At 42.7% G+C, this 144179-nt stretch overlaps 1 protein-coding gene and 1 long non-coding RNA gene across 4 annotated transcripts; one reads left to right on the top strand and one right to left on the bottom strand.

The window, feature by feature from the left end:
• Positions 1 to 33104: 33104 nt before the first annotated feature.
• BCHE (butyrylcholinesterase) lies at positions 33105 to 88548 on the bottom strand. 3 transcript variants are annotated; one of them, XM_035133209.2, is made up of 4 exons: positions 88370 to 88544; positions 81087 to 82599; positions 43606 to 43772; positions 33105 to 40215 (listed from the first exon to the last, which is right to left on the bottom strand). In XM_035133209.2, exons 2-4 carry the CDS (start codon positions 82592 to 82594, stop codon positions 40091 to 40093), a joined length of 1800 nt encoding a protein of 599 aa, XP_034989100.1. In that variant the 5' UTR covers positions 82595 to 82599; positions 88370 to 88544; the 3' UTR covers positions 33105 to 40090. The 3 variants fall into 3 exon arrangements, 2 of the variants coding, with proteins under 2 accessions (XP_034989100.1, XP_034989101.1); XR_004693681.2 differs by lacking the exons at positions 33105 to 40215; positions 43606 to 43772 and adding exons at positions 43796 to 50099; positions 51993 to 52134 and having other exon boundaries at positions 88370 to 88548; XM_035133210.2 differs by lacking the exons at positions 33105 to 40215; positions 43606 to 43772 and adding an exon at positions 43793 to 52134 and having other exon boundaries at positions 88370 to 88548.
• Positions 87672 to 106003, top strand: LOC118093669 (uncharacterized). Its single transcript, XR_009557568.1, has 4 exons — positions 87672 to 87724; positions 90455 to 90532; positions 96108 to 96164; positions 105446 to 106003. It is a non-coding gene; the product is annotated as an uncharacterized LOC118093669 (long non-coding RNA).
• The last annotated feature ends 38176 nt before the right edge of the window (positions 106004 to 144179 follow it).

Below are 144179 nucleotides of genomic sequence, written 5' to 3'. Positions count from 1 at the left end.
ATTGACAGCTTTACCCTATATATGCTTAGCGAGCAGCTTTCAGTTCCACTTTGGCTGCTCGCAACGAATCTCCCGACCGCCCTCCTCTAATTTTAGGCATTCTTGCATTGACCTTGCTGCGCCTCTCATGGGGTCGCCTGTTTTGGATCAGGGGCCTGGTAGGAATTTTGCCACTTGGCTGATTGGCTGGTGCCAGGTGGTTTTTGCCTACTACGCTGCAATAAGTCACAACTTGTAAGGTTGGCGGTTAGGCATTGGTTCAAATTGGATGGTTGAGGGGTACGGATTTTGGTTGGGCCTGCCCCTCATGGTTGCTGCTGCCTTTAGGGGTATTCCTTTAAAGGAATCCTGGGGCTCTACATGTTTGTCCGTTTATCCCCGTTAGGGGCCAGGGCCACGCATGAGCCTCAGGGAGCATCTATGGGGTGAGGTCAAGGGCGTGGGCCCCTGCTCTGATCTCTCCCGGAAGGGTGCTTACCTACTGGCTCCCCTACTAGGCTAGTGGGAGTCAGATCTGTCCCAGGCGGGGGACAGATGGCAAGAACCAATGCCTAAGCAACCACTCACATTCAGTTGTATTTAAATAAAGTTGTGGCCAAATTAATGCCAAAAACCTTAAACTTTAAATATTGTGTGAAGTGTGAGTTATTGTGTGAAGTGTGAGTTATTGGTACCTCGGCACGCAATTAAGTCATCCATGCTAAGAAACACAGACTGGTTAGACAGAACCACCAATATGGCTGTCGTTGCTGGCGCACATCCATGGCAGGATCCTATCTACACCTAGCAGCAGGCCAATGACACAACAACAGTAATGAGAAATGCAGCAACAATGTCAACCACTCCCAATGCTTTCCTAGTAATTGGTAACCTTGGAGTCCCCAGCCAATCACAGTCATTGCCCCATCCTGTAGCAACAACAGTAATCCTTATGTAGCCAAGATGGCACCACCCACCCACAAGAAGGAGATATCAGGAAGCTCAGAGAAACCCTAAGCAGCAGGAAGAGAACTCCAAAAAGAGGCCAACAACTCCTTGGTCATGCAATGCAGACTAACTTTTGGGAAGGGAATTGGAAAAGCAGAGTGGACATCATGGAGTATCCTGGAAAAGAGATGTGGCTGGCTACAAGGAACCACGACAAGAATCACTCCAAACTGCATCATTTTGTTGTGGGCCCCACTTGTAAATAATATAATGCTAAAGTGGAAGCCGCTCCCGTGTAGACAAGGGGGCGTTTCGGCCCCTTTCCTACCTGCCCTCGCTGCCGCACCACGCCTCCAGTAACCAGCCAATAGGGCTGTCTTGGGGGCGGGGTTTAGCTGCACTTACTGCAGCCGTGGCAGACCTCAGCCTCACAAGTAGTTTTAAAGGTAAAGGGTACCTTTAAAACTACTTGTGAGGCTGAGGTCTGCCACGGCTGCAGTAAGTGCAGTAAGTACCTTTATATTTTAAAGGTAAAGGGTAGGTTCCGGTTTCCGCCTGCAGGAATGGCGGACCTGTTTTCCATCTCTCTGACCTTCGTAAGGAATTTGGCGGTTGCTAGGGGAGTAAATGGCAACCCCCTACCCTCTCCGGGGGTTACGGAGAGGGGCCGCTGGCCCGCGATGCCCCCAGACCCACTCCGACTGTTTTTGGAGTGGGGGGAGCTTGGGCTGAGCACTTACGAGGGCCAGGACTCCCGGACGCTAATCTGCATGGCGGGGATTTCCATGGTTAAAGAAGATAATTAGGCTTAAATCTATGGACATACTTCAGAAGGAGGGGAAGAAGCGCTGTTTACTGCTGAGAAATTTATGCTGCTGAGGGAGAGGAGTCAAAGACTGTACTGCATCTGGAAGAAGGATTGATGGGGACGGAGCGATAAGGGAAGTGAATTTTTATTTTTTTTCTTCATATTGTTGCCTCGTACCTTCCCGGACGCGATGTCCTGGCTTGTTTGGAGTGAAAGAGAAGCAAAAGACTGTGTGAGTTGAACTTTATAACTGTTGTTACTGAGCATATTTTTTAAAGATGTGGAGTTGCCGATGAGAAAAGCCCCCCCCCCCTAGTCGGACGGAAGGAGTTCTGGACGCGTTCGGAGGATTTATGAGCTGTGACGCACTTTAAATTGGAGCAGCGACCTGAAGCTAAGTTCAGCTATAGGGCAAGGAGATCCATTAATTTACCAAGAGTTTATGGTTTGATGTTTGGGTCTCCTGCCTGGAAAAGCTGTAAATTCTATAATGATCGTAAATCTTCATGGCTATGAGAGAAAACGAAAGTGATTTGAGCTTTTTAAGATGGCGCTGCTTCGAGCTGCTTCGACGCAACAGGGAGCTCCATTAAGAAGATTTATGGGGAGGCTGGACTGATTAACTCACACAGGAGAAAGAACATCTGTGAAACTTTGTTTGATATTTATCTCAGCAGCTGGGAAACAATCGGATGAAAGTGGAAAACATCTATGTGACTGTAAGGGGAAGATCTGGATTATTATGAACTTGGAGGACGATTTGAACTTTAGAAAAAAGACGGCAGTGGACAGTTGCGAGGAATTCCCAATTTCTTGAAGCATGGGAACCCAAATAAAAAATTCTTTAGATGATTTGGCATAACATTCGGTTTGATTGATATATATATGTGTATAATTTGAAATATTGAATGTGATATAATTGGTTTTAATTGGAAAATTAATAAAAATATTTTTTTTAAAAAAAAAATAAAGGTAAAGGGTAAAGGGACCCCTGACAGTTAAGTCCAGTCACGAACAACTCTGGCGTTGTGGCTCTTATCTCGCTTTCAGGCTGAGGGAGTCAGTGTTTGTCCGCTCCGCAGACAGTTTTTCCGGGTCATTTGGCCAGCATGACTAAGCTGCTTCTGGCGCAACAGAACTCCAACACCAGAGCAGTACACGGAAACACCATTTACCTTCCCGCCGGAGCGGTACTTATTAATCTACTTGCACTTTTTGGGGGTGCTTTCAAACTGCTAGGTTGGCAGGAGCTGGGACCGAGCAACGGGAGCTCACCCCGTCGCGGGGAATTGAACCGCTGACCTTTTGATCAGCATGCCTAAGGCTCTGTGGTTTAGACCCTAGCGCCACCCACGTTTTACTGTTATTGAATTTCTGCCAGCATGCAGCCCTAAAAGCACAGGACAGAGGGAAAGTCACCTTTCCTTCGTCAAGCAACCTGTGATGATGATACCAGGAGAACAAAACTGTTGGATTTCTCATGCCATTTCCCATCCTTCAGTCTCATGTAGAAACCTGCATCTGCCAATGCAATGGACTCAGGTGGCACAATCTAAATATTTTCACATGAAATGCTCCCAGGTAAACAGATGTTTCATTGTTTTGCTGGCAGAGATCAGACACAAGAGTGTGCGTTTCTGAACGGGGAAAACATCTCGAAATCCTGTTCCTCGTCAACACTTTACATTCTTCAACTGATGGAGCATACATACATGCCAGAAAGCAATAAATCTGAATGAATATGTGAAAGGACCAATTTTTAGGAAATGTATTGCACATTCCATCTCCAATTTCTTAGACACAACTTCATGGTATAGCCTCTCTCCCTCTCTAATAAGTATTGGTTGACCACTGGGGACAATATTCAATGCGAGAATAAACTAACTGCACCTCAGTTATTAAAGGGGTGTGATTTAAAAAATAAGTAAATTTTAAAATCATACAGTGATTTAAAAATAAGTAAATTACAAAGACATTTTTTTCCTCATTCAAACACTCAGAGGAAGAAGCCTCTTGCCATTACTACAGTGGAAAATAAATTTAAAAGGTGTGTAGAGTCAGAAAGGCACCTTTGGGAAAATTCCTTTGCAAAAGTACGTACTGTTTATTAGACAAAACTAGATGCAAAAGAGGGAGGAATTTGTGCTAAAATGCTGGTGAATTGTCATGAAGACCTTTATATACGTATAAAAAAAAGTAAACTGATGTAGAACTGCAGTTAAGAATGAATCCAATAGCTGTCATGTAACTATCAGTACACCAATGCACCAATATTATACCAAGATTACAAGCCAGGAGGGAAGTTGTGGAGAGGAGAGGAACTTAGCCCAAGAAAGCTCATAAAAATTAAGTTGAATCCAAATCAATCTGAGGTGAATTTGCCCTTCTCTGCTTTTTATGACCTGGAAAGATTTATCCCTCCCTCTGTACCCTTTGATAGGCTGTGTTGGACACTGAAGTGTAAGTAACCTCAAAAATTCTGCTTATTAATGTACTGATTTGAAGAGCTTGGACTTCAATCAAGCTATATAATTTATTCCAGTTTTCTGAGCTTTTTTCCTGATCTCTGTTTAATTCATTTTTAATCCCTTTATACATTTTTAATTACATTATTAGAAAGCGTATGTCAAAATTCACCTAGAGTGTTACGGAGTGATAATTAGTATATGTATGACTAGGAATCCCATTGTACTGGCCTCCACTGAAGATTATAGGAAATCAAAATGCTCTGGCTTTTCAAACTACGAGGATCACATGTGCCTTGATGTAAATTTCCTTTCACAATACAAAGCCGTTGAATATAAATCAGGACGAGACAAAAGGCTTTCGGGATTTAATATTTATCGAGTAAATGCTTTTTTGTGTTTCACCTGAACCTGCAGTGACATTGCCAATGAACCTTGGTTTTTTTAAATTAAATATATATATATCCTAATTGCTTGGTGTGTATGGATAAAGCAATTGTATTACACTTTCATGAAGAAGGGATTAACTGCAGGACAATGATTTAATAAATCCAGTACTGTTCCACATAGTTAAGAACTCTTAACAAACTAGGCAATTAGCATTACAAGTTCAAAATACTGGGTTAAAGTAATGAGGTCTTGGAGGGTGGAAAACTTGTGGATTTTTAAATATTAAATGCTAGGAGCTAGTGGTTTTATGAAGAATGTTTTCAAGGTCTGATCCCACATCTATTAGAGTTTAGAGTTACTGGATGATGTCCAAAAGGCTTTCCAATTACAGCTTAAATGAATTTGTGGAGAAAAGGTCTCGGATTCTGACTGTTTGAATTTGCTTGCTAATATTTGCCTCTCAGAATCCAAGTTTTAGATTTTAAAATGGAAAATTGTGGGTGACAAGTCTGAGGTGCTAGTGTTGTTGGGTTTTTTAAAACAACAACAACAACAACAACCAATGCCAATACCACCACCACCACCACCAAAAACTGGTCTGCTTTATGAAATGGCTTTCATTTGTATGCTTGTTTCAGAGAAGGATGGACAATGTTGTTTTCTCTAGGTTACTGATTTTCCAATACTATGTTGAGTCTACCAGATTTCTGCATCAGTTTGATTTTTTTTAAAAAAAGTAAAATTCACCAGCATTTTACAGGTCGCAGCCCTGTCAAAAAGTGCATTTATTTCAATAATGCAACTTAAAAGGTGAAACCAATATATGAGATAGATGCATGACATGCAAAGCAAGATATGCCAAGCCTTTATTTGTTGTAATTTTAATTATTTGTTGTTAGGCGGGTCAATTATAAATGGAATGTAATTAATGAAATGTAATAGTGATGTTTATTTTTGTATTATTGTAACTATTTGTTTTATTACTGTGGAATTTCTGAAAGAAAGCATTTGTAAAAATAAAAATAATAAGTTGCATTACTGAAATAAATGGACTTTTTGACAATATTCTAATTTTCTGAGTTTCACCTGTAGTACATGTTTCTCTTGAGATCCACATTTTTGTAAACAATTTTGTCTAATATAACATTTTAAAAAAATCCCCCATAAGTAATACATTTTTGTATGTTATTTCTATGAAGAGATACGTTTTAAAGCAAGTCTCCCAGCTAATACTGCGCATGCATTTCTTTATACTTCAAGGAATCTTTACAATGCTTAGTTGGATTGTGCCCAGAGTCATATTGATTTCATCAAGAGAGATGTAAGCTCTGAAATCAAGGAATCTCCCGAATGCTTGGCTGGTTTATGCTCAAAGTAATATTTCCAGAATATGGAAGTGGGCTTTGCAAAAGCAATATCCCAAGACTGTAAGCCACGAGACTGTGAGGGCCCAGCACTCTTGCAGCTACTCTAGGCCCGCAGGAGCTGTCAATATTTTCAAAGCAATTTCAGATTTTAAAAAATATATCAATAATGTCATGGTCAGCGTTTGGCACCAGAGTCTGGGGAGAGCGCCCCCACAAATAGCAGTCCACCATCCAGAGTTCAAAACTCACACCCTCTGGCAGCTTACAGCCATTCTCTTCCCTCTGCCACTCCTCCCTCCAACATGGTCCCACACCCCGCTCTGACACAACACTGCTGCCTTCCTCCAGCAAGGCTCTGCTGCCCACCATCACTCCTTGGTCCTCACGCGACTCCTCTGTCGAATGTCCACCCAAAGATATTGTGTCGATAAGGGTGCTTCCTCACACCTTAAGTAGCCTTTCCACAACCAGGTGTGCCTAACACCTAATATGCTACAGGTGTGGGAGTCACACACCCCTTGTCTGCTGCTTGCCTGCTCATTGGTGGACAGCCATAAAGGGTGGTCAGACTTTCCCCACCTGCACTCAGCTGTCAGTGACATTGTATTGATGCTCATGTGCCGCCAGGCGCCCATTGCATTGCTGAGGCAACTGCTGTTGCTCCTCTCTCCTTGGCCTCTGGTGCACTTGTGGTATCAGTGGCAGCAGGGAAAATGGCACTGGGGGTTCTCCTCCATCCCGATCAGCTTCTGCCGATAGCTTCTCTCCTCACTCGGGCCTCACTCCCCTACTCCTGCTAGCCTCCTGCTTCTCTGAAAAATCCCACTCATTGCAAGGTGCCCCACCCTGTGGTCCTGGCTCCGGGCTCTCCTCCCTGTTGCTCATCTCCATATCTGTCTCTCCCTGATCACTCGGGGGGGGCTGCCTAATGCTCCCCCAGCTCCTGCTGGGTCCTTCCCCAGTGTCCTCTTCCTCCTCAGACCAAGCATGGAGTGTGGGGCATTTCATGACATCTAATGACAATTGGAGTGGGGCGGTCTTGTAGGGGCTAAAATAAAGATGGTTGTTTGGTATGAGTGTTGCACCTGCTCTTCTTTGTTTAATTATATCACAGCAGATTCTGAAGTATCTCAGTGAGTAACAAGAGAGGGAAGGGCAGTGTACTTTGCTGGGCAAACTCTGTTTCAATAGTTCAAATGCTGACCTCAAGTTAGCATCATCTATGGGGCAGAATTTGAAAATCAGTATGTTTCTGTTTGTTCATTTTAAAAGTTCACTCTCCTCCATTTGCTTGTCAAATTCCACACGAATTTTGCATTCCATTCCGGGTTTTACAGGCTATTTTTGTCAGCTGGCTCCACCACTGGCAAAATATTTGTTCCAGTTCTAGTCCAGATTGTCTGTCCCAGACAGCACAATGTGAAATGGAAGGTTTCACATTCAAATGCCATTACATGATACATCCTTGTGTCTCCTGCCTGGTAATAAAACACTCATAAATCCCTTTGGCAATATCATAAAAATAGCCAACCTGAGGCTTCTGTTGGAAAGGAGTCCCACTAAGCAGCATGATCTGTACCAAGCTGTGGTAATATCCTATTCCCATTCTTTGGATGCTCCATTTCCATTTGGAGTTTGGGGTTTTAATTGCTCAGATGCTGAGAATTCATCACAGTACTCTGGAGTTTCAGGTGTACATCAGGCATTGTCCCAAGGTGAAAATTGAGTGTGCTTAAGGCCCTAGAGAAACAGCCACTGGGGGAAACTACAGGCAAATCTCTTGAAATGCCAGTGGAGGACCATTTCCTGCATTCTGCCCAGCAATTGTATGTAAATGCCACCTTCTGCAGAATTAATATTCTTTGCACAGTGCCATGGGGGCTTGTTTTTGGAGCATTTGCTGTCTTGTGTCAAAAGCTGAATCTTGACTCATGGTCATGGGAGCGCACAGCGATCTCTCGTAGCTACCATGCACTGTAAAAATTGTGTGACTTGGCCCCTAAGTTGCACTGGAATAAAATGGAATAAATCACTTGTGCCCCATTGATTTGAACGGAACCAAAGTGTTGAAGTTTTCAGAAGAAGAGGAGTTTGGATTTGATATCTCACTTTATCACTACCCTAAGGAGTCTCAAGGGGACGCGGGTGGTGCTGTGGGTTAAACCACGGAGCCTAGGGCTTGCCGATCAGAAGGTCGGCGGTTCGAATCCCCACGACGGGGTGAGCTCCCATTGCTCGGTCCCAGCTCCTGCCAACCTAGCAGTTCAAAAGCACCTCAAAGTGCAAGTAGATAAAAAGGTACTGCTACAGCGGGAAGGTAAACAGCATTTCCGTGTGCTGCTCTGGTTCGCCAGAAGTGGCTTTGTCATGCAGGCCACATGACCTGGAAGCTGTATGCCGGGTCCCTTGGCCAATAATGCGAGATGAGCGCCGCAACCCCAGAGTCGGTCACGACTGGACCTAATGGTCAGGGGTCCCTTTACCTTTACCTTTAAGGAGCTAACATCTCCTTCCTTCCCCACAACAAACACTCTGTGAGGCGAGTAAGGCTGAGAGACTTCAGAGAAGTGTGACTAGCCCAAGGTCACCCAGCAGCTGCATGTGGAGGAGTGGAGATGTGAACCCGGTTCACCAGATTACTACGAGTCTACTGCTCTCACACTATACCACACTGGCTCTCAGCTAGTATGAATGTAATATATTGGGCTGCCTTGAAATTATATATAGAAGGTGGGACACAGTGCTGTTCTCCTAGAAAAGGAGGTGCCAAAACTCACCAAGAATGGCCCCCTTGTTCCCCTGTTCTCTTATAATGGCAATGGCGCCCACCTGAGAGGTGTCAGAACTGAGTTCCAGTGAGTAGCAGCTGATGTGATTCTTTTTGCCTCATGGAAGCACCAGCCCCCATTCCAACAATATCTGGAAGGCAGCATGTTACCTGTCCTTGTTCTACATGACAATCACGGTCCCTGCAAGGCTGGCTGGGCCAAGACAGAGAAGAGGAATGGTCAACAGATGACCCCAATGATGGATCCAATGGGCTGGAAAGGTTTCTACCTGGGTCAGGAGAGCCCGAGGAAGAGGATCCCGTGGAAGATCCTATCTCCCCATATGTCCCTGCAGGGCTACACTTCTGTCTCTGTCTCCAGAGCTGTTCTGGTTCTGGCTCATCCATTTTGCCTGTTGCCCCCAAAACTCTACCTCTGGAGTTGCTAACTGTGCCTGCCCCTTTCCCTTATAACAGGATTGCAGGGCATGGATCAACATCTCTGCTTGTGTAGCCATGTGTATACAGTGGAACCTCGGTTTATGAACACCTCGGTTTACGAACGCCGCGGACCCATCTGGAACGGATTAATTCACTTTCCATTACTTTCAATGGGAAAGTTCGCTTCCGTTTATGAACGCTTCAGTTTATGAACAGACTTCCAGAACCAATTACACCCATGCTTTGGGTTAAGTACACTTCAGGTTGAGTACTCCACGGACCCGTCTGGAACGGATTAATCCACTTTCCATTACTTTCAATGGGAAAGTTCGCTTCAGTTTATGAACGCTTCAGTTTATGAACAGACTTCCGGTACCAATTGTATTCATAAACCGAGGTACCACTGTAGTACCTGCTGTGCCTTTGGACTGCATTTTGCCCATGTATTTCACCAATCAGATTTCAGTAGAAACCGCAATCTGAGCAAGTTCTTCACTGAGTGGGAGCCTGGGCAATGACTTAGCAATAACTCCCAACAGTAGCCCTTTAAAGTGGTATCTGTGCAGTCACTGTTTCATGCACACCAACCTTCAGTATCAAGTTCAACTGAAATTGTAGTTCCTGATAGGAGAAGCTCAATATTATATTCTGTGTCTCTGTATTTTTAACCAGAGCTGACCGTAATTGAAGGATAGCACAAGGAAGATGATAGTGCTGGAAAATCCACATAAAAATCCACTAAGAAAGGAATAGTGGTTTGCCTAATCTGCCTCGCCAGGCAGAGGAGATCTCATAGCACACCACTCTGTAATCTCCAGGAAAGTAAAACATCAGTATTTATCTGTCAACACTCCTTAATATATAGTCAGCAGAATCAGAAGTCACCCGACATAAAATAAATCCTGGCAAAGCATAGGGACCGCTTTCCATCCAGTGCTTTTCAGAATGTCATGGAATGACATATTATTGCATTTTGCAACAGGGAACACTGCCAAGTGCAATGAAATTTAAACAGTAACATTACCTTTGATTGTATCCATCAGCTAATTAAAATTCTTTGTTAGGGATACCTTAAACAGAACATAAGCCCAGAATCCTTTGGTTTTGGGGTTTCGTGCAGGCACAGATCCTGAAGCAAAGGTTTTGATGCAGCTACAGAGCAGGGGTGTGACAAAGCACATGTCCTGTCCTCTCTCTCTCTAGCACAGAAGAGGAGACAGCAGCCATGAAAAGCAGAGCAAGGCTCAAGATGCACCTGAGAGCAACTGACTTTGAACATTAAACAGAGTAGGACTGTAGCATACTGGCTCCACTCACCAACACTCAAGAGAGAATTGACTACAAGTGGGGGGAAATTGCAAACTTGATAATTAGGAGTGTGAAGTCAATTCCCTGAATAGAAGAGCAGAATTGTGAGGGGTTCTTTAACTAAAAAGGGGGCATACAGCCATGATACATGACAAATATGGGTGTTTTGCGATAGGAAGAGTCCTGGACTTTTCCTTGAAGGAATAAAGGACTCATTCAAACAGCTCAATGAATTATAGGCAGTTATTGTATTAATCTTGTTTGAAAATTAATAAAAAAATATTTTTAAAAAATGAATTATAGGCAGTTCAGGGGTTCTGAAGGCACGCCGAACCTAAAATGAAACATTTATATCAAAGGGAAAGCATTAAGGAATCTCACAAAGGGTTTCTCTTCAATGATGGAGAGGGCCGCACACCTTTCATTGCATCAATGGAGCCCTGAAATGCATGGGGCCTCTTCATGCAGAGATGTGGGATCACACTGAACTATCCTATACACAATGGGTATTGACATGCTGGATTGTGGGTTTTTGATATTTAAATCATTTTTTCCCCTTCTGTCATTCTGTCTATCACAATGTGGCCCTCAAGCCACTACAGGTTGGCAATTCCTGGGTCTAAGAGTTGGAAGAACCTTTTCATGGGATCTATTTTGTTTGTTCTTGTTGATATGATAAATTGCCAATAAACTGAACTGATTCCATTGAGTAAGGCTACTATTCTGTGATTCTATTAGCCTGGAGAAGAGAAGCTTAAGGGGTGATATGATATCCATGTTCAAATATATAAAAGGATGTCATATAGAAGAGGGTGAAAGGCTGTTATCTGCTGTTCCAGAGAAGCGGACACGGAGCAATGGATTCAAACTACAAGAAAGAAGATTCCACCTAAACATTAGGAAGAACTTCCTGACAGTAAGAGCTGTTTGGCAGTGGAATTTGCTGCCAAGGAGTGTGGTGGAGTCCCCTTCTTTGGATGTCTTTAAGCAGAGGCTTGACAGCCATCTGTCAGGAATGCTTTGATGGTGTTTCCTGCTTGGCAGGGGGTTGGACTGGATGGCCCTTGTGGTCTCTTCCAACTCTATGATTCTATGACACTAGAACTTCACCCAATGAAACTGGTTGGCAATTGGTTTGGGACTCGATGGGTCAAAAGACTGTGTCATTATAAGGCAACACCAGATTCACATGCAACTCCTCTATTTCTTTATTATTACACCATCTGTAGTTGATATTATACAGATACATGGCTCAGCAGTATTTTCCGTGAGTTACACAGGCCATGTCTTAGGGGTGTGGTTTGCTTGCTATATACGGGAATTTCTATCTCAGGCATGTACATGTCTTCCAGTGCTTCAGGTAGTTTGTCATGTCACACTCCACTGCATGAGCAGCACATTAGATTCTGTTTGCTGCACAGATCTGGCACATATTCATCAGGACGTGCTGAGCTATGAAATCTGAAAAGCTGCAGTTTGCTGATGGCCGCAACTAAAAAACATGTTCTCGCTCCCTTCTTTCTCCTCCAGCTCTTGAAATATGTGTAACATTCAAAAGCCAGATTTGAAGCAAGATTCCTTCTGTTTGGTTCACTGTCCTCTGCAATTACTATTGCTTATTGATTTAGGTCACGAACACGGGGGCATATTTAACTGCTTTTAAGTCCCATTGATTTCTATGAGAGAGATTTAAGAGCCTGCTTAACTCTCCCTTTGAAATCGATGGGACTTACAAGTGCTTAACTAGGCTGGCTTCTGCCCCTGGTTATAAAATAGCGTATTGCAGTGTGAGATGTGCTATTCGCCTTGATGCTGTGAATCCAGGGATGGTGAACATGTGGCCTTCCAGCTGCTGTTGAACTCCAACACTCATCGACCTCAGCCAAGCATGGTCAGTGGTCAGGGGAGTTGTGATGCATATAGAGTCAGAGCCAGCTGACAATGACTCTCCAGAGTTTCAGACCGGGAATCTTTCCCAACGCTACTATGAGGTTCTGGGATTGAACATGGGACTTTCTGCATGCAAGGCAGATGCTCTACCACTGGGCTATAGCCCAAAACATCTGGAGGACCACATGCTGCACACTGTCCTGTAATTGCTTGTGGACAAAGGGGTTTTCATGCACACAGAACTCCCTTCTGCTGGTCTTCCCCATTATCAGCAACCAAGGGGGGGAGGGCGGTGGATGAGCATCTTCTCATGCACATAGAAAAGGGTATGCACACTCCATAAGAGGAGTCATAACTCAGTGTTTTATATGCAGGATCTCATAAGCCCAACTCCTTATAACTTTCATGCACACACCCATTGGGGGGAAAATGCAAAATTTAAGGCAAGGTGGTTGAGCAAGCAAGCAGTGGGGAAACAGCAGAAGAAAGTTTCATTCAGCACTGGGAAAGTTGTGGTCCTCCAGGTATTATTGGTCCTCCCATCAACACCAGCCAATGTGACCCCAGTTCAGGGATGGTGGGAGTTTCCAGCCAGCAACATCTGGTTTAGACACCAAGAAGATGTTTGGATGTGGTAATGGACTGGATGTGGTTCCAATAAATTGAAGCTGAATCCTTAAAAGACAGAGGTGTTATGTGTTCCAAATTCTCATAACCTTACTTCCATGATAAAAAAAATTTCCTTCCAGTAGAACCTTAGAGACCAACTATGGTATGAGCTTTCATGTGCATGCACACTTCTTCAGATACACTGAAACTGAAGTCACCAGACCCTTATATATAGTGAGAGGGTGGGGAGGGGTATTACTCAGAAGCGTGGTGGGGATGGGTGATTGGCTGATAGGTGTGGTAAACCTGTTGATGACTGTTAACAACTGCAATCGGTCTTACAGGAAAAAGCAAGGGGGGGGGGGAGAGATGGCTTTATCATGTGTAATGAGATAAGAATCCAATGTCTCTATTCAGACCAGGTCTCTCCATGGTTTCAAGTTTGGTAATAAGTTGCAATTCAGCAACTTCTCTTTCCAGTCTATTTCTGAAATTCTGTTGTAATAAGACAGCTACTTTGAGATCTTGTATAGAATGTCCTGGGAGATTGAAGTGTTCTCCTCCTGGTTTCTCTGTCTTGTGATTCCTGATGTCAGATTTATGTCCATTTATCCCCATCCTCTGAACATGCAGAACCCCACCCAAAGGCAAATACAACAGCATCACTAGAACCTGTAGCCTCAGTGTAGTGGGTGTTGCCTTTATAAAGGACCCTTTGCCTTAGCTCAACCTTCCCCAAGCTGGTTCCTTCAAAATGTTGCTGTAGTCCAGGGTCTAGCAACCCAGGCAGCATGTCTAATGGTCAGGGACAGTGGGGGGGGGGTTGCAGTCTACAATATCTGGAGGGTACCAACTTGTGGGGAGCTTGAATTACACCTATTAATCAAGAGGAGGGAATCTGTGGACCTCCAGATGTTGCCTGACAACAGCCGTCATCATTTCTGGCCATTTGCCATGTTAGTTGGGGCTGATGGGAACTGGTGCCCAACAACTTCTGAAGGGCCACAAGTTCTCTATTAAACTATAAGTAAAGGTTAAGAAAGCTGGATAGACCCAGCCATAACCAGGAACTGAGAGAGCTAAGGAGGAAACAATTGTTGCCTCCAGCTTCCCAAATCTGAATGTTTCAGGGTGTGATCACCTCCAAGGCACAGTGGAGCATCTCAGTCGCTTAGCCTTAGGGGCTGCACCAAGTCATGAATACTTAAGTACTGCTACCCCTTGGGGAACAACCCTAGAACAATCCACAAATCCCGTCTCTCTCCACTTACCATCTGTCTGCTGAAGAGAAGAAAAGTATCCCTAATAGATCTTGACATGCCAACACATAATATAAGCCAGAAAAGAAAAAGGGAGCTAGCAAACTTTCCAGCATCTGTTTTGGGTGTCTCAGTAATATTAGGGTGTATGAATCCAAACTGACACATCTTTCCAAATGTGTTACTCTTTCCATCCTGCTATAGACAACCTCTTATGAACAATGTGTGATCTGTCAATCAGCATCAATGGAGGTGGCAATCAGAGCTTGGCACAAGGCAACTGCTGCCCTAACCCAATTCTTCACGTTAGAGAAAATGGAGCATAAGCAGAGGTAGCGCTTCTCTCTGCTGCTGCTGCTGCCCAAGAAAAAGGTGGCAGGATTATGTCTGGAGACAAGGGGAGCAGCATCAGCAAGATTGAATGCTAGTGAGCCTGAGTAGCTGGCAGAATGCTCAAGAAGCAGGTCAATGGTCCTGATGAGGATAAGGGGAAGGGATTGGATGCAGACTGGAAACAAGTGCAACCTGCAATAAAATTACCTAGCGGGGTGCTAAGAGGTGAAGGAGCAGCAGGAGGCACTAGAGTTGCTAATGTCTATCAGATTCTGAAAAGCTGGCGTCCTTGGGTCAGCTTAATCCATTTTGTTGCCTTAATTTAATTTAATTTAATTTAATTTAATTTAATATCGTGTAATTGAATTTTGAATAAAGGTGCAATTAACTGTTACTTGGTTTTGAGTATTACTGTGAATTATTATCTTCCTCCATGAGTTGTGCAAACCAAACAATGTTTTTGCATGGTACAATAGGGGGCACTGGGAATGGAGGAAAGTGGGCTGAAAAGGCTTGGGAACCACCAATCTAAAGTATGGTAGAGGGGGAAGATGAGTGAGGAACGCTGTGTGAAAGGGAAACAGGATGGGGAGGAAGAAGAGCAAACATTGTTCTATGGATCAACAGACCACTAGGCATCATAGTAATATTTTGTGTAGATTAAGCCCCAAATGGGAGTCATTTAAAAAAAAAACCAGCTATTTAATAGGTATAGACCAGGCATCCCCAAACTTTGGCCCTCCAGATGTTTTGGACTATAATTGCCAACATCCCTGACCACTGGTCCTCTTAGCTAGGGATCATGGGAGTTGTAGGCCAAAACATCTGGAGGGCCGCAATTTGGGGATGCCTGGTATAGACCAACCTGGTGCCTTCTCCATACGTTTTGAACTAAAACACCCATCAACCCCACCCAGCATAATCAATGGTGAGGGATGATGGAAGACAGCGCCTGTAAGTCACTAGGTTGGGGGAAGCTGAGGCACACCAATACTCAGTGACAGAGCACCTGTTTTGCATGCAGAAAGACTCTCGTTTGGAAACCAGCATCTCTAGTTCAAAAGCTATTGGGCATCAGGGCTGGGAAAGATGTGCATGTGAGATGCTGGAGAGCCACTGCCAACCTTAGTAGCCTTACTGCCAACACAGTAATGCAAAAAATCTAGAATGCAACAGATTAGTCAATACTAGGGCTGAGAATTCTTTCAGCTCGTGTTAGTTGGGAGGGCATGGGGAGAAAAGGGGCTGAAACTGCCCCTGCCGGCATACAGTTTGCTTGCTACTGCTGATGGTTTTGCAGCGTTGGTTCTCCTTCCACCAGTCAGCAGAACCCATCTGTTCTCAGAATGGTGCTATATTGCTCAAAATGGAGCATTATTGGAGGGGAAGAATGTCATCAATGCACCCACTTTTTACACTCTTCTGCCCAGATGCCACCAATTTGGAAAGCCATGAGTGATGTAGAAAATTCTGGGGGAGGCATTTCAGCTCTGCTTTAATCAGTAATGGGCAAGGCCAATGGTGGTAGACTCCATGTTTTCCATGCAAAACATCTTCAGACTTATCATCTCAAGTGAAGAGTATCTTGGAGCCAAATTGTACTTTGTATGTACATACAAAACTGCTTTATAATGCATGGAATCAGTGGCTCACTTTTCCGTTATTGCCTTCTCTGGATGACAGTGGCAATTTGAGGTCTCAAGCCCATGATCTTCTACTAGGCAGAGCTCGGCTGGGACTCTTCAGCTGGAGACGCTGGGAACTGAACCTGATGAGCAAACAAAGAAATCAACGTTTCTTTGGTGCCAAAAGTTGAAAGGCAATGATTCAGAGCACATGTGCACTAGAGATTTACAGACTAACAGTGGAATCCTGCATGTGTTTACTCCGAACTAATGCAGCTGGTTTACCAAATAACCCTTGGTGAACCCTGGAAATTACAGCCATATGAGCAGGACTGCTTGTCTCTAACAGAACATTTTCAGTTCCAATCTTATGTTACTTGATGTTTTAAAAGGACTTTATTTGAAGCCGTGCTTCATTTTGGAAGAGCTATTGTCTTTACATTGTTTTGCTGCTGCTGCTGCTACTACTACTACTACTATCATATTATGATGATTATTCATAAGGATATAATAGTAAGAACAATTACAGTTAATTTATTAATTGCCTTCTAAACCAACATCTCAAGGTGATCTACACATAAGATATTTAAAAACAGTTAAAAAACAACAAAAACATTTAAAACAAGATGAAAACCCTAACAAATAGACACTTTTTTTTTTATAGAAAATAAAGTTTATTGTAGATTTAAACATATACAACAATAAAAAAGAAAAAAAGAAATTCCAACTAAACAGAACAGGCCCAAAAAACACAATCCCCCCTCCCCCCTACCTCCGGAGACCCCCTTCCCCTCCCCTGCCCTTACCCCCAACCCTATTCCTTCACAACCTAAATTAGACTTATCTATGTTATAATTATTTTCATCACACACACATTATTACAATTTTGTACAGTTAGAAACAAAATCCAAACTGAAAATAATAATGCAGAATATTACCATCCAAATAATATCCAGATAATTATAAACTTATCTACATTATCCTTGAGTCTTACTGTCTCGGAGAGAGAATAAGTATAATCCACATATACACATATACATTTGATACTAGAAATATGCCATCCATAACTTTAATCCTTTTCTTCTTTATTCTAGAATCCTGCTACGTCGGAGAGAAGAGACGGATTATCTATGTATGTACTAAGATAAATGGTAAGTGATTCCCAATTTTTTAATTTATCCTTCACATTTGTTTCCTTCAATAATTCGTGTTTTCTTGCTAAATTGTAATATAATATTAATTTATGTAACCAGTCCTCCTTCTTTGGAATCTCTTGAGATTTCCATGCTCTTGCCACTAAGAATAAATAGACACTTGATAAAGTCCCAGTTACACAACTGGGATAGCCTGTCAGAACAGAAATACCTTCAACTCTTTCTGGAAAGTGCATACAGTGCACTTTCCTATCTCAATAGCAATGCTATTCCACAGAACAGGCTTCTGAGATCTTTGGAACTTTCAGGATGTAGCAGCTAAAAAAAGCCAATGCAATTCTGGGCTGCATCAATAGGAGTATAGCATCTAGATCAAGGGAAGTAATAGTACCACTGTATTCTGCTCTGGTCAGACCTTACCTGGAATACTGTGTCCAGTTCTGGGCACCACAGTTAAAGAAGGATACTGACAAGCTGGAACGTGTCCAGAAGAGGGCAACCAAAATGGTCAAAGGCCTGGAAACGATGCCTTATGAGGAACGGCTTAGGGAGTTGGGTATGTTTAGCCTGGAGAAGAGACGGTTAAGGGGTGATATGATAGCCATGTTCAAATATATGAAAGGATGCCATATAGAGGAGGGAGAAAGGTTGTTTTCTGCTGCTCCAGAGAAGCGGACACGGAGCAATGGATTCAAACTACAAGAAAGAAGATTCCACCTAAACATTAGGAAGAACTTCCTGACAGTAAGAGCTGTTCGGCAGTGGAATTTGCTGCTAAGGAGTGTGGTGGAGTCTCCTTCTTTGGAGGTCTTTAAGCAGAGGCTTGACAGCCATCTGTCAGGAATGCTTTGATGGTGTTTCCTGCTTGGCAGGGGGTTGGACTGGGTGGCCCTTGTGGTCTCTTCCAACTCTATGATTCTATGATTCTAACTCTCCAGCAGACTGCAGTTAAAATATTGGCTTTGAAAGGGATTTGAAGGAAGAGAGAAATAGAGAAAGACAGGTCCATTGGGATCTTGTCCCATGTGTTGCAGCCAGAGAGGGTTCCCCCCCTTTTTTCTAGCACCATCTTAAAGTCCGCGCAAAGCACCTGGAAACACCCTGGGAGATTGCTGTGGTTCTTAAAAAAAAAAAAAAACTATATCCAGTAACAAAATAAGCTTCTATATCACACATTCTAAATCCAAAGATTGTTTTAGTGTAAACAAAAACTTTTGAGAAGAAATGGCCACCTTGAATTGTACCCAGGCTTTAATGAAGAAAATGCTCTGAACTTTGCATTGAAATAATTGCTTTTTATAAGAAAAACAAACAAACAGAGAACTCTGGTTTCATGGTCTACATAAAAATAGATTTTATTTTATATATGTATATTTTTTAAAGGAAGGTGTATCTTTTATAAGCAGCCCTAGCATAACCAGAAGGATTGATATCCAGAACCTATTGCTTCACAGTTCAATGGCTTTATCATATCCGCCCTGTGGAAAGCTGATGGCATCAAGAAGGGTCTTGTCAGTGTTGTGTTTATGACACCTGCATGTAACCATTAATCTTTTCTTGGAGAGTATATTAATGATACAGCCCTAATGGGGGGGATCCATCATCTCTGATTATAAGAATCTGCCTGGAAAATAAATGGAACCAATTAGCAGTTAAAAGAGTACTCTGAAGTAATGTCGAACAAGGACAATCTATTATACATATGAACCATGTCCTTAAGGCAACTAATGGCAAACACATAATTCTCCCTAAGTTAGGCAAGACAAATATTTCCATAAAGTTTCATGGAGAGAAACACTCAAGAAGAGCATTAGATTAGACAACTTTCTTTCTGCAAAATGCTAAGGTAACAGCCAGCTGAGTCATGGATCGGTCTACTCTGAGTATGACCAATGTTGGCTATGGCATCTAGTCTCTCATAGTTTGTTTCTCATGGTAAGGGAGTCTGGTTACAGCCAGAGCTGTGCACTAGTGGCTACTTAAAATTCTCTATCTATTTGTAGGCAGAGAACGTGGGAGGGTGGGTCTTCAGCAAATTTCTCGAGCTGGAGGAGAGATTCCCCAACAGTTTTTTTCAGGACTGGCACATGTTGTTAGCAGTGGCAGTAGTGCAATGAATTTATCTTTCCCTAAAAAGCTGTGTTGGCATCTTGGCCTCCTTCTCTCTCTCTCTCTCTCTCTCTCTCTCTCTCTCTCTCTCTCTCTCTCTCTCTCTCTCTCTCTCCGTATGTGTGTGATGGGCACCACAAAAATTGCAGAGAATATTCAGAGAAAATTGTGTGAAATAGCCTTCTTTATCTGCCTCAGGGACAGAGCAAAGGAAATATCTTAGAAATTTGCTTGTAAAAAAAAGTCTTCTGGGAGATTTTAGCTCAATTGAAGCTATAAACATTATACTGGGTTTACCACTCATAAATATAGCTACTCCCAATAGGGCATCTTCATATATCACCATTGTAGAATTTGAGAAGCTTAAACTTGCCTTTAAAAAGCAACAGCCCAGAGTTTGAAAACCACAGGATTGGTTTTTTTTGTTTACTTCCAGCATTTCTAAATCACCTTTTTGCACCATTTTGCACTCAGGGTGCAGTTTTTGTTACTGGCATCCATCTGTCTCGAGAGACGGTGGAGAAGTGCACTTTTGCTTTGGCAAAATATAATAGCATACAGTTTAACAGGCATGATACAAAAAGGGGGAGGATGGTCCTCTGGAAATAAAAGATGGGGGCACCATTCAAAGCGCTGCTGCTGCTACCAACAAGCCACTGACACGTCACTCTCTCAGCAATGCTTTGGGGGTTTGAATCACAGCCCCCAGAAGGTATTGAAAGAGCTGCCACCAACTTGCCACCTTCAAATGGAGCAGCGAAAAAAGGGAGCCATTTCAGTCGACACCTAGGACAGAGCCGCTATGACTTCAAATAGTCTGCCTGATTTTCTCTCACAGTGTCCCTTCTCTTTCTGTTTGTTAACATTTCCTCCCCGCCCCCCTCCAGCTTTGCTCTCTGCTGTCTTCTCTGCTGTCAAACATTGTAAGCTCCTTGGGGCAGGGAGCTCTCTCTCTCTTCCTTTTTTCTTCTTTCATTTACATCCATGCCCATGGATGGTGCTACAGAAACAACAGTAGATTCCCTGCTCCATCGCTCCATGCACCTGTGGCAGCTGATTCCCCACACTAGCGGGCAGAGTGCCAGCGGTCTATTTTTCACAAGCTTTTTGATTTGCTGGGATTCATCTCTCTGGGACCTTCCAATTTAATGAGCACTTTTGTGGGCATGAAGACCCCCCTCCCTTCTTAGTTCTTTTGATTCGCTTGTCCTTGGGCAGGAGACAAAACAAAACAAGAAATACACAAAAGACCTTTTTACAGCTTATCCTTATATCATTATACGGAAAACAGTGGGTACAAGGCATTTTGCTGAAGGTATCTATGCAAAGAGCCTAAATAAATATATATATATATTTCCCCCCACTGGCATTTTATACCTCGTATGCTTGAAATCAAACCAGAAATGCCATTGCAGTACAAAGCTCTCTCAGCATGTGCACAGAGAGTAGGTCATCGGGCAAAGCTCTTCTTAGGCATGTGTGACGTCCCGCTTGATGACATATCCTGCCTGTTTCTCCTTATCATAAATACATTTCATGATTGCTGCTTGCCGGTCAAAATGTGGGGTCCCATCTGCACAGCCGTTGAAGCAGTGCTGAAGGTCAAAAGATGGTTTTGCTGACAAGCGAAGTTTGGAGTGGAGACAATTGTGAGGCTCTTTTCCACTCCCTTGAATCAGGTTCTTAGGACACAGGATTGGAATTGAGGCTGTTTAGGGAAGAAGGGGAGGGGAAGGGTAACACAAAGGGGAAGTTTGAGACACTTGAGAATGGCCACAGCATTTCCAATACATCTGTGAATCCTGCTACAGGAATTGCTGGTGGCACCAGCGAGGTCAGGGATAAGGTCTTGGAGATCAAAGAGCAACTGAGCAGTGTTGCTCAGCCTAAAGGCTTGAACAACAGGGAATGCTGAAGAGAAAGAAAGAGAGGGGAGAAAACCCTCTTTGAATGAGATAGAATGCAGCTGAAATCCTGTTGTTCGAAACCCATGTTTTGGCAACGGCTATGGAAAATTGCCTTACCGGCTTTTTATTTTATTTTCTGTTTGTTAAGTATAAATGGAGCAAAGGGACTCTGAGGAGCGCTGCCAATATCTTAAGGTAATGTAACCACTGATTAACAGTGGGGGGAAGAGAGGCAAGAAAACAAGCCCACCAAAGTGAAAGACAGGGATATTGGCAGCAGCAGCAGCGGGGTGGGGTGGGGGGCAGAGGAATGAAATAATGTGTATGCTAGTGCTGGGGGCATACATAATAATGACTCTTGCATGGAAGTTTGGGGCTTTGTGGGGTAGAAATGTTATCAGAATAAACGAGTTGCCCTGGTTCCCACATGAACATGAACAAGGGACTAAATTAATAAAACAAAAAACTCTCAGCTAGGACAAGAAAGAAAACTTTTGTAACTCTTGCCAAAAGATACAGTGTCTGGCCTGGAGGACGGAGAAAAGCACCCCCGTTGAAATATTTGAGGGGAAGAGAGGCTAAAAGGCAGCTCATCTCAAAATGTTCTTATGGGTCTTTCAGAGCTGGAATTGCAGCCATACTCCAATTGAAAGAGCAAACACTTACTGCACTTACTTACTGCTTTATTTACTAAACCACAAATAGGACTAACCATGCTGTCAAAAGCTACATATATGTGATGGGTGCGCCATTGCTAGACTGCACCATTTTAGGATGCAGGAGGTAGGCGGGGTCAATATAAAAACTCTCCCACGCACATTACGTTGTGCAAGAGGTCTGGGATATTTTCCCCTTGTACTCCACAATCTAGGAATTTTCAGTGGAGCGCCATCTTGGAGATCACCACAGCAGATCCTTGTGCTGTCTAAAAGTCAAATGTGAGAGTCCAGTTGTGGCAAGGATGAGCCAACGGTGGAAAATGGTGGAAACAGATCCAGCAAGGGACACGTTGCTATCTGGAACCTGAGAAGCAGAAGGTATTAGTACTCACAGAAGGTCATTCAGGACCCTGGACAGATCCCATTTTAAAGCAATGTGTTCAGAGAAGGTGTGGATGCTAATTGTGTCCTCATGTCAGGAGTTGCCAACATGGTGCCCTCCAGATGTTGTTGGACTACAACTTGCACCATCCCCAATCACTGAGCCACACTTGATGGAGCTGATGAGAGTTGTACAATGACAATAAAGGTATTATTATTGGAATCTAACATCTGGAGGGTGGAACATTGGTTAGCACAGCCTTAGGAATTTCCTGTGTTTATCTACCTGTCCCAAGTCATATCATCTTCTAGAGACTGGAGAACCTTAAAAGGACACCCAGACATCTTTTGCCAGACATGCTGCTTGTGGGGTGAGCAGTACTGACATATAAGGCCATGGATGCAAGAATATTGGCTCTTAGGTGCAATCCAGCTATAGCCCCTGGGTGGGGTTGGGTCATGGCTCAGTGGTCTCAGCTTTTGTCCTTAGTCACGTATCTGGTGCTGCTGTGGGTGCTGCTGCTGGGGCAGCTGGGCAGTCTTCCTCCAAATCAGTGTCCAAATTCACCAATGGTGGTCTGAATCATGATGACAAGAGTGCAAATTTGAATCACAGAATTGTAGAGTTGGAGGGCCCATCTAGTAGAACACTCTGCTGTGCAGGAATCCCTTGCCCAATGTGAGGCTTGAACCTACGGCCCTGAGATCCAGAGTCTCATCCTCTACCAACTGAGCTATTCCAGACATGTGTTACACACTGGAAAAGTATGGTGTTCCTCTGATGTGTTTTTGCTGTCATCCCAACCAGTGGATTTGTTTCTTTGCTCTATAAGGGAGTGCTATCGCAACCAGTGCCCCTTAACGGTTCCATAGAAGTTGGTAATGAAACACAGTGCAGCCGATTCAACTGCATAAGGTCATATTCATTCCCAGGAAGTCTGTATAAATTTGGTATAAATCTGGGCCAGATTTAACTAAATAGTTGCACCAGTGTGAGCCAGCATAACAGCTTTCCCACTCTTGTTCTCCTACACGCCCCACAAGGATGCTCTGGGGGTAAGTAGAATCCCCAAAACAGTAAATGGGAGATCCTCCAAGCATTTCACACACCCCTCCCATTGCCTGACATTGTTTTTTGGGGGTGGGGAGATCATGCAAGCAGAAATGTCTGAGTTGATGGAATAAGCAGATTAACATGATGTTGTATTCCACCTTCTAAATACCTTCTTGGGAAGGAAGCATTCAACATACAAATAAGTCTGGTTCTTTAATAAAAATGTAGCCAGGTTGCTAACCCAAATATCATGGAGTATCTTTTTAAATGCCTTGCTGAAATAAAAAATGAATTCTATCCACTGGCATTCTCACAATCTACTAAACTAGTAACCCCAATTAAAAAGAGAGCAAGAGTGGAATAATTGGACTGGAATAATTCATTTTTACCAAATTCATGGTGACTTCTACTAATCATTGCACTGTTAAGCAAATGTTTAGCAACTGACTCCTTTATAATCTGTTCTCCTATCTTCCGTGCTATCAGATTGACATATCTGTAGTTTCCTGGATCTTCTGGCTTCTCACGTTTTTGAAGATTACGGGTATTCCGTGCTAGTCCTATTCAGAGTAGACCCATTGAAGTTAATAGACACAGTTCATCAATATCACTATTCAACACAGTCCTACTCAGAGTAGACTGACTGATATTAATGAACCATGTCTATTAACTTCAGTGGGTCTACTCTGAGTGGGGCTGAGTTGAATACAACCCATAATTAGCATTTGCTTGCCTCCAGGCCTGGGACACCCCAGCCATTCTCCAGGATTTATATAAAAAAAATGACAGTACATTGTGTGAGCACCTCAGCAAGCACCTTTTTTGCTCTGGGATGCCCATTCATCTGCCTTGGCAGTTCTGAGCTCATTTAAGGTAGCTAGGAATCAGTTTTAAACTGCAAACCTGAGTCCTCTCCAGTTAAATTATGTGTCCAAGGTTGCACATTTTTAGAATATGGAGGAGTTGAGCAGTTCCACCTTCTCTTTGTCACCCATTACTTAGCACTTGTACCTTCCTCTTCCTTTGAGCATATCTGAAAAAGTTCTCTCTCTCTCTCTTTGTTTTCTTAACATCCCTTGCCAAGCTCAGTTCATTCTGAGCTTTAGCTTTCCTGACACATCTCAACATGCCTGGGATACTAGTCTGCAGCCATCCTTTGTTACCTGTCCTTACTTCAATTTCTTATACATGCTCTCTTTGATTTTCAGCTCTTCACAAAGCCTTTTGTGCATCCACTGGGGATGGACAAATCTGTCAATTCTGGTTTCTCTCGGTTTCTCATTTCCCCCAGTCTTAAGTTCACTTCACCACATTTCTGCATCAGTTTGCAGTTTTTGAAAGTCCTTATAACAACTCATCAGCATTTTTGTGCCTGTTTTGTCTACTATGCATATACGTTTTTGTATGCAATTCTGCCTAATTGGAACATTTTTTCCCCAGCAGTTTCTCCTAATTTGATGCATGTGTGTGTTCTCATTTTTGTGTGTGTGTTTTCAGAAAGTTTAAAGGCTGAAAAGGTTTGCACACGCCATCAGTAAAGGGCATTTAGTGAAACCTTTCCTATAGTGGTTGCAAGATACAGCTGAGTAATTTGATTCAGTTTGCATTTAAAGGTGACTCTATCAAAGTAGCACTCCCTGAAAGAATTTGAGAACTGAAACGCCACAATCCTTTGAAATTTGCACTTATCTGAATTTTGTTATGCGGTTCTCCAACCAAACAATGTTTTGAAATTTGCATATATTAGGGAAGTGTGCATAAAATGACTATATTGGGGGAAAATAGTATATAACAATACACTATATTAGGGAAACATCTTACAAAAATGTGTACATTACTCAAAAACGTGTTTATTATGAGAAATTTGTACTAAAACGCAAATGATTTTTTATGAAGATTTTTTTAAAACTGAATTGTTGCATGAATTTGAAGAACTGAATTTAAGATTGGAGAAATGAGAAGCAGAGAACCAAAATGGACAGATCCTTCCACTAGGCATAAGTGCATCACAGGTGACTTGGAATTGCTTTGCTTGCTTTATTGTTCATTTTCATTTAAATAAATAACTAAATAAAATATTTCCGTTGTTTTTTTTCAAAAGGACCATGAGACTATAGCCATCTTATAAAACATCACCCCCCCCCCACACACACAGAATTTCCAAATTCCATGGGAAAATGTTATTCCAAAGTTTCAGGTGGGTACCACTGTATTTGATGTTCTGTTGTGCATGGGATGAAAGGATGCCATTTTCCATTAAAAACATCCATTCTTCTTCAGTGCTAAATGGAACTAGCTGCACTTATTTCAAAAGGCAGGTCTGCCAAATGCTTTCCCAGTAAGCCCCCTCCCCAAAAGTTCATAGACTTTCTCAGAACCCTGAGAAAACCACCAAAACGCACCCCCCCCCAAGAATTTGCAGGCTCAATAATGGGACCTCGAATTGGAGAGACTTTTTCTGCACATTGCACAGCTGAGCCTCCATTTTACATCGCCTACAATACTCCAGGGTTCAGGGACAATACTCTGGAGTGATGCGAAATTAGCAGTTTGGGTCACTGTAGGCGACTTAAAATGAAGTTTCATGCCTTCTCAAAGCCTAGCATAGGTGCAGCATCAGAGCTGGATGGGCCTGCATGGTGCTGAGATCCCACCAGCTGCCTGAGGATGTCAAAAGCTGAACCACATAACCTTCGTTCCTGGGTGTGGCAGATAAAATAGTCATCTTGTATTGACTTTGAGTCCTTTGCTAAATGCAGGTAGACTGCATTGGCTTTCCCTACTGCTTTACAATTCCTCAATTACATCTAGTTATAGTGGCACGCCAGCTCATGCCAATCTCAGTGAGCGATTGTAGCAAATGGGTGCTCATGGGTGCTGCTAAGGCTTAAACTCATTTTGGGCATCCACATGCTAAGGATCTTACTTGCGGTGGGTCTTGGGACAAAGGGGAGTCAACTATCTGCCTCAATGGGCTTGCCATGCCATCAGGGAGTATGAGGCAGCTGCCTCTGGCAGCAGATGTTGGGGAGCAATGAAGTTTTGGAAGGAAGAGGCTGAATGCACCATGTGGCCAGGCCTGCACCCTCTATGCTAGCCTGCTGCCCCCATGTGCAACAGAGGATGTTGGCTGTCACTGGGATTTGCAAATAAATCCATCATTTCAAAATTTAAAGCTGAGATTCAGTACCTGGGTTTTGATAGATGGGAAACGACTGAGTTTTAATACATCATTTAATGTTTTGGGTTTACACTCCCATATGCAAGATTAGGTTCTCAGAATTAGTTACAGCACTGACAAATCTTTAATTGGATTTTTTTTTCCTGGTGGCAGTGCATATGGTCATTGCCAACTTCTGGAACATCCTTAAAGGGGATACTTTAAAATCTTGGTATAGAAGACTGTGCAGCCTTAATTGAAAAGCTTATAACAAACATTATGATGGGCAAGAGGAAGAAAACATAATGGCACTTTTGCTGGAATGTGGTAGAACTTTATTGTCTTTACAAATATGCCAAAAAGCAGAAGACCAGTCTTTAGAGTTTATACTAATACATGGATTTCATAATAACATACCTGCCAATATTGTGTGGGAATTGTTATTATTACAAGGGTGGAGATATCTCCAAGGTGGGAGTTGTATTTCTTTGGTTTTGTTGACTTCAGTTATGTAACACAGCTGTAAAATGTGCATCTTTTTTAAAAAAAGTTATTTACAGCACAGATATATTTTCTAAACCTGGAATGACTTGTGTATTATTTTTCACACTACAATTTGTTCATTTGTTCTATCATCTCACATCAGTGTATTGATTGTGCTAAATAGCTAGGTATTTATTAAAATATTGATCATCATATGGAAGCTAAGCCTTAAGAGGAGTGCTTGAAGGAGCTGGGTATGCTTATCCTGGAAAAGAGGAGACTGAGAGGAGATATGATAGCCATCTTCAAATATCTTAAGGGTTGTCACATGGAAGAGGGAGCAAGCTTGTTTCCTCCTGCTCTGGAGGGTAGGACTCAAACCAATGACTTCAAGTTACAAGAAAATAGATTCTGACTAAACATTCAAAAAAAACGTTGACAGTAAGAGCTGTTTGGCAGTAGAACAGTCTCCCATGAGAGATGGTGGACTCTCCTTCCTTGGAGGTTTTTAAGCAGAGGTTGGGTGGCCATCTGTCTTGGATGCTTTAGCTGAGATTGCAGAGGGTTGGACTAGATGACCCTTGGGTACCTTCCAACTCTAAGAGTCTGTGAAATCAGATGTGCAAAAGGAGTTCTATAACTGCAGGAGCTTCCCCCCATTCACTTCTATGAACAGGAGAGCACTCCATATATGCAATGGAGAATTGGCATGTCTGTACAGATTGCATCACCTTGCAGAAATGAACATGGCCCTAACTTAAGGTGATGTCCAATACAGGTAACTCTAAAATACGGACAGGACCAAAAGGTATATCCTACAGATGAATTATGTGGCCCTATAATTAATAATTACCTGGCATTTCAAGACACTGCAAAGAAAGACAGAAAGATCAAAGGTTATAACAATTATTAAAATATCAAAGGGTGAAAAGCCAGGAGCTGAAAATAAAATAGTAGTAATACAGACTGTTGAAGGAGGAGATACTGTACTGCTTTAGGCAACTTTTGCCATGATAGAGCCATTCATTACCATCTACTTTTGTAAATTAGAAGTTGGGAATGGGAGAGGGGGTTGGTTGCAGGAAAAAAGGAGGCTGCACAGATGCAAATCTGCAGGCCAGCTATTCTGTGCTACAGTGAACACATAGTTGATTGCGGACCAGTTCAAACTGGTGTCCTGGCCAATGTGTAGCTGAGTCACATGACCCATGCCACAAAACACAAACAATGGTCCTATCACAGCAAATCAGCTCTGACAAAGAGCTGAGCTAGCATCACAAGATTATTCCCCCACCACACACACACACAGTTTCAGGACCAGCACCTGGATTCAGCATTGTTGGGCACCTGCCAAGGCCCATATCCCAGCAGGGGGCCCATGGGCAATATTTGAAGCTTCCTAGGCTTGCTCTTCCTCATCCTTGCTGTTGCTGCCTGCTCACCTGATTTTTCTGAAGGTGAAAGCAATGACATGAGTGAGGTGAAGCAGCTGTAGTTTCCTCTCCGCTAGCCCTCACTTTCTGAGAGGAGTGGAGATTGGGCTTGGTGGGCTTGAGGTGGCTAACCCCTGACTCTCCAGCACTGATGGGCTATTACTCCCATAATCCCTGACCAGCGGCCATGTCGTCTTGGGCGGATGGGAGTTGTACTTGGACCACATCTAAGAGAGTGCCACACTAGCTACCCAATAAATAGTCCATCCAAAACAGCAACAAAAGCTCCACCATTTTGTCCCTTCCAAAGTACTTTCTTTCCCACAATCTCACCTTTCTAATTCATCTTGCCTCCATATATAAGCACCTATAAGGGAAATGTTCTAGATGAACAGGAGGGTACAGATTTTTCTTTAACGTGTGATGAAAAATGGTCTCTCAGTTCATTTTAATACATTGGTGAGGGTTCAATACAGGTTTTTACAAACATGAAGAGCTTATTCTTTCTATTGAAATCAAATAGCAAACCTTCCATTCATTTAAATGGTACAAATATCCTTACCAAAAAAAAAAAATCTAGTGAAATGGCTTGAGGTGATTTGTAGAGGTAATGCATAGCTGATGATCATTATGGCTATATTACAATTAAATATGTAGAAAGATACACTGTCAGTTTATTTGGGATAAAAAATTCCTTCAGTAGCACCTTAAAAACCAACTAAGTTTTTATTTTGGTATGAGCTTTCGTGTGCATGCACACTTCTTCAGATACAAGTGTATCTGAAGAAGTGTGCATGCACACGAAAGCTCATACCAAAATAAAAACTTAGTTGGTCTTTAAGGTGCTACTGAAGGAATTTTTTATTTTGCTTCGACTCAGACCAACACGGCTACTTACCTGTAACTAGTTTATTTGGGGTTACATCCAGTTAAATCATAGAGTATATGCACTAAAATCAATGGGCTTAAACGTCTTGATTCCAATGGTTTGACTCTAAGTAGGATGCAATCAATTGTCTGTAATAGTCAAGACACATTTTCTGCAATGTGTTTTCAATATTTCCATGCACCAACATAAAATAAAGGATGACAAGCCATCATAACAGCAAACAGAAAAGGAAATGACATTATTCCTCCTTCATCACCACTGATTACTTATTAGTATTTCTCCCGATTTGAAACAAATATCTTAATTGCCATGCACCTATCGGCATTACTGAATCACTCCTAGATCTCCAGCTGATAGCGTCTATACAGTGCACTGCTCTATAATTAGTGAGTGGGAGAAGGTTTAATATTTCAGAAATATCACTTTGGATGTTTAATTCAACTGGCTTCCTGCAGCCCTAGATAAAAATCCATGTGAATTACTTTCTAAACAATCTCTGATAGATGATCCATCACATCCCTTGGAGTTATACCAGGTTAACCTCTAATACTCATGTGAGTTGAGATAATAAAATCAGATCAGTCTAGGACTCCGTTGAAATATACATATCTATTTCTGAACCAAAAAAAATTGCAGTTGGTAATAAAGAGATGGGTGGTGAGATGCCCTGAAAGTGATTAGCCATGCAGCAAGAATAGATTTAATTTGGGAGATTGAGAGGTGCAGAGATAACTGCTTTCTGCCTACACACTTCTACCAGTGCTCTGTATAACTGAGACTTTAAATACTTTATAAATTGAAAGAATTAACCACCACAGTCCTGAACTGAAAGAACCACCTACATCATTTGTGCATTTATTCTATTATTAGTGTCTCACACATTAGCTGGTGAAACTCAAGAATAAATGAGATAAGAACGCAAAAGGATGAGCACTTGTCTTCTGCTTGTGCATTTATATATGCTAATGGGGAAGGCGATTCTTCGGCGAAGAATTGATGCTTTTGAATTATGGTGCTGGAGGAGACTCTTGAGAGTCCCATGGACTGCAAGAAGATCAAATCTATCCATTCTTAAGGAAATCAGCCCTGAGTGCTCACTGGAAGGACAGATCGTGAAGCTGAGGCTCCAATACTTTGGCCACCTCATGAGAAGAGAAGAATCCTTGGAAAAGACCCTGATGTTGGGAAAGATGGAGGGCACTAGGAGAAGGGGACGACAGAGGACAAGATGGTTGGACAGTGTTCTCGAAGCTACGAACATGAGTTTGACCAAACTGCAGGAGGCAGTGGAAGACAGGAGTGCCTGGCGTGCTATGGTCCATGGGGTCACGAAGAGCCGGACACGACTAAATGACTAAACAACAAAATGGGGAAGGACCAGAGAGAGGATGGGATGCTTTTTTTCTAGATCACAGCAATGTGCCCAGGCAATTGAGAAGCTAGTTTGGCTCAGCAGTGCCCCCTCCAGTGAAAGATTGCTAAAGAGAAAGAGTTAGTAGGATACTGTCTTACGGCCCTGCAAAGTGGAAACTGACTGTGGTCCACCATAGCTGCCAAGTTTTCCCTTTTCTCGCGAGGAAGCCTATTCAGCATAAGGGAAAATCCCTGTAAAAAAGGGATAACTTGGCAGCTATGTGGTCCACAGGTGGGGAATCTACGACCAGCCTCATTCCCCATTATCCCCAGACACCCTAAACAATGGTAAGGAAAGATGGAAGCTGTAGTTCAGCAATATCTGGAATGCCACAAGTTTTCCAGCCCTCTTCTATATACTACCAGCCAATTCAGTCGCCCAAGTGTGCAATCCTATACACAGTAATCCCTGTTATACTCAGTAGGGCTTACTTCTGAGAAGACATGTGCAGGATTGTATGTAGTCAAAATGGCACCATCTATTGGCAAGCTTGCAGAAATAATCTTGAGAGGGAGGGAATCTAATGGGAAAGGACCAAAAATAGCTCAGTGAGGACTGAGTGTTTTCCATTGCCATGGAAGGCTAGCTGATTGTTGGAGTGGGGCGAGGGAAAATGGAAGAAAAAGAATGGGATGGTGTTTCCTTGAAGATGACGGGGCTGGATGGTGGCACCCTGAACAGGAGCTTAGTACCAGTCAGTGTAGACAATACTGAACTAGATGGATCAATGGTTTGACTCAGCAAAAGCAGGTTCCTCTGGGGTCATGTGGCTTGAGAAAATCAGGAAGCAGAGGATGTTGTTGAGCACCATGAGACATTATTTAGAGGGAGAGGAAGGGGCCGTATCAGTTTAAAGAAATGTGCACTTTTCAAAACTATATGGTTTGTGCTTAATTGTTCTCAGGTGTCTGATTCTCTGCATAAACCCCAGAAAGAGAATGAGAAGGAAGCCTTTCTGGTGCTACAGTTTTCAGCATGGATGTAATTTACAGCTGTGCTGTATGAATGCACACCTAAGGGGGGGAGAGAGTACTGTAAACTGAACCAAATGATCCTTTTTTAAAAAAAAAATGGTGTCAGGCTTAAATGGAAAAGAAAAATGGAATTTAAAAAAGCCAAAAGAAAATGTGCTTGACCAAAAATGGAAAGCTTCTAAGAGATAAAATGTGTTTTTTTTGGGGGGGGGGAATAAAATATGATCAAGCTTTCTTATGTAAACAAAGCTGAATTTAATGCCAGCTGAAAAGGAATTGGGTGAAGCTGAAATATGGAGAGAGAATAGTTGACTGAATGGAAAGATTCTGAACATTTATCTTGGACAAAGAACAGATGAGTGTGGGAAGCTTTAGACGTGGAAGGGAACAGAGAAGCATGTGATGGAATCCATCATTGGAAAGCTGGAGGCTGAATATAAATTAAAAAGTAGAAATAGAGAACAAGCTCATAAAGAGGTATATCTTTGCAACTGAAGCATGTCGCTGGGAACTGGGGATATTTCAACCAAAATATCTGAGATCGTTTTCGCACTTACTTACAAAAGTTCAACATTAAAGACTGGGAGCAAGTGGCCAAGAGCAGAGAAGAGCAATGTTTTCCATGAAGCCTTCCTTCTGCAGTGCCTTGAAGATTTTGGGTGGGTGAAATTCAGGGAAGTGAAAATGACTCTGGAGGTGGGGAAAATAAGAACATAAGAAGTGGCCCATCCAGTCCAGCATCCTGTGGCCACAGCAGCCAACCAGATGTCCAGGGGAAGCCTGCAAGCAAGTCTAAGGTGCAACGACCTCCTCCCCACCTGTGATTCCAGGCAGTCAACACAGGCATATCACCTCCAACTTGAGGTGGCTTTTAAAAAGTAAAGGGGGGGGGGAGATACCAGCAGCTACTACTATGAAATTGCCCCTCCCCCAAACCACTGAAATCTCTCTCACACTGCCTGTGGATGAGGATGATATTTCTTTTTAGATTTTTTTTGAGGAGGGCAATTTCACACATCCCCATTTCCAGATTTTCATGAGTCGGATATGTTGTTTCCTTTCCTTACTCCCCACAATAATGCTTCATAAGGTAATATGTAGATGCTATCAGCTCGCTCTCTCTCTCTCTCTCTCTCTCTCTCTCTCTCTCTCTCTCTCTCTCTCTCTCACACACACACACACACACACACACACACATACAGACACACAAACAAACACAGGGGTGCCAACTAGAATAAAATATGGGTAGCAGGTAAGTCCCAGTCTGCACAATTGGTCAGAGAGAGAGAGAGAGAGAGCATTTTAATTGCAATGACCATCAGCTGGGGGGGCCTGACCCCCTCAAATATTTTATTGGGGGCCCTAAAGTGACCTTGGTGCTTAGGAGTTGGCTCCTATGGCAAGAAAACTCATTTATGCTCTGCCATTTGACATTTCTCCCACAAGGGATTATCTATTCATTTTATTTGCATTCCATCTTTCCTCCAAGGAGCTCCAGGCATTGTACATGGTTGTCATCTTCCCCATTTTATCCTCTCAAAAACCCTGTGAGGTAACTTGGGCTGAGAGGCAGTGACTGTCCCAAGGGCACACAGAGAGCTTCATTGAACAGGGATGCCCTCAGGTCTTAGTCCAGCACTCTAACCCCTACACCACATGGTCTGAGAGTTGAATGTACTGTTCTAAACTGAGGGCAGAACTAGACATGACAAATGGCACAGGGCTGCTACTGAAAGTCGTACAGTGACTAGATCCCCTTGGGATCCAGTGTGGAATTCTTTGTTCAGCAGACAGGCAAACAAACACCTGGCCACTTTTTTGAGAGGCAGGTGTTTCTCCTCCCTAGTTATTTGGCAACCCCACACCACAGAATTATGAGTTGCAAGGTTCCCCATGGAGAGAGAAAAAGAGAAAAATACTGTTGAACTAATTTAAGGTGTTGTGGATGGTGCACACTTCAGAGCTGGCATGGTACCAACCAATGACAAAACAAAAGACAGAGTGTCTTCCACCAGTTAAATTACCCCTTTATCAGCAACTTTCTAGGAACAATTGCATAGCATTATCCCACCCCAAACAAAAACAGCAACACCCACAAATGTAAATGATTGGTTAGAGATTAAACAAAAAAACAGAGCATGCACAAGAGAGGGAGGGAGATTCTTCTAAGCTACGCCAGGGATTTTATCTTATGGATTCAAGTTCCCAGTCCACCCACTGCAAATCCATTGGCATGCAAGCCTTTAATGCAGATGGATCTGGCTTGATAAACATATCCAGCTGCAAATGTCTGTACCACAGGTGCTTGGTTTTTTGTAACTCTGAGCTGGCCAAAAGCAGACAGATTTATTGGCCTCAGGGCTGCTTTTCACTGGCACTGGAAGCGGAAGCATGTTGGTAAAAATAGACATGATATCCTGCTTTGCACGTGCGTCTCCATGGATGGTGGGAAGTGTTGCACATAGACAAAGGCAGCCACTGTCAGTACATGAGCAAACGTAGTCAACTCAGCCATTTTTAATCCACAGATAGTGCAACTATCAATTGAAAAGCTATCACAGACATACAGAATTCAGAGTCAAGTTCAGGATCAATTTATGCATTGTTTCTGCTGCATTTACCAGTATATCCTACTTTCCCACCAGTTAGTGATCCACAAAATATTTCACAGTCAATATTCAATAAAATAAAATAAATCTAATATTAGAGTAGACCCATTGAAATAAATGAGTTGTACCCCACTAAGTTCTACTGCGAGAAGACCCAGTGAAATTAACACACCCAAGGTAATAATGTCAATTAATTTCAACACTAAATTCAGTTCAATGGAATTAAGACCATTGCTTTCAGTGAGTTAGTTGGACATCACCTATTGTTATTGATGCGTTGTCTGCAAACAAATTATACTCAGAGTAAACCCATTGAAATTAATGGACCTAAGTTAGTCGTGTCCGTTAATTTTAAAGGGCATGTTCTATGACTGATGTTGATACAAACTGTTATTGATATTGTAATTATTATATTTAGCAGTGCAATCACATGCAGGGCTCTTCTAAGTATCTTATGCTGAAGTGAGAAGAGCTCTTTCTTCCCTTGCTAAATACACAACCCTGTTGTTGTAATGGTTTTATTACATACATGATTGCCATGGAAGGATTTGGAGAATACCAAAAGCAGTGCTAACAGTTAAAGTCTTCTCAGTGTAGGGATTCAACCCCCCCCCCCACAGCATGGTTGAAGGACCTTAAATTGAAATATGGAATCGACAAATGACAGATCCATCATTATTATGTAAAGAAAGCAAATCAGGGATTTACAGCTGAGGACTTGTCTTCTGCTTGTGCATTTATATATGCTAATGGGGAAGGCGATTCTTCGGCGAAGAATTGATGCTTTTGAATTATGGTGCTGGAGGAGACTCTTGAGAGTCCCATGGACTGCTAGAAGATCAAACCTATCCATTCTTAAGGAAATCAGCCCTGAGTGCTCACTGGAAGGACAGATCGTGAAGCTGAGGCTCCAATACTTTGGCCACCTCATGAGAAGAGAATAATTCTTGGAAAAGACCCTGATGTTGGGAAAGATGGAGGGCACTAGGAGAAGGGGACGACAGAGGACGAGATGGTTGGACGGTGTTCTCGAAGCTACGAACATGAGTTTGACCAAACTGTGGGAGGCAATGGAAGACAGGAGTGTCTGGCGTGCTATGGTCCATGGGGTCATGAAGAATCGGACACGACTAAACAACAACAACAGCTAATGAGCCCCCAAATGGTGTGGTTTTCCATTTTGAATTTCAAAATTTAGTGAACTTTTAATTGCCGTCATTTGGATTCGGATTTCAAAATTTTGACCTTGGTCATCCCTGAACTGAAATTTGACCCCCAAATTCAAACTTTGACAATTTTGACTGATTGAGGCTGCAGGCTACTAAAGAAGTGCCATTCATCTCAGTGGAACTGAATAAAGGAGCATAAAATTGTGCTGTAAATAAACAACTGAAGTTAATAATACAAAAAAAAGTACTGAAATCTATTGCAAACCCTACTGCAATCTATCAATTAAATACTGTACTGCCAAAGCTGATAGCTGCTTGCCAGTTTGTGTCAGAAACTAATTACTACTGCAGATCAACTGTCAGAGAATATTCGGGAAACGTTTAGCAGAAAACTCACAGGAAATAACATGAAGGGGCAGTTCATTACAAGTCTGTGGGAAGATGGCCTGCAGAAATAGTAGATCACTGGGGAATATGAAAGTTGATGTGTTGAGTGCTCAACGTCTACAACTCGCAACTTGAAGTCAAGGTCTTCTGCCCCCTGGTCTTGCGATCATCTCCAGACTGCTGTTTCACATTACTGAAAGACACCTTCTAAAACACTATACAGTACATGTCTGTCACAAACTTGACTCTTATAAAGCAGTGATTGCTTAGATCGGCCCTACAATTAGTCAGAGAGAATTGACTGCCTCAGGCAACAAATTTGGGGTGTCAAGGAAAGTCAACAAATTATTAGTTATATAGTTCATTATTGTTGTATTTTCACTGGCAAGGAGGAGAGACGTCTGTATGTTATTTCTCATGTGCCAAAAATAATCAGTGCTATTTTTCGAGGAAAAAAAGGTGCCAGAACTCACCATGAACACCTCTGTCATAATGGCAATGGTGCCCACCTGAGAGGTACAGGAACTAAGTTCCAGCTGAAAAAAAGGCCCTGACTTGTATGGCTTTGGATATCAAGGTTTTTATTAAAGATTTTCGCAAAACAGTAAGATATAGAAAACTAATGTAAATTAAAAAAAACACCAAAGACATCTATAAAAATTACAAATAGAATACCGAGTCCTCACTTAAAGGTAGTTCTTAACCCTTACTACCCCAGAAAGTAGTAGCTCATTCCAGTTTTCACGTGGGATATTTCCTTTGTCCTCCCAGCCGCTCAACCTGGGGGACCGACATTTCCCTGCCTCCCAGCCGCTCAACCTGGGGTCCCTCCATCAACCATCTGCCGCGCCCATGGGTATACAATCCCTGGGCCCCAATCAATGCCCTGAGCAGAGGGCACCAAAGGAGAAAAAGGAGAAAAGAAAAGTATGAGAAAGAAGCAGTAAGGAAAAGAGGAAAAGGGAAAAGAAACAATAAAGGGGGGGGGAGGACTTCCAAATTTCCATAGGCCTGTTACATAAACAAAAGTTCAGCGCATTATAAAATTGAATACTATGTGTGTGAGAGAGAGAGAAAGAAAGAAAAAATGTAGGGAAATACAAAAATGTGTTTGACCAACCTTAGTGTTCATCCCTCTATAACGGGGTGGGGAAATCTCAGACTCCGGAGCCAAATGCAACCCTCCAGGCTACTATATCTTGCTTCGGGATTCTTCCCAGGCCAACCACCCTCCTGTGCTACACCTGTCACCAGTTGTTCTTTGCACCCTCCTTGAGCGATTTTGCCTTGGCTGGAATGTGTCCTTGAACTCTGATAATGACTGGGTGGAGGATCATGAAGAGTGGGGGAGTCCGTAGAGAAAGTAGGCTACTGTACAACGGCAGAATGAACATGTGTTGCTCTGCTCATGACTCTCACCCTGCCCACCCCTGACACACTGCCCTCAGAAGGTTGTTCAGAAAGGAAGGTGATCCTTGGGCTAAAAAAGGGTAAATGGATGTTGGATAAATTTCAGTAAGGGAGAAGTCCTGTGCACAAGAAGTCCCATTCAACCTTGGGACTGCTGCTGCTCTTCCTAAGCCTGGCAATGGGAAAACAAGCCTTGAAATAGTGTTCTACACTGAATTTCCAGGTCACGTGTCTGAGCTGAACCCTCTTAGGATCCAGCCTACATCTCCCTCTATAGCCCTACCTGCATCACACCCCTTTGGGAGAACTTACACTGGTCTCAGCTCAGCCAGCTGTGGCTCGGTCAACTGATCCCCAGCTGAGCCATGTATCTTAAGTTGAGCTGGATTTGGGAACTTAATGCTGCCCAAGGCCAGCTGAGCCATAAATCAGCCAGCTGAGCCAAAGATCCAATGCATCACAAGCTGCCCCACCTGGCAGATCCTTTCCATAGGATTGCCCCCTTAGTGTAGAATGAAACCAAGTAGAATTACTGTATTGAATGGACGGCGCAATATTTGTTATGATTATTTTCTAAGCATCCCCAATGTATCTTAAAAAACTCCAACCAATAACACTACACCAAGATCATCAACACTGACACACCAACATCTCAGCTGAATGGTTTTACAGTGAATTTTATTATGGTTATTTGGTTTGCTTTTGTCCACAACCTCTCCTTTTATTATTGTTTTTAAAACATGTGATTGCCTATAAAATTTGGAGAGTCTTACTCTCAAAATACACTCCTCATTTCAAGGGAAAGGTGAAATGAAAAGCGTGCAACGTTCTAAAGTAGCAATCTGCAATTTGCCAGTCCAAAACCTTGGTAAGGTGCCTGGGGATTCAAAGTTGGTACCAAACTCCATTGAGATTTATCCTGGATGGAGAAGAAAGACCCGAAGGGATGAACAGACTGTGAGATTTAAGTGAACAGACTGTGAGATTTAAGTGGCATTAAGGGAGCAATCTTTTACACGTGGCCGGCATAAAGGAAGCCGGCATAAAGGAAGCTGCTGTAAATTAAGTTGATGGAAAGTTACACCAGATCCAAATCCTGTTCAAAAGTGGGGCTGCTCCTCCTGCTTTGCATAAGCCTGGCAGAAGGAAAAGAAGCTACCAAGGAATTTGCTACCAAGGAGTGTGGTGGAGTCTCCTTCTTTGGAGGTCTTTAAGCAGAGGCTTGACAGCCATATGTCAAGAATGCTTTGATGGTGTTTCCTGCTCAGCAGGGGGTTGGACTGGATGGCCCTTGTGGTCTCTTCCAACTCTATGATTCTATGATTCTAAGCTTTTAAAGTAGTGTTTTATGCCTAGGTTGCCAGGTCACAGGACTGAGATGAATGAGTTTAGAAACCAGCCTAAGTCCACCCTCTGGTCCTGATCCCATCATGGAAAGGCCAGATCCCTTTTGGGAAACTTACACTGCCTGCTTCAGTCAGCTGAGCAAGTCACACCAGCATATCTTGGGCTCAACCAGGGTTGGAGGCATAACACCAGCTGAGCTAAGAATCAGCTGTCTGATCCACAGTTCCATTGTATCCTAAGCTGCTCATCCCTGGGGGGGTCTCACCATAGGATTTCCCCATTATCCATCCATTCCTACCTACTGCAGAAGGATGTTGGGAGACCAGATAAATTGGTGATTTCAAAGCACTTTCCAAGTTAAAAGTGCCAGATAAGCATCTGATAATAGAAAGAGTGCTCTTTGTCAGCAGATGATATGCTCCAGTGGAAGAAGGTGAAGGGGTGAAGAAAGGTTTGCCTGAATAGTTCTCCTTTGATTCAGTGACAGTGTCAAGAAATAATTCTGTTCTCTGTAGGGAAAATTGGTATAATTTGACAATGAGCATTTGGGTCTCCAGAATGTTTAGTTTTCAAGGAGCGAGACAGTCAGTTTTAAAAGCCTCTTTTGACTTAACAAGAAAATTGCATCTTTTTTTTTATTATTTCCTGTAACATTGGCAACTCTTGATATACTCCTAACAAGTAAATTACAGCTGAAGCAGGATTAAAATGTTGTGACATTGCAGTTGGAGATCTGAGCCAATGGAGCTTTTGATGGCAGTGTTCTGGAATACTGATATTTCTGCTGTGTCCTTTACGGTGAAAGAAATGTTGCATTTATCTGTCAACATACAACAAATATTTATTTCCGCTGAAACTTACTTGCCGCAATCCAGCTCAGGAGACACATGTCTACAAATAGGCTTACGCATGTGTGCCACTTCCTGGATTGGGAACAACAACCATAAATGGGTTGTGTATTTAGAAGTACAGATAAATACACACCCGGAGAAGGTTGCCATCTGTCTGTACAGCGCCACTTGGAATGGGTTGCAATTCCTGGTGTGCAATCAAATCTCCATCCTCATGCTTGTGCAGCTAGCCAGGTGGCTAGAGTTGGATCGGGGCCATTAGACATCTAACGATAATCCTCAGGTTTTAATCACACTTGGTCTGATTTTCATTTCTCAAAGCTTCAAAGGGGAGAAGGACTTTATAACGTTTATTGATATAAATAGAAATGGACCTGGGAGACAAGTATATTTGTGACGTGTCACTGAGCCTGCATAACATGCCTTATTGCTGGATATGCTACATTAGCTATCTCTGTGTTTGCCTTGATCTTTGACAATGAAGGCATTCCAGAAAGGCTGGAACTTTTAATTAGAGACCTGCACAGCTTTCCTTCTTACTAGTGTAATCATTAAATTGATTTTTCCAGTCCATCATGTAATTGTTCCAGCGAAGGAATCCTGCTTTCCACTCTCGTTCTGCTTCATCAACATTGCCTGTAAAACATGAAATGGGTGGCATTAATCTAAATTTAAATCTATTTGTACATTAATTGAAAAATAATTCTGATTACCAATGCCATTTCCCTCTAAATACACCACACAGCACTACACCCTCCCCTTTGTCACCTGATTTATTGCAAATTCGAAAGGGCAACATTTTATCTCTAAATCTTGAGATAATCAGTTTAAGTGTATAATTATTCTTATAGATCAATGTACAGTATCATATGGAATTTTGTTTTCAACATTTACACCCCTTTGACATTTACCAAGCAGTGTATAGTTCATGAGGGATAGGCAACTAGTAACTTAGGTCCAGATATTGGCTTCTAATTAGGATGGGGACATTATGGTCTTCCATAATGTATGCTATGTACTCAGCCTTAGTTGTAGGATATGAAATAGGAATAGGGTAAGCATCCATAATATTATCCGGTCAAGAATAGCTCCCTGAGCTGCCTAAACAGGTTGTTACTGTTCTCTGGTAGCTCTGACGTGGTGTTTTAACCTTAGATCACATGAGAGGTATTGAATTGCAAGATCATCTTTGTTCTCATGCTCTGTAGAAGTAAGGACATGTAAATGCCCCTCTCCAGTGAGTGAATACAGCTCCAGGCAAAATGGAAACTGTAAGGAGAGACAAACCTCTGATTTTAGATCTGTTTGGAGTATTTCATATTTTATTTCTAAGATGATGAGCCTGTGCTGGACTCCGCAAGATATTGTATGGAATCATTTGGATGTATCTTTGATGCTTTTGTTCTGCTTTGAAGAAAGTTCGACAAGTAAAGTTTTGAACAATCTAATGGGTCAGGGGTGTTTTGTTTTGTTTTGTTTTGTTTTTGCATCCAGTCACTTCAAGCTGTGCAATATTGATATCTGCAACATTTAGGGAGCAATCCTACGCACAAGAAGCTGGCATAAAGCAAGCCAGTATAGGTTGAGCTGCTATACAGTTACACCAGATCCAAGAACTTTTCAAGAGTAGGACTGCAGTTACTGTTTCACCTTTCATCTTACGTCCCCATTGCTGGATATTATTTTACTGGCCTATTATGTAACACAGAAGCATATCTTACTGATATTGGTTATTTCACAGAACATTTGGTTACATGCAGCACAGTTGCTCGTCAATATCATCCTCCAAACAGATGGTGTCTTCAGTTATGATTTCCGTGAGTAATGTCAGATGATCACAAGGAACATTTTGTCAGATCCACGATATACCCACATCTTGCTTGAAACTGGTCCAGGTTCACACAAAACACACACACAGGGTGCTTGTTTTTGAATGTCTCCCACATCCTACATATGATGGGATGTCATGATGCAAGAGATGATAAAATCTCTCAGACGTCAGATGGAAAACAATGTGTCAGATGAAGATGGCTATGCTCTTTTCCCCACTAGGAAGCCTTACGCATAACAGCTATTTGAAAAACCAACCAACCAAAGCCAGCTTATTTGTTAGCTTTCGCTGTCAGAGATACAGACAATCCCAAACACAACATAAAGATATGACATGCGCCACTTGGCTGAGTATAAGTACACCAGAGAATTCGAGCATACCAAAGAGAAATAAGATGAAGATGTTGCAGCAGCTCTTTCTCACTTTGTATAAAGATCTGGGCCCAGGTATAGGTTGCTGGGAGATTCATTCCCCATCTGCAATCATAGGATTATCATATGACTGTATGTGTTTTGTTCCCACAGAGTGGATGTGATGTAGACAGGATGTTTGTCTTACTGTTGTTCCTAAAGTGGGACTGTTGGCTCCTTTGTTCTTTCTCTTTACTGGCTGTGATGCCAGAGAGAGGGAGCCATAATGTAGAGCTCCCATCTGTTTATATGTAAATAAAGCAGTTAAGCCTTATTTACTGACTCGTGTGTGTTGTTCTTCACCTTTGTGAGAGCAATCGCATATTTGGCCTGTGGGACCAGTTTAGCCCCTGGCCCCTGGGACAGCTTAAATCAGGCATCCCCAAACTGCGGCCCTCCAGATGTTTTGGCCTACAACTCCCATGATTCTTAGCTAACAGGACCAATGGTCGGGGAAGATGGGAATTGTAGTCCAAAACATCTGGAGGGCCGAAGTTTGGGGATGCCTGGCTTAAATGCTGACATTCCCCAAACAGATATGCAATAATGACCACTGCCTCTACTTATGAGGCCCTAACCGGCCTCTCATGGCTAATGTCTAGTAACAGATCTATATCTCACAAATTTGTGTAATTCTTCTTTTTAAAAAAAAACCCAAAATGAAACCTAAGCTTGTGGCCATCATCACTGTTAACTTCTTACCGCTTACTCACTTTTGTAGGCCCAGAGAACTCTTGGAATTGTAGCTCTATGCAGAGAATAGGGGTCTCCAAATAACTCTCTACACTCTTAACAAACTAGAGTTCTCATGACTATTTGGGGGAAGCCATGACTGGTTAAAGTGGTATCATAGTGCTTCGAATGTACAGTGCAGATGGGGCCTTAGCTTCAACCCCGTACAACTGGAGACAGTTCATAACTATCATTACTCATTACTACAACTTCTGTTCGTGCAATGGAATCCTCTGGGGCAGATCTACGGAACTGCAGGAGTGAGGATGTGAGAGGGACAGGAAGTTCCATTGTGTGAACAGAAGGTGTTCTGTGAGCATAATGCCTTCACTGGCTGCAATGACACCCTGTTCTTTATTCTAATGGTTTTTACACCTACCATTGGTGGGTAGATCTTGGATTTCTAGTAGGAAAAAAAACCCTGAAGTAGTCCTGACAAGCCAGAAGTCTGCTCAGCCCATTTTAGAAGGCTTATCATTGCTGCTTCTAAGACTGCACTTCAGCCTAAATTAATTACAAAGCAAAGACTGCAAGTAATTCAGGTTTTGGCTTAATTACTGGAAAAGAAATGACAGATTCCACCCATCTCTGGCTGCAACCTAAGCACCCTTACTAAGATGAAAGTCCTGCTGATCTTAGTAGGGTTTGATTCCAAGGGACTATCACACTTCCATATTTTGCTTTTGAAATGAATGGAATCTGTGTAGGGATGCAGCTGTTCTCTCACCCTTTCATTTCAATGGGGCGCATGGAGCAGATGTTCTCAGCAGACTGTGCTCATGCAATGGACAACAAATCTTATGTGAATGAAGCTGAAGAGAGCATGTGAAACTTGCACAAAACTATATATTACACAAATTGATTGTGTGGGGGGGAGTGTTAGTTAAGTGAAGGAGGTTGTCTTTTTGGAAGGACCTCTGGATTTAATTTTACACAGATAGTTCTTGCTCATAAAAGCCTTGAAATTGAAATTGAAATTAAAATTTAGTAGCAGCAAAGTGACCTTGCATTAACCAATTTACTGTACATACATACATTTGCCACCAAAATTACCTGTCATCTCCAGGAGTTTGGGAAAAAATATATTCCAGAATCGGCACTGCTGGGCACGTAATTTTGTACGAATCTTTGAAGCGTCTGTGCTTAATGTTAAGTATTTTTGTTCAGCAGTGGTGAAGACTGGCCATCTTGTCCCATTAATCTGAGTCGCATTGGGTGTTCTAAAGGATTAAAGAGAAGCATTAGATCCCTCATGGGAAATTACCTGTGCACATCAGTAGTTTAAAATTATACTGCTGAAAAGTTATTTTATTTCAAAGATTGGTAGGGTTGCATGGAATTACACCAGTACTTTTGAAACTAGATAGGAATAAATATCAACATCCCCAAACTTTAAATGGGAATTTGGAAGAAGGAAAAAGTTTAATTAAGAATAGAGGAATATGCATACAGTAATAAAATCACTGCTCATCAGTTCCATGGATGAGCCCAAGAGGTCAGCGAGGAAATGCAATCTCATGGATAACATTAAGCACAATAAATTCACTAGCCTGGATTGCCCAAAGTTCTTAATAAGAATGCTAATGCCTTATTCAAATATGCAAGAATATTATATTTATTTTTTTAAGGTAGACGTTTCTGCAAAGATATGAGCCTATATGGGTGAAATGAATGAAAATTGTATCCTGATTAAAGTATGCTGGAGAAAGAATGAGTTTCCTAATGGGGAAAAAGGCATCTTTCTATGGTTCAAAATGATTAATGTGAGATGATGTGCAGAAATGAAGTGCTGTCATATATTGGAATTGATTATCTTGGACAAGATACAGTAATGTAGGGGTGGGTGATGTTGGGACTTGCAGGATCATTGCATCTGGCGGGGGGGGGGGTGGACTGGTTCCTTCTTCTTGTTCCTAGCTAAAGAAAGAAAGTTTCTAGCTAAAGAAATCCTTCCATCCACAGGCATGCACATTAAGGGATCGTTCAGCACTTGAGTGACAATGTAAGAGCAAAAGGTGAATCTATTATGGTGCTAGAGGAGACTCTTGAGAGTCCCATGGACTGCTAGAAGATCAAACCTATCCATTCTGAAGGAAATCAGCCCTGAGTGCTCACTGGAAGGACAGATTGTGAAGCTGAGGCTCCAATACTTTGGCCACCTCATGAGAAGAGAAGACTCCCTGGAAAAGACCCTGATGTTGGGAAAGATGGAGGGCACTAGGAGAAGGGGATGACAGAAGACGAGATGGTTGGACAGTGTTCTTGAAGCTACCAACATGAGTCTGACCAAACTGTGGGAGGCAGTGGAAGACAGGAGTGCCTGGCGGGCTCTGGTCCATGGGGTCACGAAGAGTCGGACACGACTAAACGGCTAAACAACAACAACAACAACGTATAGGGCATGTAGGATCACAGCCCTTAATTATGCATGCTCTCTAGACCAGGACTGGAAAACCAATGAAGCATCCAGATGTTGCAGGACTGCATCTGCCATCATCCTTGACCATTGGCCATGCTGATTAGAGCTGATGGAGGTTGGCTGACCAACAGTATCTAGAGGGCCACAAATTTTTCCCCTCTGCTCTAGACTGTTTGTACCAGCCTTCTTCAACCTGGTGTCTTCCACATGCTGTTGTCTGACAACTCCTGCCAGCTTATTTTCCAAGCTGGCTGAAGCTTGATGGGTGTGTCCAAAGCAAATGGAGGACACCGTGTTGGGGAAGGCTGGGCTGTATAGTGTTGATGTATGTGCAAAAGGAACACATATAGGTTCCATACATGTGTTGAACCAGTCAAGTGAGCAGGCACAAGTGGGAACAGGAATTACTGATGTGATCTGCTGCATGTTTGCTCTATGTAGCTCAGTTGTAGAAGACACATATCACATGCTAACGGCCCCAGGTTTAGTCTCCAGCTAAAATGAGATCAGGTACAAATGTATGCATTTCTATGTATCCTTTGCCTTAAGACTGTAGGTGGATTTTGGTACCCATTAGTAGGCTGGAGAACTGCACTGCAAAATTCTGAGAACTGTGAATTTTGAAGGATAATTGCCTTTCAGTTTGCATATCATTTCAGAGAGTGCAACTTAGATAGTTTTGCGTTACATGACATCTTGGAGAGTTGCTCCCAGTGATAGGGTACCAATAGCCTGATCTGTTTGTTTGTTATTATGTTTGTTTGTTTGTTTGTTATTACATTATTACGAGAAGCCAAGTTACAGGGAAACAGGCAGAGGGCCTTCTCGGTAGTGGCACCTGCCCTCTGGAACGCCCTTCCACCAGATGTCAAACAGAACAACAACTACCAGACTTTTAGAAGACATCTGAAGACAGCCCTGTTTAGGCAAGCTTTTAATGTTTGATGGATTACTCTATATTAATATTTTGTTGGAAGCTGCCCAGAGTGGCTGGGGAAACCCAGCCAGATGGGCGGGTATAAATAAATTGTTGTTGTTGTTGTTGCTGCTGTTGCTGTTGCTGTTTCTGCAAGGAGCTCTTGGTGACTTACACACTACTCCCCCTCTCCATAGATTAGGCTGAAAGATGGCCCAAAGTCATCTGGTAAGCTTTACGGCTGAGTGGGGATTTGAACCCCTGTCTCCCAGACCCTAGTCTAGCACTCTAACCACCACATCAGCACCCTCAATGGGGCAGTTTCCCATCTCATCATCAATTAAGCAGCTGGGTATCAGCATGAATCAATAGGAAGAAGGAGCAGAGTTCTTTTTTGTTGACTTCTATTCATGATTATCAGCCATCTCTCCAGAGAGGGCTCTGTCCAAGCTTGTGCACAGCAAAGAAATCGCAAAGCAAATTCTCCAAAGCAAGGGAAAAGCTACAAAAGCTTTTCTTAAAAGAGGTTTACAAAATGCCATGAATGATTATTTAAACAACACTCAGAGAGGAAGAAGGCAATAAAAGAATTGAAAAGTGCAAGGGCTGAGAAGAGTAATTGGTCCTCCTTTCCCATGGTCTCCAGCCAGGAAAACCAGCGAGGGAAAGCTAACTCTTTCTGAAGACAGTGGGAGTTTCAGTTTGTTTACCACCACTGAAGTAGAGGTCAAGAGTGGCCATTTTAGGAAAGAGTACTGGACTGCAAATGTTTACTTCAGAGTGTGCTTTAGAGGGGGGGGGAATCTCCTAAGTGGCATGGTTGTTAATGTATGCTACGTTCAGCAGCTGGAAGGCCTCGAGGAAAGAGAAGTGGGTTTAAGGTTCATGTTCATCTAAGGAAAAATCACTTTTGCAGGAGGCTGTTGGAAACAGATCGTTCGATTTGTACATGGGCTGGGTAGTCATATTGCTGTTTTAAAACAGCAAAGGATGCTACAGCTAAATGTGTTAAACAGGTAAACAACCAGCCAATGCAAAAATGAAAAGAACACCAGCTGTTCTTGCTACAGGCCACTGGCTGGATGCCTGGAATATCTCAACTCTGTGAAGTGACTACCCAGATGTAGCAATGGGAAGCAACTTTCCTTGCTCCTCCTGCTGTTGCAATCAGTGAAGCTGGTGAATGTCAGGCTGTGGAGGGAGGGCAGGCTCAAGAATAAGTATGCACATATTTTGCCCACCCTAAGACCAATCCCATGTCTTTACACACACACACCCCATCCAAAGTTTGGGTCCCAATCAAAACTGGCATGGACTGTTGCCAGTGCTAACCATTCATCAAATCAAAGAATCATAGAGTTGGAAAGGACCTCCAAGGGTCATCTAGTCCAACCCCCTGCAATGCTGGAATCTCAACAAAAGCATCCAAGACAGATGGCCATTCAACCTCTGCTTTTAAAACCCCAAGGAAGGAAAGTCCACGACCTCCCAAAGGAGACCATTCCACTGTCACATAGCTCTGACAATCAGAAAGTTCTTTCTGATGTTTAGTCAGAATCTCCTTTCTTGTAACTTGAAGTCATTGGTTTGAGTCCTACCCTCCAGAGCAGGAGAAAACAAGCTTGCTCCATCCTCCATATGATAGCCCTAAATATATTTGAAGATGGCTATCATTTCTCTTCTCAGTCTCCTCTTTTACAGGCTAAAGATACCCAGCTCCTTCAACTGTTCCTCATAAGGCTTGGTTTCCAGATCCTTGATCATCTTGGTTGCCCTAATCTACACTCATTCCCTTTGCTAAGCAAAGCTCTACCTGATGGTGAAAGCCACTATGACAAGCATGACTGACAATGGGGTCTCCATTACGATCTTGAACAGCACAGTCACATAGTTTTCATGACTGGACATTTTAATGGGTTGGGTAGGACTTTTTATGCATTTTGTATTGTTCGGTGTTTCAAACTGTTATGGTTCCAAGTTCTTTTTATGTGTTGCGTTTTACCTTGTCAAGTCACTTTGAGACTTTTTGTTGCATAAAGTGACTGATAAATGTAATGGAATTCATGTCTTCTAGTCCAGATAATTACTAGAATCCTCCTCACTTTCATACAGATACACATAGAAGAGAGAGACATGTATGGAGAGAAGGGAGCAGTAACTATAGCAAACTAGCATCAAGGTCCAACTATAACTCATGGGTCGTTTCATAAGCTCTGCTTTTAGTTACTACATTCCGGGCATTTAACTCTTCCTGAAAGCCCACTGGACAGACACTAGTGAAGTCAAGCTTTTAGTCTAAAATATCCCTTAATCTGATCTGGCATGGCAATTCCTAGGTTCCTCAGTTGCCCACTTCTTTGCTAATTCTGCTCTGATTAACTTATGGCACCCATTTAATTGCATGTTTATTTGTGGCTCCTGAGAATAGTGACTTAAGCAGAGCTGACTAGTACTTCAGTTCAAGATCAGGACACTAATAGCACTGTCAGAATTCATTTAAGCACTCCTGCGCTATGAAGCAAGTCATGACATTCCAAATTGTACTTTACAGGTGGGAAGGGGGCTATGCTTGTGGATGCAGATATCACTTTGTAGGAAGTGATTGAAAACATCATGTGTTTAATATAATGCCTTGTCACATGAGACTTTGAGATATATGTATATTACTTGCATTGCTAGAGAATACTTATTACTTTAACAGGAGATACACAGAAATTCCCACTTATCAGATTCACCAAAAACACTGCAGAACTTATAACAGAGCTTTTATGCATGTTCAGTGCAGGCTGGTCTGTTCTAATGGGACAGCAATCTCCCCTCATCCATCCTACACCTGCCTGTCTTCTTACTGATGTCCAGTCCTTCTCAGTCAAGAATACCTGGATACATCTGACATCTGCCTCGATGAATTTAAATGTAGATTTTGCAACTCTAAATGCAACACATTGTCCAAGATTTCGTCTGAATTCCCACCAATATTTATCTTCCATCTGTTCTTTGATTTGCATGTCAATTTATTTACCCTCAGATTTGAGATAGAAATAATCTCAAATCTCATCTGGATGTCATGTTTACAGAGATTAAATATTTTTAGATATGGAGCTATTGAATATATTTTATATTTAGTAATCTCTCCGTATTTGCTGTGCTCCATTCATGCAGGGTCATATTCCATCAAAAGACAAGTCTATCTCTCCAACTTTACAAGTTAGAAAAATCTCAGTTAATAGCATTAGTCTGGCATTATGCTAGTGGGGGATCAATATGAGACCTTTGGGACACTGAAAACTCTGCAGAGGCAGTAAAACTGCCTTTAAAGGTTGCTTTTTAATAAACATTACATTTGTAAGCAATTGCTTATTAGCCACTAATTCCATAAGAAACTGTTTATTGGCAGCTGACTTTCATAGATTTGCTGCTGACAGATAAATACTTTTTGGTCCAACAAAGTAACCTTAGTGGAAATCTTTACTTGGGAAGGAAAACTTCCATAATTATTAATTTTTTTTTTTTTTACCATTATCGTTTTTGCACTAATATGACTAATGCAAACTGGAAGCACATTGTAAGCAGACATTAACTTTTTTTTATTAAAAGCCACATTGTTATAGATAGCTTATCATTCACAGGCAAAAAGGCAGTCAGCTTAATTTTTAATCTCTACAAACAACTTTCACAAGTTTGCAAGTCCTCTTTTTTGTTACAATTCACTGAGAACCCATTTCACCGAGGAAAATGATGTTGACGTAAGTCAGTGTAACATTTAAACCAGGGGGAGCCAATGTTGTGGCCCTTCATATGCTAATCACATCTCTCAACATCCCTGAGCATTGGCCATGCTGTCTGGCGCTGATAAGAGTTGGAGTCCCATACCGTACTGAGGGTACCATATTGCCTACCCTTGAGTTAAGCATGCCATGTGCTTCAGGAGAAAAGTGAAAAGATATAACTACTTTTATTCAATAATAACAATGTTCAAGTACATTGTAGTGCAACACTTGTGTCCAAAAAGCTTCTCCCATAAGGCTCCATCCAAAGAAAACCTGCCCACTAAGCTACTGGCGCAACAGAGAGATATTAATAAACTATAGCGGCGGCATGTTCTTGACACCTTAAGAAAAGGAAGATTACCAGTCCTTGTCACCTTCAGATACAAGCAAGCCATAGACCTTTCCTGGGCACTCCAGACACCAACAGAATAGGTGAACTGTCCTGGAATATATATTTTTTCCATTAAATTTTTATTCACTTTTCTTTTTCTATTATTACATACATCTCATATCAATAACATTTATATTACATCACCTCTTCCCTCCCCTCCTGGGCTTCCCCCAACTTCCATTTCTGGTGTGTTTCCCCCTTATTACATACTGCTGTTTCCTAAAAGTCCACTATATTATTTCCTTATCATTTTAAATGTTATTTGTTAGTAAAGATGTGAATGTTTATTTAAATCCTGCCATCATGTCAATATTCTTCCTTTGTTTCTGCAAGTATATTAGAAATGGTTCCCACTCTTTTTCAAATTCACTGTTGTCTTTTTCTCTGTCCGTCATTTTTGCCAGTTCTGGATAGTTCATCAATTTCTCTTGCCATTGTTCTTTAGTTGGTATTTCTCCAGTCTTCCATTTTTGTACTATCAGAATTCTCGCTGCCGTAGTAGCATACATAAATAGTGTCCTCTTCTCTTTCAGCCGATCTTGACCTAAAATGCCTAACAGGAAGGCTTCTGGTTGTTTAACAAATGTTATTTTCAACATTTTCTTCAATTCATTATATATCATTTCCCAATACAGTTTTACAATTTTGCAATCCCACCACATATGGTAAAAAGTACCTTCAGCCTCACACCTCCAACACTCTTTCTTTACATTTTTATACATTTTTGCCAATTTGACCGGTGATATGTACCATCTATACATCATCTTCATGTAATTCTCTCTCAACAATATACAATCCTTAAATTTCAAATTTACTTCCCACAATTTTATGCAATCTTCAGATTGTATATTGTGGCTTATATCTTGTGTCCATTTAATCATTGCCAATTTTACTTCTTCATCTTTAGTTTTCCACTCCAAAAGGATATTTTATGCCTTTTTTAATAGTTTTGAATTTTCTTCTATCACTTCCTTTTGGAATTTGGAAACCGAATATGAAAAACCTTTCATATTGTCCTCTTTAAATATATCCGTTAGCTGTCTATGGTACAACCAACTTTGAAGATGTTCCTTTATTTCTTCATATTCTTTCAATTTTAATTTTCCTTCTTGTTCTACCAATAAGTCTATATGTTGGCTGTTCTCCCTCCCCCCCCCCAATGTTTTAAGTGACAATGCCTCAATAGGTGATAACCACCAAGGTGTCTTAGGTTCTATATATTTTCTATATACTTATCTTTATACTTTTCCCACACTCTGAACAGTGATCTCCCTTATTATATGATTGTGAAACCCTTTGTGTATTTTTTTTTCCATACTATAAATAAGCATGCCATCTGAACCTATTGTCATGTCCTTCCAATTCTGTTATTTCCTCCCTATCTAACTTGATCCAATCCCGGATCCATATTAGGGATGCAGCTTCATAGTACAATATTAAGTCTGGAAGTGAGAATCTGTCTCTTTCCTTCATATTATTTTTTATCCTTGGTTTTTTCCCATTCCAGACAAATCTTGAGATCTCTCTCTGCCATTCTTTGAAGCATGCATTCCCCGTTATTACAGGAATACTTTGAAAGAGAAATAACATCCTTGGAAGTACATTCATTTTTACAGTTGCAATTCTTCCCAATAAAGAGAGTTTCATCCTATTCCATATTTCCAAATTTCTTTTAATTTCCTGCTAAAATCTTTCATAATTATCTTTAAAAATGTTTATATTTTTGCTGTTATCCATACACCCAAATACTTTATTTTTTTTTGTTCTTCTATCCTTGTCATTTCTATTATTTCTTCCCTTTCAGATTCTTTAAGATTTTTTAAAATAGCAATTTAGTTTTGCTTTTATTTAATTTAAATCACAACAAGCACATCAGATGTCCTTATCCATTGTAGCTGGATTTTGCAGTAAACCTTTGTCAGTTCTCTGAGATAGTGAACTTACTTTAGATATAACCATGCATCTTTGTTGAACTGCGCACCACCTTTGCTAGTCTATTGGAGAAGATCGATAAATTGCGCTGTTTATGACTAGAAGTAGAGTCCTCCTTTTTAGACCATGAAGATGCTCCTAATTAGTTTGAAAGCTGGAAGAGCAAAACATGTGTGATTATTCTGCCCCCAAACCATCAAGTTACAGCTAGCTGTGTGTGCAAAGTCATCAATCAATCAGAGAATGGCAAGAAGTATTTGCGGCATTACAAAGACATAACACATCCAGATGTCTCACATAATTTCTAAAGGCCAGGAGGACACACAATCTTAAATGTAGACCTCCTATTCTGTACTTGCAGTGTAACAACCGCAGGGCAAGTAACCATCATGAGCCTTTGTGCAATTCCTGGGAGAGTTAAGAAGTAGAATTCCAGTGACAGAATGCACAACGCTTCCTGCAATTTCCCTGCTCTAAGATGCAGACAGGAAATGAGAGGTACTGAAGATTTACTACTGAGCAGTCTCTTTCTAACCCTCACAAATGGCTTATTTTAGCCCTGAGCTAGTAGGAGAGAAAGGAAAGCTTGTTTGTTTGGAGAGCTGAATCATATTCCTGGGCTGTTACCACCTTATATAAAAGTAAATTGAAGTTGTGCATATGCATGTTTAATTAGCAAGGGAAATCAGCTGTTGCATTGCTGGGATCATTGTTATGTGGTGCAGCTTCTGAGATTGGCCCAGGAATGGCAGCTAGTGCAAAATGCAGCAGCCCGACAGCTCATTGAGGCAGACTATTCATCATGTTACACCGCTGCTGAAAGAATCACACCAGCTGCCAATAAGCTGCCAGGCTAAATCCGAGGTGCAGGTACGAGCATGCAAAGCCTTGTGGAGCTTGGAACCAGGGTACCTTTGCCAGCCAGCCAGCCAGCTCTTACCTATGTGTTTCAATGTTTATGTAGTAATAAACCACCTTGTGATATTTTATATGAAAGTGCCATTGATAAGGCAGTACCTCGGGTTACAAACGCTTTGGGTTACAAATGCTTCAGCTTACAGACTCCGCTAACCTGGAAGTAGTACCTCGGGTTAAAAACTTTACCTCAGGATGAGAACAGAAATCGTGCTGCCGCAGTGTGGCAGCAATGGGAGGCCCCGTTAGCTAAAGTGGTACCTCAGGTTAAGAACAGTTTCAGGTTAAGAACAGACCTCAGGAACGAATTAAGTTCTTAACCAGAGGTACCACTGTATTTATAAATAAAAACATCAATGAATAGCACCTCACACCTTATATCATAGCTGCCAAGTACCCCGTTTTTCCCGGGAAACCCCCGTATTTTCTTACTGTTTCCCGCTGGTCTCCCGAATGGATTTATATCCCGTAAATCCCCTGGAAAGCAGCTCCTGCCCGCGGCCATGTTTTTGGTGCTGCTCTGCCCATGTATGGGCACTGGTGCGTAGAAGCGACTTCCGGTGCCAATCTGCCCAATTCCAAAATGGCCACAGCACCAGAAGCCGCTTCAACACATGTCCGGAAGTGTTTAGAAACGACTTCTGGCGCCGCTCTGCCCATTTCCAAAATGGCCACAGCGCCAGAAGTCGCTTCTGTACATGTCTGGAAGTGCATAGAAGTGACTTCCGGAGCTGCGCCATTGCTGGTCCCAGATTTTTCAATCCGAAACTTGGCAGCTATGCCTTATATATCCAACCCACCACAACACTTTTGAGGAGAGGGTGACCTTGGGCTAGTCACACTTCTCTGAGGTCTCTCAGCCTCACTCACCTCACAGAGTGTTTGTTGTGGGGGAGGAAGGGAAAGGAGAATGTTAGCTGCTTTGAGACTCCTTAAGGGGAGTGAAAGGCGGGATATCAAGTCCAAACTCCTCCTCCTCCTCCTCCTCCTCTTCTTCTTTCTTCTTCTTCTTCTTCTTCTTCTTCTTCTTCTTCTTCTTCTTCTTCTTCTTCTTCTTCTTCTTCTTCTTCTTCTTCTTCTTCCCACCCCATCAGCAGATCTGTATTCATACGTGCAGAGGTTACAGATACTTGGAAAGTGTAGGATTTGTGAGAAATATATCTGCTGCTTTTTCATTGCTTTTTTGGAATAAATGATGCTTTTATTAATTGCTTTTTTATAAAGATCAAAAGGCATCCAAAGCAGCTGTTTTTCAGAATAATAGCGTGTGTAGATTTTTGACAAGAGTTGCAGTTCCTGAGAATGCTGTAACTAATGATATAACCACAAACTGCTCCAGGATGACGGATACACATATCTAGCAAAACTCGTGGTTAAAATGCTCGTAAGTCATATAGGTTGTGGTTGGGACCCAGACACAAAGCCTGGTTGTACATGTGGTACTGGAATAACTGGTGGTAAAAATGTGGTTTGCCCTTTTAGCTTCATAAGATATGAAACTCGCTTATGCTTGCATTTGGAACAAATGGTGATTAACACGTGTAACTAGAACAATCTGTGGTTAGATAAGGCTATACTGCTTACATCAATAGATAAATGTTGGGAGGCTTTGACCAAATACAGTAAGGGCAATAAGGAATGGGTGTTGGGGTTCTGGGAAATGAGTATAATCAGGTCATCTGATAGGCTGTAACCTCTGTGCCGCCCTCCAACCAACTGGAGGACAGGGAAGGGATTTTGCACTCAGGGGAAAGCTAAAGGCTCCTAGGACTTTAGGCCTTAGGAACCAGTGTTTTATATCTCACAGAGAGAAACCATACCTTCCAAAAAAAATTCTTGCAGGACCTTGGTGGCCATTTTGGATGCCACATTCTCCTGCGCTTTTGCACTGTGCTCTCCTTCTCCCCTACCAGCACTCTTTTTTGGGGGGGGGACAAGAACAAGGCATGGGTCACGTGACTCGCCGGGGAGCACATCCAGGAAGGTGTGCATCCCAGAAAACGTGTGCCCTGGTTTTCCATCAGAAAATGTTGGATGGTATGACATTCTTTTTTCCCATCTTAGCTTCATGGGAAGTAATGGGCCAGCTCAACACATTTGCCTGCCTCAAATGAAGATCAAGAAGAAATTCCTCTCCTCAATTCCACCTGCAGAACTTGAACAGACTGCCATTTGATTCTTACTTCAACAGTGATGGTGGGACAACTTCCTCCCTCGTGCCCAAGGGTAGCATGCTAGTTTAAAGGGTGCAGAGCAGGACATCTTAGGAGACTCTGGGCCAGGCTTCCTCAGCCTCGGCCCTCCAGATGTTTTGAGACTACAATTCCCATCACCCCTGACCACTGGTCCTGCTTACTAGGGATCATGGGAGTCATACACCAAAAACATCTGGGGGGCTAAGGTTGAGGAAGCCTGCTCTAGCCCCCAGAAACTGCTTCCCAAGTTTCATTCTGCCTATTGACAGAACCAGACTCAAATCTTAGGAGGCTGACATTCTGAACTACTCTTAAAATAGCACTTGTTCGGGAAAGAGAATTCCAGCAGGCCAACCAGTGTGTGTGTGTGTGTGTGTGTGTGTTTAGAAACTGTGCTGCTTGACAGGTTCGTGAGACACTGAAAATTAACAGGTCCCACTTGACGAAAAACAGTACTTTTTCATACAGCGCATTGTTAAACTATGGAATTCAATCCCACAGGATGTAGTGATGGCTGCAATTAGGATGGCTTTAAAAGGGATGTAAAATGGATCTAGTATTAGAAGCAGTAGACCTTTGAATGCCAGGAGCAGGAAATCAGATTGGGAGACTGCTGTTGTGCTTGCGTCTTCTTTATTGGCTTTTCAGAGGCAACTGGTTGCTCAGTGCTGAACTGCATGGGCCTTTGGTGTGAGATCTAGCAGGACTCCTTTTATATTCCACAGAAAGCACTGATTATTTTGCAAAGTGTACCATCAAAAAAAGTGCCTGCAATCTACATTTAAAGAAAACGCCTGATGGTTATTATTATTTATAATAGATTATTGTACAGTGGTACCTCTACTTACGAATTTAATGCGTTCCGAATGCACATTCGTAAGTCGAAAAAAAATGTAAGTCGAATCCCATAGGAACACATTGGGCAAATGAATTCGTAAGTAGAAGCAACCCTATCTAAAAATTGATAAGTAGAAAAAATCCTATCTAAACCACATCCATGATGGTATTGTTTTCTGAACATTGGCAGTATAGTGGCGGTGAGAAGACGCAAAAGAATGAGAAAAACTATATGCAGTGGGGAGAGGGAGAACAAAGAACTTCTGTGCACAGCCCACAGGGTGGAATTTGCCACCACAAGACATCTTTTAAAAAATGACTGGGTTGTTGACCATAGCAATTGGCTGTGGTGGTTGGCTCTGGAAGTGTGGGTCTCAGGGGCATACTGGGGGAAGAACCTCTCCCTCTGGGGTAATTCCTGGGCTATTAATTAGGATCCTGACCTGGATTTTGGTATTATCATAACTGATCACCTCCCCCCCCCCCCAATTTCTCTTACCTGGCAGCACTCATCCAGTTCAAAGCTGTCTACCTCCTAAAGACCTAGATGTGCCAATGGAATCTTTGTTGTTTGAACCTAACTCATGGCTAATTCAGTCAGTGATGTGCGGTCCCTTGTCTTTACTACAAAGAAGCAAACCTTGAGACCGCTACGCGAGACAGCTCTCCACATAGCTGCCAAGTTATCCCTTTTTTTAAGGGATTTTCCTTTATGCTGAATAGGCTTCCTCGCGAGAAAAGGGAAAACTTGGCAGCTATGGCTCTCCAGAAGGTGACAGCCAGGAATATGGGTGCATTGCAAATACTTCAGCCAACTGGTGGCTGTAGCCAATTTATATTCCAACCAGCAGATGGCAGCAAAGAGATTCAGCCAATCAGAAGTATAGGCAAGATCCCAGCTACCAGCTCACAAACCTCCCCCCTTTAGCAAGTGATTGCCACAAGGCAGGATGCACTCACATATTAGTGATTTCAACTAATTGGAGCATAGGAGACTTTGTTGAAGAGTTGCACAAATGCCTGCTTCATGCACTCAACTCAACAGTAGATCAGCTGTCAGAGACCTAGTTGCAATTCAGACTAAAAGCAAGCAATCAACCTCTTCATTCCATGGAGAAAAGAATTCATTTCCAGTGTTTATCTCCCTTGCGGGGCAGATTTGCACCTCTGAGCATTCAGCGCTGCTAGTGATTTCTTATTTAATGGGGGTGGTAAGGAGAGTGGGGGGTGGTAAGGGGAGTGGGGGGTGGGAGGCACAGATGTCCCAAGCTGGTAAGCATATTGCAGCAGTTTCGATTCGGTGTTGCAACTCCTACCAACATGGTAAGTGGACTTCTTCACAGCAATGCATCTTGGGTGACTTCCCTTTTTCTCTATCATCTTATGATTCTCTGTGATGCTACATTAACACATGTGTTAATATCCTTCATATACATTTGGTTTACCATATGGAGATCTAGAAGCCTGGAGCCACAGTTTCTACAAATTGATATGCAAATATCTACATACACACAGAGAGAGAAATTCCTTCCAGCAGCATCTTAGAGACCAGCTAAGTCTGTCATTGGTATGAGCTTTTGTGTGCATGCACACTTCTTCAGATACCATGCACACGAAAGCTCATAACAATGACAAACTTAGTTGGTCTCTAAGGTGCTGCTGGAAGGAATTTTTTTATTTTGTTTCGACTACGTCAGACCAACACGGCTACCTACCTGTAAAACACACACACACACACACACACACACAGAGAGAGAGAGAGAGAGAGAGAGAGAGAGAGAGAGAGAGAGAGAGAGAGATTTTTTTCTTCACCAAAACCACCCTACACTCACATTGATCACAATGCTGGAGAAATATAACTTTCCTATTACAACTACAATATATGCCTGGCCACTTACTTTAGCTACCTTTTCTCTAAACCATCCTCTGTGGCATTCTCCATCTTGCTTTCCTGAACTGTGAGTTCCCAAACTCCTTTCTGTTCAGTCCCTTCTTTCTTTGTCACCATTGTACTTTCCCTCAAGCTGATTAACATTCCTTTGGGAGTCATTTCTCACTCCATTGCCTTGACTTACGAGGAGTACATGTGAAAAGGATCTGGGGGTCTTGGTGGACTACAAGCTTAACATGAGTCAACAGTGTGATGCAGCAGCAGCAGGGAGAAGAAGAAGAAGAAGAAGAAGAAGAAGAAGAAGAAGAAGAAGAAGAAGAAGAAGAAGAAGAAGAAGAAGAAGAAGAAGAAGAAGAAGAAGAAGCTAATTCTATTCTAGGCTGCATCAGTGTCCACATCAAGGGAAGTAATAGTACCACTCTATTCTGCCTTAGTCAGACCACACTTGGAATACTGTGTCCAAATTCTGGGCATCACAATTTAAGAAGGATGTTGACAAGCTGGAATGTGTGCAGAGGAGGGCAACCAAGATGATCAAGGGTCTGGGAACTAAGCCTTATGAGGAACGCTTGCAGGAGCTGGGTATGTTTAGCCTGGAAAAGAGGAGAATAGGAGGAGATATGATAACCACCTTCAAATATCTTAAGGGCTGTCACATGGAGGAGGGAGCATGCTTGTTTTCTCCTGCTCTGGAGAGTAGGACTCAAACCAATGGCTTCAAGTTGCAAGAAAGGAGATTCCAACTAAACATTCAGGGGAAAAAACTTTCCGACAGTAAGAGCTGTTCAGCAGTGGAACAGACTCTCATAAGAAGTGATGGACTCTCAGTTTTTAAACAGAGGTTGGATGGCCATCTGTCATGGATGCTTTAGCTGAGATTCCTGCATTGCAGGGGTTGGACTAGATGACCCTTGGGGGTACCTTCCAACTCTAAGATTCTATGATTCTATGATGCTATGACTTGGGCCTCTTTGCTTCTAGAGCAGCCTTCTTAAAAGTTGGGTCTACAAATGATATTAGGATTACATCCCTCATCAACTCTGACTATTGGCTAAACTGGCAGGGGATAATGGGAACTGTGTTCCAATATCTGAGGATGCCAGAGTCTGCTGTAGGGTACCTGTCCCCCTGCTACCCAACAGGTTCCATGCACCATGCATTCTGAAACCTCTTCTCAATCCCCAGTTTTAACACGAGGCTTTAATCCCAGCCAAACTGACAACATTCCCTTCCCTCTTAGAAGTGCCACTGCTGCTTTTTAGTTGCCTGAGCAGCTGAACATTCCATGCCATCACAGCAGCTCAGTCAATCAGTGTCAGGAAGCTTCACTGATACAACCACAACAGAAGCATGATAATGCAAGATAATATGCAATAGTGGTGCGACCACAAACTGGAACCACCTATATGATGACTTATAAAAAGTGAAGTCCCTCTCCAAAGGTCTCTAATATCAGTTGTCAGATTGTCACAATCCAATATATTTGAAATGATAGGTTTATTGTGCAGAAAAGTTCCCTCTCGGATACACACTGACTTCAAGGGGTGGGTGGGGGGAGAGAATGTGCTATAGGTGCTATGTGAATCGTCCCCTCTGATTTCCTCAAGTTACTAAATGATGTCACTTGAAATAACAGAATTAGAATAAGCTTCACTCCAGAATGAATAAAATGGGAATCTGACACCCTCACTCTTTATGAATGCTCAGTTTCATTTGAAGTCACTTTTGCTGTCATTGGGGCCCATTGATGTGCGATTTGATATAATGAGCTCTCTCTCTAGATTTCTTTTTTAAATTCAGAGCATTTCTCCACTTCAGCTAGTCATTTATCATCTCATCAAATGATGTGAAGGATTCCCTGTGCAATTTCATCATGCCTTATACCTAATTCACAAAAAAAAAGTCTATTCGGGGTTTTCATACCTATAAGCCTAAAATAAAAGGCAAATGACAGAAATATTTCATTTTGCAATTTCAGATTTTATTCATGATGCTAGTTTGCATTGATGAGACTCCAGGGTTTATGATTTGTGGGAAAAGTAGAAGATTGAGCTCACCAACCTCTCTGCTGCCATCTCATTCTTGCCTAGCCCATTTCCATCCATCTGTCTTGTCCATTTAATGTAAGTTCTGTGAATAAAAGGCTGCACCACTACAATGCAATGCTTCCACTCCTTGGAACTAAAGAAATGTTTGATTTCAGTTCCTTTCACCTGAATGGGAAATTATGACTTGATACCATCTAGTCCAGCATTCTGGTCCCATAGAGGCCAAACAGATGCCTATAAGAAGTCCTCATGCAGGACATGAGGGTGAAAGCTTTCTCCCACTTATTTTGTCTAGCAACTGGTAATCTAAGGTAAAGGTAAAAGACCCCTGACAGTTAAGTCCAGTTGCAGACAACTCTGGGGTTGTGGTGCTCATCTCGCTTTACTGGCCGAGGGACCCGGCATTTGTCCACAGACAGTTTTTCCAGGTCATGTGGCCAGCATGACTAAGCCATTTCTGGCAAAACCAGAGCAGCGCATGGAAACGGCATTTACCTTCCTGTCGGAGTGGTACCTATTTATCTACTTGCACTTTGACATGCTTTTGAACTGCTAGGTTGGCAGGAGCTGGGACCGAGCAACGGGAGCTCACCCCATCACGGGGATTTGAACCGCCAACCTTCTGATTGGCAAGCCCAAGAGACCACAGCGCCACCCGTGTCCCCATAATCTAAGGTAGACTGGTGCGAAACTGTTGCCTGGTAAAACTTAAACCCTAAGAAGCTATGCCCCATATCCTGAGATGCCATCAAAACTCAAAATTAGGTGGCTCATATGCCAGAACTATCAGGTTCATAAATGGCTGAATGTGCACCAAGTCCAGTTATCTGTCTAACAGATCTTAAAATTATCATAATTCAAAACAGTCAAACTCACTGTAAGACCAGGACACAGGAAAACAATTTCTCGGAGAAGGAAGCTTTATGATGCGTGGCATCAAAATGTATGCCATGAGTCTATCGCACTGCAAATCACACATTGCCAGGATGAACTAACTTATTTGGTTGCTTGTTACTGTATTATACTTCACCTTTCCTCCCCAAAGAGCCCCACCACCACCACCAAATTGTATATGGTTACAAGATCTGGGAAAAACACAGAACTTTCATCCAAGTTTTTAATGTAGGATTTGATTAGCTAAGTACAGTTTCTGATGGGGTAAATTCACATTCATTGATAAAAGGGTTATCACAGCACTGAGTTTTGCCCAAAGTGACATTTTGAGATGAATTTGCTCTGCTGACCAACCAGTCCGATAATGTTGAAGAGGAGCAACAAGGTTTTCAATAACATTAGGAAACTTTGTGACCTAGTTTAAGACATCTTGAAGGGTTTCACCTAGAGCTCTTTTTAAAAGATCACTTTGGACAAACAATGCATTTGAGAAGAGGAACAAGATTTCTCAAAGAAGTACCAGATGTTAATACGTCCTGGGGGAGTTTTCCAAGTTACATTCAAGTCTGCTTTTTGTTTCCTATGACTAGCACAATAAAACAGAGCCAAATAAGCACATTTATGTAAATGTTTTTAATGTGTGTGATTCATACAGTCTGACACCAGGTGGACTTTTTAGCAAAGAATCAGAGTTACCCTAGTAGAGGTTTTTCTCTGTCTGTACATTGCCTTGACCTATTACTCTTGCTTTCCTAGTTACAGGTAGGTAGCCGTGTTGGTCTGAGTCGAAACAAAATAAAAAAATTCCTTCAGTAGCACCTTAAAGACCAACTTAGTTTTTATTTTGGTATGAGCTTTCGTGTGCATCCACACTTCGTCAGATACACTGAAACAGAAGTAGCTGTTTCAGTGTATCTGACGAAGTGTGCATGCACACGAAAGCTCATACCAAAATAAAAACTTAGTCGGTCTTTAAGGTGCTACTGAAGGAATTTTTTTTATCTTGCTTTCCTGTTATTGTATGAGTAGCCCTAAAGTGAGTTAAACCAACCACTGTACTACTCAAACTTAATGTTATCAGTTCAGGTCATTCACTTTTAACCCAGCCTTTTCCAGCTTGGTGCTATCCAGATGTTTAAATCTACATTTCCCATTGCCCCTGATGGCTGGCAATAATGTCCGGGGCTGATGGGAGTTGGAGTCCAAAATATCTGGATGGCACCAGGTTGGAGAAGACTGCTTTAACCACTGGCAAATATAGTTGTTTGCCAGGAGGAATTTGCAAACAACTGGTGGAGAAATCATGTCTCAGTAAGTTCAAACCCAGTATGCTGAACCTGCTGAATAAGCATACAAATGGCAGAAGAACCAAAATCTAGGTACCCATTGGCATCCAAGCCCACTGCCCCCCTAAAACCCTTGGCCAGCTGACTGGCAAAGGTCAGAAGAAACTAGCTCTGAATCTAGCTCTGAATATATTTCTAATTGATTCCTAGAATATCATTTTGAATCAGGGTTCCGTCCTCCCCCCCCCCCCCTGCTTCTTAACATCTATATGAAGCCGCTGGGAGAGATCATCAGGGGGTTTGGGCTGGGTGTTCATCAGTATGCGGATGACACCCAACTCTAACTCTCTTTTAAATCAGAACCAGTGAAGGCGGTGAAGGTCCTGTGTGAGTGCCTGGAGGCCGTTGGAGGATGGATGGCGGCTAACAGATTGAGGTTGAATCCTCAAAAGAAAAACAAACTGCAATCCCGATAAAGGATATTAAAAGCAAACATTATGCCATCCTCTGATCCCTTGAGAAATGTCTGTGATCCAGTTGGCTCTCATCCTGGCATCCAGAAACTTTAGAAGCCCTTGAGCATCTCAATTTTCTGATGCCTAGACATGCTAAATAAAGTTCGGACCTCTCCATTGACATTCCTACTAGGTGACAGCAATCTTAGCTATAAATTCCTTGGGACACTCAATTCAAAATGACATTTAGAGCAGGAAATGAAGTGGCATCAAGTTGCACATTGAGTGTAGTTGCCTAGGTATGATTTAGCTCTAGTCTGTCCTCTTGTAGGGCAGTCCAACTGTGAAGTTACCAGTGCATGAACCACATGTTAGAGCTGATGCAAGTTGAATCCCCGATCTGAACTGCTTTAGTGAATAGTCTTAAAATAGTTACAAAGAAATGTTACAAAATGCAAAGTAACACATTGCTCTTAAACAGCAAGAAATGTACACCCCTCTTCTTTAGGGAGAGAGATCACCAATGCAACCTATCATCACCACTGAACTTAATCATTACTGCTAATGCTGTTGCGTGCCGAGGTACCGAGATATCCCCCCAATAACTCACACATCACAGAATATTTAAGTTTGAGGTTTTTGGCATTAATTTTGGTCACAACTTTATTTAAATACAACTGAATGTGAGTGGTTGCTTAGACATTGGTTCTTGCCATCTGTCCCCCGCCTGGGACAGATTTGACTCCCACTAGCCTAGTAGGGGAGCCAGTAGGTAAGCACCCTTCCGGGAGAGATCAAAGCAGGGGCCCACGCCCTTGACCTCATCCCTCCGATGCTCCCCGAGGCTCATGCGCGGTCCTGGTCCCTAACAGGGATAAACAGACAAACATGTAGAGCCCCAGGTCTCCTTTAACGGAATACCCCTAAAAGCAGCAGCAACCATGAGGGGAAGGCCCAGCCAAAATCTGTACCCCTCCACCAATTAATTTGAACCAATGCCTAACCGCCAACCTTACAAGTTGTGACTTATTGCAGCGTAGTAGGCAAAAACCACCTGGCACAAGCCAATCAGCCAAGTGGCAAAATTCCTACCAGGCCCCTGATCCAAAACAGGCGACCCCATGAGAGGCGCAGCAAGGTCAAGCGAGAACACCTAAAATTAGAGGCGGGCGGGAGATTCGTTGTGAGGAGCCAAAGTGGAACTGAAAGCTGCTCACTAAGCATATATAGGGTAAAGCTGTTCATCAATCATTTGCTACATGCAATTTTCCCCAGCAACAGCACACCCGCCAATCACACATGTGGTCATCCAAACTGACCCACCTCTCCAACCCTGGGATGTCTTGTTAACCCTTCCGCAACCCATGTTCTCCTCTATGGGGAGAACCTGCTTTGTAGCATCCAATATTATCCTACCACGGAAGTATCCCAGTTAGAAAAATGAGCGTGTTGGTCACTATTCATTTATTATTTGATGCAAACAGCAAAAGTGGGGAAAAGCTGCTTGCTCAACCTATTTAAATGCAGAACCTGTCAATCAATCATTTGCTACATGCTAAATTCCCCAGCAACAGCTCAACCCACCAATCAACCATGTGGCCATCCAAACTGACCCGCCTCTCCAACCCTGGGATATCTTGTTAACCCTTCCACAACCCATGTTCTACTTTAAGGGTAGAACCTGCTTTGGCAAAGGTGCATTGATGTGGGGCACCCATTTCTGACTGAAGGCCCCCTCCATGGTGTAAGGGTAGGGCACATCTGTGTATCCTCTGTGTAAAGAGGCAGGGCTGAGAGTCTGATCACACAGCATTTTCCCCTACACTTCAAATATGTACAATATATTGATGGCAGCAGAGGTAGTTTTAGGGTAATGTGGCTGGTTTAGTTGCACTGGGTGCCATGGTGAAGTGGACACCAAAACAATACTGTAGAACAGAGCACGAGAATGTGGTTCCAAATTTTAGCATCACACAGGGCACCACTGAAATATGACAACCCAAAGTCCACCACTGATGGCAGAAGTTGTACACAGTTGCATTGACCCGAGAACCCAAGCCCTCTTTTTAAACAATGCTCCATTATACCCAGAAATTAAAGAATGCATTGTTCTGATGCCCTCTGTAATGAGTGGCCTCGTTAGAAGCAAACAATTTGCAATAATTCCCAAGGCCAAATGAGTCATTCTCCAATCACATTTATTTCAGGCCAATTCATTAGTCATGGTTAGCCAAGATAAGGAAGAAGGGTAGTTTTATAAGCAGCTACATTGCCTAAGACAGAAATTAACAGGTCTAGGAATTACGCAGAGCAGTTTGAGGCTATTGCCAATTGTTTGTTATGGCAGATGATGGAAGAATGTACAACATCCAGCAGAGAAGACACCTGTTTGTATGTCCTGATAAAATAAAATAAAAATATCTATAGCAGGGAAATGACTAGCACCTGGAGCAATGAATACCAGATCGTGGTTTGAGAATGCCCATAACAAAGTGCTCTCTTGTGTGTGTTCTCTTATATTAGTAGACCCCCTATTCATGGGCTTAACTAGCAGTGGCAATGACTGGCAAGAGTAGTATGAGTTGCTGTGTAAAATTTCACACAATGACCTGGGCCAATGTTACACCACAGGCTTACCTCCCCCCACCCCCCAATATTCTATTCAATTTGGAACCCCTGGTACTGAGACATAAAGCAAAACTTTCTCTACTGTGGCACCCTGGGTGTAGAAATCCTCCCAGAGATTTGATTGTCCTCTGCATTACTGTTTGGTGTCAGGCCAATGGTGCAGAGTTTTTATACAAGCTGTTGAACTGTTTGCAATTTCTCATTCTTAATTTAATTCTGTCTGCCTCTCTCACTATATTGATGTTCTATCTATATTGTTATATGGTTTTTATACATACAGTTGTACCTTGGAAGTCAAACAGCTTAGTTCCCGAATGTTTTGGCTCCTGAACATCACAAACCCAGAAGTGACTGTTTTGGTTTGCAAACTACTTTTTGGAAGCCGAACACCTGACGGGGCTTCCGCAGCTTCTGATTGGCTGCAGGAGCTTCCTGCAGCCAATCAGAAGCCACACTTTGTGTTGTTGTTGTTGTTGTTGTTGTTGTTGTTGTTATTGAACATTTTGGAAGTCGAACGGACTTCCGGAATGGATTCCATTTGACTTCCAAATGTATTTTACATTTCATATGCAGAAGGTCCCAGGATCAATCCTTGGCTTCTCCAGGAAGAGCCTGGATTTCCCTTCCCTGAAATACTGAAAAGTCATTGCCAGTCTATGTGGACAATATTGCGCTAGATGGACTTTTGGACTGACTTGGTGTTAGGCAATTTCCCATGTTGCTATGTAACCCCCCCCCCATGAATTTTAAATAGGAAGCTGCCATTTGTTGTTTAGTCATTTAGTCGTGTCCGACTCTTCGTGACCCCATGGACCAGAGCATGCCAGGCACTCCTGTCTTCCACTGCCTCCCGCAGCTTGGTCAAACTCATGTTCGTAGCTTCGAGAACACTGTCCAACCATCTCGTCCTCTGTCATCCCCTTCTCCTAGTGCCCTCAATCTTTCTCAACATCAGGGTCTTTTCCAGGGAGTCTTCTCTTCTCACGAGGTGGCCAAAGTGTTGGAGCCTCAGCTTCAGGACCTGTCCTTTCAGTGAGCACTCAGGGCTGATTTCCTTAAGAATGGATAGGTTTGATTTTCTTGCAATCCATGGGACTCTCAAGAGTCTCCTCCAGCACCATAATTCAAAAGCATCAATTCTTTGGCGATCAGCCTTCTTTATGGCCCAGTTCTCACTTCCATACATCACTACTGGGAAAACCATAGCTTTAACTAAGCTGCCATATGGAACATCAAACCATTGTCTCATCTAACTCAGTATTGTCTGGCAGCAGCTTTCCAGAATTTCAGGTCTCTTCCACCTTTATTTGGGGATGCTATTGATTGAACCTGGGGCCTTCTGCATGCAAAGCAGATGCTTGACAGGCATATGTCAAGAATACTTTGATGGTGTTTTCTGCTTGACAGGAGGTTGGACAGGATGGCCCTTGTGGTCTCTTCCAACTCTATTATTCTATGATTCTATGCTCTACCACTGAGCCATGGTGGCCTTACCTTCAAGCCTTGGGTGAAAGGGTAGTATACAAATTAAATCGACAATTTTAAAAAATTATGCTAATATAGAATAACACGAGGGAAAAGCAGAAGTCCTTTGTTGGACGAGCATACAGTTGAAAAAAAAGGGAAGACAATGAACGCAGGGCAGAGGAAGAAAATATAGAAAGAGCCAATAAAAGAGAGAAAGGAGGAGAGAGGAGTCATGACAAAGGGCAAGAAGGGGTTGATGTGAGAAGATGCAGTTCCAGCAATGAGGGTTGCAGTCAGGACTTCAAACCTGTAGGTGGTCAGTCAACTAAGCCAGTTTGACAAGAAAGGTCAGTGCGTAGGTGAACGGCAAAAAGCACTCTGCGTCAAACTGTGGCAATTCTTTGAGGTTATCTGAAATTACTGTGATGAGAAAGAGAGGAGTGGGGTGGTGCATATTAATAAAACTCTATAAGCACTTGAGGTTCCTCAGTGAGGAGAGATTTAAGTCTATGCTTAAGGCTACCATGCTAAACACACTTTCTAGGGAGTAAGTCCCACTGAGCACAGAAAGACCTGCTTTTGGATGAAAACGTGTTTATGCTGCTGCTGCTGCTGCTGCTGCTGCTGCTGCTGCTGCTGCTGCTGCTGCTGCTGCTGCTGCAAATCTCCCATGGAAGCCAATGGGATTTGAAAGTTTTAAACTTATACTCTTTTTATCAAGGAAACCTCTAGGATATCCCCCCCCCCAACTTTTTTCTTGAAATAAAATAAAATGTCTCTGGGCCAAACTAGGTGCTATGCTGCAGATAAGACTATAAGAAGTCGAGCATATGGGAATCTCACAAGCAGAAGCTGAATGCAAGAGTGGTCTCCATACTTACAATTCCCAGCCACTGGGTAGATAAGTGTGCTGTGGGGGTGATTTGGATTGGCAGATAGTGGACCGAGGAGACGGGACTTATCCCTTTCTCCCTCCACCCTTTCACGAATAAGAACTAGTAGGAAAATATTTTTTTATATGCCTGTTGTCTTTGTCCATGGAGTTTTCTTGGCAGGGATACTGGAGTGGCTTGCTAGTTCCTTCTCCAGGTGGATCACGTTTAGTCAGAACTCTCCACTATGACCTGTCCATCTTGGGTGGCCCTGCATGGCATAGCTCATAGCTTCTCTGAGTTATTCATAGCTCATAGCTTCTCTGAGTTATTCAAGCCCCTTCGCCACGACAAGGCATTGATCCACGTGCCTGGTGTGCTATGGTCCATGGGGTCACGAAGAGTCGGACAATACTAAACGACTAAACAACAACAACAGGAAAATATTATGGGTATCTTGCCTACAATTGCAAAGACCAGCTTAGGAACTGAGGGTATTTTCATCAGGGAAACAATTAATACCTCATCCCTGTATCCCGTGGTCCCTATTAAGACCACCAGCTCTGCATCTGCATTTACCAAATAAAGCCAGGGTGTTGTAGTGTAGCCCTCCAATATTGTTGGACTCCCATTTCTATCAACACCAGCCAGCATGTCTAGTGGTCAGGGGCAATGGGAGCTGAAAACTAGCTACATCTGGAGGACCACCAGCCTGCCCCCTCCCTTGTTTTAAGGTGCCAGCGATCAAATCTAGTTTGGTACACCATTCTACATTGGCTCTCTTTAACTTTCTTCCTCTTCTTCCTACTCATCTACCTGGTTGTGAGAAGCTGGCAGGCTTTGTGCTTGTCCAATCCATTACTCTGGTGTCACCAACATCCCCTTTGATGACTGCCTCACAGCAGCCTAGAACTTTCACGAACGAAGAGAGGAAGGTCATCTAAAGGAGCTGAACAATTTGCAGATGCCCGCCCTCCTCCCAGTATCAACAGTCTGGTTCCCAAACTTATTTTGTCAAACAACAGCAGGTTCAAATATGCTTAATTATGAGAGTCTCTGACAGCTTGTCAGTGTGCAAGCCAGAACTTTATAGAATTGTTAAACATTCATCTCCAGTTACGGTGGTTCCCCCCCCCCCCTCGTTGAAAACACAAATTTATTGAAACAGCTAAGTGGTTTTTGTTACCATTCCTCAGTATTAATTAGGTGTGGATAGCCATCCTGTTATGATAAGAAAGCCAGTAAATTCCAAGTAAAATGAAGAAAATATTATTTGTAGCAAAATCCAACACCTCTCATTTTCTAGTGTCCCTTCCCCTTTAAATACTCACCATTGTAACTGATCTGAACAATACTGATCGTATTATTATTTTTGTGATAGTGGCAATATATGCTGTGCTGTTTTTATTGTACCTTATCTGTATACTCTCTCTCTCTCTCTGTGTGTGTTCTTTTAACTCTACCGTATCAATATTATTTTTTTATTTTTTATGTTTTAAACTGTTCTTCTTTTTATTTGTAAGCTGCCTTGAGTCTCTGTCATTTTATTATAAAATAATAAAATGACAGAGCCATGTTCAAATATATGAAAGGATGTCATATGGAGGAGGGAGAAATATTGTTTTCTGCTGCTCCAGAGAAGTGGACATGGAGCAATTGATTCAAACTTCAAGAAAGAAGATTCCACCTAAACATTAGGAAGAACTTCCTGACAGTAAGAGCTGTTCGGCAGTGGAATTTGCTACCAAGGAGTGTGGTGGAGTCTCCTTCTTTGGAGGTCTTTAAGCAGAGGCTCGACAGGTATATGTCAAGAATGCTTTGGTGGTGTTTCCTGCTTGGCAGGGGGTTGGACTGGATGGCCCTTGTGGTCTCTTCCAACTCTTCTATGATTCTATGATTCTAAGAAAATTCTAAGGGAATTTCAAAAGTCAGCTTCCTCTGGGCCCCATCCACAACACACCCAGAGAGTGAAAGCAAGGTATATAGCAGGCATGTCCAACAGGTAGATCATGATCTACTGGTAGATCACTGGATGTCTGCAGTAGATCACTGGTAGATCATTGGCTCCCCCCCCCAAAGAAGCTGAACAACTGTGGCTCCCCTAAGAAAAGCTCAACATTTTACCTCCTCCCTGAAAAAACTCAACAACTTTGACCTGAACCCCCAAAAGGGGGGTAGATCACTGCCAGTTTTTAACTCTGTGAGTAGATCGCAGTCTCTTGGGAGTTGGCCACCCCTGGTATATAGAGTCTTTTGCTACTCGTCCTTAGTCCTGTTACTGCTCCCTTGCTTGGGGAGGACAAGTAGCAACAAGGCACACCAGGCAGTGATGTCAGTGGGCCTTGGGATAGGACAGGTGCCTTGACAGGTGCTATTTGGTCAGGGGGCTATCATTCCGATTTTTTAAACTCCAATGACTAAGCGAATCCAAAGCTTAGATAGGCTAAAAGTAGGTCTCTTCACGATGGTCTTTAATAACTCAATGAAAGCCTTTTGGGTGCCTTCACAACAGCAAGCAATGTGAAGATGTCTTAAAATATAAAAGGAGGAATATTTCAAATACTCAGGTCCCAATTAGAGCCTGCAAAGTATTTGTTCCCTAGAATGGAAAGAAAGAAAGAAAGATGGTATTCTGTCAGTTTGTCTAAATGAAGCATTTCCCAAAAGGCCTAGCAATGGTATTTTTGTGAGTTCCCTTCACTTACTTCTTTGCAGCTTTCATTTCATCCGATTTGTCTATCTTTTTGTCAGGGTTTTTTTTTTTTTTTAAACTTCACTCATGTCTGGAAAACGGTACTGAATAAAGATAATGAATAAAGTAATGGAAAAGCCATAACCTAGCAACTTCTAGTGTTGGTTGACAAGCATTTCCTTCCATGATAAATAAAGCTTTGGCTTGCAAGGGTTTAGCGGAGCATACCGCTGACTGTGATTGATCGTACCGGTTAGTGTCACTCATTTACTTCCAAAGGCTTTCTGAAGAACACCAAAAGTCAAGAAGAAAAATGCGGATAAAAATGTAGTTTTAAATAAATAAAAAAGTAACAAAGTTGTCATTGTGAATTTAAACTTAAAATAGATCACATGAGGAAACCACAGACAGAAATAGCCTCGTTCCAAGAAAACATGCCTTGATTAATATTCATATAAGTAACTGCAGAGAAGTTGTACAATCAAAAGTTGTACAGTGGTACTTCGGGTTAATTCTTTCTGGAGGTCCGTTCTTAACTTGAAACTGTTCTTAACCCGAGGTACTATTTCTGGGTTAGCAGAGTCTGTAACCTGAAGCGTCTGTAACCCAAGGTGCCACTGTATTGAGATACTGAGAAACCTTTACAATGGACAAAATAGCTTTATCAGCCCAAAATCATCCCACCACTATGACTGCATACAGGGCTAGTCCAACAGAATTGCTGCCTGAGGCGGAACAACAAATGTCACCCCCCAACACACATTCTAAATCAAGATGGCGCAGTAACTGAGACTAGCCATGATATTTTGCCATCTCAGACAGGAAACCGCCACAGGCTACTCTCTGTGGGGATATAGTTACAACAAAAATATATACGTTAATAAGTCAATATTGTCTCATGGATATTCTGACCCTGTGGAACTCTCCTGACAGCCCTTACGTTTTCAACCAATCAAGAGTAAGTCGTTATTTTGTCCCTCCCTTTTTGCTTTTTGGGGAGCCCCCGTTGCTACCCTCCGAGGCTTAGCTGTCTCCCGAGACTCACTACAAGTTAAATCTCTGACCAATAGCGCATATGGGAATGCTGGTGATGGGGCTTGGCCAGTGTTTCTTGAGTTGAAAATGAGTGTGTTGCTCACCTATCTCATCTAGGAAATGTTGAGTATGTTGATTTCCTAATGGTTGGGTAGAGGAAGTACCTGGTGGCATTGAAAAGGATTTCCTTGTCTTTAACATGGCCCAAGTTGAACACATTAAATGCTGTTCCAAACAGGAGGCACTTGACTGCTTACAAATATGTATCATTGTCCTAGGTTCTGGTTGGAGACTCTGCAGCAAATGAGGTAGCACATCTTGAGGATAGGGTGAGCTAGCCTGTCTTGACTCAACTAACCTCTCAATCTGCAGAGTGGGGTTGTCTGAACCTCTTAATGTCACAGTGGGAACAAGAAGCACGAGGGACTCAGGTTTTCTTCCCCCTCCAACATCAGAAACAGAACCTTTGCATCTCTCAAATTTGGAAAGGAAAGTAGGAATGGCCAGCACCTTGGGTAGCATTCACAGAGGATTAGACAAATTCATGCAAGATAAATCTATCCTTAGCCAGTAGTGTAGCTTGGGTTGTCAGCGCCTGGGGATGCACGGAGGGTGGGGTTGGAAAAAAGGGAAACAGGCGGAGTGTACATGCACCTAACTGCATTCAGGTCACCCAGGAAATCACAGCCACAGAGATAAGAAAAGTACAGTAGAGTCTTGAGATGTCATTTCCTGGTTTTCACGGAGAAGTCATTTTCAATGTAGCCCCATGACAGAAGCACACAGCTGTATTGAGGCAGCACCAAGTGCTGAAATTTTGAGTCCCTAGCAACGTTGTGCTTGGGACACCCCTAAAATGCAATATGCTACTGTACTTTGTCCTGTCTCTACCATCAGCAGTGAAATGCTTTTGAATACCAGTTGCTGGGAATTGCAAAATTGCAGAGTGTTGTTGCACTCAAATCCTGCTTTTGTAAGCTTCTCATGGGCATCTGGTTGACCACTATGAGAACAGGAACCTAGTAGACAGGCCTCTTATGTTCTCATGTAAATGGGGGGGGGGGGATAAGAAATTGATCTTCCCTCAAACTACTCTGTAAGACAGCTATTTCTCAGTCATGCAGATTCTGGGACAGTCAGAATCTGTGGAACTTGAAACCCTCCGTCCAAATACATTTCCATCTAATGAACTCCAGTTCCATTGACTAAAGGCTAAAGTGACTAATGGAGCAACAGAAACTGGCTATTGGCAAGGCTTTGACGCCCACTCATTGGAATCTTATTTACAGCTTAGAGGTATTTGCTTTCTTCTGCCCTTTAGGGAATGTAATGTCTGAGCTGCAGGAAATCACGTAATTATTGAAAAACCAAGACTCCTGAAGCATACCTAAAGGCCACAAAATAAAAATTAAAAAATTGCACCCTCCAAAGCATGAGAAACACTGAGACAGCTGCAGATCAAGAATGTGTCACATGATATCACTTCCTATCAGCTCTTCATTCATAACCACTTTCCAGGCAGTATTTTTTTCACTGTAATAAAATAAATTCATCAATGAGGCTGATGTCTTATGCTCACCCTGGGAGCACGTCCTATTAAACAGACTGGGTCCTCCAAAAAAAAGCTGTATAGGATTGCACATCTTAAGTGGGGAAGGGCCAGTTATCAATGCATAGAACTTCTGAATTCATCAGGTAATTGCTTTGCTTATATTATAATACAGAAAGGTGATGCAAAATGTCAGAATTAGCAGTATTTGTTTATATCCCAAACTTCTTCCAAGGAATTCTCCCCCCTCTCATTTATCAAACGCATAAAAACTTTTTGTGGTGGTCAAGGGACACAGAGTGAGCTTCATGACTTTGATTTGAACTTGGGTCTGCCCATTCCTAGGCCAACACCATAACCTAACTTCCCACTACCTGGTGGTCTCTAGATGCTTTCAGGCTGCAAATCCCATCTGCAAATCCCCAGTTACTGGGGCCAATGGTCAGGGATTTAACAGAATGAATATAAAAAGAGCCCAGCTGAATCAGAACAAATGCCTATTAGATTCAGCTTCTTGTTTTTCCACAATAGCCAACCAGTTGTATGTATAGGAGGAGCCCACAGCCAGGGCATAAGCATAGTAGCTGCCTCTGGTCCTGGAAGCTGTTCACAGCCTTCATGACTAGGGATGGGGGAGACATTTGATTCAATTCACACTTGTCTGCAAAACTACCTACTTCATAAGAACTAAAACACGGCCTTTGAAATTTTCACTTCATATTTTGCAATGCTATTTTCCAGCTAAGCAATGTGTACCAAAGAAAAGAAAAAGAAAAAAAAGAGAAAGATTATAGTAGAGCAAAGGGAGCATGGCTTGGATTTATGGCCTACTTGAAATGAGGCTGCACTTTAAATTTTAATACTGTATTTTAATCTGTATTTTAACTAATTGTTTTTATGTTTTATTGTGGTTCTGTTGGTGTCAGCCACTTATGGCCTACTTGAAATGAGGCTGCACTTTAAATTTTAATACTGTATTTTAATCTGTATTTTAATTAATTGTTTTTATGTTTTATTGTGGTTCTGTTGGTGTCAGCCGCCCTGAGCCCAGTTTTTGACTGGGGAGGGCGGGGTATAAATAAAAATTTATTATTATTATTATTATTATTATTATTATTATAACTATGCACATATTCATTAAACTGATATGCATTACATTTGGGGAAATTGCTTTGCAAAAAAAAGTGTATATCAGGCAAAATTGCTTACAAAATGTGTATATGAGGAGAAATTTGCACTAAAATTCTGGTGCTTTTCATGAGGATTTCCCTCCCTCCCCCCCAAAAAAAAATAATTCACAAATTGCTGCAGTAATGTGGAAGACTAAATTTAAGATTGGAAAAATGCAAAACAGAGAAAAATTGAAATTGACAGATTTGTCCATCTTTACTCATTACTAGAAACATTGAATGCCTTTTCCTCCTTTGTCTGTTCTCTTTTTCAGCCCTTCTAAATTTGTGGCCATCGCCACACATTGTGGTTGCAAATTCCATAGTGTGACTTTATGAGAAAAAGAACTTTCTACAGCACAACACACATAGTTATAAACACGGTGTTATCGTCTGTGTTCTTGTGTAAAGAATTTGTGGCCTTCACTGCACGGGATCTCTCCAGGCCAAATGACAGATTCATTCTATTGCCAGATACAAAAGAGTAATTGATTCTATGAACAGCGCTAGAGTAATGTTTTGATGGAGTCATTTGTCTTTTCCATGATGACTTTTTTTGGTCCATTTGTTAATAATATTACTCCAGCTCTTAAGTGGGCATCCTAAAGAATTTCTTTACTTCTTTTTTTCCCCTTTGAACTCTGAGCATCCCAAATTGCATCCTACATGTCAAAATGAAATATCTTCTTCATTAGTCTCAAAGCAGGCAACCACATTTTGAAACAATACAAAAGCATTTCAAAAAATGCATAATGAAAAGTAAGGATTCCCCTTACAGCATTTCCTGGTATTAAGATGAACCAGTTCTAAAAATGCCATAACGAGAAAGAAGCTTTATTTTTCCTGGGAAATACTTGGGCTCTGATGATGTCACAACTCTGCAGAAGGTTTTTTTAAAACAACACATATTTAAATAATTCACACAAAATGTACATATTCCTTTCAGTTTTAAGAATGGCAAGGTCCCCCTCCCCCTAAACACAAGCAACAAACCATATTATGTATTAGGATTCTAAAGTAATCTAGGATGCTTGACAAATTTGTGGATATCAGGTAAGACTGGTCTGATCCACACCTCCTGGACTATGTGAAGCAGAACAAGATTATCCATCATCTTTCATGATGCTAACTTGGCTTTTGACTCAGAAAATATAGAGGCATAAGTTTGTGCTGGTTTGGGCCAATGGCCTATCTAGTCCAACGTCCTGTTCTCACAATGGCCAGCCAAATGCCTTTGAGAAGCTTGCAAGCAGAACATCACTCATAACACTTCTGGTTCTCAGCAACTGGTATTCAAAGGCATATTGTCCCTGATAATGGAAGAGAATATAGTCATAATGGCTATTAGCCACTATCCTCCATGAATTTGTCTAATATCCTTTTAAAGCCATCCAAGTTAGTGGCCATGATGACATCTTGTGAGAGCAAATTCCACCATTTAACTATGTGCTGTGTGGTGTACGTTCTTTTGTCTGTGTCAACATACTTACAAAAATCATATTTGAATAGGAAAAAAAGTTTAGAAATGTATTTGAAGGAAAGGATGTTCCAGTATATATTTCAATGTAAATAGACGTGTAAATAAATAAATCCTAGATCAATGCAGAAACAGGATGGGGTGCATTTAAAGATACCTGCATGTAAAGGAATCTGGAGAATAGATTGATTGATTCACCCATCTCTAATTTAAAACATTAAGAAGTCCAACAATAATATAGGTCTTAATACTACAATTCACATCCAAGTGATTTAGAATTAGTCCAATAACAGATCTTCATAACTGGAACAGCTGGTGAGAAGTTGATTCCTACACTATTAACTTAGCTTTCACAAATCTTGTGCCCTGTGGGTGTTGGTGGACCCCATCTCCCATCATCCCTGACCACTGGCATTGGTGGACTTTGGGCTCTCAGATTTGTACGATGCTAAAATTTGGTGGCCTCACCTCTTGCACTTCAATCTACAGCATTGTTTTGGTGCCCCTCTGCAGAGCGGTGCCCAGTATGACCACACTGTGCCATCCTAAAACCACATTTGCCATTGCCTATGCTAGCTGCCCTGAGTGCTCACTGGAAGGACAGATCGTGAAACTGAGGCTCCAATACTTTGGCCACCTCATGAGAAGAGAAGACTCCCTGGAAAAGACCCTGATGTTGGGAAAGATTGAGGGCACTAGGAGAAGGGGACGACAGAGGACAAGATGGTTGGACAGTGTTCTCGAAGCTACGAACATGAGTTTGACCAAACTGTGGGAGGCAGTGGAAGACAGGAGTGCCTGGTGTGCTCTGGTCCATGGGGTCACGAAGAGTCGGACACGACTAAACGACTAAACAACAACAATGCTAGCTGGAACTGAAAGGAGCTGGAGTCCAACCATTTGGAGCAATCTGCTCTAACTGTAGAGCACAGAAATCTCTATTTAAATGAAGACTGCAGTGAGACGTCACTAAAATGTGAGAAGTGTAGCTAGCATGGTGCCCTCCAGATGCTGTAGCACTCCAAGTCCCATTAGCTCCAACAAGCTTTTAAATTGAATTCAGATTTTTTTAAAGTGTGGGGTTGTTGTTGTTTTTAAAATGGTTCTATTGTATTGGGTCTTCTGCACACCACTTAGAGATGACTGTAAATTAAGCAATATATGCATTGTTGAAACAAATGCATAATAAATAATAAAATCAGAACTTTGCGGAAGGGGCTGGGGAGGCGCTTGACAATTACAGAACCATGAAACATGCCACTATCTTCCACAGTTGATGATCCAAACTTTGACAGCCTATCATCTCAGCTGGGTGCATACTCAAATGTTGGACTCTGCAAGGAAGTAGAAGCTGTGTTTGCAAGGGAAACACAGAACTCCTGAAAGAATGGGAACCTCTTGAGAAATCAAGGTAACCAGAATAGTTTTGCTTTCAGAAAAACACTCAGCAACAATGAACACACCATTTCTTTTACTTTGGAAGTGGCAGCGTGGAACAAAAAGAGAACTTTCTTCATTGTGTAAAGAGGGGCAACAATCCTGTCATTTGCATCTTCTTGACTTGAAGCCAAGTCTTGCCTGCAAATTGACTGTAGGGCTAAGAAATCCCATTTTGCACTACCGCTGCTGTTTCTAAAGGCAGATGAGAGGGGGGGTGAGAATTGTTTTTCTATTGCTCATTTTAAAGTAGCAAACTCTTCCCCCCTGTTTGAATGGCTGTCTTGCAAATAGGCTGCAGTTATCTGTGCTGAAAGTCTAGCATTAACTAGCAGGGCATTGCAAATGTCAGACACTCGCTCCTTTTGCATCCCAGGAAGACAGATAAACACTGTTATTTGAGTTGCCGCTGAATTGGGCCTAGAGCAACATTTTGAGTCAAATGTGGAGGTTCCTGATTGAAACCTCCAAAGAATTCTTCTCTCTCTCTGTGTGTGTGTTTGTGTGTGTGTGTGTGTGTGTGTGTGTGTGTGAGAGAGAGAGAGAGAGAGAGAGAGAGAGAGAGAGAGAGAGAGAGAGAGAAATGAGCTCTGCCTACTGAGTTCTGCCTAAAGTGAAAATTCAACATAATGTGGATGCTTCTTGGGTGAAATATTGAGGAATTTTGTGCCAAGCAAAAAGAGTATCAATTTTCTTTCCAAGATGATGTTGCAAATCCCTACTAAAACATTAGGCACATTTTACAAATAGGTTTATACAATTAGGTCAACTGCATAGCTGTCAAGTTCTCCCTTTTTTAAAGGGAAATTCCCTTATGCCGAATAGGCTTCCTCGCGAGAAAAGGGAAAACATGACAGCTATTGACTCAACTGGGGAAGTACTATTACTGGTCCCCCACAGAACAGAACCAGAGCTCATATCAACAAGAAGTCATGGCTTCATTGTTGTGGATTCAAATCTGCTGAGTTTCCTCCCAGTAGAAGTCAGACAGGCACTGTTCCTGATAGGTTTCAGCAGTGGCGGAGCTTCATGCTCCAGCACCGGGGGGCGGAGAGCACGCGGGGGCAGTGCTGGCAAACATCCTGGGGTGCGGCACACCACCCACAGAGGTGTGACACACATCCTGGGTACATTGTCCGCAGGGGCATGGCGCCCAGCGCGGGCGGGGGGCACAGGCGCGATGGCACCCCACTGGGATCGCGCTGCTGGGGGCGGTGCGCTCCCCCCCCCACTCTTCTTCCTCTGCCAGTAGGTTTCAGATACCTAATTAAAATTGTAATCATTAATTAATGCATAGTTGTATCCCTTCTTTCTTTCCAAAATGGTAACCTCCACAATTAAGAAGAGGAATATCAAAGGTGCCCTTCATGATGCCACCACCAGAATAGATGTACAGTAACGGATTTGGGAAATAAAGCTTAGATTATTTGGGTGCATCTTATTTTACGTTTTATAGACATAGCTTCACCCCTATCCAACATCTATATAATGTGAGAATAGCAATATCAACAGCTAAGTTTGAGAAAATACATGGGGGATTTCTCATCCAATGTTTTCTTTCTCACGTCATGCTTTATGAACACTTCCTGAGCGCTTGCAAGAATGCAAGGTCATATAACCCAGTCATTATATCTGCCTTTGGGAAGAGTGGAGTTAATTTCTCTGTTTGTGTGAGAGAGCCAGAGAGGGTGGCTGTGCCAGGGGTCAGGGGGCTGTAAATAGAATACTTTCTTTGCAACTCAAAACTGTGTCGTTCATTTGCAACAGCTGTTACTGTGATGAAATAAGGTTCCGCTCTCTTGTAAGGTAAGCAACAAATGATCAAGAACGCTGAAACCGTATCCTGTCTTGTTATAAACACATCTGATACTGCCAGCTTCTGGAAATAATAGGAGACATCTTGCTTTGAGAGGCAATGGACACTTCCTTGCAGCCTTTGTGAAAGTGCATAACCAATCATATTGTTATTAAATGTTGCTCCAGCTATCAGTATCATAGCTGCCAAGTTTTCCCTTTTCTCGCGAGGAAGCCTATTCAGCATAAGGGAAAATCCCTTAAAAAAAGGGATAACTTGGCAGCTATGATCAGTATTCGCTACTACTTCCGCCACAACCTGTATCCTCTTTCTCCTGCTCTACTACTAAATGGCCCTGAACAATTTCGTATGATCAGCACACCTGGCCACTTCATTGTTCACCTCTAACTCTAGATCCTTTTTGAATGAGTTAAAAGTCATGGATCCCAATACTATTCCTTGGAGGACTCCACTTTCTATATCTCTCCATTCAGAGAACTGTCAATTTCCCCCTACTCTTTGATTCCTGTTGCTGAACCAAATCTTGATCTAAAGAGGACCTCTCCTCTTCTTCCTTAGCCAGGAGTCTTTGATGAGGTACCTTGTCGAAAGCTTTTTGAAAGTCTAAGTACACTATGTCAGCTGGATGACCACTGTTTGTATGATTGTTCTTAGAAACTCTGATGGGTTCCTGAGACTTCCCCTTGCAGAAGCCCTGAGGGCACTGCTTCAGCAAGACTTCTTCTACATAATACTTGGTTATTTTACCTTTAACAACACTGTGACATTGACCTATGATAGTGCTGGAAGTGAAATAGTTAAATGGGTTACCCAATAAGAACCCAGCGGGGTGGAGTCAGAGGGACTATAAAACCAGCCCTGAGGGGGAGTTCAATTTTGGTGTTGGAGTGGGAGTTGAATTGCAGGGGAGTCTGTGGGTAGGTTGAGTTAGTGTAGCGGAATATAAGCTGAGTCAGTAACAGCTGCTAAGAAGTTCATTAGATAACTGAAGGGTGGAACTGGATGCAGGAAGGAGTTTGGTTTAGGGCAGGGGTTAGGCAACCTCAGGCCCGTGGGCCGGATGCGGCCCAATCGCCTTCTCAATCCAGCCCACAGATGGTCCAGGAATCAGCATGTTTTTACATGAGTAGAATGTGTCATTTTATTTAAAATGCATCTCTGGGTTATTTGTGGGGCCTGCCTGGTGTTTTTACATGAGTAGAATGTGTGCTTTTATTTAAAATGCATCTCTGGGTTATTTGTGGGGCATAGGAATTCATTCTTTCTTTTTTTTCAAAATATACTCTGGCCCACCACATGGTCTGAGGGACAGTGGACCGGCCCATGGCTGAAAAAGGTTGCTGACCCCTGGTTTAGGGAGTGTTAGCAGGTATAGGAAGGTATAGACCGGTATAGGCACCAAGTGTTTATAATTGACTGAAGACCGTTTATGAAACCACACACTTGTTAAACTGCAATAAATAAACAGAAGTTTTATGTTCCAAGTTAACCCTGACTGGACTCAGTATTTTACCAAGTAGAGCCTGGTTGGTGGCAGAGGGAAATAAAGTGGTGACACAGGGATCAATAGACCATGAAATGTCCAGGGACCCTGTGTGATCACCACAAGCACTTCCCACCAGTTTTCCTGAGACAGTTGTTAAGCTAACCGATCTGTAATGTCCAGTATTCCCACAGATTCCCCACCGAATCGCCCTTAAAAATTGGTGTTGCATTGGCTACTTTCCAGTCCTCAGGTATGGAGGCTGTCCTGAGGGACAAGTTACATTTTTTTTTGTTAGAAGAACAACAATGTCACATTCGAATTATTTGAGAACCTTTGGGTGAATGTCATCTGGACCTGGAGGTTTATCAGTTTTTATTTTCTCCGTTAGGCCTAAAACTTCAGCTCTCATCATCACTATCTGCCTCTGTTCCTCAGGTTGTTTTACTGCAAAAGTTAGTTCATGCACTGGGATCTGCCTTTTATATTCTGCTATGAAGACAGATACAAATAATTCATTCAATTTCTCTGTAATCTCCTTATCCTCTTTTGGCACACCTTTGGATCCCTTGTCATCCAAGGGCCTAATCACCTCCCTAGATGGTCTCTTGTTGCTAATGCATTTAAATAACTTCTTGTTGTTGCTCTTAATGTTCTTAGGGATGTGCTCAAGTTCTTTTTAGCATCATTTTTTTATTACATACTGTTTACTGGCACTTTATTTGTTGCTAGAGTTTTTGTTCCGTCATCACTGCCACCATATTAATAGTGGGAATGGAGTAGGAATAATAGGATTCAGAGATTAGCCCCCAACTTCTGCAAGCGAGCACCAGAAAAATACTCAATAGCATGGAGGAATTATTCTGAGTTTTTGTAGGACGAATAACTAGGAAAGAGACTAAGCTGTAAACATAAAAATATTTTTCCCCAAACACCCCCACCTCCACACCCACAACTTACCCAGTTTTAGCAAAACTTGCCCAGTACTTCAGAATAGACCTACTCAGAGTTTCCTCCGCTTTGGTGTAATTAGCTCTTCTTTCTAGAGGTAGTCCAAATACAAATTCTATTTCATAGCCATGTGGTACTCCCATCCACTCTGGCCAAGGTAGTTTAGTAGATCGGTGCTCAAAGAAGTATAAGAAAGCGTTGTTCTGTGCCTCGACAAAATGTTTTACAAACTCCACGGTAGGACATATGAAATTGTAATCTCCAACGATATCATCCATAGCATCACGATAATTGAAAGGGTTCTGCTCTTCCTCCCAGTCCGTATAGTGAAAAGCAATAGATTCCAATCCCACTTCACTTGTTTCTGGGAAGGATAGTGCCAAGCCTGCTCGGAATTCTGTTTCATTGATAAGGCTGTTGTTATCTTTGCTGAAGCCAGGTGCTCCGTAGACAAGGAAAGCTGTACCTTCATCTTTGTTCACCCCCAACAAGATCTGTGTTTGTTTAAATTTCCCATTCTTCAACAAGGTTCCAGGAAGATCGGCAAGAAAATCGCCATCAACCACTGGAGTGAAGTACAGCTCTAAAAGAGCCCTGTATGGTAAAACAGACACTTCATTAGCAAGTATATCCTGGGGATCTTTGCTCTGAAGACAAATAATTATCTCTGTTTCATTGCTACTCGTACAGTGGAGGAGTTTAGCTAGAGCTAGAGTTCTCCGTGTTGCTTCAGAGGGTAGAAGTGCACCCCAAGGGGCATTTCCAGCACCGCTCTGCATGATTGCCCTAGTGAAGAGAGGATGGCTTTGTGGAGAAAGGAGATGGTAGCTGACACCTCCTGCTCCAGCACTCTCTCCAAACAATGTCACACTTTTAGGATTGCCACCGAAAGCTGCTATGTTGTCTTGGACCCACTGAAGTGCCAGCCGTTGATCAAACAACCCTGCATTTCCTGGAGCATCTTCATTCCCTGGCAAAGCCAAGAATCCTAATGCCCCTAACCTATAATTCATTGAAACAACGATGACTCTCTCAACACGGGCCAGGAATCTGCCATCATAGACATTCAAGGAGGAGGTCCCAGTCTGGAAGCCACCACCATAGATCCATACCATGACAGTTGCATTTTTAGGCTTGGGTGAAGGAACCCACACATTGAGGTAGAGGCAATCTTCACTGAGGTTTGTGTTTGGGTTCCACATCTCGGATCCTGAAAATCCAGGGAAAGTATTGTCTATGTTCTGATAGCAAGAGTTTGCATACTTGGTGGCATTCCAGACCCCTCCCCATTCTTCCCGAGGCTGGGGCTTTTTGAATCGAAGTCGCCCAACAGGTGGAGCTCCATAAGGAATCCCGAGGAAGGCTGAAACTGTTCCACCAAGCACAGGCAAAGTCAATCCTTTGACTCTTCCACTCTTAGTAGCAACAACGGTGTCATCTTGAGGGACCACCTTCTTGACGAACATGTACAGCACAAGAAGCCACATGAGAGTGCATGTTCCATTTGGGTATATCATGTTTCCTGAAATGAAATTGGGGGGGGGATATGTTTTCAGTGTAGGAAGGCAAGAGGTGACTGCATTCAGGGGGGAAATGTGCTATAGCCTTAAATCATTAAAAATCACAAAATAGTAGGCATACCCTGGGGAGACCAAGAAATGAGCCTTACACAGTAGCTAACTTGAGGACCTAATACCAAGCTCTCCTAGTGCTTTGAATTACAAATGTAGCCAAACAGGAGTGGAGAAAAATGAAAAGGGATGGGTACACAACCATTGTCCTCATCATAAGACCACAGGAAGTTGTTGTACACAGAGTCATGATATTGGTCTATCTAGCACAATCCTACCTAGAGATGGTGGTGGTGATTGAATTTGGGACTTTGTGAATGCAATGTAGATGTTCTACTTCAGCGATCCTCATCCTCCCTGAATGACCTCATATTGGGGGTTCTGTTGTAGTGGATTTCCTGCATTGGTAGGGCATGTAATGTTTGAGGTCCCTTCCAGCTTAATGAACCAACCATTTTCACTTATTTTATAGTCAACTTCTCCCATTTCTAATTAGTGTTTTCCCCAAGGGTGGCTAGTGCCCATTGAGACTGGTAAGGCAGACCAACACTAGTTGGAGCTTCGGACAGACAGGCAGAGCAAACTAATTCTAGTTTTGCCCAACCTGGTGAGGTCTACAAGGACAATACAGAGACTATGGAAGAGGATGGTTACATGGTTATCACTGCCTCCTGTTAGGATTGCTAAACAAAGGGTCTGCTGGTTTCTCTTTAAGGTTTCCAGACTCAAAAGAGAGCAGGGCAATTAAAGGCACAGAAGTTCTGTCCTCTATTGAGTCTGGCAACCCTACCTCCTGTGGGAAGGAGTTCCATAGTTTAGCTGTGTGGTATGAGGAAGTATTTTCTTGTATCTGCCCAGCTTGATTCAGAGGGACCTGTGGACTGAACCTTTTGGTTACTTCACAGGATCTAAAAGAATTGGTTTGACACCATTTTGAGGCATTTCATGGAGAGCAAAAGGAGAAATATCCATATCTTAAGCCAAACCATATTTTTACACCAAACTCTTTCCTGGAAACTTTGTGTGTGTTTATTCATCACACCACTAATGATTGTGCTTTCTTTCATATCTAGCTTTCTTTCAGGAGTTATGTTTGAGATTCAGGCCTTGATATTGACCTTAGTAAAATCCTCCAAAATGATATTGCAGTAACTTGGGCATTGTGAGTAATTTCTCCTTGAAGAGGGTGAAAAGATATGGGGGAAAGGAAAGAATTCTGTGTCCTCATTACTGTCATTGTAAACAGTCTGTTCTAGGTTATTGAGTAGTACTTCTATCCTTAAAAGGAGCAGAGTTAATTTCTGTGCAAAATACAGCTGTGTGGCTCATTGAGGGCCATTTTGCTGGCTGTCTGCTTACAGTTGAAAGCTGAGAGTGGAAAATAGGAACATTTTTGCTTGAAGTGCTTCCTAAGTATGCGAGAGCATCAAAGGAACAGAAGGAGAGGGGGATTATCAGAGACAATATTTCACAGATTCAGTCGAATGTGAGAGCAAATAAAAAGCCATGGCACACAGGCCGGATACTGAAGGAAAGGATTTAAAGTAATAGTAGACTTTATGTAAAGCCTCTTGGGGCGGTTCATAAAGGACTGTAGAGCATGATAAAGGAGCATTAACCTATCCTTAAACTTTGCTCACCTAAGATCTTACAGGAAACTGCACACCTGTGAACTTTGTGCTTTCCAGGTGCTGGGCGATGACAAAGCTGATCTGGGCTTGCACAAGGTTTTACATGGAGATGCACAGCCCTGTGTGCATGGTATTTTCATGAATATATGCATGTTTTTGTACATATCACTTGACTGGGGAAGATGTTCACTCACTTCTTTGTTCCCCTGGGTGGGCCATGCCATCCCCCTTGCCTTCAGTGTTCCTGAGAGTGTCCTGCTATGCCCATTGACTTCAACATGCCGTCACAACATTCCACCAAAAAAAAAAAAAAGCTCACAGAGCAGTTTACATATCAATGAAAATATGACTGTCTCTATTCTCAGGCTTCCATTTGAAGATACCTGACACAAAAGGGAAATGGGTTGGGGCAGAGAAGGAGATAAGAAAACTCAAGTGCCAGTTGTCATTTACAAGTCCTTCTAATGACTGGACACAAAACATGATTTAGAGCAGGGGTGGCCAACTCCCAAGAGACTGCAATCTACTCATAGAGTTAAAAACTGACAGTGATCGACCCTCTTTTTGGGGGTAAGTTGTTAAGCTTTTTTTAGGGGATCCAAAGTTGTTGAGCTTCTTTGGAGCAAGCCAGTGATCTACCAGTGATCTACCACAGATGTCCAGTGATCTACCGGTAGATCACTACCTACCTGTTGGACATGCCTGATTTAGAGCACATCCACATGGTGTTTTAGATGAATGATGTGTTCACAGAAGTGACCCAAATCAAGATCTGCTTATATTCTCTGTGTAGATGTTACGTTAAGTAATATGTTTGATTGTTGAATATGTTAGTGTATGTCTAGAGACAATGGATAAAAAAAACACCATTAGCTGTACTGAGGGATAATTGTTTAATGGTTATTGTATTTACAGTTGTTTTTAAAACCAATAAAAATTATTTTAAAAAGACAAAAGCAGTGACATAGAAGTCAGTGGGTACAGTATCACATACAGTACTCACAGGAGTCAATAGGCATGGCATGGCATGCCCACAGGAACGTTATGGTCAGAGCATGGGTGGCCAGGCATGTGCATGGTTAGAGGCACTCATTTTATGAATTTTACTTTACAAATACACTGTCCCTTTCTACAGCAGATTGGAGCTCATTCCAGGGTAAATGTGTTTAGCATCAGGGCAGGAAACACAAATATTTTCCATTCCTAAGTGGGGGAAATTATGGTGAAATACCGAGGTGGGGAAAATAATGGTAAAATATATTATTTTGTTGTCCTGCAAATGCTTGAGAGGAGGAAGCAGGGGTAGCATGACACACACACAGTAGTAATGTGGCTATGCTGGTGAAATTCTGTTTCTTGTTTTTCTGTTTATAAATTGGTACTTTTAAGAAATTATAATGTGCATATGAGGGAGAGAAACAGGCGGCTCTCAGCCTTTTCAACATAGCTGACAAAAGACTGAGTGATTGATGGGGCTTTTTATGACTCGAGAAGAAAGCAAGCTGATTCCTAAGCCTATCAGATTTCAGCTTGCAGATTTCAGCCTGCCTACACCCCACCAGCTTCTTCAGTGAGGCTGCAGTCCTAACCCAACTTATTTGGGAGTAAACTATATTGAATTCAATGGGACTTCCTTTACTTCCAGAATGTTGATTTAATGTGGAGGAATCATCAAAAAAATCTATCAAGAATCTTGCCTGGTTTTGAGATCTCTCTCTCTCTCTCTCTCTCTCTCTCTCTCTCTCTCTCTCTCTCTCTCTCTCTCTCTCTCTCTGTCTCTCTCTCTCTCTCTCTCTCTCTGTGTGTGTGTGTGTGTGTGTGTGTAGAGAGAGAGAGAGAGAGAGACAGAGAGAGCATGTGATAAGAGAGCCTTGGTTTCAGTTCAAGAGGGGAAGATAGGTGTAAAATGAACAAGATTACCCGGCTCAAAGGTTGGGCTTTGGTTTCAAACTGCAGAAAGTACAACCGGCAATTTGATTCAAGAATTGATTTGCAAGTTAATTATTAACAGTACAAATACAAGAGCACTGTGGAGGCTGTCTTCTGAGCAAGATAAGGAGATAAAAAAGTGAAGAATCAGAAAAGGAGGAAAGGAGATTGTGAGAGGGGGGTATGGAGAACTTTGCACCGTATCCAATGCACATGTACTCAGAAGTCAAACCTATCCAGTTCGATCCTATTTATTTGCTAGCAAAGCATGCCTATGATTTGTGGGCTGTTTCACCTTGACTTCTTCCAGTCTTCCTGTGGCAAATAATATATACAAGATTTTTAAAAAAGAAAGCAACAATATATCCGGGCAACTCACCCCTCCACACACACTTCTTTTCACAAAGTGGACATGATCCTGTTAAAACTAACTAAAGCAGTGTGTTGTGATGACTTCACATTGCACACACCTCAAAACACATTTCAATGTCCCTGTGGGAATGCAAATGGATGGTGATAATGGGCAATTAACAGCCTAACAGCTACACAACTTCCAAATAGTTCTCTGAAGAATCCAAGGCAATGATTTCTGCAAATGGTGAGAACTGATCAAGCAGACAAGTTTTCGCAAACAATTTTGCGGTCAAATCGAATAGGCCATAGCAAATTGCAATTCATTTTCCTTTCTTTCTTTTTGCATTAGTCAGTGATTGCAAATCTCGTGCCAACAAGGAAGGACCATTGAGGTCAATGGGTTTCTTCTCAAGTAGGCGCAATGAAGCAACCCAATTCAGTTCAAATTCTACCAAATTTGCACTTCCTAAAACCACAGGCATCATTCAAAATCCGCAGTTCTCCGAATTTTGCAATGCAATTCTCCAACCAAGTATTGGATACAAAAGGCCATGTACTAGTGAAATGGGTATAAAATGTGTGTGTCAATGAAAATAACATTAAAATGCATTATATTAAGGGAAATTGCTTATAAACATGCATATAGCATGCAGAAACTCACACTAAAATGCTGAAGAATTTTCATGAGGACTTCATGTGGAATTCATGTGGAAATGTAAAGAGCTGAGTTTAAGATTGGAAAATAAGAAACTGGAAGAAATCAAAACTAAAAGGCTTGTCCATACCTATTCCCAAGTAAAGGCAAAGGAAGCTGCATCCTAATGGTATTCTAGAACAGTGTTTCCCAACCTTGTGCCTCCAGATGTTTTGGGACTACAACTCCCATCATCCCTAGCTAGCAAAACCAGTGGTCAGGAATGATGGGAATTGTAGTCCGAAAACAGCTGGAGGCACAAGGTTGGGAAACACTGTTCTAGAACACCATTAAATATACTTTAGTCTAATTAATTTCCACATGACGCAAGTACATAAAACAATGTGCTGGCTTGCAGCCAAGTGTCAGCTATTAAATATGCACACTGGAACTACACATAATATTGTTCATGCCACAATTATCCCCTATAACAGCTTGTGTGTGATGGAGCAAAGCACTGAAGAGCAGGTACTGTACAAATTCCCTTTCAAATATTTTCCAAAAGCCAACTCTCAACTAAAAGTTAAACTGCCATTGTTTGGTATGAAATATTTGATCCTGTGCTTAGGTTAACGTGAAACAGACTGAAGAAAATAAAACTCTATTACTTCCAGAACAAAAGATTCTTTTAGGCTGTCATCCGAATGGAGATACATTGGTAGATGCATTTACCACTACTTCTTTTTTAAGTTTATTTCCATTAGTCTTTATCCATGAAAGTTCAGCAGAACATACTTCGGTATTCTCATTCAGTGAAGCAATACAATTTATTTCAATGATTGTTTCCTCTCCTTGCCAATCTTTAGCCAACCAAGAAATCTATACACAAGGCTGTGTAATCTCTATTTAAATTCAGCAGATAGTTGAATTAATAAATGATTTTTTTAGTTCAGTTTAATTTACTTAGCCCAGAATCCATTGAATAATACTATGGTTCGATACACATGCCTGCTTATTTGTTCCATCAGTTCCATTTGCAGAATAGACTTTGTATTCCCAGCAGAGCAACAAATGGACAGAGCATAACGTTTTAGTAGACTGCAATTCCCATACAAATCGAGCTTAACTATAACTTATGCTGATAGAGATCAACGTAAATAGAGAATCTCTTACCCCGTTTCGTATTACAGAGATGCCAAAGTGTGGTTTTTTTTTTTAAGATCCAAGATCTTTAATACTTCAGCAAAAGGCAGTGTTCAGCTGCTTCTTTAATGCTTGCAAATTGGACTGTGGTGACATTATAATGAACTGTTTAAGAGAAAGCTCGCGAGACTTGGCAACAGCAATTTGATCTGAAGGCAGGCGGTCTTAATATCTGACATCTGCTCAAAGGAGAATGCCATCGTTGTTGAAAGACTTTGCAGTTAAGTCAAGTAGGGAATTGGAGCATTCCAACTTTCAGGATTTCGTCAGGGACGGGGAAAACGAAGGAAGTGCCTGCATATTTAGAAGAGCCAGTCCATTGGAAGTACAAAGTATAAAAGCAATGCAGCTTTTCCCATGCATTTTTCCATGTTTAGTAACATTCACATGCAGGTCTAAAGGAATCATTGTTATCATATGAGTGGTCTTCATTCAGCTGGCTGGTGGGACTTGAGACTTTGTTTGGCCCCATCACCAGTATGGGGTGGGGGGGAGGAAGAGAGAGACAATAAGAATGCAGAAGAGAAATAAATTTAAATTAAATTCAAAATAAAACACACTACAGTGGTACCTCGGTTTACAACCACAATTGGTTCCGGAAGTTTGTACTTATTTCAATGATTGTTTCCTCTCCTTGCAAATCTTTAGCCAACCAAGAAATCTTGAAGTGTACTTAACCTGAAGCGAACTTTCCCATTGAAAGTAATGGAAAGTGGATTAATCTGTTCCAGACAGTCCGTGGAGTACTTAAACTGAAGCGTACTTAACCTGAAGCGAACTTTCCCATTGAAAGTAATGGAAAGTGAATTAATCCATTCCACATGGGTCCACGGTGTTTGTAAACTGAGGCGGTTGTAAACCGAGGTGGTTGTAAACTGAGGTATGACTGTACAGTTTTGTTTTGTTTTAGATTATTTTTATACTGCCCTTCATAGAAGCCCCAGGATGGTTTACAATAAAGTCAAACAAGCTAAAGATAATACATAAAATCCCAGATTTGCAACCAGATATGTGGACCACCTAGCAGAGATTTATTTAGATCCCCCCCCCATGGTGTTATTTTCCATGAAGGTATGAAGGCTAGCATTAAAAAACCCCACAATGCCCAAAAGCAACATTATGTAGGGGCAATTGTGAGGAATTAAAAAGGGAGCTGCAAGCCACCTAGTGCCAATTTCAGCACTGCTGTTGTTCATCACAGCTACCGCTGCCACTGAAATTCTTGCAACCCACCAGAGGCACTTTGCTGAGTTGTGGAGCAGACCCTACCCGAATGCTTTTCAGGAATGCTCTTATTTATAAGTCGCTTACATGTGCCTTTTTTGTATGTGTAAAAAGTGTAAGGCAGCATACAAAAGCACGAAAGGCATACAAGACATCATAAAGCATTATTAAAACAGCATAAAATACAATTCAACAGATTCACAAAGTGTGTTCACGTGTTACAGTCATTGAGTGTGCCATCTTTGTATCTGTGCACACATGGAGTTGATCCTTAAACTCATAGAACCATAGAGTTGGAAGGGACAACCAAGGTCATCTTGTCTAACCCCCTGCAATCAAGGTATCTCAGCTAAAGCATCCGAGAGCGATGGCCACCCAACCTCTTCTTAAAAACCTCCAAGAAAGAAGATGCTGGTTTGGCTGGTGTTGTCGGCTGTGACATCATGTGTGTGTGAGAGAGGGGGGAGGGATTTGCAGATTGGAGGAGATGGAGGCAGGAAAGTATTTGATTGGATGCAGCTTTCAGCAGCTGTTCAAGTTGCACTCTATAAAACAGTCTTCTGGTTTAAATGAGTGTCTGTTTCTCTTCATTCATTGTGTGTGGGAGGACTACTCTCAATTTGAATTTAAACTTGTAAATTCAAGTCAGGAGAATGAATGTCAGGGAGGAAGAACTGCACAGTCCAAATAATACTGTGCCATCTTGGAACAAAGATGTCAACATTCTGGAACTTTTTAATTTGCATAAATCTGACATTGCTGGAGTGACATCATTGTGGGAACGCAGTATAGATTTTTTAAAAAGTATTTTCTTCTTTCTCGTTAAAACAGCCTGTGCTCCTGCTTCTGTCACTTTAATTGGTCAAGGTGAAGACAGTTTAATCGGGTTTACTCAAAGCTGTTGACAAGGTATTCTTTTTAGATCCGTCCTTTTCTCCCTCTCTCTTTAGCTCCTAGTTTGTACAAAATTATGCCAGTGCTGTGGAGAAGTGAAAAGTTTGCACTTAAAACACTTTTTTAGCCTCTAGCTGAGTCTTTATATTTTCTTTGCTGCTTTCGGTGCATCTTTAGTGCATTTAAAAACTCTCCAATGAGTAGTTTAACACTTCCATGCTCCCATGAATGCAAATGATGCTGGAGATAATGTTTTACCTGAATAAAATAGTAAATGTAAATGCTTGGGAAGGGAGATTGGAACCCACAGTGGGGACTAAGTTGCAATTATTGTTGTGATTATTACTTATTCCTTTGAGCCCAGTAGTGCTGAGAATGGTGGAACCTACGCTTACAGAAACATCCTCCCAGGGATGGGAGTCTGTGGGCCAACTTTGACAGCTGTTAAAGTTCAAAGGGGTTCACTGTAACCACCAATCATAGAATCATAGTGAAATATACTCAGAGTCGAGAGTGAATTTCATGCTCTTTATTCAGCTCATAGTCATCAAGGAGAAGAAGAGAAGAATCGCTCTTTCCCCAAAACCATCTGCTTATATACATTATTTACACAATGGGCCTTGTGTGATTGGCTACTTCAGGGCTACACCTGTGGGCCAATCAGGTTGTGGATTGACTTCTGCCTGCAGCCTGATTGGCTGCTCCTACAGGCCAATCAGGTTGCGGATTCACTTCCACCTGGAGTTGGATTGGGTAGCTCCTGCGGACCAATCAGACTGCTGATTCTGAATCCTATTGTTCTAGGATTCAGCTCAGTACATAACACATAGAATCATAGAATTGTAGAACTGGAAGGGACCCTGAGGATCATCTAGTCCAGCCCCCTGCAATGTAGGAATATGCACAGCTGTCCCACATGGGGATTGAACTTGTGACCTTGGTGTTATGAGCACCATGCTGGAACCAACTGAGCTACCATCTGAAGAAGGAAAATATCTGTTTGCCTCAGAGTTCAAAGGCATCAACAAGTCCCACTTGCAAAGCAAAATTTGAGGCCTTCCTTTGTTCCTCTGTAGCCATGTCTACTTGTCCCACACTTGATGTAGGACAGGTGGGTGGTATGGAAAATGGCCTCACGGGTCAAATTGAGACCTGTGCCAGGAACCCGTGGGCCAGATGTCCCCCACCACTACAATAAAATAACATAGTGATTGCGCCAAAGGCAAAGTTAATATGGTCTAAAATACTTAGGCAGAGCTATAGACTTTTCTTTTGGGGGGGGGGTACTACATGAAAATTCCCCAATAATTTTCTCACAATGAAAAGGTGAAATAGATATATGTTTCTGTAGAATAACTTTCCAATATTAGGAAAGTTCACGCTACTTACCTGCTCATTTCAGCAAATGGGAATATCTTAAACTATATTACAACCAGTGAAAGACTTCTTTTTTATATATGTCAGTATATCACGCAGAGCTATAATTTTCTCTTTATTGCTCTAATTATAGCTTGTTGTAAAAAAAATATTCATTAGTAAAATTGTAAGTTGCTAGTTTACAGAAAAAATCAGGGAAAAAACTGTAGATGAAAAAAAAAACCCGCTTCTTGGTATAGTTCTTGTCATAACTAGGTATTTCTTATGAATATATTTTTTTGGTATATTTATTGGACATAAATAAATGTATTATTTTGCTGTTTACTAGGCATTTCTAAAAAGCTTCCTGGTTCGCCTGCATAGTCTTAAAATGTACTATAAATGCACAAAGCAACTTCAGAGTACAAATTCCTTTCGGAACAGAAGGCTCTGTCAGTCTGTGAAAATGCAATTGGTGTGTGATCATGAAGATCTCATTATAAACATCTGTGGAAAATTTCCAGGAATATGTCACGATTTCTGCATACTGTGTAAGTATATCACGGTACCATCTGCTTAGAAGACATGGCTTGTCAGAAGGGTGTGTTAGTGGGAAAATATAATAAATGCCTTCAAGTATGCAGATATATTTGATACATAAAGCTTGCCACTGAAAATGACTTCAAAACAGGTTGGTGGTAGCGGAGAGCAAAACATGAACCAACCCACTGAGGACATAAATAGCAGATATGGTAAGATCTTTGAAAATCTCCCTTTAGTGATGGTGGCCTGGTGTCCCGTACTGACTACCTGTGCAATCTGAGTCTTGCTTACTCAGAAGTACCGTAAGTCCAAATTAGTTTAATGGGTCTTAGAAGGGCTTTTTCCCCCCTAGAAAAAGAGTTGCCGGAACTTGTTGACCTTTTAGGGGAGCACCCAGCCAAAGTTGTGGAGTACTTTGGGGGGTGGGGGGGGATGTGCCATCCCATTCCGCAACATCAGAATGCACCAAGGAGGTGAGTTCTGGTGAGTTCTGGTTGTAAAAAAGCCCTGGGTCTTAGTCTCATGTATGGCCTGTAATCCTATATACACTATCAGGGCCGTCTTAAGACTATCCAGCGCTATGATTCAGAGATCACTCCGGCACCCCGCCCCCCCTTTCCCAGCCGGAAAGCCGGAGCCACACACTGCTTTGGGGACGCGCAGGCACACACACACACTTCGAGCAACTGTGCCTCGCAAGGCGGCAGACCTGTTGCCTCGCTTTCCCATGCTTTCGCAGAGTGGTGGGTGAATGCAGGGCTGGCTCTGGTGTCTGCAGTGCCTCTCTCCCTGCAGAGGTGGCTGGCGCTGCCCTATAGCTCCTGCTCACCCCCTCCTTCCTCGCCCTTCGCAGAGCCACAGCAGAGAGCCGAGGCCAACAGCGGCATGCGGGCTGAGCAGCTCCCTCAATGAGTGAGGCCAAAGTGCCCACCAGCTGCAGGGGAGGCGCTACCGCTGCATGCGCAAGGCAGCGAGCAGCCAGGAGTAATTGGCAGGGTCATCACGGCCGCCGCCGCCTCTCCTCCTGCTACCGATGCCACAGCCTTAGGCAGCCACCGGGCTCATCTCTAGCCTCTGCCTGGGCACTGCTGAGCACCAGGCTGCTGCAGCATGCCAAACCCCAGCGGCCTCGACAAGGCACTGAAGATGTCCTTGCAGAGGAAAACCAAGATCCACTTGGCAGTGAGCCAATGCCGGGAGGTGCCGCATCCAGCCTCCGCCTCTTCCCAGGCGCTCTCCAGAACTGGGCGCGAACTGGGCGCCCTGGTTCCCCGCGCCACTTGCCTCTATGGGCAAGACGCCCCTGCACACTCAGGTGCTGTTGTTGGCATCCATCTGTCTTGAGAGACAATGGAGTGTGCCTCCAGGAGTGAAGTCAAACTGCTGTGGTTCTGTGTGTATGGAGTGTGTATGGAGGTCCTGTGCTGTCCAGACAACAAGACAACCACCCCTCAGCTTTGCTTAGAGCTTATAGCAGTAATAAGCTTAGCCAGCTGCAGGAAAGGAAATGTTAGCATTTGATTTGATTTCATTTGATTTTTATACTACCCTTCATCACAAGATCCCAAGGTGGTTCACAAGATCACGTGATCCGTGATCACAGATATCTCAAGACTACAAAGTGTGCATTAGTATGTGTCAACGGTAAAGCCATCCTAGTACACAATGGATGTGTAGGGGGGTTCATCAAAATCAAAGCAGATTCCCAAACTACCACAAAATTTTAAGGAGAAAATAGGAATATGCCAGAATAGCCATATTTGTCCTGCATTATAGCGGTCTCAAATTTCAGTGGCCAGGGAATAGGTTGCAGAAAATGTAGGCTTAGCTTTGTGAGAAACTTGCATTCTGATGTAAATTAACAATAAGATATTGCCATGAAAATCCCTCTTGTCGTAATAATATGTGAAATGAATTGCTGGACACCTCAGCTCATCTGCCTCGGGCATTTGACATTACACACACACTTCTTTTTATTTTGTCACTTCATAGGTTGGAGCTGTTAACAGGGGGGTTCCTGACATTACATATCAAGTTGGTAATAGCTATGGAGCCGTTAACAAGCGGGTCTGTTTGTCATGAAGCCCTGCGCCAATGTGAGCTATGGAGCTATTAACACATCTGCCTTTGACAGGGGACCTTTTAACAACATCTTCACAAGTCACCTGATATAATACATGTGTCAATCCATTCTACAAAACGGCGAAATGGGTCTTTGAAGCAATGCAGGGGTGCAAGGACAGCGACTGCCACGAGGTAACCTCTCGTTAATGAATCCCTGACACAACAGGTGTTGCGGCCTCAATAACTGTGAAATAATGATAAAAGTGGGGAATGACCAAATCATAGATGAGGCAATAAGAAAAGATCAAATCACAAAGAAGGGCAGACGGGCGGATTAAGGTCTTCTTAACTCTCATCCTGTTATATCCAGAACAAGATGAGACAAGTCATTTATAATAAGTGGTAAGATATTCTTTTCCTTTCCTCAAAAGATTACCCATTACTTTTCTTCACTCCTTAAGGAGGGGACAGAAGTGCAGTTCAGAGGAAATGATTCAGGGAAAGGGTTAAATCTGCCCCCCCCCCGGCTGCTGCTATTTCCCTCTGGATCACTTGATCCTACTGGCTATGCTCCCCTGACTCTGATGGCTCCAACCTGATGGTCATGTCTGAACCAGGGGTATTTACGTTTCCCATACCTATGCATTTAGGCACCTTGATCATACAAGGGTCAAATCACATGGGGAGCCTAGGCATGCTACAGGTGACTCCCAATTTCAGACCTTCACCAGTAGCATATGGACTGCTGTGTGACAGGGCCACTGGGAATGTGAAGGAGGTGGGAAAGCCTTGCAAAATGCAATGCTTCCTTTAAATGCCCGATGTGATATGAAGGTCTTCATCAGGTGCCTGAAGTTCCACAGGGAGGAAGTTCCAAGAATCAGCAATGCACTCTATGTGGGGCTACCTTTGAAGGTGACTCAGAAACAACCAATCGAGAATGTGGAAGCTAGACTGGTGACTGGGAGCAGTCACTGGGACCATATAGAACTGCATTGGCTCCCAGTACATTTCCAAGCACAAGTCAAAGTGTTGGTGCTGACCTTTAAAGCCCTAAATGTCTTTGACCCTATATACTTGAAGGAGTGTATCCACTCCCATTGTTCAGCCCAGACAATGAGAACCAGCTCCGAGGGCCTTCTGGTGGTTCCCTCATTGTGAGATGTGAGGTTACAGGGAACCAGGCAGAGGGACTTCTTGGTAGCGGTGCCCACCCTGTGGATCGTCCTCCCAGCAGATGTCCAACAGATAAACAGCTATGTGATGGTTAAAAGACATCTGAAGGCAGTTCTGTTTTAGTATGTGATGTTGTATTGTGCTTTTATAATTTTTTGTTGGGTGCTGCCCAGAGTGGCTGGGCAACTCAGTCAGGTGGGTGGCATATAAATTGTTGTTGTTGTTGTTGTTGTTGTTGTTGTTGTTGTTGTTGTTGTTGTTGTTGTCATCTGGTGGATATGAGCCATGAGTTATCACTACAGTATATAAAAAAACCTCCCTAGGAGATCTCAGTGATTCAGGCAGGAATCTTATAAATCAGGCAGCTCTTAATGCCTGAATAGTCCTTGCAACTCTGGTACTTTTCATACTGCTGTGGCAACCGGTTTTACACTTTCTTTTTGCCTTTCAGCATTGTACACCCACATGGACATCAGTACCTGGCCAGACTGGCAGATGCCTGGAGCTGGTACAGTATGTCAATTTGTCACTGCATAATTCATAGCGCATAATGCTACAATACCAAATGGTGTCAAAAATTCGGAGGAGGTGAGGACTATAGGATTTAGTCTGTTTGCAATAAAGGTGTCCACACTCCTACAAACTCTGGAAGAAAGTTTAACAGCACAGAACCTCATGTTGACTCATTGGCTTAAACCTGACAGACATTAACACTGTCAGGTTGGTAATTATTGTTGTCTCTGTCGATGCTAGAGTAAGAGAAGTTCTTCGGAGGGAACAGAAATAGAATAGAATAATTAATACATACTACCTAAAAAGGAAGCATATACTGAATGATCTCAGCAAGACTCGGAGAGAGAAGCATAACATCAAATTGAAAATGCATACACTTATCCAAACATAACAATTAGTCTGGAACCAGACTTACTTATTCTCATTCATTTAACTAAATGTATATATTGCTTGAATGAGGCAAAACCTCTAAGTGGTTTACAAACAAATACAGTCATACCTCGGTTTAAGTACGCTTCGGTTTGAGTACTTTCAGTTTAAGTACTCCGCGGACTCGTCTGGAACGGATTAATCCACTTTCCATTACTTTCAATGGGGAAGTTCGCTTCAGGTTAAGTACGCTTCAGGTTAAGTTCAGACTTCCGGAACCAATTGTGTACTTAAACAGAGGTACCACTGTACTAACATTATCAATAAAAAGATTGATTTTGTACAAATCTAAAATGAGTATTATTGTGGCTCTGAAACATAGCCAGCTCCATAGATTGAAGCAGTCAAGGGAAGACATACAGGGCAAGTCGATTACACAGACAGATCACCACCCACAGACAGAAAGAAACCTTCCATCCATGCAAGGCTTTCGATCCAGTGGAGGGGTTGTACTGGCAGAGAGCAGGGGTGACTTTTGTTGATTCTCTTTTACTTCTCCCGTCTCCACAGCCACTTCCCACACTGTTCTGCATAGTATCCCAAGCCAAGGGTTGTGGCGGGCACTGGGGTGTGTTATTGCCCTCCACCGCTAGAATTGTCCTAGTGGATCTCAACTCAGATGATACTCTCATGCAGCTCTGTGGGAGGGAAGAGGGCTCTCCTAGCAACTCTCAGTATCAGTACTGTAAACAAGCTACACTTCACAGGATTTTGTGTGTGTGCAGGGGAACTATATCTGGTATATAAGTGGTATGATACCACTTAAATGTAGAGGGCAGATGGGGCCCAATGCAGAACGAGCTCCTGGGACACACAAATGCACAGAGGAAAACCCCCTTGCCCCAAATCATGATTGCTGAATAAATACATACAAATGTTCCAATAGACAAATAATTTTGCTTGATCCTGTTCCCCCTACCATTCACAGAAAGAGCACTGTCACAATCTTCTCTGGCCTTGCTCTGATTCTAACATAGCTGTTGGGGCCAAAAAACCTCCTCCCACCCCACCTGTCAGACTACTGCCACCGACTCCCAGCTGGTTGCCCAGGAACGTACAAAGGCAAGGGAATGTTTCTTACCGTCCACTTTTAATTCAGTATTTACAGAGAGGCTATAGAACCCATATATAATGCCGTTATCCACCACCATCCCCATCTCTCCCACTTCCTCATTCATGATTCTCGTTGTCTCTTCTACAGGTGCTGCTACACACCCTCTGTCTTTCAGCTCTTTGCTCTCCTACTTTCAAGGCTTGCCGGGTTCTGGGAGGGGAGGATCTGGAATGCTTTCTAAAGACACTTTGTCCCTCAGCTGTCGCCCCCCTGGTGCTTCCTCCTCCTCCTCCTCTCCCATGATTTCCCAGCTTCCCCCCTCATCTGCCTCTGAGCTACGACCTCCCTCAACCCCCATTGTCAATCTAAACTGCCTTTCTCTTCCTCCTCCCTGGAAGGGTCAGGCTGGGGAGGCAGTCTCCACCATTCCTCCTCTGCCCAGTCCCTGACACCACCTTGCTTTCAGTATCATGTAGCATTACTGGCAGGTAGCAACTATACTAGAAATAAAAAATGAAGAAAAAGGTTAAAAAGAGAGAGAGAGAGTAAAATACCCTAGGATGGCTAAGTCCAATCAAAGGTGACTATGGGGTGCAGTGCTCGTCTCGCTTTCAGGCCGAGGGAGATGGTGTTTGCCATCAGACAGCTTTCCAGGTCATGTGCTCAGCATGACTAAACTGCTTCTGGTGCAATGCAACACCGTGGCGGAATCCAGAGTGCACAGAAACGCTGTTTACCTTCCCTCTGCAGCAGTACTTATTTATCTACTTGCACTGGTGTGCTTTCAAACTGTTAGGTTGGCAGGAGCTGGGACAGAGCAATGGAGCTCACCCCGTCATGAGGATTCGAACTGCCAGCCTTCCGATCAGCAAGCCCAGGAGGCTCAGTGGTTTTACAAAGAAAAAAGAAACAGCTGGCACGCATTTCATTCAGCTACCACCACATTGCTTGCAGGTGCATTTCGATCAGCCGCACAAGTCATCTAACACCAAGCAAAATAGAAAATCCAGTTAATTGTTTTTGAAAATCCCTTCAGAGCCCCATTTCTTTCCATTGTTCCATTCCAAAAACACAATCCAAGACCTGGCAGATACCCCAAAAAAGCAGAAGAAAGAGGAGGGGGGAAATCATATTTATTTTCTGTTCTGTTTGAATTTTTTTTTAGCCTATGCAAACTGCTCGTCTTCCGTTTCATTATGACATATAGAATCTAGCAAGATAAACTGGTGCTTTCTCCCACTAACCACTTTGAACATTTTTACCCCTTAATGTATTTTATAACTTATTGCAACATTTTCATGCTAGTCAGCTGCCTCTGGCAAATTGATTGGAACAAAGCAGAGCTCCAAACACATCCAGTCCCCCCAACACAGAATGCAATTGGCTACAGCTACAAGTCTATGGATCATTTAAAAAGGATGAGGTCTTTTTAATCAAACTCAACATTGTTCAGTGGACAAACTGCCTTAAAAATAAATGAGAAAACACAGCCCCCCACCCCCATTCTCCTACAGGATGTTTGGACTCCCAATGAAGTAGCCCAGTGTCCTACAACGGATTTAATTAAAAGCAGTTCTTTTCAGCCAGCTGCAAACAAATAGTGGCTAATAAATTTAAAAGACATGTTCCCCTTATTGATACATGATAATCAGATACCACCAGGTTGTGCTGTTGCACTTATGCACCATAAATATATACAATGGTAGAACTATGTTACCATGTTTCTCTGATGTTGACATTTGTCTCTGGGAAGGAACTTAAGCATCGGAGCACAGAGGCAAGGAATTATTCATTTTCTCCTTAGTTTAACTGCTTAGCATTCTCCTGGAGAGCTTTGGCTCCATCATTCAAGCACCAGCAGTGTTCACTGGCCGTGAACTGTGAACATACGCCACAGGAAACAAATAACTCACCTGGAAAAGCATATGATGCAAAGCTGCTCTAAAGATGGGCAACTACAAAGCTAACATAAACATGTCAAGTCAGAAGAAAGCTGCATTGAGTTCAATGGGTGTTTATCTCAGGTATATATTGGAGGAATGTAGTCTTAGGAGTCCATTCATCTTGCAGGACACCATTCATTGATTAAGACTAGTATTGCAACCAATGTTCTTTGAATACAAGAGGTGGTCATGGCTACCATCTTAAGTGACTTTTAAAAAAAGGATTGGACAAATTTATGAGGGACATGGCTATCAATGGCCAGTAGCCAGGCCCATCTATTCTCCCTCCACTGTTGGAAGGAATAATAATAATAATAATAATAATAATAATAATAATAATAATAATTTATATATACACCGCCCATCTGGCTGGGTTTCCGCAGCCACTCTGGGCGGCTTCCTACTGAATATTAAAAACAATACAGCATCAAACATTAAAAACTTCCCTAAACAGGGCCGCCTTCAGTTGTCTTTTAAAAGTAAAATAGTTGCTTATTGCCTTGACATCTGCTGGGAGGGCATTCCACAGGGCGGGTGCCACTACCGAGAAGGCCCTCTGCCTGGTTCCCTGTAACCTCAATTCTCACAATGAGGGAACCGTCAGAAGGCCCTCGGTGCTGGATCTCAGTGTCCAGGCTGAATGATGGGAACATGGGAGTTGCTGAGAGTCACAAATGTGGAGAGTGTAGGGGGCACAGAACATTATACCCCAATAGTGTCTCTCATTGACCCTCTCAGAGCTTCAGCAAACTTGGCTCCAATGCAGCAGTCTGTCATGGCTCCTGGTCCTTTGGTGCAGCGTCCTCCAGACAGCACTACAATGGTCTGCCTACTTCATCCTCCTTATTCCCAGAACACCTTTAGATTTCAAAAAAGACATATTTTCCCCCGTGACATCACTTTGGCAACCCAGGAATTTATTGCCTGGCACAGTTCTGCAGCTTGTATTCTCCTTCCATATCCCAAATACCATCTAAATACCAACATTTGTTAACTTCTACCATTCACTAAGAGACTCTGTACCTCAGATCTATGACAGTACAGTGATAGCTTTATGTCGCGGTCACCCTGACCTGCGCAGCACCCCCGGACGTTTTACGGTCTATTGATGATGCGCCACTGACAAAATAAATATCTGCTGTCACTCAAAACACTTCAGACCAGGATAAGGTGAAAGTAAAAAGATGTTGCTTTATTGTGCGTACATAAGCGTAATGGTTTCAGTATAAATCTTAGAATGTTCCAAATTTCAGATGTTTCCTATACCGGCCTATTACCTCTAATTAATACTATTACCGGCCTATTACCGCTAAAGACAACTAAATATATATATTTGTAAATAAGCTCACAAACTCTCTATCCTGTCTGATTATAATCCACCATCTATGCTTCACCACAATGTTTAAAACAGTTCTCTCTCTATTAATAACCAACCAACTACCTCACGAACTCTCACAAACTGACTACCAACTAACTCCCTCACAAAACTGACTAACTGACTCCAGGGGTGGGGTTTTTATACTCAGCCAGAGCCCTCCCCCTTGGGTTCTAACAGTTCTATTTTATTTAACCCTTAGTAACCTGGCTTAACTTTAGGCTGATTGCCACACTTGGGTAACAAGCGCTTCGGGTTACAAGCGCTTCGGGTTACAAATGCTTCGGGTTACAAACTCCGCTAACCCAGAAGTAGTACCTCTGGTTGAGGACTTTGGCCCAGGATGAGAACTGAAATCATGCGCTGGCGGCATGGCGGCAGCGGGAGGCCGCTTTAGCAAAAGCACACCTCAGGTTAAGAACAGTTTGGGGTTAAGAATGGACCTCTGGAACAAATTAAGTTCATAACCCAAGGTACCACTGTATATTCATTCCAGAGAAAATCTATAACCTTTTTAGAAGTTAACAAAGTTACATGTTTGTGTCACAAACTCTCTCCCTGCCCCCTCCCCCGTGTGTGTGTGTGTGTGTGTGTGTGTGTGTGTGTGTGTGTGTGTGTGTGTACCATTTTAAAATTAGGAATCTCAACTGACTTTCATGGTACTTTTCTTCCTCATCCAGGTATACACCAGAATGAGATCTGCTTCTTTGTAAAAAAAAAAATATAGAAGCATCAAATGTCCTCCAGCTATTTTCACATTTACCTTGTGTCCTCAAATTTTCCATTATCCAACATAATAACTTTTAAAAGTCTACAAGGGTTGCTGAGCATGATATTTAGATGCCACTACCAGAAAAAGTTCTTAAGTTTAAATCTAGGAGATATATTTCTTATTGCTCAAAGACATAATTACGGGAGAGTTATAGCTCCTAGAAGATTACAAGAGAATTGGTAAAAACCAGCAAAATTTTCACGAGGAAAATAAAAGCTGTGCCTAACCAGTACACATTCTGTAAAAGATAAAACCATGCAGAGTGCAATTTGAGCAAATTATTTATACTTTTCAAAGGCTCCTGATAAAAATCTATCACACAACGTTATTACAGGAACTCAGTAACCATAGGGTAAAAGGTAAATGTCTGTACCATGGATTTAAAAAGTGGTTAAAAATACAGAGGGAAGAGAGGATGAGTACAAATGGCTAATTCTCAGCATAGAAAGAGGTTAATAGAGAAATGCCCTGAGGATCAGTAATGGCCGTGGTCTGCCTAAGTATAACATATGGACATGGTCAGGAAGCTTGCCCTGATTTAGTTAAATGATCTTTCTGTATTTCACATTATATTAACCTGCTTTAGTGACTCGCATGTTTTTACTATTCAGTTTTGATTAAACTGCCTGAGTCATAGAATCATAGAGTTGGAAGAGACCACAAGGGCCATCCAGTCCAACCCCCTGCCAAGCAGGAAACATCATCAAAGCATTCCTGACAGATGGCTGTCAAGCCTCCGCTTAAAGACCTCCAAAGAAGGAGACTCCACCACACTCCTTGGCAGCAAATCCCATTGTCAAACAGCTCTTACTGTCAGGAGGTGGAATCTTCTTTCTTGTAGCTTGAATCCATTGCTCTGTGTCCGCTTCTCTGGAGCAGCAGAAAACAACTGTTCACCCTCCTCTATATGACATCCTTTTGTATATTTGAACATGGCTATCATATCACCCCTTTACCTTCTCTTCTCCAGGCTAAACATACCCAGCTCCTTAAGCCGTTCCTCATAAGGCATTGTTTCCAGGCCTTTGACCATTTTGGTTGCCCTCCTCTGGAGTCCCTTCTGTTCATTCTTGTTTAGCCATTTAAGAGTCAGAGGGACACATGTGTGTGATGTGGCAAATCTTCTGAATCTTGACAGCTCAACACATTGGAAAGTGAGGCAAAGTTTATTGCAATTTCATAGCTGGTGTAGCCAAGGGACTCAAGCGCTGGGTGATTGCCATAATCTGCAGGGATGGGGATCCAGGGGATCCAAACCCACCAGTTCCCTGCCCCCAAATGCCACATTTTCAGAGCTGCTAAATAGCAGTTGCTGGGAATCACAAGTGAAGAGAGACTGTTTTTCTCAAGTCCACCTTGTGCGCGTCCCATACGTATCTGGTTGGCCATGGTGAAAACAAGACGCTGGAGTAGATAGGCCTTTGGTATGATACAGCAAGCTCTTCTTGTGTTCCTGCCATCAGGGAGAAACTCGGACTACCATGTTTCTCCGAAAATAAGCCATACCCCCAAAATAAGCCATAGTAATAGGCACTTTAACCTTGTAGGTTAAACCTTGTAGGTTAAACTGTACCATACATAATAATAATAATAATAATAATAATAATAATAATAATAAATAAGGCATCCCCTGAAAATAAGCCACCGTGTTGTTGTTTTTTGAGGAAAAATAAATATAAGACGGTGTCGTGGTTAAACCACTGAGCCTAGAGCTTGCTGATCAGAAGGTCGGCGGTTCGAATCCCTGTGACGGGGTGAGCTCCCGTTGCTTGGTCCCAGCTCCTGCCAACCTAGCAGTTCGAAAGCACGTCAAAATGCAAGTAGATAAATAGGAACCGCTACAGCGGGAAGGTAAACGGTGTTTCCATGTGCTGCTCTGGTTTGCCAGAAGCGGCTTTGTCATGCTGGCCACATGACCTGGAAGCTATACGCCGGCTCCCTCGGCCAGTAATGCGAGATGAGCGCGCAACCCCAGAGTCGGTCACGACTGGACCTAATGGTCAGGGGTCCCTTTACTTTTGGAGAAGCAGAGTAGTACGCCAACAGAGACTGGAGGAAGGGCCAGTATGCACAATCTTACACTTCTTCACCAGTCCCCAGACCACAACATCTAAGGAGGTGTTAGGAGTGCTCTCAAAAACTGGAAATTTGTCACATCTGTTGATGTATATGGCCAGAAATTTGTGGGGAGCCAAGTACCACAAATTGCCCAGATTGTCCGGAGTTTTGGGCTGGGTTGTCATCAATATGCTGATGACACCCAGATCTATCTGTTGATGGACGGCTGCCCTGCCTCGGCCCCGGACACACTCACCAGGTGCTTGGAAGCTGTGGCTGGATGGCTACGTGGGAGCCGACTGAAGTTAAATCCTTCGAAGACAGAGGTCCTCTGGCTAGGTCGGGGCGACATGGGGTTGGGGGGCCAACTCCCATCTTTTGCAGGGGCTCAATTGGTACCAGTGCCTTCTGTCAAGAGTTTGGGTGTAACCTTTGACGCCTCCCTTTCCATGGAAGCGCAGGTTGCATCCACAGCAAAGGTGGCATTTTTCCATCTCCGCCGCATCAAGCAGTTGGTCCCTTACCTCTCTCGCCCCGATCTGGCCACAGTGATCCATGCGACGATCACCTCCAGGCTTGACTATTGTAACTCGCTCTATGCAGGGTTGCCCTTAAAGCTGACCCAGAAACTCCAGCGGGTGCAGAATGCCGCGGCGAGGCTCCTTACAGGGTCCAGGCCGCGGGATCACATTCATCCAGTGCTTTACCAGCTGCACTGGCTCCCGGTGGAGTACAGGATCAGGTTTAAGGTGCTGGTTTTGACCTTTAAAGCCCTATGCGACTTGGGACCCTCGTACCTACGGGACCGCCTCTCCTGGTATGCCCCGCAGAGGACCTTAAGGTCCACAAATAATAATATTCTGGAGATCCCGAGTCATAAGATGGCTAGACTGGCCTCTACTAGAGCCAGGGCCTTTTCAGTACTGGCCCCAACCTGGTGGAACGCTCTTTCCCATGAGACCAGGGCCCTGCGGGATTTGTCATCTTTCCGCAGGGCCTGCAAGACAGAGCTGTTCCGCCTGGCCTTTGGGTTAGACTCAGCCTGACCCCTGTGTTTTTCTCCCTCATGGCTTGGATTTATGGCCTACTTGAAATGAGGCTGCACTTTAAATTTTAATACTGTATTTTAATCTGTATTTTAATTAATTGTTTTTATGTTTTATTGTGGTTCTGTTGGTGTCAGCCACTTATGGCCTACTTGAAATGAGGCTGCACTTTAAATTTTAATACTGTATTTTAATCTGTATTTTAATTAATTGTTTTTATGTTTTATTGTGGTTCTGTTGGTGTCAGCCGCCCTGAGCCCGGTTTTTGACTGGGGAGGGCGGGGTATAAATAAAAATTTATTATTATTATTATTATTATTATTATTATTATTATTATTATTACCAGCCCTCGCTCTATAGGCCGAGGGGGCCGGTGTTTGTCCGTAGATGTACAAATGGAACAACCACTGATATAGAAGTGCGCAGGGCACTGTTGTTCATGTGGAGCTCTCTGTACATATCAGAGCCCTGCTTATTATGGGATCTCAGCAGCAGCAGCAACAACAACAACAAAAGTACAGGTATGCCAAAGCAGCTGCTGTGAATTTACACTCTCTCTTGGAGGGCCTGTTGAAATATCTCACATCTTTTAATTACAGGACTGGAAGTTTTCCCAGACTAAAGAATGCATCTGGACACTGAGAAGTTTTAAAAAGAATAATTAGAACGGAGCTAGTAACCAGATTATTTAAAAAAAGATTGCATAAGGAATGCAGTCACTTTTCCCCATCACACTTTCTGAAAATATAAGGAACAACTCTTGAATTGTGCAGTCATAGAAAGCATGTCTATGTTCTGATCCAGGCATTATCCAACAGAAGCATATATCCAAATGCCACCTATCTGTTATGGACCTTATCACCTTTGCAACAGTTGATCATTTCTTTCTTTAAAATGTCAATTTCATTTGAATATCTGTCATGAAATTTGGATGGCATACATTTCCTGATAGGTTTAAACTGAGATGGATGTTGTATTATTAATGTAAGCTGATGTTTTACCTTTTTCTCACTTTTTTTTTGTTAAACTTGCTTTAAAAAAATAAAATAACACACTTTCCTGAGAAGTGCAATTTCCATAGCTGCCAAGTTCTCCCTTTTTTAAAGGGAAATTCCCTTATGCTGAATGGGCTTCCTCGAGAGAAAAGGGAAAACTTGGCAGCTATGGCAATTTCACACATCCATCTGAATTGCAAATGTTGCTGTCCTTTGCATCTTCTCACCTCCTACTCCTGACTAAATGCCACAACTCTGTTTTTACAGTATTAATTCATTAAGCAGTAGAACAAATGCCAGCATCTCCCACTGTTCTTCTGAGCTGGCTTTGGTTCTGTTAAGCTGACCCATGCCTGCCCTGAAAACAGAGCAGACTGGAAGGGGGTAATGTCAGCCTTCTTTGTTCCACCCTCCTCAAAGTAATCAAGCATAAAACAGGGCAAGCAAACAGGTGAGTCAAATGAGGACTTAATGGCTGACCAGAGAGATAAGCTGACTTACCTGCAACTTTAAATAAAACTTCTCTGTTTACTAAAGCATCAACAACAACAACAGCGTCAGCATCATGTACCAGTGGGTGGTGATTTAAGTAGCTGTACTGCAGAACGTTTTGATTCCTGGATATGAAACAGGTGTAAGAATGTTGTAAATGTTTCCAGTGGAACCCCAAAGAAGACAGGTGGGGAAAATGGGAACTGGATGCAGAAGTTCATACTCTCTCATTTAGAAAGCGGGTTCCCTACCAACTCTTCTGAAGATCACAGTACATCTCACAATGGGGTTTAATCTACAAAGGGATGTATTTCCCAGTAGGGACCACGATGCGACTTTCAGGCAGTTTCAAGTATTAACCTGCATCTATGTCCCTAGATGGATGTGTTAGTGGACCTTTGAGTTACATACCGCTCTGGATACGTAACTTTCGGGTTGCGATCACGGCAAACTCGGAAGTGTATACTTCAGGGGTTCACCGCATGCACATAAATGTTCTGTGTGCTGCATGCATGCGCAGAAGCACTCTGCGCAATGCGCATGTGCACAAAGCGCTCTATCGCACCATGCGTGTGCGCAGAAGCGGCGTGTCCCGTTACAGACTTTTCAGGTTAATTCATATCCGAAGGATCCACTGTACAATATGGCTTTATTCAGATCATAACACCCATCCATCCATATCTCTCACTGGAGCCTAGAGATCAGTTTCCCAATGGGAAGCATGCTGTGGGTTTTAGTCAACAGCAGATTTGTAAAATACATGCAAGTTGCCCATTTATTTATTTATTTATTTTAACGTTGCTTAGAATCTTGTTTTCCAGTGAGGAACATGATGTGGCCACACTTTGAGAGCGATACAAACAAACTAGAATGAGCGCAGAGGAGGACAACCAAGGTGGGCAGCGATATGGAAAACAAATTATATAGAAAATGGCTGCAAATGATATTCAAATCTTATCTAAAACAAAACAGGGTATTTTGGGGTCGGTTGGGGGAGATAAGAAAAGTAAATACTGTCTAAGTAAACAGTATTACACAGACGAAGTGTGCATGCACACGAAAGCTCATACCAAAATAAAAACTTAGTTGGTCTTCAAGGTGCTACTGAAGGAATTTATTTTTATTTTGCACAGACAAGAAAGTTTCTGTTGTTGTTTGCTTGTATAAGGATGTGACTGAGATTGCCTGGGAAATGATGGAAACTTAACAGGTATGAGGCTGGGTAGGATACTGTGAAGGAAACAAAACACAAGCTGAGCAAATGCCAGCAAACTTCACTGAAGTCTTTCTGAGAGGCAGTGTACACTTGCTGCATTTTAAGGCTTCACCACCCCTTCCTTCAAGCACTGTGATTGGAGAGCGTTGACTGAGATTCTAGGCCTGGAGTGGAATCTAGAACTTTCAATGAGCAAAGTTCAGGTCCCCTTGTCCCCCTCTCCTTACAAAGTGATTTAATTAATAATTGAAACATTTTGGAGACAGTCTGTCTGGCTTTAGAGAGATCATTTTTTTTAGTTCCAGATCAGTACACATTGTCACAGAGCAATTCAGGTCCATTCGACCCAATCTGTAACAATTTGTAGCTACCTCGACCTGATCTGGATACGGCACAAATTGGCCCACTTTGGTTTAGGATTTGGACAGGTCAGTTTTCATCAATACAGACAGTTTCTCTATTAGGTCCAACCCCCACCCCATTTATATTTACAATGTAACATTTTAGTTAACCTGGAATCTAGAGCAAGGTACCTGTATCTAGATTTTTGTCAAGAAAGTTTAATTAGTTCGCTTAGGTTGTGTTCCTGAACAAACTTTGATCTGAATTAAATGTGATTTTCAAACATTGACCCTCTCTATGAAATAATTTAGAGGCATTGTGTGGTTATTGCATCTCTCCAGATAGATGGCCAGGACATATTTATATATAGAAATGAATAAGTGATCTGTGGTCTATGATACTCAAGTGCTCTAATAACACTGATATATGATGGAACCATGGCAATTAATCTCTTCTAAAGCAGCACACCTGATGATAAAGAAGTGTGCTTGCGATCTGCCTTAAAATCTACAAGTTTTAAGAGCAAAAAAATAAATAAATTTTATCAGCTAAAAAGCTGGAGACATGACATGAATGCAGGTTTGAGAAGGAAAAAGGGAGGATTGGCTATGTTGTGTGATTTATAGTACAGTGGTACCTCGAGTTACAGACACTTCAGGTTACAGACGCTTCAGGTTACAGACTCCGCTAACCCAGAAATACCGGTAGTACTTTGGGTTAAGAACTTTGCTTCAGGATGAGAACAGAAATCGTGTGGCGGTGGGGCAGTGGCAGCAGGAGGCTCCATTAGCTAAAGCGGTACCTCGGGTTAAGAACAGTTTCAGGTTAAGAACGGACCTCCGGAACGAATTAAGTTCTTAACCCGAGGTACCACTGTATCTGCCTGAAAGGAAAGCATGCTTCCTAACTGATGTAGGGCCTTTTTTGTAATAGATCTGATTGATTTAAATGTATTGGGTTATATCTATCTATTATTAATTTCATTTGTACTCTACCTTTCTACCCAAAGGAATCCAGGGTAAGAAACACTTGAGGAGGTGGTTCAGAGAAAGGGTGTGCTCTTCCTGGTGTGCCTCAAAAACATCCACTTTGGAAAGGGGAGCAGGGATGCCCCCGAACTCCTGGCAGAGAGTCTCAGTGGTCACTGGGGAAAGTAAAGGTAAAGGACCCCTGGACACTTAAGTCCAGTCAAAGGATCCAGCATCTGTCCACAGACAGCTTTCTGGGTCATGTGGCCAGCATGACTAAACCGTTTCTGGCGCAACGGAACACCATGACAGAAACCAGAGCGCACAGAAATACCTTTTACCTTCCTGCCGCAGCAATACCTATTTAGCGTGGTATGCTTTCAAATTGCTAGGTTGCCAGGAGCTGGGACAGAGCAACAGGAGTTCACCCTGTCACGGGGATTCGAACTGCCAACCTTCTGATTGGCAAGCCCCAAAGGCTCAGTGGTTTAGACCACAGCGCCACCCGCAAAATGATGCAAGTAGCATGGCAGTAGACAATATGTGCATCAAAAGGACCAAGTTGGTTCTCAATCCCCCCTAAAAAAAACCAAACCCCAAACACCCCACTATCACATTGGATCCTGCAAAAGGTTTGAATGATGAAGGAGAATGCTGAAATTAAATAAGCCTGGTGGCTGTTATTTATTTTGATGTTTATTGTAAATATATTTCAAGTCTCAATATGAGTTGTGTCCCTCCCTTCTTCTTCTTTTTAACTATAAAAAGGAAGTAAAACAACAGTTTATTGTGGCAATGCTTCATACTGCCCTACTTCTGTAAATTGTCTCAAAGCTCTAGGGTAAATACAAGAACATTCATGTTTTTAAATTGGATACAAAGGCGCTTTCTCTGCTGCCGCATAAATTGCTACATGGCTATCAGATATGTCTGAATATATTGCTGTTCAGCAAATTGCAAACCATGTTGAGCTTTGCTTTAACTTTGGTAGACACCCTCTGGCTATTATCTATCTATCTATCTATCTATCTATCTATCTATCTATCTATCTATCTATCTATCTAAAAATGTGCTGGGTTCTAAGTCATATCAGTGCAAGAGTTCCCTGCTGGCAGCTATGAGGCCCTTGCTTGAAAACATCAGGGCAATGAAGCAGAAGACATGGGTGCCACAAATGGATTGCCTGCCATGTTCTCTCACTTGGCGCTCATTCTTTGCTCACACTGCAGGAAGGGGAAGATGTTGCAGTAGAGGCAGGGGTGGGCAATTCTGTCAGTTTCAATTTCTCAGATTTCCAATCTTAAGTTCTGTTCTCCACATTTTGACTTCTGTCTGATCAGCATTTCAGGGGAAATTTATCCTAATATACATGGAATGGGAGAGGGGGTCCTCTTGTCCTCTGTTCCAGGTAGCAAAACAGCTTCGTCCAGCTCCACCCCAAAGAAGGCTGCTGGATCAAATTCACTATTAAAGTTCATCTCAAGCCATTTTATGTGACACACGGGATCATTTAAACATCAGTCTACTCTCAAGCTGAATTTCGTACAAGCTAGGAAAAGCTGTACCACATAGTTTTCTACTTTAATAGATTGCCTCTTATTCTGACAGGGGGCAGAGAATATTCCACACCACAACATATATTCTTATTTTGACCTGATTTGAGCTTGGTTTTTCCCTTTTTTTCCCTTGGTTGTTCTCTAGTTTAGGTTCAACATGCATGCTCGGGTTCTCTTGCAACACTGGAAAATGAAATATGAATACATATTATGGTTCAGGCCCTGGCTCAATTTGTCTTTCTGCTGAAAGTCTCTAATATTTATTCAGAAAAGGATACTCTTATTAATTTTTCCCTGAGATCTGTTATTAACCAATATCCTGTCCATGTTCTGTTAATGAAATTGTGGGACTGTAAAGGACTGGAAATAACTGTAATAGGCATCAGTAATCCCATTGCCATGAGATGCATTATTATTGGATTGAATACAATAAAACCCCTTTTGCTTGCAAGATCTATCACTGAGCAAAAGACAAATAATGCCTTTGGAGATTTGTAAAAATGCTAATCAGGGGGAAAAATGGAAACAAATTAAGCTTTGCCACGGATGAGGGGAAACAATACCTTTATGTAAAGACATTTTGAAAAATAGCTGCATTTCAAAAAATATAACCTATCCATTAACTTTGAGCTGGAAAGTGATGGAAAACTTGAAGAATGCTTTAATTTGCCTTTTCATAGCAGGAAATAGGTGCAGAACACTAACATTAAAAGACAATACTTTCCCCTTGTGTTCCAAACTAGGTGTTCTGATTGAAGTTTGACTGAGAGGAAGGACTTTGGCAGAAGTATAATTCTCATGGAAACAGAGAGGGAGAGCTGTTCCTCCATTATGCTCCACAATTAAACATGTGGAGCCCTGAATTTATTGTGATAGGAAGAATAATAGTCTTCATAGCTCCTTTCCCCGTCCTGCCTTAAAAGGAACTGATAAACATGCCCATCAATCGCTGAAGAAGTTCTGGTGACATTGAAAACATGTTGCAGGTTTTGAAGATGCAGGAATACATTTTAGAACTATTGGACGAAAATTAAATTCTGAGTGTGCATGAGCTCCCACACACAGCTGTTGAGATCTGCTGAATGGGAGCCAATCTTGGAGGGTCACATGACACATGCGTATACCATATTGGCCTGAATATAAGCCACACTCGAATAGAAGCCGCACCTTTAAAATTCAGGGGGGGAGACAATACCTGAAAATAAGCCGCTCCCTTAAAATTCTGCAGGCACTCAAACCCGTTCCATTTTACCGTATGTCTGTTTTAGCAGTGATATCGTAAAAGCCAATTTTTGTAAGGTTGCGAATTTAAGCCACACTAACTTTTCATGGTCAGAATTTGGAGGAAAAAAGTGAGGCTTATATTCAGGCCAATACAATATTTTTTTCCCCTAAACAAAATGCTATTGGTAGCCACTGTGTGTGAATGAATCACAGCATTTGGGGTTGGGGGTGTTGACTGTATTTGTCTGTTTATTTATTTCTTATTACTAGATAATATACTACTCCAGCTGTGCTAATGGCCTGGTTTGGGATAAGTGAAGATGAGTTGACTGTATTTGTTTTTATTATATTAATAGCATATCTTTCTTTCAAAAAGCTCAAGTTGTCTTACACTGCTATTCCTCTTCCTAACAACCTTGTGATGTGCATTAGATGGAGAGAGAATAACTGTTGCAAGGTCACACCATGAACTTCATGGTTGAGTGGTGACTTGGACACTGGTCTCCCAATGCCCCGGTCCTCTATAACCTCTATACCACATTGGATCTCATTTGTTTTATTTCCACTTCAGAAGCTTTCAAGAGAGATTACAAAACACTATTCAAATGCCAACAGTACAAGAAACTCAAACACTAATTAAATGCAGTCACAGCTAACATCTGTGTTCTCGAGCAGGGTAGACTTGACCTGGCATCTGAAACGTAACAATGATGGTGCCAGGTTAAAATGTCCAGGGAGAGAGTTTCCATGACGGGCACCATTACAGAAAAAGTTCCTCTCTCCAGTTGCCATCTGCCTAATCTATGTTGGCTGTTCATATTGATGCAAAATCCGTACGACCAAACCTTTGAGGCAATCAGCAGCATAATGGCCCTCTTCAAACATTCAATAAATGTAAGCAGGAGAAGGAACAACAGGCTATTCTTCCAACCTGCATGAATTCATCAAGTGGAGTTCCATGCACACAGATGAAGTAGGGAGGGCTCTAGATAAAAGATCAGAAACTCTGCACACACAGGGGTGCCATTCTGATGCCCACAGGCGAACTAATGCCAGTGTACTAGAAGAAGCAAAGATCACAGTGTTGAAGCAATGATTCTTCAACATCAACTTCGTTGGACTGGTCAAGTTGTGCGGATGCCTGATGATTGTCTTCCAAAGCAGCTACTCTATTCCGAACTTAAAAATGGAAAGCGTAATGCTGGTGGTCAACAAAAGAGGTTTAAAGACTGTCTCAAGGCAAATCTTTAAAAGATGTAGTATAAACACTGACAACTGGGAAACCTTGGCCTGCGAGCACTCCAGTTGGAGAACAGCCTTTACCAAAGGTGTCATGGGCTTTGAAGAAAGTTGAACTCAGGATGCAAGGGAGAAACGTGCTAAGAGGAAGGCATGCTTGGCAAATCCACACCGTGATCAACTCCCACCTGGAAACCAATGTCCCCACTGCTGAAGGATGTGTGGATGCAGAATTGGACTCCACAGTCACTTACGGACCCATTGTTAAAATTGTGTTTATGGAAGACCATCTTACTCGGATACGAGTGATAGAAGAAGAAGAAGAAGAAGAAGAAGAAGAAGAAGAAGAAGAAGAAGAAGAGGAAGAAGAAGAAGAAGAAGAAGAAGAAGAAGAAGAAGAAGAAGAAGAAGAAGAAGAACAAGAACAAGAACAAGAAGAAGAAGAGACATTGAGTAGGTTGAGATTAGTGTCTACCTCCATGATCTCCCCCAACAACATATTTAATGACCACGTTTTTGAAGGTTCTGAAAAGGACAAAACTCTCCAAAGATTTCCAATTATATCAAATAATAATAATAATAATAATAATAATAATAATAATAATAATAATACATTAATTGTACCCAACCCATCTGACTGGGTTGCTCCAGGCACTTTCAAATGATCTTGAAATTGATCTTGAAATTGAAGCCTCCCTAATATAATGCATATTTGTGCATTATTTTCACTAATACATGGCTTTATGTGCATATCGCTCCAGTGTTGTCATTTTGTACACATTACATGGCTGGATAACTGCATTGCAAAATCTGGAATAGTGTGAATGTCAAAGGTTCAGTTCTTATATTGCTCCAGAAGATAGAAATTATGCAGGTTCGCTTTTAAATGTGAACAGACTTGAAATTCTCCACCATCACACACACCTGACCTCCAGAAATATAAAAGGCAGCTTCCTGTGTTCCTAATCAGACCATGGCTCCATCTAGCTCAGAGCTGTTTGCACTGACTGCCAATGGATCCCAGTATTCCAGACTGGGTCATGGGTGTAGCTGGGGGGGCAGGGGGCAGCTGCCCTTTCAAATCAATAAAACAATACAAATCTGATGTTCTGCACCACTGACAAAAGCCTGCAACCCCCAACAAAATTCCTGGCTCTGCCCATGGTACATTTCCAGCCCTACCAGGAGATTCTGGCAATTAAATCTGAGACCTTATGCATCAAAGCTTAGCTACAGCCTTTCCTCAATATAACATCTGCAGGTGACCCAATGCATGCCATGTTTTTGATGATCTTTTATCTCTTTTGTAAAAATAAAATAAAATGGTTATACAAAATCCCATGGCAGTGTATGATGGTTTATAAATATATACATAAATAAATGTGCACAGGGCTCTCTTCATGTGATCAGGACCTCTCATTTTTCAAGGTCATTCAACTGAACACATGTAGGTTTGACACATGTAAACCCACTTTCACCTCCCTGGAGATTTAGATGAGCAGAAAACTCAGTGCATTGAAGAGGTGTGGAGAGATGCATTGTGTGTCTGGATAATGCCTTTCCTGTAAACCTTGGCCTTTTACATATAATGGTTTGAAAATAAATGGTAACAACATTTAAAAAAAAGAAAATCTCAACCATCGTTAGTATGCATAACAGCAATTTGTTTTGGAAGGAGAGGAGGCAGGAAATGAAGGGATCTTCCAGTTAAGCTCTGAGAATGAGAGATAGGTTTCCATTTCTCGCTTCCAATTCTGTTACCAAGCTCAGCTCCTTTTGATTGGCATTGTGATTGTCCCCATCTGATGCTTCTCTCTGGGTTTATATTGGAAAAAGTAGCCCTTCATTTATCTCATCTCTCCACTGCAATGCCTTTGAATTTGCCAAATGAGAATCCCGTCAATTCACCAAAATTGTTTTCTCAATCTAGGATGAGCGATGCCATATCTCTGACGTGTTTCTTACCTTATTTTTTTCTCCACCATATGTTCTTCCCTTGTAGCCAACAGCATCCTAACCAGGGGATAGCTCTGTGAAAAATGTGACAATATATCACCCAGCGGTGAATTTCTGAAGTGCCCATGCATCATTTTTAAAGTTGCAATGAATCCTTTGATCCCATCTTATCTTATCAGTAGGCATAAGAAGTGCATTAGAATTTGGACAGCAGAACTGCAGGATGTCAAAGGTAACACACTATATTTGGCGTGTGCATGCTTTTGTGTGTGTGTGAGAGAGAGAGGGAGGAAGGGAGGAAGAGGGAGAGAGAGGGAGAGAGAAGTCACCTCCAAATTCTCAAGACCTCCTGGGAATGCAGGTTTATGCAATTAAAGCAGATTAAAGCACTCTGTCACCCTAACACGACAAATCTACTTTAAAGGAAATGCTTTTGTTTTTGTTGTTTTCCCGTTAGGAACATGGCAGGGAAGCTCACTGAAAAGTGTGAGATGAGCAAATGGTTATTGGGAAGATGTGTAAACACCATGCAAAACTAATCAGGATGAACGATCATTGTTGTATAACCACCCGGTTATACAAATCACAGTGAATGCTCAATAAAGACCAGACACAGTTAAAACCTCTGTGTAAGCTTTGCTCAAGCAAATCAGGATGAATGCTCAATAAAGAGGGGATCTGGAGAGAGGTAATATTTACAGTAAAACATTCAAAGTGACTCTCAGGTTGTAGATTAGAGGTGGCCTCCTGCTGTGTTACTTAAGGAGCAATAAATATTTTCAGCTTTGTCATTCTTATTTGTGTGTCCTGATTGCATGGAGCGCTTGTATGTAGGGCTCTGTGCGATCGGTGTATCCACACAATCAGGGACCTCAGTTGCCTAGAACTTTTAATAATGAGTCGCAGCTGCTCTACTCCATCCACAGGTATACCCTGCAAGCATGTAATGCATTCTTCAAGCTTCTTCTTCTTCTTCAGCGATCACTCATTATAGTCAAGTAAGATTGTCCCCCATAAACACATTTTTAACAATGAGGCCGTATGTGACTGTGGAGTCCAATTCTGCATCCACACGTCCTTCCACAGCGGGGACATTGGTTTCCAGGTGGGAGTTGATCACGGTGTGGATTTGCCAAGTGTGCCTTCCTCTTAGCACGTTTCTCCCTTGCGTCCTGAGTTCAAGTGTCTTCAAAGCCCATGAATCCTTTGGTAAGCTCACAGGCAAGTGTTTCCCAATTGTTGGTGTTTATACTACATTTTTAAAAATTTGCCTGGAGAAAGTCTTTAAACCTCTTTTGTTGACCACCAGCATTACGCTTTCCATTTTTCATAAAAGTGCGTGGTCCAAACTAGTGCACCAAAAACTCATTTCCTGCGGACTCCATACACAACAGCTCCTTATGATGGGCCAAAACAATGCAAAAAGGCTAATTGTACAGCGCCTAAAAGACCTTGGGCAACAGAACAACCTGGCCATCATAAAGAAATCCTGCCCCTGGTTTACCTTCTTTTCCCCCTCCCAGCTGGAACCCCTGTCACGATATCTGTATAAACTAACCATCTCAAAATTCAGACGTGCTTTTACCCTAGCCAGATTGGATGTGCTCCCCTCTGCCGTACTCAAGGGCAGATTTCAAAAGATTCCAGCAGAAAAACGACTCTGTCCCTGTGGAATCGGCAACACAGAAACAGTGGCTCACATCCTTCTGTCATGTCCTCTCTACAAAGACTTGCGGCTTGATCTCATTATACCCCTACTTCTAACTATCCCAGGCCGCCCAACTGAGGCCACGTTGTTCTTTCTTCTATCAGATTAAAATGACCTGAGAACAACAAAAGTTGCCAGATTTATCAAGAGTGCAATGAGACTAAGGGTTACCTTTTAAAGACAACCATAGTCATATGATCCTTTTATCCTTGTTTTTAATTCTATATTGTATGTATTTTGTTGCTATGGCTGTTGGCTATGCAAATAAAGTTTATTGATTGATTGATTTCCATTTTTATGTTTGGAATAGACTAGTTGCTTTGGAAGACGATCATCAGGCATCCGCACTACATGACCAGTCCAACGAAGTTGATGTTGAAGAATCATTGCTTCAGCACTGGTGATCTTTGCTTCTTCCATTACACTGATATTAGTTCGCCTGTCTTCCCAAGTGATGTGTAAAACTTTTCGGAGACACTGTTGATGGAATCTTTCGAGGAATTGGATAGGCGTTTATAAGTGGTCCATGTTTCACAAGCATGCAGTAATTTTGGTAGTATGATAGTTTTGTAAACAAGCATTTTGGTTTTTCTGCGAATGTCCCGGTCCTCAAACACATTGCCTGAAGCCATAGAGAGCCACTGCCCATCCGTGTAGGCCATATGGAGCAAGATGGACCCTAATAATAATAATAATAATAATAATAATAATAATAATTCTTTGAGCTAAAGAAGCAATGCCATGGCTGCATTTTTGAATGCAAATGCTATCAGTCCTACATGCCTTTGAACTTGAGAGCTGAACTGCATATTGCCACTGACATATGGCAACAGCTTTATAGATTTTACTATTGTTTTTCTATTCTGCCTTTCTCCAAAGTGGAATACAGAGTTCCCCCCTTAATGCAAAATGGAGAGACACCCAGACTGAAAGTTTCACCTACCTTTACAGTGTACCCATGTACATCTTCCCACTGCATTCTGGTCCCAGAAGGAAAATCAGGCTGAAAAGCTCAGAGAGAGATTTGCAATAGTTACAGCTGACTTTGGAAGCCTTTAAAAAATGCAGAAGCAAAGAAAAAAAAAATCCACCACATCACCTTATTTCTTCCCCCTCCCTGAAAAAAAAAATATTCAGTGAAATTTACCCCTTCCAAAGGGGCTGGAACTCCACATCCATTTTGGCCCAAATTTACTACAATATGCTCAACAAATCTCTGTGGCATCCTTATAAAATTGGGTTTCACTATTTAAAGTAATAAAGTGAAATGTGTTCCAAAAATTGTGATCTACATAAACTGCACAGGCCTTGTCTTTATTATGTTTTATTCAAAATTCCTGAACACAAAGTCAATTTTAATTTATTCAGTAAAATTGGGAAATTAATATTTTATAGAGACCATTGTGTATTCTGGAAGTGTTTCATTTTATGACCTATGCTATTTGTAATTATAAAAAACGCTACATTTTATACATCTTTAATGTTGCAATGCTGTTACAATTTGCCGGTCGCTTATGGTTCCTCCCACAAAATCCTGCCTTTAACTTGGAACATTTGACACATCCATTTCGTATTCTGTAGATTGATTTTTAAATGCAGGGAAACGTGTCCAGACCAGGAGGTTGGGGAACCCATCACAGCTGAACCAGGAATGAGCACTCACCACTATATGGTGGGTGCCTTTTGCGAGATCGCGTGCGGTGCTACAGTTCCTAGGGAACTTGCTAGTAGAAGGGGGCTGGCCTGCTTCTCAGTGTATTATTCAGAGGTTCATGCCCAGCCTCAGCTTTAAGTTTCATTTCTGGGAAGTGGGGCCAGACCCATTATAAATAGGGAGAGGAGTCAGTATTAGACAGGCAGACGGCTCTGGAGATTCACCTTCCCTACCCTCCCTTTGTTTACAGGTTGACTTTTTCTTCCTGTTTAGCGAGCGGTCTTTGACTGGTTGCTGTTGAAGGACTGGGAAGAAATTTTCCTGCACTGGCAGGTTTTGTCTTCCCTGTAGCAATTCCCTGTAGCAATTCGTCACAACTTTGGAGGTTTTGGCCTTGGGTGGAATCCTTTAGTCTTTTCTTCCCTATATGGTGTGTGTGTGTGTGTGTGTGTGTGTGAAGTGGTGACTCACCCCTCTGCAGCCAGGGCCATCGAAAGCGGGTCGGGCGCCCTGGCGTCATGGTGCGCGGATGGCTCCGCGCCCCCGCCCCGCCCCGTTTCTTCCCGCGGCTGGTGGGTGGGCACAGCGCACAGCGTGGTTTCCGTGCGGCTTCTCCGTGCAATGCCCCCCTGCCGACCCGGCGCCCCGGTGCCCCACGCCACCCAGCCTACCCCTAGAGCCGGCCCTGTCTGCAGCGGTGATTCCAGGGTCCCCTCTTAAGGGGTTACATAAATGGCTGTCACTGGCCATACACTGAAAGGTTGTCAGTGAACTACCCTGTGTGCAGGGATATGGGCTCAGCTGCCTGCCTACACTTACATCTCACAGAGCACCCCCATATCCCATTTACCCTGATGTGCCCCAGTTCCCTGGCTGGGGGACTGAGAGGGATACACACCCAAGGCCTAAGCCAAGGTCTTCCTACATTCGGAAGTTTAATAAAGTTGTGGCCTGATTTTAATTCCATAACGTTGTCAGAGCCTTTATTTCCTTTCCCACGTTCCATGAGGGCTGGGGCTGTTGTGCCTGGTCACACAAACAATATTTTAAGCTCAGACTAGAAGATAGTATATGAAATTGTGGTCTGAGTGTGGACAGCATGACAAGAAGCAATGGCCTGCTAGCCTCAACAACTGAGAACTGTTCCTACCCCTGCAGCTATTTAGATCATTTAAGCTGCTTTCTGTCACATCACCACATAGCCAAATCTGATGTTCCAAATAGTGCTCTGCACAGGTGGGTTTAGGGCAAAGCAAATGGGCACACAGTGTGCTGAGCTGAGAGGCTGCCTTCCTGCCTCCTTGCCTCTTTCCCAAAGCCCAATAAGCACTTGCTTTGGGAAGCAGGCATCAGGGATCTGGTAGGGTTCTAGAGTCCTCCTGTCTCCTTCCCAAAGCCTAGTTAGTGTTTGCCAAGCTAGACTTTGGGAAGGAGACAGGCAGACTCTAGGATCTTGCCAGAGCCTCATGCCTCATCCCCAAAGCCCAGTGTCTCCCGTACCCAGCTGTCGAAAGGCAGCTTTGGGCTGGGAGCAGGACATTTGGCCTCCCACAGGGGCTCATATTACCAAGGACTGCCTCTGTCTAGAATCACTCAAGAAGGAATGACATAAACAGGTATCCAAGCTTGAAACAGCTGTCAACAGCCATGAAATAGCTAGTTCCACCACCACCACCACCACCCTGCAACACACTTCAGAGTGAAAATTGTTCTCTTATAATGGCAATGGTGTCCACCTGAGAAGTGCCAGAACTGTGTTCTGTCTGACAAAAAGTTCTATCTGACAAAAAGTATCTGAAGAAGTGTGCATGCACATGAAAGCTCATACCAATAACAAACTTAGTTGGTCTCTAAGGTACCACTGGAAGGAATTTTTTATTTTGTTTCGAAAAAGTCCTGGGTTTCACATTCCCATTTATTGAATGTCTAAAGTATACAGTAACACGATGTTTCATCACCTACATGGTGAATTCAGACTTGGTTCAGATGTGAGACATCCACCACTGGAAAAAAAGGTAAAGGATCACCATTTGATTGGCAGACTCTATTCCCCACCAACAGGCTTTGTTTGCTGCTTGGGTCAGAGTGTTCATACAAATGTCTACTATGACAAAATTAAAATCGCCCTGAGCTGGTGGCTTCACTGCTTCCCTTGCCACTCCAGAGGCTTGTCTGAACTCACCTTCCATCTTAAGATGACAAGATCCATATTTTAAAACACCCTATTTGAATGCAAACTACAGACCTGCTGCCGTTCTGCCAGGAATAGAAAACTTTTCTGCTTGCAGAAGCTTTCCCCAGTAGCTGAGTAGATGATGTCTTGGATGGTAAACTGCTGAGGTTGTTCTCTGGGATCGTGATAGTTGACCATTGCTGCTATTATTGCCTCTCTTCAAGAAAAGGGTATTGTTGGAATTATAAATGGACTCGGGCTTTAGGCCTTAAGTCAGGCATCCCCAAACTGCGGCCCTCCAGGTGTTTTGTCCTACAACTCCCATGATCCCTAGCTAAGAGGGCCAGTGGTCAGGGATGATGGGAATTATAGTCCAAAGCATCTGGAGGGCCGAAGTTTGGGGATGCCTGCCTTAAGTCATAGGGAAAGCCTTGTTCATAGTACAAACCAGTATTTTTTTGGCGAGGGGGTGCTAGTTGCCCAGATTTTCATGGAGGAAGGGATCAAGGAACAGACAGTCTGTCCCTTCTACAACTTCCTCTATAAAAATTTGCATACAGCCTCCATATCCAGCTTCAGTGTGATTTCCAGAAGATTGTCCCATTCCCAGACTGATTTCTCCCACATTTATGAGGCTGAGGACATACTACACAATGCACACAGATACATGCATCCAAATTCCATGGGCCACATTGGATTTCGTTTTGTGCTTGCAAGTGCAATGTGCAGCCAAGAAATGAGAACCCTCACGGAACCATTTGCAAAAACAACAACAACAACAAACAAACAAAAAACTAGCAATGTTTAATATAAAGTCACACTATTGAATTATAGCAATTTCCTTTTGTCATTCTCTCAGAAATTTTTCATCACTTTGAATGCCAATCTGTTATTTCCCTCAGCCATCAGGAGCCTTTTATTTATGTGCTATTATTATTGGCTGGCAATAAAAGCACAATGTATTTTAATCACATATGCCATAATAGTGAAATTATGATTGGAACACCTGGACTGCATAAAAACTAAAGCAATACAAAGGCGTGTCGGGAAGAACAGCCTGCTAGCCCTAAGTGGTATTTAGAAGAGAGCTTTGATAAAGAAAAATACCTTTTAACGGCCCTCAGGCCTGCTTCTGAAACTACTAGCGTTATGGACCATTTAGGTATTGATTCCATTTTTTTGTGATTTACTCAACCTTTTCTTCCCAGGAAGACTTTCATATCCTTCTCCTATCTGTCAAAATCTATTATTCTTCTGATGACGGAATGCGTATGTGTTTTACAGTTGGTGGGGTATCTTGTAGAATGCTAACACTATTTTTTAACAATGTTGGTTGGAATTTATATTGCGTCCCTTTCTAGTAGTTAACTTATCTGTGCTGCAACAGGCAGAGCAATCTGTATCCTTTTACATTTGTTGTTTAGTCGTGTCCGACTCTTCGTGACCCCATGGACCATAGCACGCCAGGCACTCCTGTCTTCCACTGCCTCCCGCAGTTTGGTCAAACTCATGTTCGTAGCTTCGAGAACACTGTCCAACCATCTCGTCCTCTGTCGTCCCCTTCTCCTAGTGCCCTCCATCTTTCCCAACATCAAGGTCTTTTCCAAGGATTCTTCTCTTCTCATGAGGTGGCCAAAGTATTGGAGCCTCAGCTTCACGATCTGTCCTTCCAGTGAGCACTCAGGGCTGATTTCCTTAAGAATGGATAGGTTTGATCGCCTTGCAGTCCATGGGACTCTCAAGAGTCTCCTCCAGCACCATAATTCAAAAGCATCAATTCTTCGGCGATCAGCCTTCTTTATGGTCCAGCTCTCACTTCCATACATTACTACTGGGAAAACCATAGCTTTAACTATATGGACCTTTGTAGGCAAGGTGATGTCTCTGCTTTTTAAGATGCTGTCTAGGTTTGTCATTGCTTTTCATGCAGGGGACATTCCCAGCCCTACCTGGAGATACTGGGGATTGAAGCTGGAACCTTCTGGACCTGGAAACTGCATGTTATGTCCTTTACTCAGAGGCATCAAGGCTGTGAATGGGTATTCCTTAAACCTTTGTGGTTGGTGGGCAATGAAAGAAGCCCCTGGCACTTGCCTCAGGCGTTTTGGGACTCAAGGAGTAGTGAATTCAGTGGCCCTTCCTAAGTCTTGGAAAAGGTACATTGAGTTGAGGAGGATGCGGTAACCACACTGCCTCCATCTCTCTCCGCCTGCATCAGGCTTGCTTTCATTTAGATGGCAGGGAAGATCTCCAGGCAGACAATCAATAAAACAACCAGTTACTCACTGAACTGAGCTGGAATGAGGTTCCAGAATATCACTCAAGATGATCCCCTTTTCAGGTAACGCTGATTGCCTTGTGTTCCTTGTTCCCTGAATTGCACATAGGTAACTGCATTATTCCAGCCCTTCAACCTTTGTTGTTTATTTTAGTGCATCCTAGCTCTCACAGCTAATTATCTATCCTCCCTGTTGTTTTTCAAATTACCCATGCCTCTGTGTTGCAGTCTCTTGGCCTCCTTCCTTGTGGAGAACTAAGGGCACCAGGTTAAATTTACTCATGAATGCCTGAATGTGAATTTCCACAACGAATCTGGCCCTCCTATCTTGCACCTGCCCTTTCTTAACCTTGCTAACGGTACATAATGAACCAAAATTTGAAGAGTCTTCTATAAATGCCCTCACTTGACACTTCTGGCTGGCTGGAAGGGTGCCTGTGTGTCTGTATTCATTAACTTCATTTATGTATCCAATACTTGTGCTTCTTCCTGTTGTCCTGTTCCTCATTCTCCATGTCTGTGCTTAGAATTGTAGCAACCTATAATGGCATATGGTTATTTTGTCCCTTGAGAAAGGAAGGGTCAATATATGTAAGGATCAGTGCACCCTGATTTTGCTCAGAATTTGGCATATTGATGTACTAGTGGAGAAGACCAGAGTTCCTTCTCCTTCACAAACTAGAGCTCATTGCATATGAGTGTTGGTTATGGAAGAGGCAGAGCACAGGTTTGGGTGCTATTTCTGAGAGGAATGAACCGCAACATACAAAACTACTGTATATTACCCAGGAGCCAACATGGTGCTTTCTTTCTGCCTTTGATGGAGGCAACTCTGTGACTGCAGCAAAATCTCTAATCCAATTCATGGTGATGTGTCCAAGAATCATAGCTGCCAAGTCTCCCGTTTTTCCCAGGAAACCCCCGTTTTTCCAGCTTTCCCCAGCCGAAAAAACAGTTTTTTTTTTGTTTTTCCCCAGTTTATTCTGGCGCGGTGGCCATTTTGGAACTGAGCAGAGCATGCTCAGAAGCGACTTTTGATGCTGCTCTGCCCAGTTCCAAAATGGCTGCAGCGCGACTTCTGGTGCGGCAGCCATTTTGGAACTGGGCACAGCAGCATCAAAAGTCACTTCTGAGCATGCTTCTCCCAGTTCCAAAATGGCCACCACACTACTTCCGGTATGCTACTTTCGGTCCGGTCCCTTATTTTTCAGAGAGGAACTTGGCAGGTATGCCAAGAATCACAATTACTTGGCATTGTAAAAAGGCAGAAAAGTTCACCATTGCAAACTGGTATGCCAAATCATGACACCTACAAGCTATGGAACAGTTTGCATCCTATATCCGGATGAGGAAAGATGGTGTTTGGCATTGTATTTTATCTTGGTTGAATTTGTTCAGAGTGCTTTGAGACCCAAGACTCTAAGTTTTATGTTTATTTTAAGTAACTTTCTAGCCCTTCCACAAAGAACGTTATGCGACAATATGCACAGGTAGGCTACCTTTTACTTTATGTGAAATGGGATTGATGGTGTAGTGGCTACGTTGTATATTTTTCTTGGTACCAAGGAATGTTCCCTGCTGTAATAAACATGTGTGTGAGAGAAAGAAAGAAAGAAAGAAAGAAAGAAAGAAAGACAGACAGACAGACAGACAGACAGACAGACAGACAGATAAATCAACACTGGGAGCTTCACAACCAGGACCAGCATGATATAGCTAACATCCCCTTGAAAGCATTACATTGCCGGTTGGTTGTCTCTCTAATTGTGTTATGCCACACTCATAATTTGTGCAATTTTGTGTTATGCTCCCGCACCAGCTGTTTTGTGACTGGTGCCACCAGAACTCTTTTAAAATTCAAAATGTGCCCACTGCTCCAAAAAGGTTGGTAACCCCTGTATTGGGCTATTGATTTTTTTATTACATATTATTTATTTTTGTTTTAATTTTTTTAATTGGAATTGTTGCATTGATAGTCTGATTTTATATATAATGTGGCCCACACTGGGATCACTTGTCTGATTAAGCACATGTTAAAATTGGGGCGGGGTGAATAGATATGCATAAAATTGCTACTCCTTGTGTACAAGTGTGTGACACCATCATGCTTCATCAATTCTTCAGTAGAGAACCTTTTTACCCCATGCTCTTTGCAATGAATTACTGTCTAGCAGGACTTCTTAACTACCTTTACTTCCAAAACCTAAAATTTGTCAATCAGATTTACAACGTACAATCTCCCTTTTGTGAATGCATGCTGACTATTCTTAATTAAATCATAACTTTTTAGTTGTTCTCTGGCTTGTTCTGATGAATGTTGCTAGTGGAGATTTCAAGCACCGTAGTCAATCTTTTAAAACCTGGATCTTTCCTAGATTCTCTTTTTAAAGAAACCTTAAATCTTGATCAACGCCTACAGCTCCGTCAGCTTCTCACCAATCTACTGCACCTTCCTGGGATTCCAAAATGATTTAGGGGCCTGTTTTTCACAGCTGGTTTCTAATTCTCATTTATTATTCAACTGCAGTTGTGATTTATATGCTCAAGCATGCTAGCTGATTGTGTCTAAAAATTAGGAATGGTAGCAAGATGGCTTGCCTCCAATTTACATGCCTTCCATAATTATATGGCAAAAATTCAGGTGGGAGAATGAACGTTAAACATCGACTCAGGCATGTTCATCATCAACCAGATTTTAAGAACTTGATGGATATTGTTGAGGAACTTCCTGGTGGAATAGCTCCCATGTGGCCCACTGTGTCAAATGTTTTCGACAAGTCTCAGAAAGTTGGATTTCAGTTCATATTTTTCAACTTCTGAAAATACAAAAGAAGGATCATTGTTGTTAGCTTTGCGACATGGGAGGGAGATGATTCAGTGTGATATTGTCCCATTTTCATCAGGTAAGGTCAGAAGTCCTTGACCATGTGGGAGAAGTTATAATATCTGGGAAGGCCAACATTGGCATTGAACTAACTGTCAGCCCCCCAGAGTGGCTGGGGCAACCCAGTCAGATGGGTGGGGTAGAAATAAGAAAATTGTTGTTGTTGTTGTTATTGTAAAAGCTTTGAGAACGTAGTAGATGTGTGCTTACCCATCCAACCATTTAAGCATTGTTGAGCTTTTCTTTTCTTTTTTCCAAAAACTGGACTCGAAATCCCATCATACCTGACCATTGACGGGAGTTGGAGTGTGTAGTGATTATAGCAATGAAAAGACCAGTCACATAGTATCAGACTAGTTGATTTCTGCATGTGGGATGGAGGAGGGTCCATCTTGTCCTTTTGTCTCAGATGGCAAAATGTATTGGGCTGCGCCTAGTTCTGAACTATGGCTACTCTTTAGTTTCTGCTTTGGCAGTTGCAAAGCCTGTTCTGTTATATTAATATTTTAATAACTAATTATAGATTTGCTATAGCAGAACACCCTCCTGTTGTTGTTTTCAACCAGAACTGTTTATTTTCTTTCTTTCTTTCTTGTAAATCCACTTTTTGTCTTTTTGTTCCCATTTTATCAGAATGTGTCAAATCTATGAACGGCATATTATTTTCTCATATAGCAATCTTCATCAACACTAGGCTTATTGTGGACAAACATTTGCTCTGATATCTTTTAAAGTACTAGTGCCAGGGACAATTTTACCAGTACAGAAAACAGGGGGAGGGGAGCAATGAACTCCCCCCCCCGCAGCTTTATGCATGTGGCAAATAATAAATATATTATGTTTTTAAAAGGGAGGGGGGCAGAAGGAGGATAGGGTTCTGCCGGTAGGGGAAATAGCTTTCCCCTATCAATCTCACCTGCCGTTGCACCCAAAGGGTTGACTATATGCCATTCTGACTTTAGGCACAATACCCGGAACGTAACCTACATGTAAGTTGCAGCTTTACTCCATTTTGGGGACTTTGAGGAGCCGCTCTCCTGTGGAACACCATAACCTGCTGGATTTACAATGGATCGACCTATTGAAAGACTTGTGAGAGGGTAATGCTGGCAAGCCTATCCTCCTGGCAATGCCATGCCTGCTGGTGAAGCTGTGCATTCTGTGGTCATGTGAAGTGGCCCTACACATGGAAAGCCATACACATGTAGGGATCTGTTGAATACAGCCTAGTGGCAACTGCTGTCGGCAGTGAGGGCTATATAGAACCTCAAGGTTCATAGTTAGTGTGCCTCTGAAAACTAGTTGTTGGGAGCAACAGTGGGAGAGAGATACTGACATCACACCATACCTCCAAGTTTCCAGGAGACATCTTGTTGACTGTTATGGAAAACACGATGCTGTACTAGATGGGTCTTGGGTAGAAAACAGCAAGTCTCTTCTTTAGCTCACTTTCCCACATTTCCACACCAGTTTGCAGTTTTCTCATTTAAAAAGTCCTCATGAAAATGCACCAGCTTTTTAGTCCAATTTTCTCATAATATAAATAGTTTTGTATGTGATTCTGCCCAATATACACATTTTACAATGCATTTTACGTTACTGTGATACATTTCTGTATATTATCTTCACCAATGCATGCATTTTCGTGCACACTTTACCCTGATATATGCATTTATAGGCATATTAGAGAACTGCATTGCAAACTTCAGATAAGCCCAAATTTTGAACAATGACTCTGTTTCAGTTCACATATTGTTTTGGAGTGTGTGAATTAGGTTGGTTTGCCTTTCAGTGCAAACTGTATTGGCTTCCTCTCTCACACGCCTAGCAGAAGCATGGGAATGTGATAATGCCTTGTCCTGGAGTGTCTGTTTAGTTATATCTGGATATTTGAGAAACCTGCCTCAGGGATGTCAATAATGGACTAATCTGCCTACTGAATCAATTGCATCTGTTAATATACTCATTGTTTAAAAGAAAGGGCTTATGTTCAGCACAATTTGAAAATGAAGGGTGGTATCCAACTAAGTCATACTCAGAGTAGACCTACTTGAAGTCAATGAGCATAAAGTCGCTTAAGTGCATTGCTTTCAGCGGCTCAACTCTGGGTATGACTAACCATTTATATCACCCAGAGTTACTAGCTCAGTTACAGCTACCCCAGGCTCATTAAATTTTCGGCCAGCTCTTTTTACACTGATGCTTCCTGACACAACATGATTGGTACTTGGGAGACGCCACAATCCCAGCAAAGGAGCACTTGCTACAATGCCCTGGAATTAAACTATTAATGGGAAATGTAAGAGGACATAAAAAAGGGGGAATTTTATGTCCGGATTGTAAAGTGTAGGTGTGAACAATGTCCAGATTTGTAAAGGTCCATTGCATCCCATAGCTCAGGGTGAGCTATTTATTGTTGGGATTAGCTGTTAAAGGCTTAATAGAACTATTAATTGAGAGCACAGCACTGAGTAACCGGGAGGTGGGGAACACATGTTTGAGGAAAGCAATGCTAAAATTTTCAACAAATCCAGTCCCCTCTTAGCTGCTGGCTGTGTGTCAATACTGAATGCAAAGGACAAATGAGCCCCTTGGGTTCCTGTTGGTGTACACTTCAATGCAGAGCACACTTGGTCAAAATCTCTTCGGTAACAGTTGGTTTGCTTCTGTATGGGACATTCTTTGCATTTGGTTAACAAGGGAAATAAATCATTGGTTTTCTCTGTATTTCTTCATCACTGCAGGGGACATGGGGGCTGCAAGCTTGCCCTCTGAGCAAGAGAGACATGCTGCAGTGTGGAAAATAAAAGAGAGAGAGAGGAAGGAGGAGGGAGATGATGGAGGAGAAGCCAGTATAGCCTCTCCTCCCACACATGTATTCTGTTGTGAGATCCACAGGCTGCCAGGCCTATCTACAAGGACCAGTTTTCAATTTCAAGGAGCCCCCCACAACTCACTGAAATGTCCTCTGGGGGCACCCTTCTATATTGGTGAGCCCCTGGTTGTGGAGCTCTGTGGTAGGTGTCCACTGTAATTTCGCACAATGTCCCTGATGTAGCACTGCTCCGGGGCATTGTGGGAAGTTAAAATGGTATGCATTGCTTTAGGAACTTATACCAAGTTAAGTGATTGGTCTTATTGTTGGCATCCGTCTGTCTCATGAGACAATGGCTAAAGTCAAACACTTGGAGAGTTACAGCACCTGTTGTGGCTGTAGAGATTGATATGGGAGAGGCATGTTTTGTTGCAAGTGGGGCAGATGAAGGTGTCCAGTTTTGCTTGCACAGGTACACTGTGGCATCTCTTCTCTCTGTATTCCTTCAAGCAATTATTCCTCCTCTGCTCACTGCTATGGATACACGACCTGACTGTCCTTCTCCAGGCACTGCAATCACCTGCAAGAGATTCCCACATGGTGGGGTTAATCAGGGCCATCTCAAGCCGGTCGGGCGCCCTGGCGCGGAGATCGCTCCGGTGCCCCCGCCTTGGTGAGTGGGTGCAGCGCGCAGCATGGCTTCCGCGTGGCTTTGCCGCACAGCGCCCTCCTGCCGGCCCGGTGCTCTGGTGCCCTGGTGCCACCAAGACTACCCCTAGAGCCGGGCCTGGGGTTAATGTTGCCAGATTTCATGTCATATTTGCAGAGTGGGTCTGCCAACATTGCTCTATCTAGCTCCATATTTTATGCACTGACTGGCAGCAGCTCTCCAAGAGTTCAGACAGAGGACATTTTCAGTCCTACCTGGAAATGCTGAAGATTGAACCAAGGGCCTTTTGCATACAAAGCAGTAGCTCTACTGCTGAGCTGTGGCTCTTGTTCCTTGATCCATTCTTCTAGTTTGTATCCTGGCTTCATTAATTCATTTTATTTCTATGCCACTTTTCTACGGACACAAAAAGCATGCCCAAAGGAACAGGGTCTTGGCTACTGGCTTGACCCCATAGCTCTTGGCTCCTGACTTACCTCAGACTGTTGTCTATAGTCCAGCCCTGATGTCAGGTCACCTCAGAAAGGCAAGTAGTTTTCCACTTCTTTTTTCCTATCAACTAAAGAAAACCATTGTGATAAAACATTTCTCACCTTGTCGTTCATGGGAAAACATTTTTCTGCCTTGATCTTTTACTTCATTCAATCGGTTCCTGGGCTTGTTTCCCCCCCTAACGATTGGTTTCTTTGAATTGTTTTTCTGCTATGGGCAATATCTGTCATTGGTATAAAAACTTCAGAGCTTTCAAAGGGCAGCTAATACATATTTTTCATCTTGACTTGGTTTATGCCACATGCCATTATCAGATTGCATTTAAGCTCGCCATGACAGCATGTCATTGTTCAATTAGGGTTTTCGACATCCTTCCTAATTGTAAATATTTCAACTCCTCAGGTGCCTCCTACATTTCCCTTTCACATATTTGTCACTGGGAGCCATTGCTCAAGCAAAGGAAAATGTTCATGTGTTTTTTGAGGGGGAAGAGAGCAAAGAAACCACATTTACTGCTTTAATAAATATTATATATAAGTTTTTGAAGGAACATTTGACAAAGTTGACACAAGTTCTTGGCCTAAACAAAGAGGTTAGATTTCTGGAGCCTTGCAATGGAATCTTACACGATACTGATTTCAGTGGGGCTTACTCCCAGGTAAGTGGTTGCAGTATTGCAGCCTACGCAAACTAGAAGTGCTGTAGCTCACGTTAAGTATCATTGATTGATTGCACACTGAAATGGAGAATGCCCATATGTATATTGCTGAAAGGTTGAACATTTGAAAACTCCATTTGAGTATACTAAGCTGGAAGGAAGCTCCCTAAGCCTCTGAGTTGATAATTAACTGTTGATGTTCTCTGCTAACTTTCACTTGGTGTTTTAGCTTTAGATCATGTGCGGGTTTTCAATTACAAATTTCCATCTTAAAGGCCGTTGCCTGTTAGTCTTTCTCTGTACCCCACAGAGGGGAAAAAAGCATGTGATAATGACTCTCTAGGAGCTTCATAGCCTTAGGCTGGAGAGACAGATATTTGATTTTTACTGTGATCGCAATTATGTTATATATATTTAAGAAGAGCCTATGCTTGGAAAAACTTATGCTTTATGGAATTATCTGAATGCATCATTGGTGGGTGGTTTTTTTACCTGTTTTTAAGAAGTTCTGATTAGTAAAGCTTTGAATCATAATTATGGGCCTGGACAATTTTCATTCCAAAAGAAGTCAACTTTTATGCATCTCATCGCTTCAAGCTGCACAATATTAATATCTGCAATAGCCTTGCGTGCAGAATGTCCCAGGCTCAGTCCTAAATACCTCCAGTACTAGGAAAGACTCCCACCTGAAACCAGAGAATTGCAGCCAATCAGCATTGACAATACTCAGCTAGATGGACTACTTTTTCTGGCTTGGGAGAAGACAGGTTTTATGTTCTTAGACTTCTGTTGCCAGGGAGTTCCAGAGTGTGTTGGCCTGCTACACTAAAGGCTTGGTCCCTGGTAAAACTTCTCAGAGAAATTCTCAGAGAAATTGGGGACAACACAAAGGGCTCCTTCAAAAGACCTGCTGGGAAACTCCAAGGGTTCAAACTCTCTAAGACAGGCATCCCCAAACTTCGGCCCTCCAAATGTTTTGGACTACAATTCCCATCTTCCCCAACCACTGGTCGTGTTAGCTAAGGATCATGGGAGTTGTAGGCCAAAACATCTGGAGGGCCGCAGTTTGGGGATGCCTGCTCTAAGATCTCCCATGCCACGGGGTCCCAGTTCATCTCCCCTTCCCCATGCCTGCAATTTACTTGTAAAAAGTCATTCCTGTAATTGCAAATTTTGTGAATGGTGTCTTACTTAGTTGGGTTTTAAGACTATGGACACTTCTTAAGTACTTTACAGCTCCATTGAGTAAAATTATCATCTACATGTTATTAGTTCCCTTTAAGGCTTCTTCAAACTATCTCCATATTTTGTGGAACCGGGGAATTGTTTTTAGGCTGGAAATCAAAGTGTATATAAGAACAAGAATACATGAGTGTGCTTCTAGAACCTTCATAGATTTATTCAGCACCATGGTGAGGCCTTTTGCGGCAACCACCTGTATGTAGCGGCTCAGCAAAACCAGCCTGAAACACATTACACTTTTCATTTTGCTGCTGAAGCTCTTTCCTGCAAAAGCACTCGGAAGCAATTCATGAGTCTACTGCAGTGGATTTCCAGTCGACATATGGACAACTAATCCCTTCCCAGGGTATTCTGTGTTTACACCAAAAGTTTAACCAAGTACCACTTGGTGACATTCGAAGATTTCTAACTGAGTGCCATTATTTCTACTGTTCTCCTGGAGCGTAGAGCTTTTCTAAAAGAAAAAGAAGAGGACACATTTTCAAAAGCTCAACACGAACATGGAAAGGAAAGAAGAATGGTTTACTGGGTGATTTTATCAGCCTTTGCTACCAGCTCTCCAAGGCTATGGGTTACCGAGTGCTCCCAGCCTAAAATTAAAAATGCCATTCTTGGATAATCTGGCTTCTTCTTCTCGTCTGGTGGAGGAGGCATGGTCTCTGGGCCTCCACCTCCATCTCCATGGGTGCCTTCTCTCACATGAAAGATGCACGTGGAACAAGCAGAGGTTCCAGGAGGTGTCTCCTGTGTGATGGAAGCTCTCTGGTGCCTGCTATGATTTCCTCCTTTCCCCCAAATAAGGTTTTCCTTACCTTGACAGGGGGTAGCAGAGGCAGGAGATGAGCCCCTAAGAGGGAGCTGGTCTTCCTATGAATTTCGGGGTTCATTTGAGGAAGGGAAGGACTGGAATTTCACTTCACTTCTGAGTTCATTTCCAATCTTTGCTAAGCTCTTGTCATTCCATTATTTCAGTTCCTGCAGCTCAAAAGCAGGCCTCTGGGTTACCCACCTGTCGCTCATTAGATTTGCTTGGCCATTTGGTTCAAGGCAAATTGTGTGATGGTAGGAAGAGTTTTGACTGCCAGTCCACATTAGTTCCTTTACGTTGCTTCAGTTCTGGGCACCAACCACATAAAAAGAGTGTGTCATTGAATTTTAATGGGGGGGGGACGACCCAGAATTATTGAAAGCTTGTAGGCAGAGGCACGTGTGGGAGCCTGATCTGGATCAGGATGCAGGAGTGAGAGGGTCTTTAACCTTTTGCACCATGCTGCAGTCTGTATTTGAGCCCCTGCGTGTACAACAATAAAGCCCCCCAATAATGTGTGTGCGTGAAAGAGAGAGGAGGAGGATCCCACTCACCACTGGCATGTGGAGGCCCCCCCATTAACCCCTGAAGAGGAGGGAGGTTCCCACACTCTTACTTTAAATTATCCTTATTTTCTGAAATACAGGCCAATAATCTCTGGAATGTTGTACTATCATAAAACTGGAGTGGCATTTCATGAAGTTCCATTCAGTTCATTTGGTGGTATTAAATATGATCTCTCCTGCATGGGAAAAGCAAATGATTGTTCTCTCTCTCTCCCTCTCTCTCTCTCTCTCTCTCTCTCTCTCTCTCTCGCCGAGTGTGTAAAATGTACTTCAATAAAATCCAAGAAAATTAATATTCAATGATTTACAGTAAATCTCCTGAGTACAGAAGGCTTGCTCTAAGACAGGAAAGGCAAACACTTGTGGGCTACATTATAATGATGACTTATGCTAATTAAACTGAAGCAGAAATGCTTAATTTATGCCTTACCATCAAATGGATGGTGGGAGGAACACCCTCTTGGTTCAAGCTTTACCTTATTAAGAGGATTTACCTCCTCTTTCCTGTAATAAAAATCTATTTTTGAGTGTAGGCAGAGAAAGCAATGACTCGCAGTGCTTTGCCTCTAGTTGCTGTGCCATTTGGGATCTCAACCTCCATTCAGTGTAGTGGTTGCAATTAGGTTAATTAGAACATTATCTCAAAGTGCACAGCTATTGAGGAGTAAGGAGAAAAGAATGCATTCTCACCATCTCTTGCTGCCTTCTCACAAATAAATGGATTTTTGCTGGAAATTATTTTCTAATTATACCAAATAATCTCTTTCTCCCAGGGTTGGGTGACATTTAAATATAACAACTGAAGATCTCTGCAAAAAGAAGGGTTGTTGGCACAGAAGATCAGTGAGCAGATCACCTCTGATTTTGATCAGATTAACAGTATTAGTGGACGGGCATTTAACTCTTCCTCCCATGCTATTTCTCTGATCTAAATTGCCCCCCGAAGTTACTATGAGAACTACATGCAACAAGATATACAGAACTATAGCCCAAAATGCAGGGGTGTCAACTTGAATAAAATATTGTGGGGTCCCAGGTAAGCCCCACCCCTCATAATAGATCACATGATGCAGTACACACACACACACTATTTGAATGGGAATGCCCATCAACTTTGTGGAGGCCCTGCCCCCTCGAATATTTTATTGTGGGGGCCGAAGCCCCCACGGCCCCTAGGAGTTGGCTCCTATGCCAAAATGTCAGACCCCTTATAAGCCAGTCATATGAGTTGATCTCATCATGATCCACACTGTGAAGTCAATTTTAACCCATTGTCTGATATTGTTATGTTATTGGTTTCTCACCCATGCTCCAGATTATTGGTTGTTGATGGGTGGGGTGGACATTGAACAGTGTCATGTCAGGACATGGGGTGCTTTGTAACGTATAGCAAAAAGCATCCCCATTAGGGTGATGACTTTTTTACAACCTCATTTCCCTGTATCATAATTTGATGAGCTTTAATTAAAGATTAGATAAAATCTTACTTTCAAAGAGATTTGATTTTAAAAAAAGCCTCACGCACAAAATGATTTTAAATTTTTTATCAGTTTTTTGACCATTTTTGAAGTCACTGTAAAATTGAACCCAAGCTTTAGAGTCACATATATACAACATTATATAGGGCCATCAAACACACAAGGAAGCTTTTTTTAGTTGCAGTAGACGCCGCTAGAGGATGATGTTTTGCTACCTCTCCTGTAGGTTCTTTTCCCAGCATACCCGGCAGGGTCTGCTGGCTGAGTTTTGAGGTCCCAAAAAGGAGCTTTTACCTTGCGCAGGTGTGACATTTGTATACCCTATGTTGCTAAGAACACTCCTCATTGTGGAATGTGGCGTTGTGTCCAAATTTGATACGAAATATATTTGATATGAAATATAATATAGAATTGTTAATACAATTTTATGAAATGGTAAAACGGCATACAAAAAAATGTAAAAATGGTTTGTGCGTGACCTTTTAAAAATATTTCAATAGACTATACCATATTTTAGTCATTAATAGGCAAAAGTTCATCCATTTTTTGTGCTACAGGACATAATTTTTGAGAAAAAAATAGAAAAAGTCATCACCCTAATCCCCATGTCTTCACATTATGTTGTTCAGTATACACCACACCCACCACTGATGGCCAATGTTCTGGTGGGGGTAAGGGAGAAAGCAGACTTATGGTGGTGAATCCCATGTTTCACAGATAAAAATGGCAGCAACTACAATGATGTAGTGACTTCAGTTCCTTTGGAAGCATTAATGTTTCAAGGAACTGATAATACAACCTTGACAGAGAACATGGGCTGCAGATAATAAAATAATATTATCAGCAATATTAAACAGCAATAATAAAATCTGTTCTGCCGTAAACTGGATCTTCGCCCTCTCTCTTTCCTAGTTTGCAAAGTGCAATTCAAGCAGGGTGATCTTTCCCAAAGCTATCTGGAGATGCCAACGACTGAACCCGGGACCTTCTACAGACAAAGCAGACTCTCTCTGCCACTGAGCTATGGTCCTCTCCTAAAGTTACACCTTCCTTAACACCACTAGTAGTGTCCGTTCCCCCACCCCCACCCCCATGTGAATTGTGGCACACAAAGGAAGACTTTTTACAGAGATTTGCAGATGGGGAGAGAAGGCTTAAACTTCCCCTCTCCGTATACTTTGGTGTTGTTCTTAGTGTTTTTAAGTGTCAGGTGTAACTTCAGCCTGAACACAGCAGAGTTTGCGCAGGTTTTTCCGGAAGCTTCTGGTGGTAACTTAAATGACTAGACGTCTGGACGCAGAGTAAAACTATATACAGGATTTATTAAAATAAAAGAAAATCCAGAGTTTCTATGTACAGCTTTAGAACTCAAAACAAAGTAAAATAAATCCTTTCCTCTCTGTCTCTCTCTCAACCGATACAGCACCTCTCCTCCTACACTGACCACACTCACCACACCACATCTAGCTTTCTCTGATAACAGGTCTCAGTGCTGATATCAACCAATGAGAGCACAGTTACTATGGCAGAAGCAGACCTTGGCTTTCTGCCCAGTGTTAATTCCTTGTCCTAGAGTTGATTGTGTGAAGAAGTAATCTGATGGTTTCTCACGCTACTAATTTAGCAAAAACCCGAACAGTTGTTGACTATTGCTCCCCACACCTGGTATTTAATTAAAGAACAAACAAACAACAATGGCATTTGGGCCCCGGCACTATTTATATATGTCTCAGAATGTTTGCTCTTTTTTTTGCCTGGCAGCAAAAAAGATCACAACTAGATGCCAATGATACCTCTATGTGCTGAATATTCTTCAGGGAGGGCACACACACACACACACAAACACACACACACACACACACACACACCACTTCGGTAGAGCATGAGACTATTAATCCCATGGGTTTGAGCCCCACATTGGGCAAAAGATTCCTGCATTGCAGGGGGTGGGACTAAATGAGCCTCATTTAGTGGGGGAACTCAGGTCCAGGGGAATATGTCCTCCCCGTACCTCTCTATTCGGCTCTTGAGATACTCTCCAGGCCACACCCTCTCCAGCCCTGCCTTGTGCATTCCCTTGAGTGCTTTTACCTGGCTTGAAAGCATCCTTGGTGAGATAAGATTTCAAGGCTTAGGCAGGAAGATCTGACATTGGACGCCTCCTCCCCCCTCCCACCACAGAACCTTCTAAGACATCTGCCCTGCCAAAGTTAAAGCTTTATTATTGGCAAGGTTGCCTGATTTGCCCTTCCTGAAATGCCGTACGAACTGAAACAGTTATGCTTTGAAATTCACTCTTCTCCATAGAGGACTATTGGGCTCAGGTCCTGCTTATGGGCATAAGCAACTCCTTGGCTACTATGAAAAGCAGGATCCAGGATGAGCCACTGCCCTGATCCAGCAGGCTCTTCTTTTGATGTCCTACAAGTCCTCCTCCAATTACACGAGTCTATAATTATTGCATTTTCCTTCCAAGGAGCTGGGAAATATGCCCCCCCCTCATTCTGTTCTCACAATAAACACCTCGTGAGGAAGGTTAGGCTAAGATTTGCATCTGGCCACCCAGAAAATTTTAGATTTAAATGGAGATTTGACTATGGGATTCATCCCCAGTCATCAGGGCTGTTTTTACCTGGGGTGCAAGGGGTGTGGGGCACCTGGGCACCAAATTCGCCTAAGCATATTGTATTGAGCTGCACCTTTGACACAGCGGCACCTTTGACACAGCGGCACCTTTGACACAGCTCACCAAAGCTGGGAGAAGGGGGAGTGACAGGAAAGAGGGAAAGACAGCCAGGAAGAGAACATACCTATCTAGCTACGGGAGCACGCACAGGCTCCGGAACCTTCCCAGGAAGAACTCGTATATGCACTGAAGGGCCCTCCCAGTTCCTCTAGAAATAAGGTTGACTCCACAATGAAAGGCTGCCCAAGATGGCTCTCCCACGCATGTGCACAATGCCCGCCCATCTCATCTTTCAGACACCTCCCTACGACCGTAAGCGCATGCGTGGAGTCTTTACACCGACTCCCAATGTGTTCTTTGTCTTCTTTAGAAAAGCTGGTCTTAAACAAAAAACACAAAAAAACCCTCCTTTTGGAGCCGCTGGGCAGATCTTTGCACCCCTGCAGTGCATATGCTAAAGACGGCCCTGCCAGTCATATTCCAATACTCCAGCCATCCCATTGTGCCGACTCTCTAAAAATCTGATGATTGGAAGGGTCAAGCAAGGGAATGCAAATCCACTTCCCATATTGCTTTTGCACTGTGAATAGGACTTTACGGTGATGATTTTGGCTTCTGCACCTGAAATGAAAAAGTATAAGGGCTTATTGTTTGAAATAAATGAAACATCCCTCATGCAAGAGTAAAATGGCGATGGAGATCCAAGCACTCTCAAATTTCAGAACAGTGTAACTGTTTTACTCTTTATCCTATAAACAAGTCAAATGTGACGAGCTATGTAATAGCTTTTTTATGGTAATTATATCGGTTTGTTTGGTCTTTTTACCAGATCATTAAGCTGCTGAGGATGCTGGAGGAGTAGATTTCTTCTTCCAGTGTTTGAAATGGTCCTTCTTTGAGAGTATAGGAATATTTGTTGGGGGGGGTTGTTGTTGTAATGATTAAAAGCTTTTTAAACAGCGCGGGGGGGGGGAGGTGATTTTTGACAGTGTTTTTGTTTCTTTGTTTGTTTGAGTTCTCTGTAGCACCATTTGTTCCTAAATTCCATTCAAGGATTTTCTCGTTTCTCTATTTAAAAATATGACATAAGTACTGCCCTGCTCCCCTACAACACAAAATGGGAAAGGAATCACCTGAAAAAGTGTGAAACCAGCATAAGTTGAGAATTTTCCTAGGGGAAAATTCTGAAAGTATTCCTCCATAATCCAACCCCAAAATGGATTCCTTCCTTAGCAAGTTCTGAAGCAGAAGCTTTACAGTAGCAATGCATGGGAAACATGACCCCCCCAAATCTACAACAGCTCTTCTATTCACACCAGCACTTGTAAATTTGGTTTTTATGCCCTATGTGATTGTAGAGTACTGCGACCAGCATCAGGGGGCAGGGCTTGGTCCAGAGCCTGGAGACGCCAGGGCCGTAAGGCACGCCCCTACGGTGGTCACAGGAGGAGTTCCGGTAGATGTACATCACTGGACTGGACTCCGGAAATCCTTTAATGGATTACATCTCCAATTTGGGCAGTTGATGACGTAACCTGCCCCCTCCTTCATCTTGTTGTTATGCTAATTTCCAACGCCTAACCGCCACTCGAGCCCCCCCCAACCCTCCACCGCGCAGGGGCTGAGCTCGCCGCTCCTACGCGATGGTTCAGTCGGTTCGCCCACAACTCCGCCTCCGTAGAATGCGGAAGCAGCTATTTGTCATGGAACTACACCTTGAGAAGCCCTCAGTTTGTGGTTACCCATGCATTCACAGAACATTCATATATTTTCTCTTTCTGCTTGTTGCTGTTCAGAGCCACACTTTTCAATTTTTCTATAGTCAAGATTTGGTGGTAGCTCTGCTTCAATGGTTTGTTTGTATTGCACATCTGAGTGATGACGTCACACCATGCCTGCTCATTGATATGTTAACACTATAATGATTTTAGAAACACCATCTTCACTGTCTTACTAGTGTAGGAAATGCCGCCGGGAAGGAAGTCCAGATGGTATATTTCGCTTTGGCAAGATTGTGGTAGGCCCGTCATCTTTAAGAGCAGAATATCTTTTTTTCTCAGGAACAGGAAAACTGTTCATCTACCAGCTCATTCAAATTAAATAGCCCCAATTCTAGGGGCTATAATTTGAATTCCAAATGGCTGCTCCTATTGTTACATGCCACATTAACTATATGCACAAGTTAAAGAATAAAACATATTGCAGGCACGGGGGAGGGGGGGGAACGGAACACAAATGGCTTTTTGGTGAAGAGGCTACAATGGAAGAAATCAACGTTGTAATGTGCGGTGTTTAAAACAACAATGCTCCATCAAGAAATCATTTCCAGCCAAGTTTTTAAAAACTTTGAGGATGGCACCACTCCTTGGCTCTTGTTTTCCCACACAGGATCTATCTGAGAAAAAGAGAAATATCACACTCACCATCCATTTCATGCATTCAGCCTGGACACATGAGTAAAAGACACATGTGGGGGTGGGGTGCACATCAGCCCTCCAAAAACATTGCATTTTCAGCAAGAATGTCAATCATTTTTTCCTGAGAATGTTTATTGGTGGTTATATTCAAAAGGGGGACCTAGGTGGCGCTGTGGTTTAAACCACAGAGTCTAGGGCTTGCTGATCAGAAGGTCGGCGGTTCGAATCCCTGCAACAGGGTGAGCTCCCGTTGCTCGGTCCCAGCTCCTGCCCACCTAGCAGTTCGAAAGCACATTAAAGTGCAAGTAGATAAATAGGTACCGCTCTAAGCGTGAAGGTAAACAGCGTTTCCGAGTGCTGCTCTGTTTCGCCAGAAGCGGCTTAGTCATGCTGGCCACATGACCCGGAAGCTGTCTGCAGACAAACGCCGGCTCCCTCGGCCTATAGAGCGAGATGAGCGTGCAACCCCAGAGTCGTCCGCGACTGGACCTAATGGTCAGGGGTCCCTTTACCTTTACCTTTATTCAAAAGGACAGGCTATGAAGAACATGTGGGCAAGCGGTTTCTCCCAATCATAATTTATTCAAACTGAAGAGCTGGGTCGAATTTTATATGATCTGGTAGTTTTCAGACTGGCACTGAAGCATAGAGCTTATTGCACTTGTTTTGCTGAGGAACCAGTGCATTGGTGGCACAGGTGGTAAGGCTGTGTGCTGGAGGCCTGGTCAGGCAGGCTCCAGCAATATTCAATATTGATAGGCAAAGATCTTTCTAATGCCTTACAGGACAAGAACCTGAATGCCTGAGGCCTGTGAGCTGCCTTGGGTTGTTTATGTTCCGAGTCAAAGTCCACTTGAAACATGGGCTTGTATCTCATAGCTGCCAAGTCCGGATCGTAAAGATCCGGGATCGGCAGCGCGCGCATGACCGGAAGTTGCGTGACACAACTTCCGGTGGCGCTTCGCCCTTCTATGGGCACCAGAAAATGGTGGCGCCAGCGCCGGAAGTCACTTCCACGCATGACCGGAAACACGTAAAAGCGACTTCTGGCGCCGGCGCCGCCATTTTCTGATGCCCATAGAAGGGCGAAGCGCCACCGGAAGTCGCGTCACACAACTTCCAGTCATGCGTGGAAGCGACTTCCGGCGCCGGCGCCGCCATTTTCTGGTGCTCATAGAAGGGCAAAGCGGCACCAGAAAAATGGCCGCCAGGAAGAAGCGAATTTAAGGGACAATGCCAGGATTTTTCGCCAAACGGGAGACCGCCGGGAAACGGTGAGAAAAAAGGGGTTTTCCCGGCGGATACGGGATACTTGGCAGCTATGTTGTATCTAGAAGATTCATAATATCTACCAACTGCAGGTATTCATACAAAGGGATCATCTATCTTGGACCTGGTCCTCACCAAAAGGGAGGATCTGATTGGAGAAGTATTGTGAACCTTGGGAGGAAGTGATCATGTCTTCTTGGGTTTCTTGATATTGAGGCAAGGGAAAGCCGAGTGCAGTTGGACATGAACTCTGAACTTTAAGAAGGTTGGTTTCAAAAAGCTTAAGGAACTACTGGATGAGATCTCATGGCCTGAAATACTCAAAGAGAAGAGAGTCCAATATGGATGGGAGTTTCTTAATGGTAAAAATATTGAAGGCAGAAATGCAGACAATTCAAGAAGAAAGAAAATTGGGAGGCCTCTAAAATAACTGCTGCAACTGCATAAGGAACTTACAGGTGAGCTGGGATTTAGGAAGAGCATGTATAAGAAAGGGGGAATCATGAAGGAAGAGTATACACAAGTAGACAACAGTTGCAGGGAGAAGGTCAGGCAGGCTATAGCTCAGAATGAGCTCATGCTTGCAAGAGAGGTTAAAAATAATAATGAAATATGTGTTTTCTGCTATGTTTGAAGCAAGAGGAAGAACAAACAAGTAGTAGGTCTTCTACATGGAGAAGATGGAGAAATGTTATTGGGTGACAGAGAGAAGGCAGAACTGCTCGACACCTACATTGCCTTAGGCTTCACCCAGAAGGAAAGCAGTGCCCAACCTGATGATAACAGAATAAGTGAAATAACAAGGCAGCTGATGCCCAAGATAGGGAAAGAGGTGGTAAGGGAACACCTACAGGTAAACGTAAAGGGGCCCCTGACCATCAGGTCCAGTCGTGTCCGACTCTGGGGTTGAGGCGCTCATCTCGCTCTATAGGCCGAGGGAGCCAGCGTTTGTCCGCAGACAGCTTCCGGGTCATGTGGCCAGCATGACAAAGCTGCTTCTGGCGAACCAGAGCAGCGCACGGAAACGCCGTTTACCTTCCCTCCGGAGCGGTCCCTATTTATCTACTTGCACTTTGATGTGCTTTCGAACTGCTAGGTGGGCAGGAGCTGGGACCGAGCAACGGGAGCTCACCCCATTGCAGGGATTCGAACCGCTGACCTTCTGATCAGCAAGCCCTAAACTCTGTGGTTTAACCCACAGCGCCACCTGGGTCCCTAAGGGAACACCTAGCTACTTTAAATGAATTCAGATCTCCAGCACCTGATGAGCTGCATCCAATGGTACCAAAGGAATTGTGGGAGTAATCTCAGAGCCTCTGTCTATTATTTTTGAGGACTCTTGGAGAACAGGTGAGGTCCCTGCAGATTGGAGGTGGGAAAATGTTGCCCCCACCTTCAAAAGGGGGGAAAGTACTGACCAGTCAGCTTGACATCAATACCAGGAAAGGAGAGGGAAGGAAAGTACCACTGTGCAAGCAAAAATCCTTGTACTAATGAAGCAGTTTTGTTAGGTGCAACCCCCAGAAGAGTCTAGAGATGGTCAATATCAACCTGCAGTTGATAGGTAGTACGAATCTTCTGGATCATCCAGGGTTGCTATAAATCAGGGATGTGGAACCAGTGGCCCCCCAGATGTTGCTGGACTTTTTAACTCATCAGCCCAGCCAGCATAGCCAGCGGTCAGAGATGATAGCAGCTGTAATGCAGCAACATCTGGAACGCTGCAAGTTCCCCATCCCTGGTATCGAAACTGGGATCCTGTCCATTTTGACTTTGCTTGATCATCAGCATAGTGCCATCTGCTTGCTGCACGGAATGCACCCTCAAAACAAAGTCACCGCTGCCCAGCCTGAGATATATTTCTCCACATCTGAAATATGACCTAGAATTTTTCTGAAGCAGTTCCCAGGTCAGCTATGAATGCTGAATTAGTTTGGTTTCTAGAAAAAGGTACATAGAGATACGTGTGTGTTTTTTCTGGGCATGGATATGGAACAACATGGGGAGAACACACTCTAGATGCGAGAATTAAGTTCAGCCAGAAAAAGATAACTGTGGGAGAAGTTAATCCCCTGCCATTCAGCTTCTTTCTTTTTTTTGATATAAGTACGCACTGATTCCCAACCCTGTTAGAAAATATTTTACGCTCATGTAACCCCATTGATTGATTTAATTAAGCCTGTTGGTAAATTAGGATTTTAAAGAGTCACTCATCCAAATAAACAGCAAATTAGCAAAATGGGCAGGCTCCAAGGTCACCTCCTGATTTTCAAGCTGGGCCCAGAATGCATCTTCTAGAAATGTGCCGGATAATGTGATTCATTAGCAAAATCATCTGAGTGGTTGAATTTGTTTTGGGGAAAATGGTGGAAGTTTTAAGTCTGATTTGCTTAATGCCCGAGACATCCTGATGTTGCTTGTGCTGCATTTGCTGGCGAACATTTCCATTTCAAGTTGTAAAACTCTAAATGAAGGCATCTCCGTTTTAGTGAGGTAACAAATTGAAACCTCATATGCTGCGGTATGCTGCGTGTTCCCCTGCTAATAAATTTGATTTGGTAAGCCTTCAAAACGGAGCATCAATTGAAAACAAGTTGTTTTTGCAGGCCTTTTTAATATTCAGTGTGCGCCAATGAGTTTTGCAGATTGTGCTGCAAAACAACGGAAGAAGAATAAACCTTAACTACCCCTCTCAAATGCTGAAGCAGTTAGGCAGAGCCGTAGACACCAAGAGAGGCATAGGAAGCTGCTTTATACCATTGGTCCATCTAGAGCTCAGTATTGTCTACACTCACTAGCAGTTGATTTCCAGGATTTCTGACTGGGTTCTACCTAGAGATGCTGGGAAGTGAAATTTGACCTCCCTCACAAAGCAAATGTTCTACCATTGAGGTGCTTCCCCAACAGGGTCGTCTTAAGCTCCCTCCGGTGCCCCCCTCCGTTTCCCAGAATTTTTTTAAGGGAGTACAGCACTGCCGGCGGGGCTGGAGGAAGCGGGCAGTGGCTGGAAGGCTGCTCCTCCGGCAGGGAAGAGGCAGAGGCTGGACATGGTGCCTCCCGGCTCAGCTGGCTGCTTCGTGCCGCGGTGGCCACGGCAGACGGAGGCTCCGGGCGCAGCACTGCTTTGGCACGGCATGGCAGAGGCAGCCTCTGCCTCTTCCCTGACACCCTCCGGAACTTGGCTCCCCGGCGCCCCGCGCCACTAGCCTCTATGGGTAAGATGCCCCTGTTCCCCAAGCAGGGGTGCCAACTTGAGTAAAATATTGGGGGGGGGGACAGGTAAGCCCTGCCCCACATAACTGTGGGGAATATGTAAGCCCACACCTCTCAGATCTGAGAACTTGAAAAACATAACACCTATGCCCTATCAGGATTCAGCTTTGATTTATTGGCCCACGTCCAGATTATCACTATTTCCAAGCACCAGTGTAATACCTGCACAAACTCTCCTGACCTGGATGCAAAAGAGACGGAGAGGGAGAGAGAGAAAGTGTCCACGTATTGATAGCACGTCACTCCAAATCTCCTGTTGACAGCTCCCAGCAGT

The sequence above is a fragment of the Zootoca vivipara genome, chromosome 5, assembly GCF_963506605.1.
Source record: "Zootoca vivipara chromosome 5, rZooViv1.1, whole genome shotgun sequence".
NCBI lineage: Eukaryota > Metazoa > Chordata > Lepidosauria > Squamata > Lacertidae > Zootoca > Zootoca vivipara.
The sequence above is the reverse complement of the archived record's forward strand: the minus strand, read 5'-3'. Positions and strand labels throughout refer to the sequence as shown.

What these genes read in the sequence shown, in the direction of transcription:
- BCHE (XM_035133209.2), bottom strand. Translation starts at nt 82,594, where the DNA reads ATGATATACCCAAATGGAACATGCACTCTCATGTGGCTTCTTGTGCTG. An exon ending in GCAAGTTTTGCTAAAACTGG is followed by an intron (nt 43,773 to 81,086) that starts GTAAGTTGTGGG and finishes TTAATCCTTTAG; the next exon opens with AACACCCAATGCGACTCAGA. An exon ending in CAAACTCCTGGAGATGACAG is followed by an intron (nt 40,216 to 43,605) that starts GTAATTTTGGTG and finishes CATGTTTTACAG; the next exon opens with GCAATGTTGATGAAGCAGAA.